General features: G+C 38.6%; 1 protein-coding gene across 8 annotated transcripts; it reads left to right on the forward strand.

Annotated features, from left to right (window-relative positions):
- Positions 1-4,370: 4,370 nt before the first annotated feature.
- On the forward strand, positions 4,371-75,119 carry TLE1 (TLE family member 1, transcriptional corepressor). 8 transcript variants are annotated; one of them, XM_062513758.1, is made up of 20 exons: positions 4,371-4,394; positions 4,972-5,072; positions 6,672-6,735; positions 6,830-6,874; positions 26,271-26,333; positions 27,226-27,330; positions 45,871-46,075; positions 46,807-46,823; positions 54,646-54,762; positions 57,726-57,779; positions 59,368-59,520; positions 60,320-60,464; positions 61,159-61,349; positions 62,795-62,871; positions 69,792-70,041; positions 71,710-71,957; positions 73,690-73,837; positions 74,218-74,368; positions 74,786-74,862; positions 75,012-75,119. In XM_062513758.1, exons 1-20 carry the CDS (start codon positions 4,371-4,373, stop codon positions 75,117-75,119), a joined length of 2,343 nt encoding a protein of 780 aa, XP_062369742.1. The 8 variants fall into 8 exon arrangements, with proteins under 8 accessions (XP_062369742.1, XP_062369745.1, XP_062369746.1 ...); XM_062513761.1 differs by lacking the exon at positions 46,807-46,823 and adding an exon at positions 61,098-61,110 and having other exon boundaries at positions 27,226-27,300; positions 45,871-46,091; positions 54,648-54,762; positions 60,320-60,451; positions 61,159-61,370; XM_062513762.1 differs by lacking the exon at positions 46,807-46,823 and adding an exon at positions 61,098-61,110 and having other exon boundaries at positions 27,226-27,300; positions 45,871-46,091; positions 54,648-54,762; positions 60,320-60,451.
- Positions 75,120-144,179: the final 69,060 nt, after the last annotated feature.

Genomic DNA, 144,179 nt, shown 5'->3' on the forward strand with positions numbered 1-144,179 from the left:
TTATGAGGTAGGAAGATGACACTAAATTTTTCACAGTAAAATACAACTAGTTCCAAACAACACAGTAATATGAATGACTGGACAGAATGGTTGAGGGGGTTAAAACTGAAGGAAATATTTTTATTTTTGAAACCTGAGACAGATATTTAAAAACAAGTCTTTTAAATTCAGTTGGAGAACTGTGTAGAGTATATATAGCATCGTGGCAGAATGATCTGGTATAAAATGCTACCCACTTGAATACAACATGCTTAGCCATATTTTGCTGCCTTTCTATGGTTTAAATGGTGAATATTGCCATGGAATGAGAATGCTTAGTTTCCTGGAATTAATCCAGATTTATAACCTTCCAACAAAAAGAAACTTTTTAATGTTTCAATGAGCCAATGATGATGCATTATAAATTAGTTATACATCAGATAATGTTGGTTATTATTCCTGCTAGGTAATGCCAGTAGCTCTCATTTGAAAAAAAAACAAAAACCAAAAAACAAACAAAACAAACAGCGCATTTGATTCTGCTTCTACTTGTACAGTTCTTCTATCTCAAATGTAATGGATAAGATTCAAAATGCCCTTAAGTGTCTGATTCCAGAATCAAAGTAGGTTAAAAGCACTTGCTAATAAGAACCAGGAAAACAGAGCTTTTCTCTTTCTGTTAAAACATGCCTTGGACGTTTTAGTGTTGACAAATACAGGTAACAAGACATTTCAACTTTCATGTAGGTGAGCAATTAAGGAAAAAACAAATCCCTTTTGTTTATGTTCCAAAACACTGTGTTGTTCTAATGTCGTATCTGTCAATATCTCATTAACAGCTTGTGCCAGCAGGTTAGGCAAAGTACAGCGAAAGTTAGGTAAGTGTTACATTATTATAGACTCCATAGCTACTAGGTACACACACAAAGTATATAATCATAGTTTGCATTTTTATGGCACCTTTCATCTGAAGATCTAAGTACTTTAATACGCATTAAGTAATTAAGCTTTCCATTGCCATGAACAGAGCAGTGAGTTGGCTTGTCCAAGACAAGGGAAGAGCTGGGAACAGAATGCAGGATTTTTAGCTTTGCTTATGCAGGTGGAACACCAGACAAGTTTACACTCCAATCCTGGGAACCACAATCTATCAAAGCTCACTATCAAGGGTATTTTTGCCTCATCTCTTACAAACCATTAAAAGCCCACATTTATTTATATGCTCCCCAGAATGTATGCACACATGCACCATATACAGAAACACATACACAAATACATATGTACACCTATACATACAGACACCATTAAATGCAGAGATACACATGTACACAGACATGCACAGAGACAGATGTATCAGTGTTCACTGACAATACTCTGCAGTCCTGGAATGAAGCCCTAACTTCATTTCTTTTCAGAAGTCTGAGGCAGTTTCACTCCCTTTTGTGTTGGATGTTTTTAAGTAAAACTGGGGATATAAAATATTCTGGGAATAATAATGGGAAATTATCACTCTGGATGATAAAACTTAACCCTGATATTGCAAAACATTAATTTTCCTATAAAATTTTAAGCAGACTGCTCTTTCTTTAGCATACAAGATGAAGCTCAACTCAATTCTAAGGAAGTAGTCTATATCTAGCAAAAGGGTCAGGTGGGAATTTTAAGAAAAAGGCACAGTGTAACATTATCCTTACCGTGTTTAAAAGATGTGATTCAACATTCTAAGACCTCTTTTCAGGTAGCACACAAGTGTATACCAACAGTAAAAGTGTGTCTTATGGCACTGTTTTAAGTCCAGAGGTATTTCACGCTTCATTGTGGAATTCTGCTATGAATAAGGTGCTGGCTAACAGAGGATACGTTTTGGAGTTTACTTCCCACTGCAAGCTATGACACTATTTGTCATCTCCTCAGCAAGCACACAGTCTGTGGAATTTGTCTGACCCTCATCTACCTCAAGTGGGCCTACAAACCAAAGTTATTGACAGCTTTCCTAGATAAGGCCCCTCTTAAAAAGAAGACAGTTTTCCCCAAAGGACAACTTCCGTCTGATCAGAGGGTCATTCCAACCAACACAGCAGCTGGCGTGCTCTGAGCCCCACAAGCACGCGGGAGGCCTTATCCTTCCTCTCGGCGTTTTCCGTGGCGTACTGTCAGCAGGTGCCACGGCCCCGCCGCTGTCGCCCGGAGAACGAGGAGGGGCCGTGCGCCCGACCCGCCCGCCGCGCTGTCAGCGCGCCTCGCCGTGCGGGATGGGGCGGTGCGGGGGGCAGGCAGTGCTGGGGGCAGGCAGCGCGGGGGGCAGGCAGTGTGGGGGGCAGGCAGTGTGGGGGGCAGGCAGTGTGGGGGGCAGGCAGTGTGGGGGGCAGTGCGGGGGGCAGGCAGTGTGGGGGGCAGGCAGTGTGGGGGGCAGTGCGGGGGGCAGGCAGTGCTGGGGGCAGGCAGTGCTGGGGGCAGGCAGTGCGGGGGGCAGTGCGGGGGGCAGTGCGGGGGGCAGGCAGTGCTGGGGGCAGGCAGTGCTGGGGGCAGTGCGGGGGGCAGGCAGTGCGGAGGGCAGGCAGTGCGGAGGGCAGGCAGTGCTGGGGGCAGGCAGTGCTGGCGGCAGTGCGGGGGGCAGGCAGTGCTGCGGGCAGGCAGCGCTGGCGGCAGTGCGAGGCCGCTGCCCGTGGGGCGCGGAGCCGCCTCACGCCCGGGGCTCCGGCGGAGGCAGAGGAGGGGCGCGCGCAGGCGCCGCGCGTCCGCCGGCGCGGCCCCACCCCCCGCGCGGGAGCCCCACGTTACTTTGATGGACAGCTCGGCCTCCCCGCTCTCCTTCCCGCCGACCTTCCCCGCCCCCCCGCGGCGCAGTGCGCCCCGCGCCCTCCCATTGGCCAGCTCCGAGCGCTCCCGCCGCAGCTCCACAAAAACGTTTCCCAGCGAAAGGCGAGAGGCGGCGCGATTCCGGCTCTCGCCATTGGCTCGCGGGGCAGCGGCGCGTCACGGGCCCACGTTGGCGTCGTGGCCGGCGATTGGGCAGCCGCCCCCCCGCGCGGCGGCGTAGGCGGGGCCGTGCGTCTGGTTAGCCGGCGGAGTGTGAAACCGCGTGCTAATGTAAGCGGCGCGGGCGAGCTCGGCGTGTCCTGCTCGGCCACGGCCGCGCTCAGGTCCCGCCGCCCGACAGGCCGCCGCCTCGGCTTCCCCTTGCCCTTGGCCGTCGCGGAGGGGACGGGGCAAAGGAAACCGGTCGTGTTCCGCTCGTGCTCGGATTTTTCATCTGGGGAGAACTTTATCCCGGGTCGACGAGGAGCGGCGGGCCACCGCGGAGGAGAGCGAGGATGAGGATGATGCTCCTGCTGATGTCGCCGCGATGTATCGCGTTCGGGGGGCTCTGGTGAGACGCGCAGCTCCCAGATACGCGACGGCCTGTAGGAGGCTGTAGCGGTGCCGTTGCACGAAGGAGCTTCCCGTCTGATTTAAACCTCAAACGGACGGTCTCGTTTCTATTTTTTTTCCTTTAAATCTTCCCCGACAGGGCTTGTCGCTTGGACGCTAAGGCCAGAGAGCATCTTGAGGGGTTTGCTTTCTTTTTGTCCTAAGGAACTTCTCTGCAACAAACGGAAGAGTCTGTTCTGCGTGTGTGGTACCCTTTCCTCTGCCCTCCAGCGTTTCGTGCATGTGCTATTGGAGCTGGTCCGATCGGGGACGGCTGTGCAAGAGCCCCCGCCCGCCTCCTTCCTCCACCTCCTCCTCCTGCCTTACTCCCTTGTTCATCTCTCTGGGTCTTGCCGGTGGTTTGGCCCCTGCGCCGACGCCTGGGACCAACGCGTCCCTCCCTGGAGACTTTTTTTCGCCCCTTCGGCTTGCGACGGTCCCGCCGCGGACACTGCGACCCTCTGCCTCAGGCTGGATTTTCCCCTTTTGACAAGGGGCAGAAGTGGGAGAGAGGAGTCGCCTCCGCTCGGGGTTTCCGGCCTTACAATCGCATCGACCACTTGCGAGTCCGTGGAAGGGATTATTCGCTCCCGCTGAGGGGCGGCTGTTGCCTCTCCTCGTCTCCCGTCGGGTCCCGTCCCGCCGCACCCGGGCGTTGCGGGCGCCGCCCGCAGGTCGAAGCGCCGCCGAAGGAGCGCGGAGTGTGGTGACCGTCCCAAGCGCGGCCCGTCCGCTTTTTCCGGCCACCTTCGGTCCTCCTTGGAACGACAGCAACAAAGGACGCCGCGGCTGGGGGATGTCCCCGCGGCGGAGGCACTGAGCCGCGCCTCGCCCCGCTGCTGCCCGCGGCGGTGGAGGGAAGGCTGCCGGCGGGTGTCGCCGCTCCTGTCCCCTTGGCGCACCGGGTGTGAAGCCGGGGCAGGGCGGGGAGTCTCGCCGCGAGAAGCGCGCTGCGAGGGAGACCCGCCGCGGCCGGAGCCATGTTCCCCCAGAGCCGGCACCCCGTAAGTACGGCTTGGGCCGCCGTTCCGGGAGTCCGGGGCGCAGGGCGAGGGCCGGGCGGTCCGGTGCGCACCTCCGGCTCGCTTGCTCGGCTGGACCTGGGGAAGGGAGAGGAAGGTACCCTCACAAGTTCGTTCCCTCCGGGGTGGAGCGGCTCATCCTGCTTGTCGGAGCGTCCCCCTCTACTTTTTGTTGCGTGGGCAGCTTGGGAAGGACGGGGGGTCGCTGCCGGGCCGGGCAGCATCCACCGAACACAGCTCCCGGAATGGGGCTGGCTGTGCCGCCTCATCGGGGGTCGGTGGGGAGGAGCCGGCACGCCCCGCTTTCGTGTAGACGGCGGCGGCAGGAGCGGGTGGGTCGGAGCCGGAGCGCGGTTAACCTCGGCCCCACCGCAGATGAGGGACGGGAAGGTGGGTAACAAGTGCGCAGCGCTCCGGGGCGGGGGCGGACCGGGCCGGGCGCTCTCTCCATCCCTCCCCTCCGGCCCGGGCGCGATGGGCAGCGCCACCTCCTCTTCCCCACGGGGCGGCCGCGCAGTGTCTGAACGTGCATCTCTCTCCCGTGCCGCCACCGCGCCAGACCCCGCACCAGGCTGCGGGCCAGCCTTTCAAATTCACCATCCCGGAGTCGCTGGACCGCATCAAAGAAGAGTTCCAGTTCCTGCAGGCGCAGTACCACAGGTGAGGGCCGGCGGGCCGCCCCGGGACCAGGGACTACCGCCCGGTCCCCGGCCGGGCTCGGGGGGCTGCACCGAACGGGCGCGTCCAGGCGGTGGCGTGCGGCGTCGCGGCAGAGCCCCGCCGAGGGACCGACCCCGACGGGCCGGCGAGCGGAGCGCGGGCAGCCCCGGTCCGCCCCGGGCGGGGCCTGACGGGCGGACGGAGCCCGTACGGGGGAGACTGCCCTGCCCTGCCCTGCCCTGAGCGGGCCCGTGCTCCCCGGGCAGCTGAGAAAGCTGGACTGTCGAAACTGGAGCGTCCCGCACCTCTGCGTTTGATAAAATATACTGTGTCTTGGGAACCCGTATGTGGGGAGGGGTCATTTCAGTATATCGAGAGAAGACCTGCGCCAGTTCTGTGGCACAGCGCGTTAAGGAGGCTGCTTCTCATGTTTGCTCTTTTGTCTGTGGTATAAATGCAAAAATTAATAAAATGTCAGCGTCCTGTGGTTGAGAGCCAGGGAGGACGGTTAAAACGCACAAGTACTCAGAGTAGAAACACAAAGTTTATCAGAATCCATGGAAGACGTGGGGTGCTCTCCTTGTTGCTACTCTGCCCTTCAGAAATTCTTTGTGGGTGTGTGTTGCTGCTGAATTCTTTTCGGAGATTTAGGGCGCAAGTTCTTTCTGACTCTGGGCATCTGGTGCTAAGGAACATTAATCTTCATTGATTTTGTACTTATGTGTACATGGAATATTTAGAGAGATTTAATAGGCTTCCCAGTCAGAAATCGCTTGGGTTTAGTTATGCTTCCTCTTCCTTTACCTATGATACTGTAGTCTTATCAAAAATCAATAACTAGCTTAAGCCACTTATTGCTTAAGAAATGCAATGTAAACTCTAAACATCTGTTTTTGTAGTTGTAAGTGAAAAATACCACTTGGACAATAACTGTTTCATAGGATGCTCACAAGTATCATTAAAAAAAAAAACAATTGGATAGAAAACAAAGGGAATATTGAGGCTCTCAGTGGAAGTACTTAGAATTATATCACTGCTTGTGATGAGAGGTGCAAGTGCTAAATGCAAGTTATTTTTGTTTATGAAAACAAACATGGAAGAGAAACTTGCCCTTAAATGATAGTCAGAATTACCCTTTGTCAAGCACTGGGTGTGGTAACATTTGCTAGAATGTATTTAAGGTAAGAATTATACTCAAGTTGTGATTGTAAATCTGAGCTATGTTACTTGGCAGTCATTTACTAGATGCTGTATAGTAAGAAATGCCTCTATTTTATCTTTTTTACTCCTGAGAATACTTCAGGGAAATTCAAACCCTATTCAAACTTGTAAGTTGCAGCACTTAATAGCAGCTCTTTCTCAAAGTATGAAGAGTGGGTATGTTTAGGTTCTGTAGGCAGTTCAGGCCTCATACAGCACCCATTAAATGTTCTTTAAATTTCTTCTTTGGCCATTTTATTTCAAGTAGGAATTAAGTCTTCTATATCACAAGTTAATTTATGAGGTTTTGTTTAATTAGCAGCTTCTGTCAAAATACAAAAAGGGAGGGTAGATATCAAAAAAATGACAAGGTACATTAAAACATGCTCTATTTTGTAGCCTTAAATTGGAATGTGAGAAACTGGCAAGTGAAAAGACGGAAATGCAGAGGCATTATGTGATGGTAAGTATATTCATTTTTCATCTTTATTTCAGTAGATATCTCCTATTAATAGCAAGTCAGCGTAAGAAAATAATGTATGCTCATTTATTTGCAGTACTATGAAATGTCGTATGGATTAAACATTGAAATGCACAAACAGGTAAGACATTTTGTTTTCTAAGCCACAACATCTGCACTCTGTATGGTGCATTTAAATGTAGCTGTGGTGTTTATGCTTAGATGACTGTATTGTGCCCTAATCAATAGCCTGTTTTGTAGCCTGATTAGTAGACCTTGGCCTACCTCCTGTCAGATGAGGTGTAGATTGGTTTAAGCAGCTATGCCTTGTTTGGTATTGGTCCTGAAACACTTTAGCATAAATAGGAAAGGTCTTGTATCTGTCGTTTTAAAAAAGTGCTTCAGTACTTTGCAAGTTTGGGTTTTGTGTTTTTTGGTTGGGGTTTTTTTGTGGTTTTTTTTTGTTTGTTTGTTTGTTTTGTTGCTGGTAGAGGCTCTGACATGTAGAACTGATCCTGTGTCTGTGTAGCATATGTAGTCATAGTTACTCAAATCCCTGCCTTATAAAGGTATGAAGAGATTAGTGACTTGGAAAGCTCTAGTTATGACTATGAGTTTGCAAGTTCCCATAAAATTCACACTTAGGGCCACTATAATGGTGAATAAAAAGAGTATTGAACTGGAACAAGACACTAAGGACCTCATAAGAGAAGAAAAGCTAAATGATTGCACAGCCCGGAGGACCCTCAATTGAGTAGTCATTGTCTGCCAAATAAAGCATTAATGGCAGGGTGTAAGTATTCTGTAGATATGCTGACATTCACTTTTTCATCAAGATCCTAGTACAATAAGTCTTTCAGAAATCGATGGCCTCTTAAAAAAATTATCATTAGATGAAGTTGCACAGTTGGACACATTTCAAAGTGCAACAATACAATTCTTTCTTGATGTGTATGTGCTATTTCATCTAAAACTCTTGTTTCATTAAATTAAAGAGCATGGCTGACCGGCTGGGGCACAGCGAAGAAATTGATTAGTTCAGGCTTTGGATCTTCAGTATATTCAAAGACATTCATTAAGCAAGTGAATTACGGAGTTGAATTTTGCTTTTGTAACTCTGAGTTCTTTCAATTTTTTTGTTTTGTTTTTTCCTAAAATTATAATATTTGGTAAGATGGCATTGTAATTCCATGATAGTTTTCCATCTGCAAATCTGGGTAGGTATTCTTTAGGGTTTTGGAGGCATGCTTGTTTCAGTTTGAAATCCCATTAAAAGGACTTGTATTATGACAACTTGTTTTTTTTTCTTTTTTTCTTTTTTTTTTTTTTTTTTTTTTTTTTAATAATGCACCAAATAACCAGATGGAATAGCAAGCTTAGTATTTGACTAAGTTTTGTACTGTATCTTAGCTAATTTTCTTGCGGCTAGTGTTCTAGAGGAATGTCAGTTTTTCTGTGAGGTGGCTTTTCATAGCTTTCTGATTTCAAGACTTTTTTTCTTGCATTTTTTCTCTTCAACAACTTCTTGTCATACTGTAATCTGTGAGGAAACCAGTATATGTATAGGAAGCTCATTTGCTGTGAAATGGATGTTATTTTCAGGAGGTTTTTCAAGAGAATGTGTGATTTCAGTTAGTGTACTAGGAATTAACTTTAGGTAAAATCAATTAAACCCACAAGATTGAAGTGGGGGAGAACTAAGGTTTCCACTTTGACCTTAACATATGTATAAAGGTTTAATGTTTTGTATGTGTGGCAATTAGAATTATGTACCCGGCAGGCAGTGATACTTTGGAAGCTTTTAATATTTACGACAGAGCATTGTATCTGTGTTAGTTGTAGCTGGGAAGAGTAGTGCACACTTGCTCATTGAGTGCTATTAAGAAAAGAGTAGGCTTTTGAGGGTATAAATACGTTTCTCTGGATGTGAGTCTCAGATACTATGCTTCTACATGTTAAGTAATTCTAATTTCTGGTAAAAGTAGCACCTTCATGTTAAAGGCTATTGATTTAGATGCCTGCAGTGAGAATGCCAAATGGTGTTGCAGTTCAGTATGTAGGTGGCCTTAGATTACAGGAAGCAAAAAAGGAAAAAGAAAAAAATAAAAACCTCACAATGACATTTTTCTGAATTTCCACTGCTAACGATAAGTTCAGAGGAGGCTTTTGACAGATAGTAATCATAATTCTTATTAACTGGTGACGTCTACCCCCAAGGGTGTAGCCAGGCTCAAATTGATGCTTTTTGCTGGCTGATCACCAGCATGGCCTAAGTGCTCATTATGTTGTAGAAAGGGCCTTTGGAGCTCTCATTACGTTTGACAGGAATTCTCTCTAGGGGGAAACTGGGCATTAGCTAGACTCCTGACAGGCTGAAATTATTCCTGCTTTATGGCTTATAACCAAATGCTAGCAAGGCATCATCAGGGGACATGAAAAATTGTCATTTCTGACAACATCTTTGTTACTGGAAAATGCAGTGATGGGGAAACTTTCCAGTGAACAAGCTTTAATATTTTTAAGGTCTTCCTCCTATTTGGATGCTGTACTTGCTATGTGTGAAACTCTTCAGATTGCTTAGGCTGCCATTTGAAAAACAAAATTACACTGCAGCAGAGCTTATTTATGGAGTGTGGTGTGTACATCACTGTTAAGGTACAGTCTCTTAGATAAAATGAAGTACTTGCAGTTAGCCTGCATGTAAATGAGTTTGAGTTCTTGTACTGATGGATTTGTGTCAGCAGTTCTGTCTTCATTTAATTTAGTAATCTGTTATAATTTAACTAAAATAAAGTTAGTCAATACTTGAATGTTGTTATAAACAGACTTAACTGAGGTGAACTTTGCATACACAAACATGCTGTACTGGCACAGCTTTTCACTTTAATATGTTGCATTTAAGTGCAGAAATGGCCATGGAAAGGCTTCCTCACAAATCTAGCTCAGACCCTTTGCAGTGTTTAACTGCATGATGCGTGCTTAAATCAAGGTGCTACTGCGTTTCAACCAAATAATATTTTTGACACGTTTGTATTTAGATTTTGGGTTTTTTTGTTTCCTTCTTTTTCTGTGTGGGTTTTAAAACTTCTTTAATTTAGGAATTCCAAAGATTTCTTTCTTAAGACCATGTTTTGTGTAGACACTTATACTATGTTCTTAGAAATTATTTTAGGGTGAATAGTTACTGACCAAGTTTTGCATTCCTGAAACAGAAACAACCACCTGAGGATTTCTTTAGGTGGATGTGGGTTAATTTAGGTTGTTTTCATATGTGTCAAGACAGAATGAATAAGAACATTGTGTGGTCTTCAGTTTCTTTTCCGTCCAAGTGAGATTTTCCCCTATGTGACATCTGTGTCTGTCAAAGCAGATGAATCAACTGCTAGTGCCAAGATGAAGAGTTGGTTGGGTGTTAAAAATCCTGCTGTACTTAGATTTGCTGCCCTTGGCTCCTAGGGCACTGCGTCTTTTTTTTTTGCCAGCTCTGCTTGTCATCTTTTGTCGTAAGTCAGAAGATAAGGCTTCCTGTGCATTTAATGTCTAGATTGGTTAGGTGCAAGATTATCTTTTGTTCATTGGCAGACAGCCACAGGAAAAAAAAATCATCAGTGCTGAACCATGTGCTAGACTTATAAACTACTACAGTGTCTGGGTTTCTGCTATCCCAACAGTTATGGCAAGGTTTCTTTCTCTTTGGCTGAGTCTTTTTGATCTCTGTGACCTGCCTGGAGGCAGATCCGTCATTCAGTAGCTTGCCTGTTGTAGAAAAGTATACAAACTCCCAAGCTGCATTGTATTAACCAGTTGTACAGGAGTTACATGTTAATTTTATCCTGGACTGTTCTGTGGAATCATTTCTAATTCTTCATGGCAAAGGACAAAGTCTTCTAATGATATCTCATTAGAACATCAGTCTTCAGGAGAGGGTTAAACAGGAGGGAATTAAGGAGCTTAGTTAGCTCTCTGCAGCTCTTGAGTAGGATGGCTTTGCTGTTGAAAGGGATTTAAAGATAAATTAATTTTCTTTTTTTCCTACATTTTAATTATTGGAATGAAAAACTCCTTAAGGTTTTGATGGTGTGCAGTGAATGTTTCAAGAGCATTTTACAGTTGGCACAGCCACAAAAGACATGCAAAAACAGTTTTCATTTAAAAGAGAAAATGGTAGGATTGATTGTGCCAGTATTTTTCTCTGAAAAAAACTGTACTTACTCTACAAATATTTGGTTTCTAAATGAGTACAGTTGTGTCAGCAGCCTAGCCATTTCAACCGCAAAAAGAGTTGCCAGTTTGGAAGAGGAGAAAAGACTAGAGTAATTATTACCTCAACTTCCGTGGCTTTCGAACCATGTTTCAAGCTCGAGGCCAACGTTATTGTGAAGGAGTTATCTGACAGGTTCAGGGCACTGTGGAGTACATCTCCACGTGGCTTTTCACGTAACCTTGTTGTCAGATACCATCTATTATGTCAGCTCCATGCAGAACTTAATTCAAAAGTGTGTCACAGTGTAAACACTGTACATATGTTAAATAGTGCCTGATCACCTCTCATTTTAGATTTAAATCTGCCGGATTTCAGGTTCCTCACAGAGCCACAGTGAGCAACACTGTTCCTACCAGCTACATTGTTAACTTGCCTTGCATTGCTGGAGCTTGCATTGCAAGGTCTGTTGATGTACTTTATGTAACCTCTTCAGTAGTGGGGAAGGAAAAAAAAAGTCCTGGTAGCTTTTGGGGTAGGGGGAAGAGTAAGAGTGAAGGTGCTTTGTGAATGTGCAATATCCTTTTGTCACAACAGGTTCTGTAGGGAAAGCTTAATGGTTTTCCTCCTTCTGCTGGCTGTTCTACCAAATCAAGCTGAGCATTTGAATTGCCCTTCATCCCAGTCTACTTAAGTGTTTGCAGCCAAGTGCTAAAATTGCAGTGTCTTCTGCACAAAATGGAAAATTAGGGTCCTTTAGACTTGATAGATCACCACTGGCATACAGTAAAAGCTTTTAAAACCATTTTTGGATCAGCTGGCACTTATCAGAAGACTGCACAATACCTACTTTAAAAATGGTAACAGCTTTGAATGGAACTAATGAAATTACTTTTCTACTTGGGGTAAGATTAAGAAATATGCAATGGCAATTATGTCGAACACTACTGTTGTCACATTCTGCATCACACTTCTGAGTTGGGATTCTTGAGTGTAGGTATTTGAGCAATAGCTGCTTACATAGTTCCTATCAGAAATGGGAAAACCAAAGGTAGGTAGAAATCATAATTTTGTCAACATTTAGTTGTCAAAACAGCTAGTTTGTTGTTTTTTTTGTTTGTTTTGTTTTTTTTAACCTAGTTTAACAGATTAGTCCTTATCATAACTTGGGGGCTATAGCTTTCAAAGTTCTTGCAAGTTGTCCTCATAGTCAAACTGAATTTGCAACCTGTGTTCTTGTAAGTATCAAATTTCTACTCAAACAGTTTTCTGGAGGTAATATTGGGTGACACTTCAGGGCAACAGTTTCTAGTGTTTGACCTGCCCTTATTGTGAAGAATTTTATCCTTCACCGATTGGGAATTTGCCTTTCTGCAGTGGTAACCATCGTGTGCCTTTTGTTCTTCTCTTATGCACCTCTGAGTAGGACCTGACATGGTCCTCTCCATAATCACTTCTTTGTCAGCAGTGAGGTCTCGTCTCCCATTAATCCCCTTCTTCCTGAAGCTGATCAAATCTATTTTCTCCCTGGTATGATGTGTGATTGCCTGATCATCTTACTGGTGACACTTGGAGGCTTGCTCCAGTTTAACAATATCTTTCTTCTTGCCAAACAAGGGGAACAGAAAGAGAAACTATTTCAGTCAATCAGTTGGTTACAGTCATTCGCCTGTGTCCTCACATGAGGTGTAGCCTTCATTAGCATGTGAGTGTGGGACTGATGCATATTCAACTCCAGAGCCCTTCTGCAAAACTGCTTTCTAGTGTGTTTTGACCATTGCTGTGCTGTTGGGGGGAGAAAGTTGTTCCTGATTTAGGACAACCCCCCACCTTTGTTTGCTTGAATCTGGTTTCCACTGTCTTTATTTGATGGCCACTGCTTCTCAGGACAGAAACTGTTGGTGCTGTGTTTTCAGTGCAGTCAAAAGGTTAATACCTCTTGCAGCCCATCTGTGTTGACTCCTTTCCATGTTGGGCAGTCCCTGCTTAAACAGTTGTGTAGCTTTCTTTGAGAACTTTCCTTGCTTTTCACTCAACCTTTTTTTGATTTTTAACTTTTGAAATAAAGAAACTAGAACTATATGCAGTTCTCAGGATGATGGTGAACCAGAGATTTGTATTACCATCCTTTTCTGTTTTCTGGATGTTTTTTGCTTGTTTTCTTTTTATTTATTCTTCAGTAAAATTTCCAAGTTTTACCTTTTGGCTGCCATGAAATGCTGAACTGTTGGAAGATCCTTTCACATTTCAGTTCTTACTCATGAATGATAATTGTAAACTCAGAAGTCATCATTTTACATGGCTAGGGATGTCTACTAGTGTGTCTAAATTTTATGTACTATTGTTTCATTGCCCATACTCTTGTAAGGTCTCTTTGCAATTCTTGAGCCATTGCTTTTACTTTCTTATGGATAGAATAATGTATTTCTTTTTCCTTGCAGCCTTTGCATTTACTTTCTTTCTAATGCTTTTATGGAGCAAGTTTTCTTACTTTCCGATTGCTGTCTTTTCCAGGCTGTGCTGCTGATCATATTAGTAAAATAGATTGCAGCAAAGGCCCCAGTGAAACTCCGTCAGTGAACTGTTTCTGGCATAGTGCTGGAGGTGATTGGAAAGTGGATTAGAGCTTGCTGAAATTGAGTTTAATCTTAACTGAACTCTAGTTAAATCAGGTTAGACGTAAAAATCAGTTATTTCCTGAGGTTGTCTCTTTTAAGAAAGAAATGCAAGTGCTGTACAAACAAAAACCTCCAACAAAATAAAAACTTAAAATACTGCAAACCCTGTGAAATAATGCTATAAGCCTGTTTCGGTTCCAATTTCACTTGAAATTATTCTGATTATATTTTCAAGTTAGAGATTTTAATTTTGTTTCCATAGGTTTATATGAATCTGGACATCGTCAAAGTGGACTGTTTGGGTTTCTTTTGTTTTGAGTGTTGAGTCTTATTTCAGTTGTTAGCAAGCCTATTTATAAAATACACTTCTAGTATAGGGAAATCAGTTCAGGAAATTAATGTGTTTGAGTGTCCTTGAACTTTTTTTGCAATGATAATAATCTGTGTCTAATGAGAAATTGCAGAGTGTATTAGGAGAGTCTAGTCACTAATTTGGGATTGGCTAGGTTGCTTCCACCTTTTCTGTATGTTCTTCAGAACATTTGCTCAATGTGAGCAAATTAGCACTGATGATTAAATTACAGATTAAAGCTCTTTGAGTGGTGTAAGGCAAGCTTTGTGTCAGGGCTGCCTGTCTGAAAGTATTCCATACTTCTCACATGATCTGATAGCTAGCTTTTTTGGCTGTCTGATAATAAAACAAAAAACTGAGGTTAATTTGTGTTTTGGTTTAAGACTTGTTAGTTTGTTTGGGTTTTTTGATTTATTTTTTTCTGTCTCCTTTCATCAGCAATGTGGATGTTCTCTTTTTCACATTTGGTCTTTTTTTTTTTCTTTGTCTTGAACCTTTTTGATGTTTGTGTAAACAGTTGGTCAAAGTATAACTTACTTGTAAGGTGACCAGTCACCATATTGACAAGAACAGACACAATAGAAAACTGCATTAGGAGGCAAGCCAGTGGGATTTGCAGTAAATATATTACAGAACACAAGTGCATTGCCGATACTGCTTGTTTAGCAGTTTGCAAGGGCAATCGTAGTATGGATTTTTGAATTAGAAGAGAAGGGCTGATCTTTCTGTGTGCTGGAACATCTAGTTGATGGCAGAGGATAAAATTGATTTAGAGAACAAAATGCTGCCATCTCTATTTGTGCCATTTTAAAGGCTTCTATGGATTAGCAAGCAAAAACAAAAGATAGCTTTCATTTTGGAGAATGGGAGCAGAGATGGGTATGCTTGCTGAGCTGCATCTTGATAAGATATTAAGTCTATGTGAATTTGCTTTTGTTAGCTCAAGAAAAATAAAATACATCTGATACTGGGTGGGCTATATGATCTGTGAAAATCCATCTATTTATGAACTTGTGTTTTAAGTGTTCTAAACCCCTTGAAATGCCATGCTCTGTGCTTCAATATATGATGATCTCAGCTTTAAGTATAGGAATTTGAATTAAACTGGAAAGAAGGGAAGAAAACCCTATGCTTTCTTGGGAAGAATTACTTACAGAAAGATAATTCTTTTGTCCTTTATTCCAACAGTTTCTATTTACACCAAAAAGTTTTGTTTTGTTAATAAAAGGTAAAACATTGATCTTTCTTTTAGGTGTAAGGTCATTCTGAATTGCTATTGGTGTAACTGGTTATAAGATTTCCAGCCATTATTTTTTGGACAGTAAACTAGGCTAGCTGTCTGTAGCCTCAAATGGTGACTATAAATTAGTCAGTTAAACAAATGCAAAATTTTCAGCAAGACCCGTGGAAAGCTTTTAGTTTGTTTCTTCCAACTGAAATACGAACTCTAGAATGACTTCCCTAGCAGGAACCAAGTGCCTCCCTGTGTCCTCCTAGCAGGATCAGCTGTAGCAGTTGTTGCTGATAGGATGTTTGTTCTATCTGTTAGCAATGACTTCAAGAGTAGTGGCAACCCTCAAGCTCTTCAGGTAGCAGATTGCTTTTATGTCCTTGCTGTTGAAGTGCTTCTTCAGTTACAATTTCAATCTTTTCTGTTGTAGCTTCAGCTATTTACTATGCATTTTCTTCACCCTAAAAAAGGAGAGCAAATAATTCCCCTGCCTTCCAGAGCCATGCTGCATACCTCTGAAGTCGAGTGTTCATTCTCTGAATGGTGTTCCCCAGCTGGAGTACAGTACTCCAGGGGAGGAAATGCCGTGCTGAGTAGCATAGAAGGTTTACTCAGAATACAGCTTATTGCAGTGGCAGCCTTTTCTGCAACAGCCTGCTATTGACTTATGTTCAACTTCTGATCCTCTGTGACTGAGAGATTCATTCCTAAGGCCCATTATTTCCTTTTTTTCTATGTTCCTGTCTAGGCATGCTATGGGCCTTTATCCCGGTCCTTTTTACTTTTCAGTCCATTTTTCCATTCACTGTAAAGTGAGTTCTGAAGCTATTCTCCAGCATATTCTGTCTCTCTCAGCTTGAAACTCTTTGCAAATTGAGGATTAGAGTAAATGAAGAGATCTTTATGCTTGTTAGTGGGAAACACTAAAAAGTATGGGACCTATCATGAATGAAGGACTTCTTAGTTAAAAAAAAAAAACAACTGATTTTATCCATACACGGTTTAATAATCAAGCAGTTTTGTCCTTGTTCCCATGAATTTTTTGCTGTGCTGCTAGTGTTGTTCCTAATGCTATGACTGTCAGATTCTTAGCTAAGATGTTAACATCATCTGCCTCTCTTGTCTGTAATTGCTTTACCTTTTTGGTCTTTGCATAATTCTGATGTTTTCTGCTGAAAAATGTTTGAGCTGTGTTGTTTTTTATCTGTTTCACTTAAATTTTTGTGGATAACGGGCTTTTTAATGCCTAAAATTGAGTAATTAAGCTGAAGTTCTTTGCTGTTTCATTTGCTGTGTTCTGTTAGGCACTATCCTCTGTTTCCTATCCATTTGTCTTCTGAGGTTCTGCAAGGTGTCTACTACCTGCTCAGTCTTCACTAATGTGCTTTTTGTATTTCATCAGATCTAGTCAATATGAAGATATTTTGCTTGGAATTCTCCCTCACATTTCTATGCTGTTTTGATGCCTTGGAGTGGCTACCTAGAGTAGAGGCTAGACAAGATTAAGAGAATAAAAATGGGTATTTATTAAAGGCCTTCAATAGTAATACCTTAGGCAGTCAGAAGCTTCCCAGAGGAGCTACACCCCAGATGGACCATGGTCATGAGTTTTTCAGACAAATATAAGTTTATTCCATTTACATATCAGGGGTTAATTGTCCAATTACAGCTTCAGGTAATGAAGTCATATACCCCCACTTTGCTCTCCCCGCCCACCCCAACTCACTTTTGTCTATACTTTTCAGGGCCTGAAGCAGCAGGGTGCCCTTGAGTTTCAGGCCTAGAAGAATCATTTTGTCTGACCAAAATGTGAAGACAATCACTGATGCTCCATATAGAGTTTAGAGTTATGCACTACAGCAGTACAGGATTTCAAAAATATAAAAGCTAATAGCCTAAGGCTTCAGTTTAAGATGCAGTGCTGACCTTACATAACTAGTAGTTTGTAATAAGTTATTTGTAATTATTCTAGTATAGTTAAAATACATGCAAAAAAGCATGGACTTTCTGGCTTTCTTGTTGTCCCTTGACAATATCTTCCCTTTTCTAAATGAGGTGATCAAACTAAACTATTCCTATCTGTAAGCAGAAGCTTTACTGTAGTTTTTCTTTGCTACTGGTATATATGCTCTTGTGCTGTATATGTTTATATGGCCTCACTGGATTTAGTTTCCACTTCATGTATGCTTTTCTGTTGGTGTAAAGTCAGTGAAGAATCTGGGATTTAGTCTGTGTGAAATTCCATCCTTCCTGTTTTTCCTCTCTCCCTTCCACCTCCATATGTAGATCTATTAACTATCATCCATATCCTTAATATTGTTCCAGAAAGAAAATGTTGTCTCCATAATGCCATCTGATCTCCCTTGTCAGAAGCAGGTCCTATAAAGCTGACTGTACCAGTAGGGATGTGCTTTTCTGAAGTTTTACTTGGTTTTCATTTCCTTCCTTTCCCAATCATTATAAATTGCAGTGATTTCAGTCTTAATCAAATTTGCTTCTATTTGGGCAGGTTCAATGCCCTCTTGTTTATTAGGATGTAATTTAAATGGTCTTTTTACTATTGTTTCTATTCTGTAAGCAACAGAATGTATAAAAAATAATAAAATGGGTAAGGCATTTACTGTCATGTTGCTGAAAGATTTGCGTATATTTTTCCCTACACAGTGAAAATATTCATTATGTTCATCTTCATTGCAAATCCTCTGTGGTAGTAGGTAGTTCCACTAGTTACTATCAAAGGAGTTGTCAATTCTTTAACTTGTTTTTCATAAATGAGTCACCTCATGGCAACTGATGCATTGATATAAATACATGTTTAAATTGTTTTTCTGAAAATTTTTGAAACTGAGCTGTGAATATACAAAGTATTTTAAAATGGTGAAACTACATTTAAAGTAGAGTAGTACACATGACTTAGTTGGTACACTTAATTTGGTAGTTATTTCTAAAGTCTGATTATAGCGTAGTGATTAGTTTCCCCCCCCCCCCCCCCCCCACCAATAATTCAGACCCTTGTCTTAATATTTTTCTTAGGTGCCATGCTTATTGTTCTAGTAAATAAATTCTAGTCCTACTGCTGTTACAGTCTTACTTGAATGTTGATAAGGACAAAATCCTGACTGGGAGCTTTGTTATTGACTTGCATGCTGTAAATGTATCTGCTTGGTTTGAGAAACTTGGTGCTCTAACTTTTTAGAAACTGCTATTCCAGGTACTACTTCAGCAGTGTAAGAGCTTTCGCTTTCTACTGCCATCCCAATCAAGTGGCTCAGTGTGACAAGTACTGAAAAGATATTTGCAGAAATTCCAATGTGGCTTATGGGAGTGAAAGCAAAATAGGAAGCTTTAAAACATCATCCTAAATTAAATTAAGAGCCACTGGTGCCCTTTCCTGATAGGAGTGTAGCAGCTACAGATACTCTTTTTATGTTCACTTATTTTTCTGTTCTCTATGTTTTTTCCTTGTTACTGTGTAGTGCAGTGCTCTGTTGTCCAGAGTAAATCAAGTTCTTTGTGACCATAAAGATAATACTACAAAGTGTGCTGGATGGTTTTGGGGACCATGCTGCTTATAGAGCACCAGAACAGCTCCTCAGAGTGTAGTCAGATGAGGAACTCATTGATAACTTATGTTTCTCTCAAAAACCTCTGCTCCCATCTTGGTTCTCCTTGTACTTTGGTCTGTTCTCCTACTGGATGGATGCCTCCTCTGAGTTTATTTAGCTCCCTGATATAGTGATCTACTAAGCTGGCCGTTTCCCACTTTGTATTATAGGAACATTTTCTGCCTAACTAGTTATTGAGATGTTTGTCAGGTCTCTAGATGTCTGCAGTATGGTTCAAAGAAAAAGTGTCCCTGGAGGCAAAGGTGACAAAGACCTCTTCTGGATTGGAGTCAGCCTTTGATTTGCTCAGCATCTCTTGGAATCTAAATAAAAGTGGGAACTCTGTGTCCTGGAAAACAGCTTGAAAGTAAAACAAAGCTGTGTGCTCACTGAGGAGATTTAAATACTTCTGTGTGTATTTAAGGTTAGCTTAGGCTTGGAAACTAAACAATGGAACTAAAATTTAGATAAACACACCTTTTGTAGTTGTGAGTGCTTAAGCAAGATGGGCTGAAGTTAGATTAAAGGAGAAATGTGGTAACTTCCCTCTTTAGCCAAGTTTAAGAAGAGTCTTGACATAGTGAAGATATGTGAAAGGAGTACTTCCACATCCTGACAAGAGTCCCTGTTGCCAGATGGCTTTGTTTCAACAGGATTTACAGCTGTAAATGGGATGGGCAGTTGTGTACCGTGCTTCATGAGAGATACAGCCTCTCTCTATTATTATAAAGCATTGAAACTGGACGTCTGAAATAGATCCAGTCACTTTACACTTGAATGGGATCCAAATCTTTAGTAGATATTTGGCAAGTGTAGCTGTTGTCTTGTACATCATATGTAGCTTATGTTTAAATTAATGTGACCTTTCTGTAATTTAAATGAACATCTAAGAGGATTCAGATAAAAGTAGGGTAGGTACTGAATTAAAGCCCTCTAATTTCATTTTGGAAGTTATGCAGCATTCTGTAGCTTTATAATTTTGAATTTTTATTCTGTTAATTATTCTGTTACTTCTTCCATTCCCTGCTACTACTTGTGATATGGTGTTGTTTTGTTTTTTTTTCTTTGCTAAAGATTTTTCATCCCAGTCTTCTGGGATTTTAATATCATCTTGTGGGTGACTGATCTTACAATTAAAGTGAGTAGTACAAATGTGGGGCAGAAGGAAAACTGTGTTTATTAATTAAATGTCTAGCTAAACTGAAGTTTATGCCCAAAATAGGGAGATTATTTCTTTTGCTGAAATGAGCGCTTCCCATTGCTTCTTGTCAGATTGAATATCAAGTATCTGTTGAGAATAAACCTTTCCATTCCTTTCTACTGGTGAGAGTATTAGTGATGACAGTGTTTATAATTTAAAATACAGTTGGAAGGTCGGCTTCCGCAGTTTGTCACGGGTTGGTTAATACGGCAGTAAAGGGGCGATGGATGTGGCTACTTGTGCAAGTCTATTACTCAGGAGGCCTGTAAATTTGATTGGCTGCTGCAGTTCTTCCAGAATCATTGGATTTGAGAGCAATAGAAAGATAAGATATCCAATTACCCAAATGATTTGCAGGGTTAGCCAATGTTGTCATGGAAACGCAAGTTGGAACAAATTAAATTTTAAGCAATAAAATAATCTTAAAGCACGTCTGGGAACAAGAAAATTTGGCAGTGGCACTTACCTGAATTGAATCTTAGCTTGACATGCTGTTTGACATTGATATACTGTGGGGGCCTAAACTTTTAAATGGCATGTTGCCTTTATTTATTTTTTTTCTTTTGCAGCCATTGCCAGAATAGAATGTAGTGTATTAATTTTAAATAAAAGGGCATTCATAATATATGCATATCTTGGTGCTCAACCTGGATTCAATAACTCATGAATAGCAAAGTTCACAGAATGCTAGCCTTAATCATTTGAAGCTTTTGAGTGTTTAAGTTTTGAGATTTAATTATAGCTCTAACATCTCCTCATCCCCTGAATTCTTAGCAAAAAAACTTTGCAGGTGCTAGAGTCTTGCTATATAGCAAATACTAACAAAGCATGCAGAAACTTAAGCACAGTGAAATACATCTTTTTCTGTACTTGCTCTCTGAATGTGTGTACTTTCTGTTGTTTTTGAAGATCTTGATCACAAAAAGAATAAAAGCTTTGTCATTTAAGTGCACTGCTTGTTTCAGTGATTCTGTTGGAAAAATTAAAACTCTAAATGGATATTGAACTTCAGCATAAGACTAAAATAGACAGTTTCTTACTGCATTTCACAAGTCTTTAGGTATTAGAATTTCTGGCTTGCAGCAGGGATTAGAAAAAAAAAAGTCAAGCATGCCCCATAAAGAGGACTTTTATTCACATGGCTTACAGACAGATGGAGATGAAAACTGGGCTGAGGTCAAGCCATTTGCAGCATTCTCATAGGCTTCGATTTTCTTCTCATCTCCACCACAGATAATCTCAAATGATTCAGTAATGACCAAAAGTGCAACACTGACCTTTCCTCCCCAGTGGATTACTGTGTTACATGCTGTAAATGGCAGGAAGTCCATTTTGTCCTTCCAGGAGGAATTCAGTGTTGTACTTGGCTTTCTAAGTCTTGAAAGTGTAAGCAGAGTCAGAGTGCTTAAGAATTACCTTCTAAAGCTTTTGTGAATGTGCTTTAGCAGTACATTCCTTTCTGTGCATTAAAGGCTGATTCTCTGATTCTTTTGCTTTAAGGGAATGAATTAGGACATGTTTCTTTAGTATTGCTAGAACTTTGCTGGTTTTTGCCTTAATTTTATTCATGTCATTCTTAAACTGTATTTTTCTGAATTTATTACAAATTTGATTTTCAAAAATTGATCAAGATAATGGCATAAATATAAATGTAATAAATAAGAATATATAAACCCATCCTTCAGAACTGGTGATAGAATGCTTTCAGATCTGATCTAACTTTGTGATACTGGAAGTTCAGTGCAGGAAAGAATAAAAGTTTCTGACATAAAATAGACATTTTTAGCTAAGCATTGCTTTGTAAAATAAAATCTGTACAGCTTTGATGAATCTCAGAAATAATAATGGGACAGCTGTTGCAGCACAAGTGATCGCTGAAACTAATGTGTTGTAAGATTTAATTTTTGTCTTAAATCGCCATGGATACTAAAGCTGAAGTTACTACTGGGATATGTATTGGTAGAGGCTGGTTGGAGCAAACCCAAAATTACTCCTGTTGAAACCTCTGAAGCTGAAAGGGGATTAACTAATTCTCCTCAGAGGAGTGCTCTGTGTTCTTCGCTCAGAAGTGAAACTGCTGGTTCCCATAAGCAAAGGCTTCTTACATTAGAACTGAAATACACATGAGTGTTTGTTAGGCTGTGAAATAGAATTTGGATACTTGTATTATACTTACTTTTAATTTCATTGTAAAAATCTGTAGTTTTCAAGAAATTCTTGTGATTTAGATATATACCTTATGTGGAGCTTTGGTATGTAAAGGCTATCAAAATGCAAAATTATCTGGAATAGACTATTGTAAAGGAAAACTTTACTTAGATGTGAAAAAAATGCTTTTTTCTGGCAATGCAGAAGGAAAACAAAATTCAGTTCTATAAACTGAATTCTGAAGTCCATAGCAAAATTCTTTATTTAAATGAGTATTATATTTAGTAACTAGTCTGGCTGCTTTGTTCTTAGTCATTATGTTAAGAATTCACTTTAACAAGTGAGCATGACAAACTTAAGCACAAACACTTGAGTTTGGCAATGGTTAGGTCAAAACATTTAAGTCCTTAGCTAAATGGAACAGAGGCAAAAAAATTGCACAAGTGAAGAGGGAAAAAAATCCATCAGCTCAACTTAATTTTACAAAATGCAGCTGAATTGCTTCATGTTAATTTTTAATGATACTTCAGAAAGTAGGGTAGCACTTCAGTCAGGGGTCTGACAAGCTAGTCATTTGCAAATAAATCAAAAGACAATCATTGCAGCAAGAACCAGTGAATGATGTAGTTTGTTATTCTTTGATGGGCCTCACACTCAAGTTTTCTATTAAAAATGAATGTATTCAAGAGGCTCTGCATTAAGAACACAAACAAGGGCACTTCAGATGCTTTGCTAAGAGCTGCCATAGAGCTCAGAGGACTTTCATGAGAGGTGCAGACTTCTGTAGCCTGCTTTACCAAGGAGCCACAGAACATGGGCAATTAGTCATGTTTGTCCATGTTTGAGCAGCTTTCTTTCTGCAGAGTTTCCTTTGTTATTCAATCTTAGGACCTCTCTATATGTCTCAATATTAGCTGTTAGTTAATAGTTATGTTATATTCAAAGGCCTCTAGAAATAGGAGATAAGTACCTTTATTTTGTGACTTTAAAATTCATGAGCCCTGAGTCTGGGGGCTTACTCTAATGACACCAGTTACTGATGTCTAGTCTTGATTAAGGAAACTGTCCTTGACTCTTTCAGAAAGGAGTTTTGCTTTCCAGAATGAATGTGTATACACTTGCAGGCACTTGCGCAGGCATGCTCAAGGGTATTTCACCTTAAAGAGCAAATGTACATTGTCTATTGAACTGTTGCATTTACATTTAAAGTAACAAACGCCCCTTTTTCTCAATTCTGAAAACAACCTCTTGCAACACGTGATCAGCAAAATTACATGAATCATGCATTACAACCTAGCTTTCACAACTTGCTAGACAACAAAAATATTTAACGTGTTTGCAAATGAAAATATTTTTAATATTAGAAGGCAGCAAACAGGAAATGCATGAAATTGCATAGTTGATAAATAATTTTAAGTACTTAAAATGTGTATGAAAAGTCTTAGACAAACTGCCTTTTAAATGCAAGCAGACTTTTTTATGATTAATAGAATAGACATTCCAGTGTTCATTGTACATGTCTCTTAACTGGCATTTGTAACAACAGCAAGAAATCTCAAAATAAACTTCATGGTATGTACAATCAAGTTTATCTAGCACTATAATTGAATTAAGGTTGCTGTTCATATGTGGTCATCAATGATGCCCAGCTTTGGTAAAGACAAACTAAGAAGAATACTCTTTTTTTTTTTCTGTTCTGACTAAAATCAGGTGTGATAGTACTGAGACAATAACAGAAGATTGGTGTGGAAAAGGGGAAAGTTGATTATGTCCTCTTTTTTACAAAATAAAGAAAACATCTAACTGACCTACACTGGAAGGCAATTATAACCTGATGCATGTGATACTGCATTCTTTTATGTTACTGTTTGATGCCACATATGCTGTTATTACAGTGTAGCTCCGATATTTGGGGTGTGGGACAGAAAAAATCAAACCATATGGACAACTTCTATGTTTTACAGACTCTACTAAAAGTAGGATTGCATTTTGTTTCCTTATAGCAACAAATAAGGACATTTGCTTCAGAATAGGGAGACTTTTGTGTAGACCATACAGGCCAAAGAACTTTTCAGTAGATACCAAGTGAGTTTCTTATTTTATTATTTCGCTGTCCCCTCTTGTCACCTGCTATGATTCATATGTTTCTGCCTGAAAAACAAAGTCAATTCCGTTGATCTAGGGCAATTATGTCCTTGTATCCTACACATCTTAGCTAAACATCAGCCAAACAGATTGCTGTGCAACAGACTACCGTTTCATGGCTGATGTACTCTACTATATGGGGAGATATACTAGGTATATGGAAAAATGCCCATTAGAACATGTGTTTCGTTTTTTATTTTCCTTTAACAGAGAAATACCAACAGATTTGGTAATAGTTAAGACTGATAAGCTGGTAACTTCCAAGTATTGACTTTGCTATTATGTATATAGCACTAGTACTAAAGGTTACAAATGGAATTATAAATATATTATGGTTGTGGCCCAGACAGAATAGAAAATACCACTGTAGTATTCTGTGAAATGACAGCTGTTGCAGTTGAGAATAGAGATATGTTCACCTTGCTGTGCAGGGTGTAGATTTCCTGTAAAGCAACTGTCACTTCATTGCCCTTAGCTACGGGAAAGCGTTTAATCCTAGGGAGAAACCATCTCAGAACTTCTTTGGAAGCTTCTGCAAAATATAGAGTGGGTGTGTCAAATATCAGGTGTTGGTCAGGTGGAGTGCTTCATGTCAACAGGGATGAGGAGTTTTACAGGTCTAGATGTCAATCATGTATTTTCCCTGTGTCTGGCAGAAGTTGGGAAGGAGGTGTTAAAGCTTGCTAATTATACTTAGATCCTGTCTCCTGAGACATAAAACTAGCGGTGGATTTTGTATCCTAATTATTAGGTGACTGATGTATAAAGATCAACATATCAATGTGTTGTCTTAAAAAGCCTCAGAATTATGGGAAGCTTCAGGAAAAGGCCTGGCAGAGAGTTAACAGCTTTAGTCTGACTTAAGTGAGTTTTATCTTTGCTCAGCTTTAATATGTGTCATTTCATAGAAGGCCTAATGGTTCATGGTAGTTACTGTTTTTTTCTTCTATCTTGAAACATAAAAAAACTCAACCCAACTAACCAAGAAATATCTTCATGGGTTAATTGTACAGCAGAGGTACAGGAGGTTTTTGGTGTCTTTTACATAAGCTGTGCTCTTGTCTGATTGCTGATTTTGTTTTTGTGCAACTGTGCTACAGTAACTGAAATAGCTGTTTTTAAGGAAGCCTGAGGAAATTGTGTCAGTACCTTGAGGGTTAATTATAATAGTGGTTCTGAATTATGGGCAGATGTATAGGTCTGAAAAGCTGTAAACACAGATAACACTGAGTAATGAGAGAAAAAGTTCCCTCTACCCTACCGGGAATCCAGTTTTAGGTTGACATGCCTAAATAGATACAGAAGTACAAGATCTATAAAGCTGTTGAAAAGTGGAACTCAAACTTTTTGTCTTGCTGTAATCTCTGTTGATTTCAATGAAGGATTGTTTCATTCTTTACTAGTTCCTTACTTTTTCTCCTGATGCTCATGGTTTCACAAATTTGCTGTTAGACTATCACAATTTCTGATCAGATTATTTTTCCTTCTTTGCATTATTTTAATTCCCTTTCAACATGGATTTTAGAAGTCAGTACTTTTTGTCTCCATTCTTCCTCACTTCTGTTTTAGTATTTCTTTTGTATTCCCAATGGTACATTTCTGCCATTTTACCTTCTAATAGGCAGATAAAATTGATCATGAAAGAAGCATTTTTCTTCTACGCCTGTTGCCTTAATGTTACGCTGCTTGATAATTTGAGTAATAATAAATCTACCTTTTAAAAAGCTTTATCTTGGAGTTAATGGATTTCAAAAATGCTCTGCTTATTAATGAACTATGTACAAGGACCAGATTTGTGCCTAAATATGTATACAGATTAGGTGCTTTAGACAGGGTGGATGTCCTAGAGTAGCTAACAAAATCTCTTTCCTTGTCTGGGTTTATAAATTTAGGATTTATATTTGCAGTAGTATGAATAATGGGTAATTTTTTTGTCACGTTCCTCACTGTCTGAACTTAATATAATCCTGTATACTAGTTAATATATGTCAGACCCCCTAAAATGAAGTTTTTAATCAGAATACTTTTCCTCTGCAGACAGAAATCGCTAAGAGATTGAATACAATTTGTGCACAAGTCATCCCATTTTTGTCTCAGGAAGTAAGTAAAACCATTCAGCTGTTAAAGTGCAATTATGTTGTTTTTCTGTTTGCAAATTAGCTAGTTTTAAGATGTTAATTTTATCACAATACACAAGTGTAAGGAACATCTGTCATAGCTGAAGTGTGCAAACCCCCTGCTAATTTGATCTAACAAATCTGAGTTCAAACTAGTGACAATGGCTCAGCCTCATTCGTTGCCTGAGGAGAGTGGGAGTCTGTAAAATAGTAGCAATACAAGAAACAAGAATATGCTTTCATTTTTAATCATGGTGATTGTTTATTAGCTATTCAGTTGTCAAGTGTAGATCTAGTGAGATAAGCATGCTTATGTTCTCTACATAGTTTATGTCAAAGGTGAGTGTTTTGCTCATACGTGAAACACTATTTAAGCATGTAAACCTGTATTTGCTGGGAATGACTGATTTTAGCATGTTGTGGGCAGCTACTGTTACATTTTGAAACTTGTTATTTTCAAATTCTACATTTGTGCAAAGAGTATTCATAAGTCTTGATTTTAGGGGTCAGTACTCCCTGTTTGAAATTTCTGTTAGTTTTGCTATGTGGGCACAGTCTATAAATGTTAAAATTGAAACTAAAGTTGACATTATTATCCTGTCAGCTCAATTAAAAATGATTGTTCATTTGCCAGAAAACGAATAATGAAGGGACATAGGGTAAGAGATAAGCTGGCTGCCTTCAGGTCTCTTCTTTGCTTTTGAACAAGTGAAAAATAGGGCATTGTTACCTCTTACCTGCATGAGATATCTTGCAATGAGTAGCGTGGGCTTCTGCAGACAAACTGGTTATTCAAGTATTTGTGATCCTGATTTGATATGGTGTGGTAATACCTTAAAATAAATTTTTCCTTATACCCCCTCTTCTTTCAACAGCATCAGCAACAAGTGGCCCAAGCTGTAGAACGTGCCAAACAAGTGACCATGGCTGAATTGAATGCCATCATCGGGGTACGTGGCCTTCCAGGTCTACCTCCTACAGTGTGTATAACTTGCTTTCATATCTTACTGCTTTGCTATTTTTAAAATAAACTTAATGTTTTGATATCTGATATGTTTTGATGCCCAGTGTTGCTGAAATCTTTTTGCTTCACACAGATTTTAGCAGAGATAAAGGTAATAGTTCACTTTGTCAGAACATAATTTTGTCCAGCAGTGCTGTGTGTAACAAAACTTTTTCTGCAAGAAATAATTTTAGTAGAGTTGCTTGTTTATTTATGGGTATTGTATGTCAGTTTAGCTAGATACTTTTTCCTCATGCTTTTTGTGACACTTGAGTTCTTGGAGCTTATGCAACTATTCATTCTTCTTTCTCTCCCTTTCTTGTGAATCTTTCATGAATTTTAAATTAGCAAACTACTGAATAGAGACTTCACTTGCTTTTGAAGTAGTATTAATTGTCTGACACAGTGTTCTAATAGCCTTTCACCAAGAATGTGCTTTTAAATATGCTAAAAAAGTTAATACTACTTGCTTGTGACTGGTTGTCAATCACAAGTAATTTGCTTTGTATTAATGAACTTTTTGAACCATACATTCCTTCCACTGTATGAGTTCATTTCCCCTGCCGCTAAGTCTGGAATATTTCTCATGTTTTCTGCCCTTCCAACTAAGTGAAAGAAGTAGCCGAAACAAGAACCTGTCCTTTCTGATTTTATTCATATGTGAGTGCCTTGAGCGGATTCAAATTACTCATTTATCAATTTATGTTAATTGCTTGTGAGAAGATGCCCTGCTGGTCTTTATAGTTCCCTCAGACACTTTGTAATGATAATTAGACATGCTGCTGTACGGATTAACAGTGCCATAGTCCAATGACGTCTGCAGACAATGGAACCAGTTAATCCATCTGTGCTTAAAATTACATCCCAACTGGAGATGGAGAAAAAAATAGGAGTGAGGGAGGATTAAAAGAATGAGCCTCAGCTTGAAAATGCTCCTTTCATCAGTTTCTCAATTGCAGATCTGCAGTCGGTTTGCCTGTGGTAAGCTATTGGCAGTCAATTAGGTGAAATAAACTGGGAGGGTGACCTTCATTTCCTTTTAATAGCTTTTCCTCCCTGAAATGGGGAGCTTCAGTGGATTTTCAGCTTAAATTTTATTCAAGCTGCTTTATTACACTTGACAGATTAGCTTTGCATAAACATACCCCCCTTTCAAATCTGTGCTGTTTTTCCTTCGTATCAAATTTTGACTGTTACTTAGTTGATTTGCTAATCACATCTTAGAAACCCACACAATTACATCTGTATTTGTCAGAATCTCCACCATGCTTTGCTTGTGTAATGAATTAGTTTATGAATACCTGATTTGATCTTTGAAATACACCACATGTACTTTTGTGGTATTTGATTAGCAAAGATTAGAAAACCGTACTTTCTTGCATTTTTTAAAACAAATTGCTTCTTAAGGATGAAAATGGAATAGAAAAGCCTTTGTTATGAACTAGTTTTAAAGAAGAGTTTATGCAGTAAAAGGAAACATATTAAAATGTATTTTAAAATATTTTTTCTCTCCTTAAAGTAGTGCTAGTTGGACAAACCAAATTTTGCTGTCTCAAGCCACGTCATCTGTTTCTTTTCATAGCCCGCAAAATGCAGTCTTGTACAGTCTCTTTGGAAGCAGGAATAGTAGGCTTTACCATTTTTGTTTTACAATTATCTAAGATTTACCTGAAGAAATGCATTCCTGTGTCTTATGAAAGACTTCTGAATGGTGCCATACGATATGAATCCAAAACTGTGAGTGAGGAACCTAACATGCTGGGCACAAAATATTTTAACCATGTAGATACATGCATTTACATGATGCCAAAATTAGATGTGTGTCTCAGTGATCTTTTGCAGTCTTATTAATCAGTAGTTACCTTGTGCCGCACAGTAAGTTTCATGCTCTGACATATGCTTGGTTTTATTTGAAAGGGATGGTGTACGTCCTGGAAACTCTGAATAGCATAAAATCAGGCTGACAGTTCAGTGGACCTTTGCTTCCACTGACTGGGCACTCAGGGTGTCAAGCCCTTTCCCCAGAGGGGAGGACACATCAGGAGCCTGTCTGTTCCTACAAGCGGCAGCTGCACCGAGGGTGAGCATGGCACAGTTTGATAGCAGCTGTCAGTATTGTTCAGGGGCCCGACTTAGTGTAAAGAACAATGGAAGGGCCATGCTGCTGAAGTGCAGTGTCTTTCAAGATAAGAAAGGATATAGTAATTTAACGGTTTAGACACCTATTATGGGCATGAAAGATCATCAAACTTCGGGGTGCGAATAGGCTGGAGCAATCTTTAACAGCAGAAGATGCAATCCAGGGGCTTCTGGTGTTACACTACCTAAAATGCATATGGTGATTCTTGAGGATAGGAGGGAAGTTTCATTTTGCTAGTTCATAGTGATTTACCTAGTTTCTCTTGATTAAATAAAATCTTGCATTTTTGCCAGAATTTGCCTTTTTCCCCCCCTTCCTTTCTGTCCTTAAGGGTGGATTGTTTCCTGAAACCAGATTCCCAATTGGCTTCCTTCAGTTAGAGAAATTCCTGTTACTCCTGTGCAGTGTGTGAATTCTGGAAGTGAACAAAGACTATTTAATTACAGGGAATAATATTTTGAAATGCAAAATTATTTTGGACTATATTTATTGTATACTTTTTATAACCTTTTGAAAAGAGGGAAGTGTATTAGAGGGCAGACTGTGAAGATAGAGAATTACATTATCACAGGACTGGGATTTTCCGGAGAATTTGCCTACAAAATCAGAAGTTGGGCTTTGGAATAGGTGTATACTAAGCACATACAAAACTGAATGAATAAATTGACACATTTTTTTAAGAAAGTAATATTGTTGAACTCAGTGAGCTTGCAAGCAGTGTTAATCCTCTGTGTTGATTAAAAATTCTTACTTCAGGAAAGAACCCTGGATGATGTTTGATGATTAACAGTCATACTCCTAGCCTTACACTTCTACATGTTCTTGAAGGCTTTCACTTTTACTCACTACCAGTGTGGCTAAATGATCTCCTTTCAACTTTTTAATAGCACCATTTAATATCATGTTAGAGTAGAATGAAGTAACAATTTTGCTAGATAAATAATGAACAAAGCAGAAACCCTAACTAAAAGTATAAGTGCCCCCATTAACTCCTTGGCACTGCTGCAGCTGCAGGCAGCGTCCACTTCTGCGGTTAAGGAATACTCTAGATCATGATATGAAAGAATTAAATAGAGTATTATGGTTTAACTTGAAGGGTTGTTTTGGGTTATTTGTGGGTGGTTTTGTTTTTTTGTGTTTTGTTTTTTGCTTGTTTTGTTGTGGGGTTGTTTTCTTGTGACATGTCAAGAAAACAGCAGGTTCATGTTAGGGAGTATAAGTGGCAGATGAATTGGTATGTCTAGGTGTGAACAATGCAAGATTAGATTTACTTTCTAATCAGTAAACTAGTTTTTGGAGTAGAATATGCAAATACATGAATGAGAAGTACAGGCAGCAAGCTGGAAACCTTCTTCAGCACTGCATTTTTGATGCATGATTTCAGCATACCACTGAGAAGCCAGGTACATCTTATTTTTCCTGTTGAGATGCGTTGCTAATGATTTAGTGAAATATGTATCTTTTGGACTGACAGTGCTCCAGAGACAGATTGAGTTGTTGGCCTCCAAGAGGCCTCTCCACTGTTGCATGAGGTGATTGGCTAAAGGATTAGCAAGATGTGGGATTATTTTTTCTCTCTTGGCTGTGGTTGCCAGCTATCTCTGGGATTGTAGTGTGTGAAGCTTAAGAGGATGAGGTTAACCTCTTGAGGGTTTATTCTTATGAGTGTGTAGTTAATCCTTAGAAAGCCTATAAATAACTAGGCTGTATGTTTCATTATAAAACAGAAATACAGACTAGAGCAGAAATGAATGCAGAATTTAGTGCAAGGGAAGAGCTAAGCAGCTGTAGCATTACTTCAGATCCTTCTCAGCCATGATCTGCATTATGTGCTGAGGGAGGGGAAATTGCCTAGTTCTTTTAAATTAAATGAGATCTAGTGAGCACAAGACACTCGCCTCACTTTTAACATAAACGTCATAACGCCAAGTCTAAATTACTGAACTCTGGTGGTAGGAGCTTTATTGTGTATCAACATCCTGGATTATTATTCATATTTTAGAACACATAGAAACCTTAATGTTATTCTAGGATTCTGCTACTTTTAAAATACAGAGACTCCTGGTGTAGTTTACTGGTTTAAAGCAGATAGCAAGGGAAGAAGGTGTTTTTCAGCATGATAGTCAGTATTCTCAAAATACCAGTCCCCAAACAGTGGCCATATTTTTACTGTTGGTGCCACTAAGCTTGGAGAAAAAAATAAGGAAATGGTATTGATGTGTATTGGTGGCTTGACGTACTCAAAAGGGAATGTGTAAAAATATAAGAGTGGTGTTAACCAAACTTGGTTTCCTCTTAACACCCCAGCTCCACTCTCTGTGGGCTGATGGGAAATAAAAAATCTTGGAGTAGTAATCTAGAGGAAGGTAGTATCTTAACAAGACAACTTTCAGCAGAAGAAGGCATTCTCAGTCATTCTGAAGAGGGCAAAATTATGTCCAGAAGTCAAATGGGATTGAATTTCAGGCCAGACCTCCCTTGTCTTGCAAGGCTTCATGTGGGGTGGATGGAAAAAGCTTCATCTTGGTTCTTGCCCAAAAGAAAAACAAAAGAACTTCAGGTGTCTCTCATCAACTCACATCAAACTACAAATCAAGGGTGTGAGACCAAGTATACAGTTGCAAATTTGTTAAGCCTAAGAGCTTTCAGGAAAAGAATGAAAGTATGACAGTTGAATAAAAATATTGTCAGCTGTTGCTAAAAACTGAAGATCTGCAGCTGCTACTGTGGATGTAGAGAGAAGGTGGATTCTTATGAGGTACCAAATGTGAGTTGATACCTCTTCCTAGATTGCTTTTTCCTGAGTGGGTGTTGGGGATGTAATGTGGATATTTGGAATGACACCAGTCTATAGATGGTCTGTTTTGCAGCAGAGGTGAATGGTACATTTGGAAAAATGTGTGTGTGATAATAGTGAACAAAAGAAATTCTAATTGGAACGTGATATCAGGAAGGGTTAGATAGAAGGATTTCGCATTGAAAAGTTGGTTGATTCATTTTGTGTACTTGGCTCCAAATGATTTGGTTTTCTAGATTAGTTTAGAAAGAATGGTTTTGGTGGAATACAAGGGACTGAAGCTGGATAGAAATGCTGGAATAGTGCAGTTGAGAACAAGGATTTGCAGAATGTGGTTGGAGCAGTATGTGTGTGTATTCATATATATAACTGGCACAGAGGGCAAGTTATTTAGTCCTAGAGGAAAATATTGCTTCCTCTAGAAAGTGATTCAACTCACCTCTCTTGATTCAAGTGTATAGGCAGAATAGCTTACTTTGTTTGAAAATAGTGATAGACTGGATAATATTCATAAAAATGAAGTTATTAAGTAAAAGGAGACAAAATGAAGAGATTAATTTTTCTCTCTCATACAATTGTCTGCTTTGCTTTCATACATAGTGGGATATGTGGAGGAATTGGAGTAGATAAAGCATAAGTAAGCTGAGATAAAATGTGGTGTAACCTTCCATACTTGTCTGGAAAGTAGTTGGAAATATGGTATATTTGGAGGAGGAAGGAGTTGAGTGGGAGAGGTGAATTAGCTGGTGCAGACAAAAGAAAAATTCAGTTTGGACTGCTTACAAGGAGAAATGAAATGTAAAGGTATTAGTTGAGTAAGGGCAAAGGATGGTTGTGTTCATGGAGTTGCCCCATGCCAGTGTGAGTAGGAGTAGAGAAAGTTGTTGGGAGTTAGTATGTTGAATGAGGTAGAGCTGCAGGTTGGCCTACTTTGCAGTAGAAGTGGTGCGAAGAATGAACCGTACAGATTTTGAGAAGGAAACACTGATAAAATGAGGTTAACTAATTGCCACTGCTTAGATGGGAGTGGTGTGGACTGCACAGGCAAAATATACCTCTAATTAGGTGCCAGTGTCAATAATGGAGTCACTGGCAGTAGGAAGGTGCAGAGGAAGATGCAGGTGGAAGATATAGGGGGACACAAGTACTGTAAACATTAAACACTGGAAATGTGCAAGGGAACGGTAACCTGTTTGCTGTGCTTTTCATGGGGGAAAAGCAAGACTGACTTGAGGCAGGGACTGGGTAGAACTGGACAAGAAGCTCTTTTTCCTTACTCTTGCATAGTACATAGTTCAGCATATTTTGCTGTAACTCTTCAATGTGCATAAGTTTGTTTCAGTTGCAGAATTTCTGTTATCTAGTAACTACATAATTTTTGAATTTTTCAGAGTATATGCTGAACTACCAAGGTTGCTATCTTGTATAAGATTTAATTGCCTGAAATTAATCCTTACCTGCCTGAAACAGTACCTAGTACTATTTATAAAGGTGCTGGCTAACTGGCTCTTCAGATTGAGAACTTAAAAGCAGTAGTGGGGAAGTAAAAGCAAGAATTAGCAAAAGTGCTTAAATGCATGTTGAGAAGTAGTTGTTATTTGGTGTGTTGAAGTCATTATGGAATGTAGAGTAAACATGCAAGATTCTGGTCTTGGCTTGGAATGCTAAATAAAGATTGGTGCAATGCTCTTCTTTTGATTGTCATATTTTTCATTTTTTGGTGTTTCTGAAGTGTTTTTGTAGTTAGTAGTAGCTGGGACAAAAGGGTAGTGAGTGTAATTTCAAATCCTCTATTTAACTTCCGGATTTTAATTTACCAAAAACTTTGCTACTTAATAATTTCTGTCATGTACAGCAAGAGTTAAATTTTTGGAGACTAAAAGAGCCTGGAAAGAAAATAAATACTTTTTAAGATAATCATACGTCAGTAATAAAACCCTCTAGAGTAATATCTGTAAGTCATTTCCAAATTGGTGCATGCTTGAACTAGCTGTTTTTGGCAGCTGTGCAGTAGGAGCATGCTTTTGAAGTGTTGTTGGATGGTGGTGGTATGCTAACAGTAGCTAAAAAGGCAAATACATAGATTTGAGGTTAGAAGGTGAGTAATAGCAGGAATTTATGGTTGCCGCAGAAATGAAATGTGCTGGCAGTTTCTGCAGAGTAGAAGCAATGTGTGCTGACAGCTTCATTCTAGAGACTTCAGGCTTGCATCTGAGTCTTCAGAGAAGGCAATATGTACTTGTCTAAAATTAAAGAAAAGCTTTGTTCTTGAACTGACTTAGACTGACAGTGACAGAGGAATGTGAATGGTTTCAGAAAACCAGCCGTTTTCTTGTCTGGACCAGGAGATTTTAAGGTCATCTTCTGTGACTTGTAGACTGTGGTTCTGAATTTGTTACTTTATTTTGGAGTCTGGAAAGTCCTTTGGTGGAGACATGTTTTCCTGAGCAACAATAATTTTTTCTGTGGTGACTCTGACTCTACTCTTCCTGTCTTGTGGCATCTTTTTTTACAAAGGCTTGTCTGGCTCTTCCATTGTGGCAATCCTTTTCTCCTGGTTGCCTTCAACTTTGCTGTTTTTCCCTTATTTCTTCATAATGTGGCCGAAGAAAAGAAAAACAACATGATTTTATCAAAGTTTTAGAAAAAGCAAATAACATAATTAATACAAGGGGCTTAAAAACATGATCCTCTGATTCATTTCTATGTGGTTTTTTTGGTTCGTTTTTTTTTGCTATGAAGTGTTTGAGACAGTAATTGTTCTTAAATGAGCCCTGGAATGCACATTTTTTATATGTACAAACACACCAAAGATCTATACTTTTATGTAGAAGTATAAATAGTCAATATATATATAACATCAGAACAGTATATATAATATGTATGTCATATGTAATGATATATTAGTGATATATTAAGATGTAAAATACCGTGTATATATCACATAAAATGTGGTGGGCTAACATAAACATAAAAGATTATACTGACTAAAGGGCATCTTTAGTTTATGGGTTGCTTGTTGTGTCACTGTACTCATGCTTCAGTGGCTCTGCACGTTGTACAACCTACAGAGTTTTAGGTTGACTTGCATTGCCTTAAAGCACAGAGGAAGGAAGAAATCCCTTTTCTGTGGACAAAAGCCTTTGTGTGGGTGCAGCTATAGTAGTAGAGTGTTAATGTGCCTTGGGGAGAAGATGTCACTGAACTGGAAGAATTCCATCTGCTGGCGATGCCCTGCATCCTCACTGCAGGGCTCTGCCTGCATGCCGTGGGATGATCCACAGAGGCTGCTAATGCAGTCCTTCTCTGGTGAAAATGCCAGTCCTGCTGGCAAGTGCTATATAATTATTCCTTCTATGATAATGGGAAATCCTGCCATTTAAAAATTATCACTAAAAATTTGTTAAATAGTTAATTGCTGATCACTTCTGTGGAAAAACAGCTGATGGGTTTATTCACTGGGTATAGTGGTGAATCATTTGGGTGGGGTCACCCACACCTGTTATTTGCTGTTTACAAAAGTGATCTGAAGTGTATTATCTCTTATCTTTTTAATTCTGGTGTCTGGGCTTGCCCTTGAAGATGCTAAAAGGAAAGGCAGTGAAACCTACATGTTTATAGTAAGACAGGAAGGCACAGCAAAGAAAGAGTTGCTGCTCAGATTTGTTCTAAGGGAAAGATAAGTCCTTTCTTCCTTGGGATGTATAGTGGTAGTATGGAAACTATGTAAGGGTTAATAAGTTACCCTTGAAGGGTAACTTTTAAATGCTTTTTAAATTATGTTGGGAAGCATTGAAGACCTCTTTCTTGGTTCTGTAGGTGTAAAGCTACAGTATTAAAATTTAGGAGTGGGATCTCGTGATTCAGCAAAGCTACTGTGTGTACTGGTACTAGTCATGTAAGAGCAGCCCAAGCCTTTCTGGTGTTGGAAGACTTTTTTTTTCACATTGAAAAAATTCAAAATTTCTCATAAAAGTAGAAAATATTTCAGAATGCAGGCCAAAGAAGGCATGTAGAGAGTCAGAATCAAAGTATAGGTATGGTTTGATGGGACCACAGGGGGGCATCTGGTCCAACCTCCCTGCTCAAGCCGGGTCATCCCAGAGCACATGGTGTAGTACTTGTGTCCAGATGGTTCTTGAATATCTCCCTTGAGGGAGACACCAAAACCTTTCTTGGCAACCTGTGCCAGTGCTTGGTCACCTGCACGGTAAAGAAGCTATTCCTTATGTTCAAGTGGAGGTTCCTGTGCATAAGTTTGTGCCCATTGCTTCTTGTCCTATTGCTCAGCACCCCTGAGCAGAACCTGGGCCACCATCTTCTCTCCCTTCAGATACTCAGACGGTGATGAGCACCCATCTGTCATCTCTTCTAGTGGTTGAACAGGCCCGGCTCTCTCAGCCTTTCCTCATATGAGAAGTATTCCATTTCCCTAATCACCTTAATAACTTCACCAGGCTTCACTATGACTGGGTAGAGGGGCAGGAGTCCTGCTAGTAGAGGGCTTGCCCTGCTGCCAATGGTCTTCCAAATGGACCCCAAAAGACCTCTGGCCTTCTTGGCCACCAGAGCACACTGCTGGCTCATGGACAGGTTGTTGTCCACTAGGACTCCCAGGTCCTTCTCTCCAAAGCTGCTTTCCAGCAGATCAGCCTCAGCCTGTGCTGGTGCCAGGGTAATTCCTACCCGGTTCAGGACCCTGCATTTGTCCTTGTTGAATTTCAGAGTGTTCCTCTCTGCCCATCTCTCTACCCTATTGAGGCCCTTCTGAAAGGCAGACTGTATTCTGGGGTATTGGCTAGTACTCCCAGCTTTGTGTCATCATTGACCTTCTGTGGAGGCATCTGTCTCTCTGTCCAAGTCACTGATGAACAGGTTAAACAATACTGGGGTTATTTTGAACCTTGGGGTACAGGTTTCCAGCTAGGCTTCATGTTTTGAAGTAGCTTAATGGATTACTTTGAGCATGTTGGTGGATTTTCTGTATTTTATTTTTTTTTTTCATTTAATAGTTAAAGTGACACAAGGGCTTACTGTACTTAGAATCACTGTATCCATGGAGCACTGAAATACTACTTCTCTGTTTTATTTCAGTTACCTTAGAGCTGAAATTATTCATGCAAAAAGGACTGTTTGGAGAATGTGTGTGGCATACTGCCTTTCTGTTTTATGAGAGGCAATTTATGCAACCCTTTACTGCTTAAAAATGTTGTTGTGCAATTGATACTTATTAGTGCGATTTGTGTTGCCTGAACAAGTGAAAACAGGAAATGGGAAAAATTTCAAAGAGCTTTCTGTTCAGAAATCTAACAAACTGGAGTTAACTTGTATCTTCTTTCTGACTTGGATATTTACTTTTTTTCTGACATAAATTCTCTTCCCAGTAAAGCTGTGGGGTTTCATTTGCTTTTTGTGGGAGTGGAAAATCAATGTGAAGACCCCAAGACACTACCCTATACATCTCCTTTAATAAAGCATGAAAAAGAAATGAGATTTTACCCATGAGAGGGCCTTAATCATGCCACTGCCACACAAATTCGGCATGTGAAATATATGGCTTTGAAGAACTTTTGCCAATGTTGTCCTTTTATGGACTTAAATTTCTGTAGTACAATGACATTTCATGTGGTTTATGGATGGAGGAGACTTGCTGAAGATGCTATTCTTTGTTTCTGAGGGGGCATTCTCTTCCCACATTAGGCACTGTGGCTTGTTCACATAAGGATAGTTTTCAAACAACTTCTGCAAGCCCACATTCATGGTTCATTAGCTAGACATGCAATAGTGGGCACTTTAAAGTTTGTTTACTGTCGTAGAGTGTGGCTTCCTTTCTGTTAGAATAAAGGATTTAGAAGATGAGGAAACAAGGAAACCAATTTGACCAGAATAAATATTTCAAAGGAAGTAGTTAATTATAGTTGTACCTAACTAATTTTTCTAAAACTTGTTTTAACAGGGGTACAACAGTAAGCAGTAAGAATTGGCACATGGTCTAGTGGCCGGCCTGTCACTAGCAGGGGGGCTACAAAGATGATCAAGGAACTGGAGCACCTCACTTATGAGGAAAAGCTTACAGACTTGGGCCTGTTCAGCCTCAAGGAGAGATGGTTGAAAGGAATCCTTGTCAATGTCTATTAGTATCTGAAGGGAGGGTATCAGAGGATGGATCCAGGCTCTGCTTGGTGCCGAGAAATGGGACAACAGGCAACAAAGAGCACAAATTCATACACAGGAAATTTGATTTGAATATGAGGATGAACGTCTTTACTTTGTGGTTGACCTAGTGCTGGAACAGATTGTCCAGAGGGACTGTGGATTCTCCCACACTGGAGATATTCCAGAGGTGTCTGGACACAATCCTGTGCCATATGCTCTGGGGTGACCTGGTTTGAGCAGGGAGGGTGGATCAGATGTACCTCTGTGGTGCCTCAAAGCCTCAGGCATTCTGTGATTCTGTAGTTTGCAAATCATGAAATTGGTAATGTTGGAAGAGACTGCTGGAGGTCATCTGATCTACTTACCCCTGCTCAAACAGGACCACTTAGGGCCAGTTATGCAGGACCATGTCCATATAGCTTTTGGGTGTGTTCAAGGATGGAAACTCCGAAGCTCCCTGGGTACCCTGTGAATGGGCTCGGTCAAAAATGATTGTGTTTGAATGTTCAAGATGAACCTCCTGTGTTTTAGTCTTTACCCATTGTCTCTTGTCATTGGGCCATACAGTGATGGGCTATAAGGGACTATAGGGCAGTAAGGAACTGGGGTATGTCATATGAGGAGGGGCTGAGAGACCTGGGACTATTTAGCCATCTCTATACACATGGTTGGATGGTCTGGTTTGTTCATGTCTCTTGTAGGGAGAAACCCAGAACAGGACATAGTTATATCCAGTTGTAGTTTCAACAGTGATAAGTAGAGAAGAAGGATCCCCTCCCTAGACCTGCTGGCAGTACTTTGTCTAATACATCTCAGGCTGCCATTCAGCTGCTTTTTCACAAGGGAATGTTGCTGCTGGCTCACAAACCATTTGGTATGGAAGGACCTTTTCTGCAAAACTGTTTTCTAGCTGTGTGGACCCCAACATATATGAATTTATGTAATTGTTCCTCCTGATGTAGTATACTGCACTTGCCTTTGTTGAATGCCATGAGATTCCTGTGAGTTTTTCCAGCCTGTTGAGTTCTCTGTGAATGTTATCACAGCTGTCTGGTGTATCATTCACTCTACACAGTTATTGTGTATTGTCAGCAAAAGAAACCAAACTCAGACCTTAAGTTTTGTAAATTGCTTCAGTGGTACTGAAGATTAGGGTTGAAATAGGTTAGTAGGAAGTGTCTTGTAGAAATTATTGACACACTTTGTGTGGTGGTATTATCAAGGAAAAAGAAACATGTAGAAGCATCAAGAAGGAAACATGACAACTGCTGCCAAAGCAAAACTGGGAAATAGAGGAGTAAGCAGTGCATATTTGATATTTCATTAATAAATCTGTTGGCCTATGATACAAAGGTTTGGACTGGAAGAAACATTTGAAGATGAAGCCCAACCCCTCTTCCATGGGCAGGGACACCATCTACAAGACAGATTGCTCAAAATCCCATCCAGTCTGACTTGGAGCACTTCCAGTGATGGGGCATCCAGTGTCTCACCACCCACAACATAAGAATTTTGTCATTGTGTCCAATGTAAATTTACCATCTTTCAGTGTAAAACCACAGCCTCTTGCTCTATAGCTACAGTCCTGGTAAAGAGTCTCTTTCCATTTTCTTACAAACCTACTTTGTATATAAAGATAATAGTAAGGTGTCCCTGGAGCCTTCAGGCTGAACAACCCCAACTTTGTATTTTTTAATTAGGAAAGGTGTTCTAGCCCTCTTGGATCATTTTTGTGGGTCTTCTCTGAACCTGCTATAGCAAGTTAATATCTTTCTTGAACTCTGGACTCCAGAGTAGGGCATGGTACTCCAGCAGGCATCTCATGATATAGAGGGAAGAAGAGGGAAAATCACTTCCGTTGACCTGCTGGCCAAATTCTTTTGATGCAGCCCAGGATACAGTTGACTTTCTGGTCTGCAGATACAATAATCCAATGATTTATCTTCTAGCACCCACCAGTCCTTTTCAGCTGAGCCATTCCTAAGTCCTTCAACCCCCAGTCTAGGAATTGCCTCAGCCCAGGAGCCAGACATTGCATTTGGCTTTGGAGCCTCATGAGATGGTCCAACTTCTCAGGTCTGTCAAAGTCCATCTCTGTGTCACCTCTTCCCTTAAATGAATCAATTGTACTGCACAGCTTGGTGTCAGCTGCAAACTTGCAGAGGGCACAGTCAGTCCCATTGCCTGTGTTATTGATGAAGATGTTGAGTAGTGTTGGTCACATTTTAGACTCATGAGGGATACCACTAGTTACTGCTTTCCACAGAGGTGTGAAGCTGTTGACTCTTTGGGTTAAGTTTCATTGACTCTTCACATGCAGTCATCCGTCTAGTTCCTCATCCGTGTAATAATCCATCCCTCAATGCACTGTTTATTTGAGTGGCAAGAGTTTTGTGAGGGGGCCATATCAAAGACGTGCCAGAAGTCTTAAATAGGTGGTATCTTTTATTCTTCCCATGTCCATGGATACAGTCACTTTTGTAGAAGAATATGAATATATTCTTCCAAGTGATTGTTTATTGTCCTGAAATATTTTCTTGCCTGTAGCTGAAATGCTCTTTAGAAAGTACTTACAGAAATTCAAATGTAAGTATTAATTAATGGCCTGGAGTGTCTGTTGAGTTTGCTTATGCCAAATTTGACTGCTGGTGCTGTGGGTTGTGCATGCATAGTTTTTTTGGTTTTTTTTTTTAGGATGAGGGAAAAAACAGGTTGTGACAGGAGCACAGTCTTGAGTTACTTCCTTTTTTGAAAGGTTATATTTGCAATACTGGTTTTAATATATCTAAAGAGTGAGGGAAAAGGCTATTCCTTGATCAACTACCTGTGTGTGCTAAGACAGTGGCCCTCTTGTGTTTGTTGGCCACAGATACTTGATGCAGGCTCTCACTTCCTTATGAAATTCGAAGAAGCAAATGAAAAACTGGAAGATGTCCCTTTAGAGAGGAAGTGAATATGATAATGACACTGAACACAGTAATGCATGTTTTTTCTCTCACATCTTTGTCTGCTTGAGTTGAACAAAATCACATTTCTCCTGTTTTACAAAAGTTGCCGTGAAACATTGTCCTTTACATTTTAGGTCTCTGAATGACTTATGTTTTCCAGATATTTTTTCAGAACACCTCTATGGATCTTGGACATCTGTTCATCATCATCAACAGCTGACTGTTGATAATATTACTGATGCTAGTGCTGATAAGATTTTGGAAAAAAAATTGTGTTTATTTTTCAAGTGTTTATTTAGAAAAATACAAGAGAAGACAGCTATTGTATTTTGGGACAAAACATAGCCTTTTTTCCCCTGTTCACTTGCAATCACATCTTAATTTTTAATTCAGTGCTTTTCAAGAAATACAGAAGAGTACATCGTACATCTGTTTAAGAACAGAAGAATGCTCTAAGTGCTTAATGACAAGGATTAAAAATCATATATTTAAGTGAAAAAGGTTTTAAAATAAAATCATATGTTTGATTTTACTCAAAAACCAGAGTAAAAACAACAAAGCTGCTTTAAGGTGAGGAGTGGGATTGTAGGAGTTCGTTCTGTATCCTTCTGAGCAAGGAGCCTAAGAGAGACCTGTCACTGTTTAATTATAAGAACTCTGTTTCACAAGGACATAATAACTCTGTACTTGGAAGCCTTCGTCAGAGATTGAAAATGTAATTCCACATTTAAAGTCCTGATTCAAGATCTCTTCTTAGCTAGACTTTGCCTACAATGTGGGAGATAAAAAGCTGTACTACCTTTAAAATTGTTAGGAGGTGCTTGCTCAGCAACAGTAATGCTGTTTTTTTATATGCCAAGTTTTGGGTCTTCATGGTTTGGTTGTGGAGGTGCTGGGAAATAAAAATCTGAGGCAATAAAACCAACATCTAAACAGTATAGTAACATGAGTGTGTAATTCCTTTTCTCCCTTTGCAAATATGAAGAACAACTGGGCTTGCAACAAAATGGTGGGTGAACTAACAATATTTTTAAAATCACTGCTGTGGCTCATTATCTTAAGTGCAGTCACTTAAGTATGCATCATTGCACTCTTCTCTACCTTCCCACTTTCCTCTGAAAGTGGACACAGCCTTTGCTCTGCAAATAATGATAATAATTGGTACTAAGACAGACCTGTTACTCATCCTTTTTTGAACACATTTCTTATGGCAGATGTCTAGTTTTTAATTAACTGCTAATGAACATGCCTAGTAGACCATGATACTGCTGCCAACCTACTCCGTTTTATATCTCACTGCTGCTAAGCTCTTAAAAGGTTACAGAGCAGGCATTAGTGTCTTTGAAGTGATGGGAAAGTGATTATATGCATAACATAATTGTTTGTAGGATCTACTCTGGCAAATGATTAGTTACGAAACGCATCTGGTGAACATTGCTGTTATCCCTCTCCCTGGTCTTTAATTTCTTCTTTTGTGTGCAGCACGTATTCCTTTTCTCCCTTCTACAATGATAAAACAATATGCTTTTTGAAATTAAGGTTTTTTTTAAATAAAAAGAATATGAACTTCTGGGAAGGATCATCCTTATGGATGATCTCTTATCTCTTAGGGAGAACTTGAAACCTATTACGAATAAATAACCTATAAAAGATAAATCAATATATTAAGTCCTAAACAGCAAAGAACATCAGATAATAAACATGAAATTATGACATAACTTTGGTGGCTTAAAAGACCATTATCAGTATTTCAGTCTTAAATCAGTTCCATGTAGTGCTGTTTTTATGGATCTTTGTGTGTCATGCCTGTAAGTATCCATTTGTAAAGCTACAAAAATGTGCAGAGCAGTTTTGCCATGCACTTGCAGCTTTCAGACCACACCTTGCCCATTGCTCCCCACTATCCATGTGCAATACCACCAGTGAAGACAAACCTCCCACTCTCAGCTTCAGAGCCTTTTAGAAAGCATTAATCTGTTCCTCATTTCTCAGGCTTTCATAACACATGGTATGTAGGCTACAAACCTGCGCCAGGGAAATGGTAGGTAATGTGTCCCTAATAATTCTTAAAATGTTAGCTTAAGCCTTTCCCCTGGTCAGGCTGCAAAAGAAGCTAGTTTGAGTTTATTGTTGGAGAAGGCAGGAGGCTCTTCTCCATGATGCCAGTTTGGAAGGAATAAATTGCTTTTTATTCTTAGGCAGTTTCACACCAAGACTGGATAATGTGGTGTGATAGTGCAGCTGGGGACAATTAAGACCAATGCCAGAAGTGCTGTACAGTCCTGACTGTTCATGTTGTCACAGAGCTAGAGTGCAGATGACTGACCTGGCTGAAGTGGTCAATGAGGAAGGAGGTGACTAAATAACTGTCCCTGAGAGAGGCTGCCAAAATATTGGTTTATCACCTGTTTTGACAAAATGTGCTGGAAACTACTAAAGTCTTGTTAAAGTCTATGGAGAGGGATGTTGTATTGTTCTTTAGAGACTGGAGGCAAAAAACAAAAGCCCCAAAACAAACTTTTGCAGTCCTGTCAAACCTTACAGTTAAGTGAAGCTTCATTAGCAAAAACTGATTGATATTGTAGAAAGTGGTCTACTGTGTTAACTACTTAAAATAATTCCTAATGGTTTCTTCAAAATGTTGCCTTTTGTGTTGTTGTAAACACAGTAAATTAGAAGAATAAGAAGTGCTTCTCTTTTACCTCATATTTTAAACATACTAAAAAGAGTGGTGATCAGATATATATTTTGAAGTGTAGACTAGCATGGCTTTTTATGCAGCACTCAAAAATAAATTCCTGATATGTGGTGAGAGAAAGATGTGGTAAACATATGGCTTTATAGAATAGACTAAATGGATCATGGTAAGTTTAAAGAATGTCTTGTATATCAAAATGCAGGTAAATGATTGCTGCATGACAGTTGGGATAGCAGAAAAGTGAAAAATTGGCAAGTGCAGTCCAGAGTTCTTGAATGCCAGCCCCTGTTTCTGCACAATTTTATAAACCGCTTAAGGCATGTTTTGGGATGGGGTTATGAGAAATAAAAGTGTAGGAGTTCAATAGTTATACATGTAAATAGTAATAAATTAATTCATTCATATACCAGTAGATGTTATACAGGTATTGTTGACAGTTTGTCTTGAAAAGTCTTCACACCTAAATAAACAAATAAAGTATTTCTGCATTATTTTGAGATGAGTTTTTTGGAGTGATGGGTGAAATATTGTTAGCTGCAGTCCAGGTGGAATTTCACTAGCTGCCAGCAGTACTGTAACAATTTTACCTGCTAATACAGGACCACTAGCATTCACCTTGTCACACCTGAGTTCATCATAGTCAGACATATATTTATTTGTCTCATTTTTTGTCCCATCAATTGGATGGCACTCTAGGTTTTTCCTGGTATCTGCCTTGAACAGAGGGGTAGTGGAGAGTGGCCAAGGTGGAGAGGATTGCTCTGCTCATATGCCCAGACATAAGGAAGTAGGAGAAAGAGGCAGAATATTTGTTAACCTGGAGCAGATTAGGGGAACTATGACTAAGATAAAGGTGGTTTTGAACGTTCATTTTCAAAAAATAGCCTATGCTGAGCATTTTGGAGAAATTAAATGGATAGCTGAACTTGGTAAACATTAATCGAATCATGAAAGTTTTATAAAATATATTAATGTTTAATCTATGGGGAAGACATTCTAATGTAAAAATTTTGTTTCTAAAATTTCTTCCAGGTTATTTTAGCAGATTGATTACAGGGTTGTATGTCCACTCATTACCATTTTGGTCTTCCAAGCACCTTTTAAAATAGGTGGAGGTATTCCTTAATGCCATGTTTTTTGTTGAGAATTCCATGCTATCTAAAATACCTGTATTTTGAGCTCAAAGCTAGTTCCTAAACAGAGTGTTAAGTCATGAATAATTTCTCCTCTTTCCCCTTAAAACCTGGGCTAGAATAAAATGCAAATTAAACTTTGCTAAATATGGAATTCATCATATAGTTTACATTTTCTAATATTCAGGATAGAAATGTACTTGCTGCTTCCAAACTGGGGGAAGAGAAGGATGTGAGTTTAAATCAGTCTTGCTGCTGAAACGTTTTTGGTTTCTTTTGCACAACAGTGATAAGGCTTTGTCTAGAAATGGAAAGGTGGTTCTGCTGCTGTTCTTTGTTGCCAGAGATGCTGTGGTAGGCAGCAGCTGCCCAAAACAATCTGTAGGTGCTGAACTTACTGTCGGGCTGCAAAATAAGTAGCCAGCTAGCTCTTTTGGGACATGAGCAGACTTGTCCTCAGACAGCATGATATAATGCAGTGTTTGTAGTGTGGTGGGTTAAAGGGGAGGGACTAGATTAAGAAGAAACAAATAAATGTTAGAATCCACTATAGATTCTCAATAATTAACCAAACTTCTGCCTTATCCTTCCCAAACTATGTGCTATGCGTTGTTCTTCTGGGGATGATGGTACCGCTGGGAACAGCAGCAGCAATTGCAGGCTCAGCATCTCTCCCATGGCCATGGACCTCCAGTGCCTCTAACACCGCATCCATCAGGACTTCAGCCTCCAGGAATCCCTCCGCTTGGAAGCAGTGCTGGCCTTCTTGCCCTCTCCAGTGCTTTGGGTGGGCAATCTCACTTGGCAATAAAAGATGACAAGAAGCATCACGATGCAGACCACCACAGAGGTGAGAGGCATGGCAGGCCTGATTAGGACATTGTCAAACTTGCACGTTGCTGCAAATGTGCATCTCTAAAGAATTCAAGTTATATAGAATGAGAAAAAACTGTTGGCAAACTTTAAAATGTCTGCATATAAACCACAGAAGCAAAATGCAGCTTGGAATTTTTCAATATTTTAAAGGGGATCACTAGGTGTCACCTGCTCTATACTTTGCAGGGTCTTTTGACATCCTGGTAAATACTCAGTTGTAATAGCAGTGGCCTGCACCAAATGGTGGAAAATTGTTAATCTGCATAATGGTGACTTTTTTCAAAGAAAGTAATGTTGTTAAATGGGTGGGTGGGGGGAACAAGAAGTTAAATTTTGAAGTGAATGTGTTCAAACAACAGATTTAGATAATTGCATCTGTTACTTTAGTTTCATAAGCTTAATTCCTAGTACTTAGTTAAATATTGGGCAAAATTGCACTTGATTAATTTTTGAAAAGAAAATAATTTATTCTGTCATGAAATAAAACTAGGCTTTGTGTATGGTTAAACTGTAAATCATGTTTACAAAGTACTGTAATTTTCAGGAAATCACTGTATTAGGAATGTGCAATGACTTATATAAATAAAAGCCATTTTAAAACTTTGTGGCTTGTGTTCTAATTTTTTTCCCCCCTTTTTTATTTCTGTTCTTGCCTCTGTGTCTGAACGGGCATGTCTGTCCATTTCTTGGTTACTGCGGGAGCAGACAGAGAGCCAGGCACAGTAAGTACCAATATTCCTGCTAATGTTTCTATTTCCAGTAATGTAATAATCAGATGTTGTGCTGTTTGTCTGTTTTGTCTTCCTTTTAGTTATTTTCATGATACAAGGTGTATGTGTTTTCTGTTGCAATATGTCTTGGTTTGTGCAGAACTCCAGATAATTTGTTTGATGGACTGTGTGAAAGAGTTTTGTTTTTGAGCAGAATGCTTTTAGGTAAACTTGAACTTTTGCTTACTGGAGGCAGAAAGGGGGCATGTAGCTGCAAAATCAAAAAGAACATTGCAAATACAGCATTTTTAGCCCAGAGTTAAGATTTTTAATCTGTAGGATATCAGGAATTAGAGTTGGAGAACAGGTGAGAAATTTAAATGTGAGAATTTTAAGTGTGTCAGATGGTCTTTGGCCCTAGGAGGTTTTTTTAATGCATCTGTTTAAGCCATACTAATGTCATTACTGCTTATTTTGTGCTTCAGGTATTATTACTACAGCAATACTTTTTTCCCTTCAGACATAAGCTGTAATAGAATTGGCCTTTTTTGAAAAGCCCTCTAAAGAACTACTTGCTCCTTTTCATGCTGCTTTGTTTTGAGTGATATTGCTGTTTTAATCTGTTAAAGATGTTCACATGCAACTTAATGTCAATTGAAGTAACAAAGCCTATTCTGTTTGTTCATATCAGAGGTGAATTTAGACTCTATTTTGTTCCTTTTCTGAATTAGAAAATAACTAGGAAGAGTTATTTGATGGACAACTGTACAGTACTAAATTTCTGACTTTTTTTGCTGCTTATTATATATATATATATATATATATATATATATATATACAAAGCTTGCTTGACAGTTATGTACTGGAAACTATCTTATATCTTTTGCAGCAGTCTTTTAGTTTTAGATCGCTAAGCAAGAAGCATCATTTCAGCTTGTTTAAAGTTATTAGTGACAATGTACCTGCAGAAATTATTTTAATCTGGGTTTTTATGAAGTCTCTGACTTATTAAGGACCTTTTGCTTTGTGTGGGACATAGATCTTTGAGTGCTGTTAGTTGACTGCAGGAATCCCTGTCTAGTGACGACAATATGGTTTGATTTGTTTGTTGTTTCCTGTCCTTGCTCTGGTCACAGCTTCCCCTGCCCTGTCAATCATGTAATTTGGTTAAGGATTTGAGTTTAAAATCAGATGCTTAGCATTGTGAAATTTGTACTCTGAATTCATCTTGTAGCTGAGATTAGTTCTTGCCTGTGCTGTGGGAGAGAGTTGCAGCATCACATGCTTAGTTTACTATAGATGCAAATTTTACGTAAACTGTTTTAAAATTATGCTGCAGTTGCTTCTGTATCCATATGTCTAACTGATGATTGCTTGTTTATTACCTGAAGCAGATTGCTTTTATGATGAGTTTATCAGTAATTAACTTTTAAATAATCTGAGGCTTTATATCATAAAAGAATTTTGCCATTTGGATATATTGAATTTTGGATACTATACTCTGGTCATTCTAGTTTCTTTTTGGTCTTGGTGTAGGATAACACTGCATAGCTAACTTAAACTTTAATAGCTGAATGCAGGTGAACTTGGACTTAAAATTGTTTAAGTACAGTGTTACATCAAAATCGTGACTTAACAGTAAAGGAGACCTTCAATCAAAGAATAATTCAAGAGATATTTAAGTTCAGCTCTTTGACTAAAATGATCAGCTGGGAATTATGGGCTTGTCAAACTTCTCTAATTCTCTTGATTTTTTTTTTTTTAATGTAAAATATACTTTTAAGGATAATAAGAAATGGGTCTCATGTACACAAGGGATAGCAGCATGTCTGTTTGGTTATTATGTGTGGTTGAAATCACTTTATCATGTCTGGGTCATCAAGATAAAATCAATTACTTCTCTGGATAACATTTTAAAAGTAATAGTGCTGCTAAAAATCCTAAATTCACCATAATGTTTGGTATTACTGTGCAGATCTACAGTATGATTTTCATCAAATATGTCTAGTATGACCTTTGAGCACTAGCAGTAGAAGCTAACAACTTGAAATGTTGAAGTTTGAAAAGTTAAAATTTAGCACTTGTCTATGGGGTTTTACATTGAGTTTTTGTGACATAACATTGAGTTAAAGCATATTGTGACAGATTGAAGGATATTAATTTTTAAATTAGTTTTGGATTTTTTTAAATTTTCTTCATAAATAAATAAGCAGTCACAAGCTTTTATATATTGTATGTCTAGAAATACACTAAAATTATTGAAATTCTTGTATTTATAAATTAATATAAAGACATAGTTTCATTATCTTTTTTGACCAGTGTAACTGCTTTTGTTATATCTAAATAGCAAGGGCTACATTTTTCTTTTATATATTTGCTCAAGTTCCAGAAAGTGAAATGAAGAAAAGTTTATTTTGTAAATGCATGTTTGTGCAATGTATTACATGTAAGTTGGTAATAATGGTATACTTACTACACGAGTGCTAAAACTTTTTAGTCGGATTTCAATTGCATGCCTGCGTGGGTAATGGCTGGTGGGTTTTGGCTGTTGTATCTCTAACCATCCCAAACTGGGTCCTGTTATTCTGCAAGTGCAGGCATCCCTTCTAATGTGGCAAATTCTGGCTGCAGATAGTGAAGCCAGGCAAAGGAAGCAAGTTTTGCAACTGAAACTGAAAGCTTTGAAAAATGTCAATATAAAGGAACATTGATGTCCTCAGTATTTTCTTTAGGAAACATACTTGCAGTATTTTTCAAACCTGTTGGTGTTCATTTATTACTTGTCTTCCCACTGTTTTAGTATCCTGTTTGGACAGCACAGAAATGCAAATGTTTTGATGCACTCTGTTGTAACAGTAGCAATTTTCAGACAGTAAATCTTACTTCATTGTGTGCTTAGGATTTATATTTGTTGGTGTTTACATTTTTATCTTACCATAAAAAACATTGAGTTTATTTTCTAAGACTTAGGATGTATTCATAAATTTTCCTGGACATGTTTTTGCCTTCATTGTAGAGCATAAATGTTGCTATTGTTTTGTAAAGCAAATGCTCTTTTCCTACAGCAGAAAAATATTCTGTGCCCTGATCTCTCTATCCTATTCTTTGTCTCCCAGTCTTGCAGAAGGGGGCCACGAACAACTGAGTGCTACTTTTTGGAAGATACTATGTGCAAGCTTCTTTTGTTTTGTGTTTAAATTCTTTTGATGGAGGTAGAAAATTCATAAAAGCTGTTATATGGAAGTTTAGGGCACTGATCAGCATAGCACATGTATGTTTCTTGGACATTTTGAAGAAAGAATGGTTCCAGACTACTGCAGAGGTTGCTTATATGTAAGAGCTGTGGGTTGCTATGTTGCAGTTTAGTTTGTAGCTGATAGAAGACAGTATAAAGTTGATGACAAAGGACAGTGGGATTGAGGTGGTCTGGTAAAAATGTTTCTGGATACATTGATTTTAACAAACAGTAGCTTGAAAATACTGAAATCAGCCTATTCCTTATTAATGTCTTCTGATTGTAAAATCAATATAACTTAAAATGGTGCTTAAAAAGAAGGTGAAGTCAAGTAGCTTTCCATCAGTAATTTGACACAGAACCTACTGACTTTATTTTGGGTTCTTGACATGCATGTTTGTGATAAGCATATTGAACAAATTGAATTTAATTATTCTGGATTAGAATAGCTTTGAGTACAATCTTCTTTTGCCTGTGTTGGGGGGTACTAAAGTCCATCTTCCAGTATCTACTGTATTCCTGTCAGTGAGGCCTAACAAAGAGCAGCTGGTGTTTTGGGTGTAGTTGTTAGACTTGATTCTGTTTTGCCTACTCAGCAAGGAATTGCACCGATTCCAGTCTATTTGTGCATATCTGTGGATAGGACTCATGAGTGGTGCAGTGGCAGGGCAGGCATTACAGGCATGGTTAGATAAAATAAACACAGAGACTCTACTGAGCAAAGCAGGCAAGGCCAAGCTGTTAGCTGTGGTGACCTCTGTGATGGCTGTCCTTGGCATGGATGCACAGTGAGTTGGGCAATGACCAAGCACAGAGCAAGCCTACATGTGTGCATATCTTTGGGGGAAAGGGGAGTAAGACGACTAAGGAGCCCAGCACTAGAGAAGATCTTAACTGAGGCCAGGTGTAGTTGAACCATGTGCACAGATGTAATGAAAGTACTGTTATTTAATTGCTGTAATGATCAGCATAAAGTCAGTTGTCAGTTCTGTATGTACTACTCTGTATGAATTGTCTGTACAGTATTATAAGTGGGATAATGTGATAAATGAAATACTGTGTGGTCTCAGCCTGTACCTCTGGCGCATGTAGTCGAGGTTTGGAAGTGGTACCAGTGGGGACCAGTACAGCAATCAAAGAGCTGCATTTGAATAATGTGCATTATATTCCTAGTAGGGGACCTGCCTTCATTCAATGCATCACAACTAAGATTTTGTTTTGCATTTGCCTTCTGGTGGTGTCAGTATTTGACTTTTGCTGGCAGAAGAGTTACTTGAGGATCACAAGTTGCCTGTTGTACAGCATTTATGTGGTCTGGTAATTGTGACAGGAGGCAGTGCTACATTAACCTTTTAAATTTAGGGACTTATTTGAAGAAGAGGGCTTCATGTGTATAAAGCAAATGATGAAAAGGAAAGGTAAACACATAAAACTGATTTTGACCACTTGCTCTGATCTGAGCTTCATGGTTTGCAAATGTTTCATTGGTAGTCCTTAAGAAACTGAACTCTTAAGCATGAAAGGAGTATCCTCAGTCATGTATCTAATCTGTTGAAATTAAGACAAAAACTGGTGCCATGCAGTTTCTCTTTAAGATATAAACTATGAATGTATATATCTTTTTGCCCTTTTTGCATAAGCTGGTTATTATTGAAGATCTATCCCAACTGAAAATTTCTGTAGAATTATTTTTAAAAATATAGCCAAAATAAAAATTCTTGTCCTACTTTTGAAAATAAGTCAGTTAGTAGACCTAGTTAGGAGAACTAAATAGATCACTCTTCTAAAGAGAAGATAATGAGACTCCAATATTGTGAAGCTGTTGCTTCTGTCCTCTGGCTGGCCCTGTTTGATGGTAGGCATACAGCAAGTATAAACTGCCAGAGCTGAAATGAGGAAAGGTGGCTTTTAGTATGCTGTCCTCAGTGTTCCCTGAACCTTAACACTACAAGGGAGAGAGATATCAATAGCCCAGGGCTTATATTGTCATCTCTTTACCAGTTCTTGTTTATATTTTCATTTATTTAATATTTTCTTCAGTGTTCTGGATTTGCAATTTGCACTACTTTTAAAGATTCGTATTTTCACATAGTTCAATGATTTATTCACAGTTTTTAGAACTTTCTTGAACTTCTATGTGAAGCAAAACAGGAATTTTTTATTTTTTTGAGTTTAATGATAGATTTTTGCCATAAAAAGAGTACAGTCTTATTTGCAATTTCTGATTAAGCTGTTGGGAAATGAGCTGCTTCTAGCATGGATACTCTGATCACAGAGAGCAGTGGTTTCAGTTAGTGTGGTAGGTTATAGAAAGGTGATATAAATATGACCATTGGGGATATGTTTTGCAGAATAGGCTTGTGATATAATTGCATGTTTGTGTGAGAAACCATGAGTCTTTTGGAGAAAAAACAAATCCAATAATCTTTGGCATTTAGGACACAGTGGGAGCTGGGATTTCCTGCATTATGTTTCACAGTTTTGGAATTCTACAAGACAAACACTATATAATATTGTCTGTGTTGTCTAGGTAGACTAAATTAAAAAATTAAGAAACACAACAAAACAGCTATTGTAGTTATGCCTATAGGCATAATTTTGCAAGCTGTAACTCCAAATAGCAGGTTTGCTAAATTTTTTCCAGATGTTGCCTCTTTGCCACCTTTCTGCTAGTCACGCTTTTTTTTTTTTTTTGAAAATTAAAGCAAGGAGCTGACTTTATTCTCTTTACTGCATTTAATTTACTGCATTTACTGCATTTACTGCTTTAATCATTTTAATCTAAACTCTTCAGTAGTAAAAAAGGTTTTTTAAATTATTTTTTATTAAGGAAAGTATCTCTTAACTAAAAGACTTTCTTCCTTAAGAGGAAAACATCTCTGGTCAAGTTTGAATTGACACCTTGCTTCTTAAGATGTTTCTACTGCTACAAACATGATGGATTCAACATTAAAATGTTGACAATGAGTTTTAATGGTTTTCAGACTAGTGAATCTCTGAATATGTGTGCATCTGGGAGGAGATAAAGGGTTAAATTCCAAATGTATTTGTCAAGGCAATTAGTTCAATGATCCAACAAGCCCACCTTTTAGCTACAAAACATTTTGGTAAAGACATTATTTTGAGCTTCTTTATACTGAATTTCAATAGACCCTCCTATATGCTTTATGTAAGCCCTTTGGCATTTGTTTAGCTTGAATAGTCATGAATAAAAGAGCTTAGAGTTGGCTTTAAAGTGCAGCTTCTGAATTAGGAAAAAGAGGATTCAGATTGCCTTATGTACCCTATTTCCTTGTCCTTCTCCTTGGGGCTAAACATTTGTGTCTGAGCAGAACTACCTTGATGTCTTCAGGTTTTAAAGGGGAAGCTATTCAGTGCACAGTTCACTGGTTATTTGTATATGTTTACGATCTATTACAAGTAAATATCTATGTCTCTTGGGTAGATCTAAATATGTCCTTTGAGAGTTTAAACTGAAGTACATGTTGGTATTAGACTTCTCTCTTGAGAGAGATACGTGTATCCATGTAAATGTGTGTTTACTTATATATTTATGTGAGCCTATATTTATCTAAGCATGTACTTGGCTTTTAGGATCTAGGCTTACCAGGTCTTTGTGAAAGGAGATTTTTTTTCTCAACCCATTCAGTATTGTTCACAGCATTAACACATCAGTGAACAAATTGCCTCTTGCATATGCTAATCCTGCACTTAAAAGAACTCATTGTAACACATTTTAATGCTTTAGCTGGAACTGAGATGGAGATGGAAATCAGGAATCATGGGCATATCAAATTGTCATGTGACTGAAAAATGTCTAAAATGCTCTTTGGGTCAACAGTTTGTACTTAGCATAACTTAGCATGAATGAAAGCAGTCCATGTAGTTTGAGGAAAAGATTAGTCTTTGCTTTTGTCTTTTGTGTGTGTGTATTGGCCTCAGTTTTTCAGATCAAGTCTGATTAAGCAACACTTTAGCCTTAATTTCACACTAGTAGTGAATGTTATGCTGGAAGTAAAAATATTTGATCTTTGTTTGCAATACATTTGTTGAAGGAATCCAATTGGAGTTTACTCCAGCTAACAATTGATTACTGCATAACCGTATTCAGCAAATACTTGTTATTTTAGGCATTAAAGGCAAGCTGCTGTTTATCTGTCCATACCTGTAGGTGTATATACCAAAGCCTTGTCAATCTATGATGTTCTAAAAGTGACTGATCAATCAGATGGTGTAGTAAATCTCTTTTATTACATGGAATCTGAATATTTAAAAAGTAATGAAATCAATGTTACTTTCTCATTAATAAACTGCAAGTCTGCTTCTTCTCCTAAATTCACTTGAATTGATTAGTTAAATAAATGGTGACTGACAGGTGAATTAAACTTTTGAGAAGTTCAACAATGAAAAGGCAAGCTTCTTAGAATGCATGAAGCTGTACATGTTTGCCTGGAGGACTTTGTTTTGAATTAAATTGAATTAAAGACTAAGTAGGTATCGCATTTTTAAAGCCTCTGTCACATCAGTTTGAGTTTTTAAGAATACATGAAGGAATAATAAAAGGAGTTTTTGGTTGACCTTGTGTTTTTGTCTTTACAGAGTAATTCTCTGTTGGTCCCCGACAGTCTAAGAAGCACAGATAAACGCAGGAATGGCCCTGAATATGCCAATGACATCAAAAAGAGAAAGGTGGATGATAAGGATTCCAGCCACTATGTAAGCAAATCTGTGTCAAGGAAATGATTAATTTATTTGCACATACTGTGCTTGTATGAGGAGTAAAAGAGCTGTGAAGTACAAGGCAACTTTCTTCTGGCTGAACTAGTGCATGAATATATGTGTTGGAGAGACACAAGATTCAAACTGTGGGAAGAGAAAGACTCAGTAGTTTGGGACATTGTGAAGTAACAGTCCTCAATAGCAGTAGCTGTTTGGGATTCACCTGTGCTCTGGGGCATTTTTCAGAGTTTGAGTGACATTGTTTCTGGACTGCTCTAGAAACTGCAGGTTTGTTTGGAATGGAGGATTTTGTTATTGAGAAGGAGTTTGGTATATTTTAGTGATAAGTTGCTATTACCATGCTGAGTTTTAATTACCATTACAAATTTTATATGCTGTCAGGCTGTACCAATTTACTGAAGTTTACTTTTGGCTGATATGGCAATTTTAGCAAACTGAAGTGTTGAAATTTCAGGGTTTGTGTTCTGTATTTTTACTAGCTTCTTGTTTAATTGATTTCAAAGAGACACTTCAGTACAGCAATGGATGTGAACATCAGAAGGTTCATATAGGCTTTTGACTTCAAGTCTCAGCCAAAACACAGGATGGTACTTGAACAGGCCTAAGAGACTAGTACTGGTGTGAGAGAGTACTGAAAAACAAAATTTAAATTTAATAAGACATACTGTACTTTGACATAGCAGTAATGTGCAAATTGTCTGGTTTATGTGATTCAGATCACTAATTAGTATTTGGATACTGAAACCCAAGAGAAAATTAGGGGCCATTTTATTTTCTTAGTATTTGGTAGGGTAATTTTAGTTCCTCTCCATTTGGATAATATCTTTGAGCAGCTATTAGATGTTTTAATGCTGTTAATAGTTTTTCAAGTAGTATTTCCACCTCTTTCTAATAATAATGTTTTGATTGCAAAAAGATTTGGCAAACTTCCCCATGTTACTCCCTTAACTGTAAGGGTTTGATATTCTATTGGCATTTTTCATTTTAAATATTTGGAGATTAAGCATTCTTAAGCTACACTTGATATAAAAAGGAAGAAAAATCTTACTTGTTTTTCTTGTGTTTCTACTGTAAAGAAATGTAAAGGATGCTATTGCACAGTAGAAGAAGTTTTTAATCTGAATTTTAAATATGTTTCTATCCACTGTTTGTTTGAAATGGATTTTGCAGCTAAAGACAGCATCAAATTAAACAATGGAGCAAAGCAAGGTTATTTGAAAGTTCCAGATTTATTCTAATCTTGAAGATGGGTTTTTTTGATGGTCCACCAATTAAGCAAATACAGAGTTGCTGATTTTGAGATAATTTTAGATTAATCCCTTGTAAGGACAAAGAAATACTACTTTTGTCAAAAGGGGAATAAATGAGTTGTAGGACCTATAGCTCCTGGAATAAGTATGAAAAGTGAAATTTTTTCCCTTTTTAACTTTTGACTGATTTTCATATTAGTACCTATGTAGTTTCAGTGTGTGACTTTATTCGTAAAGTCTGATATTAGTAGAAGTTACAGGTGTTGCCTTTGATAATCCCAGGAAATTTCTATTTATTAAGATGACAAAGTCAGTGGGGTTCTCTTAAACATTCCTTTGCAACTGATTTTGTCTTCCTCCAGAGGGGCATTTCTGTCAAACAAGTGTCCCCTCTCCTACATTCTCCCACACTCTCCCCCCTGTTCTAGCCCTATGGGTGCTTCATGCTTCTCAAGAGGTAGCAGATAACTGGAGATAAAGCTTTTATGTCCTTCATTTGCACCTGTTGATTGGATAGCTTCCTGAGCAGCAAATAGAGTGACCATTCTGTGTCCAGTGGCGCTCTTGGATCCCTAATATGTTCATGGTATTTCTTGGAGCAAGATTCACCTTTTAACAGAAGGGAAGGGTTGAAACTACCTGTTTGTTTGGGGTTTTTTGTTTGGTTAGTTTTGGGTAGCTTGGTTTGGTTTTGTTTTGTTTTTTTAAAGTATTGTGGCCCAAAGTCGGAGGAAGGATCTAGTGTTACTTGTGAAAGCTCAGACACTTTGAAAGCAAGAGATGGAGGACAATTGAGCAATCTTACATGTCTGGTTTGTTTGCATAGAGGCATAAAAGTACTTTCATTGGAAATATCAAAATTGTTCCCAAAAAATTTAAAGTTTTGACATTCACTTGATTTCTTTGTTTAATTTTGAGTAGACTCGCCTTTGTGATTGAAACACTCTGTGCCACTGTGGAAATCAGTAGACCTCAGAATGTGTCTGCTGGGGCGTTCTGGCCTCTGTTGGAGAGAGGGACCAGGAGGCACTACAGTAACAGCAGTCATGAGTAGGCCAGCTCAGGTGAACATCCATCTAAATGAAACAGGCACAATGCATCTTGACAAGCTGCAGTAGAACATTTCTGTTTAGGAACATCCAAATATTTTGCTTTTCTTGGGCAGAAATGTTGAAATGCCTTGGCATTTCTGAAGTATTTTTTTTTCCCAAAACTTTTGATTTCAAAAACTTGCCTTTCTGGAAAAGGGGGGAAAATGTTACTATCACTTTAAAGAAGATGATTCATCAAACATGCCAGTAAGCTCAATTTTCCTGAGATCTGTTTTTTTGATGTTTTTCCAGATATGCAAAAACAGTACTGTATCTAAATTAAATTAATTAAAATTAGTGTATGAACAGAGTACCTTTGTCTTTTAAGAGTAGTGGTAACACTGTTTACGATGGTAATAAGGAGGGGTTTTGGACCAGCTTGCACTAATGGTGAGATCCCCATCTTTCAACTATTGTAGCAGAAAAAAAGGTGTTGTGTTTCTGTTTTAATTGTTCTTCCTCTTGCTAATAATTAATGGAAGGCTGTTTGTTTTTTGTTTGGGAAAAGCAAAAAATGTCCGAGTAGATGCATAGTCTTTCTGTCTGGCCTCTTACTGTACTAATTGAAATGAACACTGTATTTATTTATTTTTAATAGGACAGTGATGGGGACAAGAGTGACGATAACTTGGTTGTAGATGTATCCAATGAGGTAACTTTTTTAATTTTTGTAGTCTTGACGTTTGCCCAAAGATGAAAGGAAAAGTACATTTAACTGTTAGAAGAAAAATAATCCCCTGTGTGGATATGTTAAAATATTCACAACTTCTCCTTTTTATTAATTCTATATTTTCCTTTGAGCTTTGTTGGCTTGCCTTCTCAGTTTTTCCTTCTGCTGCTCTGTCTGGGTCTATTCTCTCTACAGTTAACATTCTGACACTTCAGAGCTGCTCTGTAGTTTAGAGGGTTGTGGTGAAGTAAGTGCATGTGGAAGGCAGAGGTTTTCAAACTACTTTCTTTGAATGAAAAAGGAAGATATTCTCTAATATTGTATTTCATAGCGGTACTGTTTAAAAAATTACTTTAAAATTCCTTCTAATTTAGTCTCCTACGTTAAAGACATTTTCCAGAAATGTTGGGGTTTTTTTAGAATGCAGTTAGTTTACAAGATTTTCCAGAGATTGTAGACACTTTTTTTCTCCAGGGCTGAAATTTGATAATGGCATCATGGTAAAGGGATGGGTGCTCCCTTTTCTTCATCTTTTATTTCATACAGAATGCAGGTCTAGGAAGCCTGAATATGGTAGTGAGGTTCTTCAGGTGTGTGAAAATCACAGGGAGAGAAGCTGGTAGAGAGGAGGTACCCTCAGTAGCTTGAGGTGCCGAAACGATGTCAGCCAAGCAGAAAAATGGGTGTCCAACTAGTGATTTTAGTAATCCTTTCAGAAGGTCGGCTTACAATGAAACTGCTCAATAATCAGTCAGTAGACTTATTGCCCTTTTGTGAGGTGTGATTTCTCACTGGTGCTATTCTTATGAACCAAAGGAGCGTGGAGAACCTGCAGAGCTCTGATAGCATTCTAACTCATGGGGCTGGCTATTTCAAGTTAAAGTAAATGCACAGAGTGCCTCTGGAACAGAGAAAAATAATCACCTGAAGGTGATTTCAATTTTCCTGTAGATGTAAGTGGCGAGGCAATTACAGATGGTGTTTAGCAAAATATGGCAGCTATTATGGCATATAAAGATCCCACTATGGACCATTCCACTTAAGAGTTGGATTCAATGATCCTTGTGGGTCTCTTCATACTCTGTAAAATCTGTGATGCCATTCTTCTGAAGGCAGAGATGAGCAAGATCTTTATCACCAAAAAGAGGTTATTGAAATGTTTATTGAAAGGTGCAGAGTAGGGGGAATGTACATGCTAAAAACAGTGTCATGTTACTGCAGTTTCTGTTGGTCTGCCTTGCTCTTACCATGTTTTCCACACTTGCTTTAGTTTGTACTTAGGTATGCTTTACAAGCTCTGTGCTTGAAAACAACTTATAATTATATGTAGTGTAAAATAAAACCAGATTAATATGCTTATTATATGACTTTACTTACTTTCTAGGCTGATGAAAGGATTTCAGCTTTGTTTTTTTCTACAAAGATAAAAAAATGTCATTTGCACTTACTGTTTAAATTCTTCTAGTTTTTGTTTGTTTTTTTTTTTCTTTTCCCCATAGATACCTTCATGGTGTCTGTGTACCAGTTTGTGACATGGTTCTATGCTGTTCCTCCCTTCCCATTGCTTTAGGATCCATCTTCCCCAAGGGCAAGTCCCACTCATTCGCCGCGAGAAAACGGTATCGATAAAACCCGCCTACTGAAGAAGGATGCCTCCAGCAGTCCAGCATCTACAGCCTCTTCAGGAAGTTCCACTTCCCTCAAATCCAAAGAAATGGGTCTGGTAGGTAGCAGATAGTCTTCTTTCTTATAAAATCTAACTCTCCACTCTTCTGCAACTACTTGTGGCACAAATTACCTGGCATTTGAGGCTGAAATTTGCTAATGTTTTTCCAGATTTTAAAGTATTATTGAGCTTTCCTCCTCAGCAATATTTTCTGTCTTATTATGATTTCTTATTTCCTACATTTCTGTCAAATGAGCTGTGAATCTATTACAATGAGCAAGAGTTGCTTAAGCATCGGTTTGGGTTTTTTTGGGAGCAGTAACTTCTGGTTTAACATGGCCTGTGTATAGTCACTAAGTTCTTCAGGCTTTTGTTCAGCTCTTCAAAAGAAGCTGTTAGTCCTTGGAGATTTTTTTCTGGTAGTATCACTAATAATTTGATCTGATTCTCTGTAACTTCTGTGTCATTTTTTTGATACTATCAACTATGGTGATATTTTGTTTTTGTAGTTACATTTTCTGTTATAAATAATTAAGATATTAATGATTTCAAACTAAATTAGTTTGGTAATGCATACTGTATTTTCTTGTAGAAAAAAATTAGCTCAGGCATTCCTTTTTTATGTCAGTAGAAGAGGCAAAATAACTTTCTACTTTTCTTATTTTAATTTTGGCAGCAGTCAAAAAGGTCAACATTTCTCTCTCACGAGTTAATGTTGTCAGCATTGTGTGGATTTATGAAAATTGGCTGAGGGACTAGGTAGTAGGTGCCCAGCATCCCAGCTGCTGTTGTGATAAAGTGTATAATATGGCCTGGATTAAAAATAATACTCATTTAATTTGTTTAATGATACCAGCATGAAAAAGCCAGCACGCCTGTTCTGAAATCCAGCACACCAACTCCTCGAGGTGATGTGCCAACCCCAGGCACTAGTGCAACTCCAGGACTCCGTCCAGGCCTTGGCAAACCTCCAACAATGGACCCTCTGGTTAACCAAGCTGGTAAATGCATTACCTCATGTGTTTTTATGGTTCCAAAATTAATCTTTTTTTTACACATGTGACTGTTAACTAAATATATTGCTTTGTTCTTGGTATCAAGAGAGGGCTTGATGAGAAGCAGATGTTTGGATTATCAGGAGTTTGAATATCTTTGTCTGTTAGTCTTCTTTGTTTACTTTTGTCTTTATCTTTTTTTGCAAATAATCCAGAGACTGAATGCAATATAAAAAGACTTCTCAGAAGTTTCTGGTACTTATTCTGCATGCAATCTCTTCCACAGTCTTTGTCTGAGTCTACTAATATTTGCTGCAGTGCACAGCTTGACAAATGCTGGGGGAAGTTTACTTTTGCTATTCAGGCTGGTACACACAGTTGCTTCAGACATGAGCTGTGTAAACCATGCCTGTCAGCTTTACTGCTTAATTTGGCAAAGAAGAGATTAATGTAAACAGGGGAATATTACAGAAATGGAAATTGGTAATGCTAGAAGAGATTGCTAGAAGTAATCAGCAAGTTCAGACTCCAGTAGATCTTATTTACACTGAAAAGAGCTGGCGGTGCTGACAGATTATGGCAATATTTCTTGACAGTGTGTGAGAGGGGTAGGTGAGGTATTTTAAGGAAGAGAAAAAGGGGCTTCTTTCCTGTATGCAGGAGTACATAAATAAACCCACTTAATTTCATTGTTCTGTAGCTGCAGGTTTGCGGACACCGTTGGCAGTACCAGGACCGTACCCTGCTCCATTTGGAATGGTACCTCATGCTGGCATGAATGGAGAGTTAACCAGTCCAGGGGCAGCCTATGCCAGTCTGCACAATATGTCACCCCAGATGAGTGCTGCTGCTGCTGCAGCTGCTGTAGTTGCCTATGGAAGATCTCCTATGGTAGGCCATACGTTGTATGCAGTCTCAGTCCTGTGAGTTGTGGTTCAGTGAGAAAAGCTATATGCTTCATTTAGCACTGCAGAATCCCCAACTCCTAACAGTGCCAGAGGCTTGACATCTTCACTGCGTGCTTCACTGCATGCTTCACTTTGCTATGTGGCTGAAGAAACAAATTTGCACCTTGAAAACAAAGAATCTCAGTGTATGAATGTATGTTTTCTTTTTGTCCTTCACCTTCATCAGGGCTTTAACTGATGAACAAATGCCAGAAACTTATTTTGTGCTGCTGTAAATGAAAAAGTAGTTCCGAAAGACACAAAGTAATTCACTGTAGCTGTGGACATCTGCTTTTTTTGTTGCTGAACCACATTTGTGTTCCATATAGACATAACAAATTAATCTTGAGCTATGTAAAAGTCTTTTTATCTGAGTCTCTGTCCCTGTGTTTTGTTGGTGATTTTTTGTTGAAATCAACCTGAGAAGTTGGTCAGTACCTATTTTGGAGCTCTGAGATCAGGTGTGTTAAGAGTAGATGCTGCTGTGGATGTAGTAAGTAAATGGAACCTGGTAGTTATAGTGGCTGTCACACAAAATAACTTAGGGCCTGATTCTGCAAATGTGAACTTGATGGCAGCTTTCTGCATAGACAAACTTACCTACTTGTAAATTTGCAAAATTGGATTTATGCCTGTCAACTTCACATTATTGTTTGTATGACCACTTTTTTCATACTGGTAAACAGGGCTTTTATCTGAAAACATGCAAGTTTTAAATAGCCTACACCCTCCTTTTAAAGTAATAACAATATTTATTCTAGTATAATGTTCAGAAGTATTACTAAGTCTTTTTGGTCCAAAATTTCTGCTTGGATTATTTGATATACTTACTCAAGATATAAAGATTCAGTGGAATTGCACTATGTAAAGAGAATGAAGTTATTTTAAGCTGTGGACAAGTTTGTTTGCACCCCACAATGTGTCTCTGTGAGAGATCTCTCAGCTGCTGTGCCCACACAGAGCCCTGTGAAGTCTGTGAGATCCTAGCTGAGGCCTGGAGCAACTTTCCAGCACCACACTTTGCCAGCCTGAGTAAGTGGTAGCTCTCTCAGGAGTAAAGAGCGCTGGCATGGCTTGATGCTGACATGGACTCTAATTCCAGGGCTAACACAGGACTCTCCCTGCTGACCAGGCCTGCTGTGTTTTGCTCAGTGGTGTGAATGCACGATAAATTGTTTTCTGCTTTCTTATGAGTGCTTCTATCAGAAGTATGCTCAGGGAAAAGGTCTGGGGTTTGCCCCCCAGTGGAGGGTCATGCAGTTATTTGATACTGTGGGTAAAAGCCATCCTTTGGTTAAATGCATAATATCTTGGGAGTGGAGAAAAGATAGTTGCTGACAAATGGATGAGAAATTCCAAGTGTGAGATTAATTCACTTTTTGTTGTCAGGTTGGGTTTGATCCTCCTCCTCACATGAGAGTACCTGGAATCCCTCCAAATCTAGCAGGGATTCCTGGGGGAAAACCGTAAGTAACTTTTAACATTTTGGTAACATCTGCAGTGTTTAGGGGAAATGGAGTTATATTTATCATTGAACGGGGATTTCAAAGGGGATAGTGTCTGTAGATTTCTAAGAGGGTGTTTTAGACTTCTCCAGGTAAAACCTGCAGCAGAAAAGCTCTCAAATGGTAGCTGTCATATCCCACAACAGGTGTGAATATACCTAATTCCCAGGAAAAGTTGTTGAAGGTATACTTCAAGGTTTTTTTATTTCATTCTTTCTAGGGGAGATTAAGTGGACTACAAACTAAATGGTAAATAGTGGTAAAATGTGTTAGATAAAATTATATTGAAACTAAAATTTGCACTACACTAAGGATAAATGTGTACTGCAAACTTGCAGACTCCTTGTCTGGTAGTTGTTTTATCAGGCATGGGAATATGCAACTGATGACAGTGGGTATCTGGAGCAGTTACTTTAGTAGCAGATTGCACACACCTTGCATAACGGAGCAAGCTATTTAGAACTTTTATGTGAGTGCAATTGGAGAACAAAAGGATGATGAAGCAGTTGTGGAGCAGGTAGTGAATAGATGTAGAAGATTTTTCATAATAAGTTCTTTTTATTTTAAAGTTTTAGTTATTGGTGAAGCAGTTATTAAATGAAATGCTTCTGTGATGCTGTGACTTGTTGATGCTTCAATAAAATAAATTCATCAGCATACATGAAATGTTTCAGTATTTTGGCTTTTGTAGATCACTGACTGTGAACTTAACCAGTGCAGTAGACTCATGAGCATATATGACCTCTTAAAATATGCAATAAATTTAAGTTTTCCTTTTGCAGTTTCAGGAAACATTTAGAAACTATTACTTTAGGGATGCTAAGTTGCCAGACAGGCTGTGGTGAAAATTATATACTCATGTATTTCTGTTCACTTTGATTTTGGACTCCTGTTAATAACTAGTAATATCTTGTAATGTCACTTTTGCAAAGGTCCTTGAAAGGGTACCAGATTACAGGCAAAAAAGTGTATATTGTCTTCTGATATTTTTCTCTAACAATAGGAAAGCAGGAGACTTAGTTTGGAAGGCCATCCTGAATGTGTTTTTGTGGTTATCCACCATTCTTATGGTAACAGGTTTAGCTATCTGTTGACATTGTGAGAAACCTGTTAAATCTTGGTTGTACTTGAAGTTGGTGGTGTGTTGAGAAGATTAGTGAAGTGAGGGCTCAACAAGTTGGTGTTGTGTATCAAAGCTGGTGTATTTAAATTTAGTGCAGTAAGGATCAGGCTTTGTACTCAAAACTCAGACCTATTCTTGCTGACTTTCATAGAATTTGGCATACTTACATAAAGTGCTTTTGAAAATCACATAATTGAGTGGCTCTAAGTTTTTACTTCTAAACAAGTTAGTCATAAACTTTCAATGAAGTATTTCATTATTAATGCCTCTCCTTAATATCATAATCTAGTGAAACCTATTTTTCTTCAATCAGAATTATTCTGTGGCTCAGTTCTGGTTGTTACTCCATTCAAGACAAAAGGACAGCTTATGTATACTGCTTTACTTTGTATTCTGGTAATTTAGGTAAATTACTGTCGGGGGGGAAGCTGTGTGGGGGTTGCTTGGGGTTTTTTTAATGTTTTACCAGTTTATTCACACTGCTTTGATACATACTCCCTAGTCTCCATTTAATGTGTTCTGCAATGTTTAGATTTTTTTGTGGTCATGTTACTTGTACATTTTTTCTAAAATTACTTCCTTGCTTATCTTACTGAAGCAAGTCTAAATATCCATAAACTCATGGAATTGTCTTTCCATTGCCAGCTGTAAAACAATCTCATGTTTTAGTCTTGATTGGCTAGATGGCTGTCTGCTACCTGCTGCATTTACGAGTATCTCACCTGCTTCCTGTTTTTCTCCTGTGTTTTCTGTACAGAGCAGATATAATCATGCAAACTGGTGGAGTATGCCTTATTTATTTTCAAAGCCAGCCCTTTTCTTGAGTGCAAGTATGGTGACATATTGAATTTGTTTTATTAGATGCGAAGTTTTAGTGAGTCTTGTTGCAAGTGGTATAGAGAATTTTCAAACTGAACTATGGAATTCCCACTCATATGTGTATGCTTTAGGCTGCACATATTTTTATCTACGGTTATGCTTATGCTGTTTTTTCATCCGAGAGAAAATTATGTTCCCTTCTTTCTAAGGGACAGACACTTCTGATAGCACCCAGGTTTTTTTAACCCTTGTATGTTCTGAGATCTGTTAATGATCTGCTTATTAGAAAAATGTGTGGCCCGTTAAAAACCCACTTGGCATGAAGATGTGGTGTCTGAGTCATGAACTCTTTTGTTTCGATGTATTTAAAGATGCCCTGGACTGTTAAGTTTTTTGGTGTGTTGCTGTAATTTTTTTTTTTTTTTTTTTTTTTTTTTTTTTGCTTTGCATAGTCTTTCTAAGAAGTACTTATTTTTTAGTATTCTATTGCTGCTAAATTAACGTTCTTATGGATTTCTGGTTTATGTGAACCATGCCTTCTAATAGTTGGACTCTGGACTAAATACAGAGTTTCAAGATTAGTGGTAAGATTTATGCCCACTGTACTGCTTCCCTGGTGTCTAAAATTCTGAATTAAAGGTAGTGTTGAGGACAAATATATTTCTCAGCTTGTTTTCCTGGACAGTGAAAAGAACTGAAAATACATGTTTCTCTTTTTGGTAGGAAAGGGAAATTTTATGTGGTAAATGTTAAATCTTTCTCCTACTTATAAGCTGACTTTTCATTGTGTTTTTAGAGAAGTGTACTATACTCTTTTGGAATTGCTTGATTTCAGTTCTATTCTGTTCTTCAAATCTTCATACTTCTACATTGAATGTACAATGAGTGATATTGCAAAGGGAGGCTAATTTTACTGTATTATAGGAGATTAAGGACTCTGTGCATCTCTGCCATTTATCTCTAAATAGAACTATTTCGTGACATGTATGAAGATGAAAATGTGGTCATTTCCGTACAAATAACCCTATCCTTATTTCTTGGCATTTTGTTCTGTGTGATGGAACAACACACTCAGATGCTCACCGTTTCTTGTGACAGCTACAGTTAAAAACAAGCCAGTTGTAATGCAAAGAAAAGCTGAAAGCAAAATGCAGTCATGAGTGGAAAGAACTTTTTGCTTTCATGCTTTTCTCTTGGAGGTATTGTGGTAGTCAAAAAAGTCTGCTTGAATTGAAGGGATGAATTGGAAGTTTTTGAGGGATTTTCTTTTTAAGGCATGCAATTTTAGTAGGTAGGAATTGTACAGGTTACTTTTGTATGTCAGTCTGAATACTGAGAGTAGCTGACAGGTAGTTTAGTTAATTTGCTATATTCTTGGGTAGTGAACTGTACTCAGCATATCAGATGATACTTGCTGTATACTTATTTTGAAATTGAAATGTTAAGCTGAGAAACTGGTTTGTATTAGCATCACTTAACCATAGGAACTCTGTAGGTTCTCATTACTGCTTTGACACACAGGAGAGAAGTTTCTGGATGCAGTAATTCAGCAGACTATTTCCATTATTCAGAAATAATATATGTGACACTATACTATTTCTCAGAACTCTTCTAAGTAAAAGGCACAGAAGGTTGTCTTGTAATTGTTCTTGTCATAATATTCAGTTAATTAAAAGTGTATATTTATGTATTTCTTGGTATGTACTTAGCTTATTTTATATTAAATTTAATTGAAGTTTTATAACATAATTTTCTCTGTTTGTTGTTAGCCCAACACAAGGAAGGACTCTCCTTTGATCAAAGATGGATAATCATGGAATCCATTATAGGATAGCCATCTTTCATAGCAGGCAGAATGCTCTGAGTGAGACACAAAACTGCTAGTCATGAGACCAAACAGCACTTTCTGGCATGCATGGGCAGTTCTAAAAGAAAAATGAGTGGTCAAGTGGTGCCTGTTAAGAAGTCGTGAACTTTAGGGAACTCAAGAATTTGCCAGATTTTGCTGTTTACTCTTTTGAGATTAGATAATGAAAATTCTTGTCATTTTTAAGAATTGAGGCCTGTGAGTATGTCTATTGCATTAAAAATTGAGTGTTCTGTAGGTGTAGAACTGTCAGTACAGTCCTTCCCAGAAGCAGCAGGATCTCTCTCATGGTAACCTGATGAAGAGGAAGCTAAGGGCTGCAGCAACTGAGCTGCAAACAGTAATTTGCACTGCTGTCTTCAGTCCTGTGTTCTTCTGGAGACAGATGCTTTCCTTATCCAGGGAGTGTCAGTAGTGTCAGTCTGGCAAATGATGCAAGCCTTTTCAGGGTCAAAAGGGATTGTGTAACAAAAGTCATACCATAATTCCTAGCAGATACAAGTCACTAGACTACCATACCATAAGTATGCTGGCTGTGGTGATGCTAGCATTTTATGCCACATATCTTCAAGCAAACAGGAATATTTGCTGTTTTGCATGCTTGTCCTGTCAGAGATTTGGCAAAATGTAGCCATTTCTTTCTATAGTGGATAGCCGGTAATTTGCACTGTAGAAAACGCTGTCTTGACTTGTCAGAAACTATCACTAGTCTGTTTGTTAGGCCGTCAAACTCAGTGATCTTGCATCTTGATCAACCAGTCTTAGAAGCAAATGCTAAAAAAGAGTGACTGTTTCTATGATTAGTATAGCCTCACTTTAAACATAGACATTCTGGTAAAATTCTACATGATTAAAAAATACACTGGGTAATATTCTGCTGTTTCAAAGCAAAAGATCCATTGCAATTTTACAGTGAACAAGAAGTGCTTGAAAAATATTTCTATTGTCTTTCTTACACCCCATTTCAGCAAGAACTGAGGAGCTCTGTGTATGCACCTAAGCATTTCAAAATACTAATTATTTAGGTATTTTGAATTGAGCAGAACATTTAAGCTGTAACCTTCAAATAAAAAAAAAGTCATGAACAAGTAGATTATTCATCTTGGACATGCTGGAAAAAATTGCCTAATACATGCTTAATTGTTTTGCTTCAGTCCATGATAAAAGCAAGGGCAGGCTGAAACTTCAAAGTTGTGCAGTTCTGTGTACTCTTGCAGCTAACAAATACTCTGCAACTGACTTTGATCTAGAGCCCAGGATGGGGCCAAGCTTTTCAGTGTCTCAGATACTATGAGTCTTATGTTGGATTCTGTTGATGAACCTGAACAGTTCAGCCTCAAGCAGTCTTGTTGCCATTCCTGTTCTGCTTCCTCTCCTGTCCTGTGTCTGATCTGTTTAGTGAATAACTACTTTGGGACCGTTTTGTCTCCATTCCTCTTCACAGAAAGGAATGGGTTTCTTGTTAAGCCTTTATCATTACTGTAATTCTTCATACAAAGAGCCAGAAAGGGTCCCTTGGGACAAAATACATTTGATAAATGTATGCCTTGTGTACAGGTATGGGACTGAACATTGCACTATCTTTGCTATCTTACATTTCCCATTCCTGACATTTTTGTGACCAGAAAAAAGAAAATATGTCATCTTTTGCTCTTTTTTGTACTTGCTCTTCCTCTGTTTCTTTGTACTCTCTGAGCAAGCTTTCTGCTTATACATCCAACCATGAAACATGAATGATTTTAGGAGTTGCATACATATGCACTATTAGTTTCTCTTCTGTTTAAGAGCAGTTACTGTTAACCAGTTTCTACCCTTCACTTAAGAAAAAAATGCAAAATTGCATGGGTTGACTGTTTCCAGTCTTACTTTCTGTATGAAAGAGCTGTAGAATTTTTTCATCCCTCATCATGCTTTTTCAAAGGAATACTGTATGCTCAGGAGCAGGGCAGGTTCAGTTGCTTTGTGATGTCTGTTCCAGAAGCAGGCATCTTTCTTCATTTCAAACTGTGTGATACTTGGGAACATATAATAAAATACCTTGAAAATACTACCTTATTATTCAGAACGGAAGATTTAATAGAATATCTATTGTTGGGTTCTTGGAAGATGGATGTGATACTAATAGTTGAGCTACAGTGATTGCCTTTTACACTAGTATTTTCATTATTAGTTAAAAAAAGCAAACAAAGAACACCCCCTGTGCCTAAAGCCTTTATTAGTTGGTGTTTGTGCCCTTGTCCTTGAGTGGAGCTGACTTTAAACCTTTCAGTGACCATGAAAAAATAATTTAATGTACTTTCCCTGAGGAGTGTTTTTATTCAGTGCTAGAATGTCACTTCCTCAGCCCTCAGTTCCCATAAACTTGAAATCATTCAATGAATGCAAATAAAAGGTATTTCTGTAGTGCCAAAAGTACCTGGAAAACTGAGTCTTTCAGGTTTTTCAATGTACTTATTCAAGAAAACATAATTATGAGAAGATTATATCAAGTTTCTGATGAAATCTGTTGTGCAACCACTCTGTGTGTTTCTATTTTCTGTCTAAAGTACTACTTGCCAGCTAGAAAGAGGGCTATAGAAGCACATCCAGTGATGATGTTAAAGGTGAGGTGCAGGAATCAAGCAAAACTTTGGCTTGTGGTACTGCAAAGCAACAGGTGTAAGCCTCATGGAAGGATGAGAGTAGTGCCTGGTGAGGGATTGCTGCTGTAGGACTTGTGATGATGAGACTTGGAACTGCTCCCTAGAAAGCCAGGGACCGAAAGGTCTTTAGATTAAGTGGCTGAGGGATAACAACCTTGACCTCGATCTGTAGAGTTAAGGGTGGAATTTAACCTACTTCCCCATTACACAAATACATCAGCTGAGGCAAGCTGAAAATTTCTGTTGTGAATCCTTGTCTCCTCCTGAGGTTTCATCTGCCCATATTACTAGGCACTATTACTATAGCTCTGATTTTCATAAAATGATTGGCAAAGAACTAAGATTAAAAATACTGTTTTACTTGCATTGTAGTTCTGTAATGGCTGATATGTAAAATTGTTCTGTCTTCTGTCTTTCCCTTCCCCAAAAGAGCCTACTCCTTTCATGTTACTGCAGATGGCCAGATGCAGCCAGTTCCTTTCCCTCCTGATGCCCTCATCGGCCCGGGAATCCCTCGCCATGCCCGTCAGATCAACACCCTGAACCACGGGGAAGTTGTGTGTGCAGTTACCATCAGCAACCCCACCAGACACGTGTACACGGGTGGGAAGGGGTGTGTCAAGGTTTGGGACATCAGCCAGCCTGGCAACAAGAGCCCTGTCTCTCAGCTGGACTGCCTGGTAGGTGAACAGGAATTTATGCACAAGGGTAGCCTCTCCTTAGAGACTCAAAAAAAAAACAACAAAAAAAAACACAACGCAACAACAACAAAAAAATACACAAACCTGTCCTTCTTTGGATTTTGTTCAGATTAGAAGGAAGTAGCAGGCAGATCTGTTTCCTGAAAATTGTCACTAAGGGTCAAATAACAGGTTAGATCAGATTTCTGAATAGAGCGTGTACATCATCTTTTGAATAAAACATGATTTTTTTTCTCTCTTTCTAGTTAGACAGATGGTTTTTGTGCATGAGTTTAAAAGGAAGGCAGCTTGTCTTATGCAGGGCTGCAGAGAACCTTCCTAGGTCTTTCACTCACACAAGGAACAAAAACCTCATTTTTATAAGGTGATAGCAGCCACATACTGAAATAATGTGACACAGTGCTAGAAGTTATTCTAAGTTTTGCTATGATTTTTGTTCATGATCCACTAGTTACACATATAGGGTGGTTATTTTCACATGTACAGAGTACAAAAGGATCTGGGTGCAAAAGTATAGGTAGCTGAAAAGCTAACTCAGAAATGGTAATAGCTCAATAAGAGATGCTTCCCACTAGAAGCAACATGGAGGTTTGGGCAGTGTTAACTGAAAAGACTTAATGTTGTCAAGCACAGCAATATGTATTGTGAATGAAAATTCTAGCTTCAGTATAGATCTAATTAAATGTGATGAGGGTTTTGTTTTTTGGTTTTTTGCCCTTTATCCTTTCTTTACTGCTATCATTTTGTAATTACCTAGTAGTAATAGTGAAGTTGAATAGGTTTTCTGTTCTGGCAGGTATCTGTCTGGATGCAGAGTCTTCATTTTAGTTATGGGGCAGTAATGACTTATTAAGTCAACATTTTCACTGCCCTACTTACTATTCCTTTGCTGCAAATTAAAAAAAATAATCATAGTAGGAATGCAGTTAAATAATTCTTGCAGTGATTTTTTTATATATCTTGAGTTACAGATCTTAATCATCAATTTTGTAAAAAACTGTTGCCAGCCAAGCAAGGTAGAAATAAGGAAAGGTAGAAATGCCTTCTGTCACTAACTCCCCCACAGTATCTCTCAAATCAACAATAGTATCACAAATGAGAGATCAATATGTACAATAACAAACATGTTGAAAAACAAAGGGCCAACATAAATATAGGACCAATACAGGAATCCTTAATCTTTCAACTTTAATACTGAAAATGTAAAATAGTATTTGAAAGAAAAATTCAAAAATCTGAAGGGCATGAGACTAGAATGACATTTTCATATAGGGCTGTTAAATGCCACGTGAAAGGTCATTTGCTGTAATATTTCTATTGTTGGTGACCTTCACTGATGGAGTACATTTGCAGAAAAGCAAGCATACTTTGGCTCTGTTTTTGTGTAATGAGATAGAAAACTTGCCATTCATCACATTTGAAACAGAGTAGACTGTGAAACAGGAGTCTGCAGTTTTAATTTCTGCAGCTGCAGTTTCTTAGTAGTGGTAAGAAGTAGATGTTTCCAACTTTTTAGGATCTGCTGGCTCTTCTACAGTACTTTGGTAATAGAAAATGTACCAAACAGTTTGAAACTTTGATGCAGTCAGAATTGTATTAGTGGTCATTACTGGCAGGCACGTAATTGAGGTGATTTGTGTTGTACAGAACAGAGATAACTACATCCGCTCCTGTAAATTGCTGCCCGATGGATGCACCCTCATTGTTGGTGGGGAAGCCAGCACATTATCCATTTGGGACCTGGCAGCTCCAACTCCTCGTATAAAAGCTGAGCTGACATCCTCAGCACCTGCCTGCTATGCTCTGGCTATCAGCCCTGATTCCAAGGTCTGCTTTTCTTGCTGCAGTGATGGGAACATTGCAGTGTGGGATCTGCACAATCAGACATTGGTCAGGTGAGTCGTTTACAGAAAATTTTAATAGAAGTTACTCTTTGGACAGCTACATAAATATTTATTTCCCTGAATAGGGTTTTATGACAGCAAAGTAAATAGTGTCTCTTATTCAAAGGAATGGTTTACACCCAAGCTGGACAGAAACTAGTTTTGTTAGCTTCAGACTAGTCTTGGAAGATGTGCTTTCAGGGTTGCTTCATAACCTCCATAACCTACTGTAGTCAATGTAAAAGCTCCTGCAGGTCTCTATTATTTGGGATTGGTCTTCAGGTTTCTACAAGCAGCATTCTTGCTGGCTTGTTACTGATATGGACTGAACATGCCTTTTAGGTAGTGCTTTGAGGTTTGTTGTTTTCCTTTGTCTTAAGTCTTGTTAAGTAAAAAATAGTACTTTCAGTTCTTATTTTGCAATGGCAAGTAATAAAATTAATCTAACAAAAGTAGTTGAGAGGGTGGGTCCTCTCAGTTCTTTAGGAAAGCATAGGGGCTTACTATAAGACAAATCTGGTTATGCTTTCCAAAGTAGTGGTGGCTTACAATATTTTGAGAAAAGAGAGTCTAATTTGGGAAAGGCTGTGATGCATTGAAAGTTCTGAACACAAAAACCAAAGAATATGTTTAGTCTGCTGTGTTTTATTAAACTTCCTGTATATCCATAGTTAGATGAAAATTACATGCAGAGAGTCATGTTAATGTGTGTGCAAATTCCTGTTGAACCTTTAGGTCAATAAAGACAATTTTAGTTCTATAAAGTTTTCACTTTGTCATGTGCATGCTTAGAGTGTGAAGGTACATCTATACATGTCTATTAAAGGTCTTGCTTTTTAATTGTTTGCTGTATGTGTTCCCATCACTTGCACACTGATCTTGCTGGTTGATAACACATGCAATTTTGAGACAAGAGCCACTAAACAAAAAGTGGTGTGTGACCTTTCTGTGGCAGCTCTTGGTGATTCATACCCTCATTCCCAAGCTAGTTGTCTTTTCCACACCCCCCCTCCACCTTTCACATTGAGGCCTAGGACTTTGTTGAAGCTAATTGCTGATGAAAAATGCAGGAGCCTCAGAATGCTTTTGCCAAAGGATTAAGAAAAACTTGAGATGACCTTCTGGTTGCTGAAAGCTGAGAGTTGCTAATGAGAAGGTTATAAAACAAACTGCACCATTTAGATTTTTCTAATCTCCTGCCACAGAGAATGCAACTTTGTGACTCAGCAATGCTTGTGTTTAACTATCTGGATCTCCATCTGGATCCCTTTCTATTAGTATATCTGCTTGTTATTTATCTTCTTGACTTGCAGCCAAAGAAAAATACAGAAGCTGTTTTCTGAAATTGGAGGTTTTATTCTCTGACCGCTTTCATTTAATCCAAGTTATCCTTAGTGGTTTTAACTGTAGTTACTCTGCTTTAATATTCTCACAAGTGATTTGGGTTTTAGGGGAGGGAAGAGGGGTTTGTTGCTTTGTTTTATTTTTTTCAAAATCTGATAGGAAATATTTGACTTTATTCAGCTAGTCATGATGCAGTTCATTCCTCTAGTACCTGGAAAATGTTTTTGTAATACTGGTATTTAATGCTCAGTGGGGGGGGGGGGGGGGGGGGGGGCTGATTCTTGCTCATCGTCAGACACAGAACAGATGACACATGTACAGAGTCCAAAACTAACACCACAACAGTGTTTACCTTGAGCTCTGGCAGGAAATCATTATTCAATCTGGTTTGTTTTATCAGGCAATTCCAGGGCCACACAGATGGAGCCAGCTGTATTGACATTTCTAATGATGGTACCAAGCTCTGGACAGGAGGTTTGGATAACACTGTCAGATCCTGGGACTTGAGAGAAGGGAGACAGCTACAACAGCATGACTTCACATCACAGGTAACTGGACTTTTCTACAGCTTGTGGCAATGTGTGGGATGGGAAGGAAACCCTTAGAATCAAAGTTAAGACTGAGCCCAGTAGAACTGGCGGATTGTTTCCTCTCTTCCTTTTGACTGCTCACAACACAGTTTTGAAGCTTTCTTATGTGCTTAGATTACAGAAGGAAATTATAGCCTGACACTATTCTTTCCCTATTTTTCTAAGTTAATATGTAAAACAGGGGTTATTTAGTTACTTGAATTTTGAACTGCAGTTTTGCTATTGAGCTATGTGAACTTGCCCTTAGCTCTGTCTCCTTCTCCCAAATTATCTTAACAGCAGAAAAAAATTGTCTATAGGAAAAAAATTAAAAGGTGTAAATATGGTTTAATTTTCAGATATTTTCCCTTGGTTATTGTCCTACTGGTGAATGGCTAGCTGTGGGAATGGAAAGCAGCAATGTTGAAGTGCTACATGTAAATAAACCAGACAAGTATCAACTGCACCTTCATGAGAGTTGTGTATTGTCACTCAAGTTTGCTTACTGTGGTAAGTTGCCCTGAGCATAGAACTGGAGGTCAGGGCTCTTAATTTTGTTGATTAGTTATTTCATAGTTATTAGTTATTACATCTCAGTTTCTCAAGTAATGCATAAATACCTCTGTTTTATGAATTCAAATGCACTTATCTACAAACAACCATCTGTTTGTCTAGAGGCTGCTCTGAGGATTGATTAATATGTAGAAAGCTATTTCTCTTTGAAGAGTTTAGGGATTTCCTAGTGTGTAACACACTGAAAACAGGCTGAGCATCCACACTGATTGTAAGCAAAAGTACTGCATTGATTAGTAGTAAGAGCTTTTGTAAAGGTAACTAGTTAACAGATTTCACTCATGTGAATTGAAAACTCAGAATTTGTCAGATGTTTCTTCCAAGTTTGTGTAATCCTTCTGGTTTATATTCTAGGTAAATGGTTTGTGAGTACTGGGAAAGATAACCTCCTTAATGCATGGAGAACTCCTTATGGAGCTAGTATCTTCCAGGTGAGGATGATACTGCTTTTAATGAAAAATAATAAAACATGCAGAGTTCCAAGAGTGGACTCATATGTTATCTACCTAAAATGAGATGATGAAATGAGGGTAAACAGACTTCTTTTTAATGATGCAATATGTTTCTATTTTTCTTCTAGTCCAAAGAATCTTCATCAGTGCTTAGCTGTGACATCTCTGTGGATGATAAGTACATTGTCACTGGCTCTGGAGACAAAAAAGCAACAGTCTATGAAGTTATCTACTGAAAAAAAAATATGACGGGGATATTCTTTTAGAGGTTGAACTGGGCCAAAATTGTTTGTAGAAGTAGAAAGGGTTTGAATTTTTGAAAGGAACAAAAGTGTTGAGGTTTCAGGCCTTGCCATGGATCTACTCCAGTTTTTTCAAAATAGAAGGCGACATCCAGCAACTAAGTATTGGCTACGTGGACCAGAATGGAACACAGAGGCAAGATGGACAAATGTAGCCTAGGTTTTTGACATAATTTTTAAAAGCCAAGTCTACTGAACAATGTTGGAGCCTTTTATTTTTTTCCTTTTTGTGACCTCATTCAAATTTTTCTCATTGCCTGAATATGGGGGATAAATACCTTTCTGTTCCTTGCAGTTCAAGTTGCATTCTGTCTGTGTAGAGCAGCAGTGTTTCAGATGAACTTGTTTCCTGGTTTTGCATCTTGTGATATGTTTTTGTATTTTTGTTGAAGGTCAAACATTTGTATAAATTGTAAATATATTTAGTTTACTACAGTAAAGGCTTTAGTAACAACACCCAGTCCTCTCCCTTGTCCCCTCCCTGCTTGCCCTGCTTATTTAAAATTAAAAACCTTTTGGGGATATAAGTACCTTTTTAGAAGCAAAAGCAAACACTATGTATAGTTTGAAAATGGTGTCTTATTCTTTATAACTTCTTAGATTCCTTTATCATACTTCAGAGTAGTTGATTTGACATACTAGGGTATTAAGTCCAGTAGATATTGTCTTGTTCTACAGAAAATTAAAGGCAGTTTTGTACTAATTATAGTGTAAATATAAAAATTGAATATTTCATAAAGCTGTCCAGTTTAAGTTTATTCTGATGTCCCATGTATATGTTCTTTGGCAGATACAGTAATATGTGCCTGATCATAGCTCATTGTGTCATTTCTCTAGAAGGGGAGGTGACTTCCCTGTCCTTTTTCCCCCAGCTGAAAAGAATTCATGTGAGACTGCATTTCAACTAAGTACATCAGAGCCTTTATTCGTTATTATAAGGATGTCTGTGATTAGATAAGCTAGATAAAATTTCATCCTTCATGTTTTACAGAGAAGTGGTAGTTAATGACCATTTCCTTTTTAAAGTCTTGTCTATACTCAGATACTCAGGTAAATTTAACTAAATTACCAAAAGTGTGAGTTTTACAGGGGATTGCATAAAGATGTTGAATACTTGCAGGGTTGCAAGTGAAGTGAATTAACCTAAACTAAGTTAAACTTGCTTCTTAATTTCTTGTGAGATTATTGACCAAGGAATAGTTTGATTTTTAACTAATCCACTCTACAAATTAATTAGAACTAATTTTCCTGAGTGTCCCATGTTACACAGGCCTGTAGGCTCTATGTATTCATGCTGAGCAATTTTTGAGTCCTTTCCATTGTCACATTACTGTGTGACATCTGTGAAGAGCCATGATAAGCAGCCAGTTACCAAAGCTATGCATCTTCAAGTTTTCTTGGTGTACTCAAGAGCAATGGATGAGGAGAGAATGTGTTCATTTTATTTAATTATTATTTTTTCAGTCTAATGTGTTCTGTCACTGTGTGCTAGACAGCAAACTTTGCTGTTGCACTGGTGAGAGCCATACATTTCCTATATTCTGTAATTTCTTTAGAATTTCTGTTGCTAAATGGAGAGTACAGATGAACAGAAGGATATCTTGGAACAACTGATTTAGATTACACAAACTGGCAGGCAGAAGAAGAGCTGCTTTCTCATTTTGCTAGCATTTGACAATGGCCTATGTCCCTGCTCTTCCAAGGACACAAAGCTAGGAAGAAGCAAGCTTGACTGACAGATGCATTGATTGGATAAGGAATTTTTCATCTGGGGGCAAATTTTATCTAAGTTTCTAGTCTGAAGAGACACAGGTTTTCTTTTCAATTTACATGACCATTCTACTGAAACCATTTTATAGCATCTAGAACTGTAATAGCCTTAATGTATTAACATTGCATTTGGAATGTAAGATATTACTCATTCAGGATAATATGGTTTCATAGACATTTTAAATTAGCATTCTATCAGTATGTATCCACATATATCTTTGTTGAGTTGTTAATTTGTATTTGTATGAAAATGACAGACCAGTTTAGATGCTGGTCATGTTGCTTTCAGACATAGTGGGGAGAAAAGCAGAATCATCAAACTTTGCAAAGAATTAAATATATTTGCTACACTGAAGTACTGGGAAGTGCTATGCCAGTTTTAAAACGGAAAGTTTTAAAATGAGTATTTATGAGATTACTTGATTTTTACACTTTTCATATTGAAATTTCTTGGAACATCTGGCTCTGGTGGTGATCATTGACTTTAGCAGCACCGGCAAATTTGCTTTAGTTAGGACTTTTTGGATTTTTGCCAAACTGCTTTCACCTTGGCTTATACTTTATAGATATCCTTTTGCTGTTCTCTGAAGTCAATATCAGAGGAACCAAGAATGCAAGTATTCTTACACATCCATATAAATTAAGAAAAACCCCACAAGTATAATAGGTCTGCTATGTGTTGTGACATAGTGCTTGCTAGTAAGATCACATTCTTGTCAATCAGGAGGTTCAAAATCATAGTGTCAGGAAAATCATAAAATGCCTTGTTTTCTTGGCTTCTAGAATGCACAGTGTGTCAGAGCAGTTATGGAAACAGAAATTTATGCATGTGAATTAACTTCATCATATTTGTACCATATATTTCTTGATTGTAATTAAGAAATTACTTACTTTTTTTCTCCCCCATCATATCTACTTTAAGCCTTAGTTCTGAAAATTAGGGGATGCATCTGAAAGCATCTGGATGCATCATCCATACTTGTGGATGAGTAGTTGTCTCCATTTGTTGTTTCAGATTTCACTTAATGTTTATAAAACGCTGTGAGTTTTTCCAATTTGTCAGGCAGTAAAGCACACTCTACTTACAGATGCAATGTTTAATGAAAAGACAGATTTGCTGAACTCTTAGCATGTCTGTTTATGCAATTACCTAAAAGATGTAAAACTTGTGAAGCTTAAAACTTCTGTAAGTTCTTGCAGTCCTATGTGAAGTTGTGAGTGGAAATAATTGCTTATTGAATGAAGAAACAGACCAACCAAGATCAGCAGAAACAGAAAAGGTACTGGGAAAACTATATGGGAAAAAGAAGTGCACCAGTAGCTATTGTGTAGGTAATTAACTTTTTCTGGGGGGGGTCAATTTAATTACAATCCTAAAAGATTCCTTTGGTTAGCCCCTTTCTGGGACAGTCTTTGTGTTCTGGGTGGCCTTCAGTATTCAGAGATGTCTGAATGCCACTCTGGCAAATGCTAGGGCTGGATAGAAGCAGGGAGTCCTTACAAAAGACACTTTGGATGTCAGTGCAAACAATAACTGATGAAGAGGGGATTTGTGGTAATACCAATTCAACTGAACAAAATCCTTTGCTGGCTTTAATATGTATATTTTGTATATGTGCACTTGGCATAGCCCTTCATAAATCAATTGTGCAGAAAGTCATGATATCATTCCACACAATGTATTTGTCAGTGTGTTAGATCTTCTTTTTGATTATAATTCCAAGCAATGGTAGTTCCCCATGTTAGTCCACAAGCCACTGGTACCTGAGAGAGAATTTATATCTACATTAGTTCTTTCTAACTCATTTGGTATTTCAAAGGCTTTTGTTCCTTTAAAGGAAAGCGGGAGCACTGAATGAACATGATTTTCATAGATTGTTATAACAAGTGTTATTTTTTAAAATAAACATCAATGTAGAAGCTGTCATTTCATGCATAGTTCTGTGTATGAATGATTGACCATAGTTTTTGGGTCACATTTTTGCATTGGTGATACAACTAGAATTTCAGAAGCTTCTGAGTTACTCAAGTAACTTCAACTCAAATTGACAAACTGATTTTTGGTTTTGGTGTTTAATTCTTGACAGAGTTTTTTGTTTGTCTGTAATTTTGTGGAATGACTGGCCCAAATAGCAGTCCATGGGATTATGTAGTCTAGTTAGATTAGTCTATCATATTTTCTATTATATTGGTGCAATTTTGAGTAGATGGGGAAATTCCACCATTCTGTTAATTAAGAAAGGTGGATTTTGAAGTTTTTGGACTAAGAAGGAGTACTGACTTCTGATTTCGCACTACTGATAAAGTGTTTACCCCTTAAATCACTTCACTGGATAATCTGGATTAACTCCAACTCTGCTGTCTCCTTGAAGGGTTTTGGTTTTTTTTTCTCCTGCCACAAGTACACAGAAATAATTTGAGAATGTAGCTCTACCTAAGAATTCAGTCCATTCATTCTGTCCTGCCAGACGGACATACTTTATTATGTAATGGGGAAGGTGAAGCAATTCAGAGTTCAACCTGACAAACACCAGAATGCAAGAGAGTTCATGGCAGGGGATTCATGGACAGCATCACTTTGGTTAGAAAAACCCTCCAAGATTATCTAGTCCAACCTTTGACTGAACATTACATGTAAACTATACCATAGCATTATCTGCTGCATCCAGTTATTTCTTGAACATCTGTGGGATGGGTGACCTCCCTGGGCAGTCTGCTCCAATGCTTGACAACTTTATCCATGAGAAAAATCTTCCTGAGGTCCAATCTGAACCTCCCCTGGCTCAGCTTGACTTTGTGTCCTCTGGTTCTGTGGCTGAGAGGAGAGGCCAAGTGACACCCAACTTTCTACAGCCCCATTTCAGGGAGTTGTAGAATGATGAAGTCTCCCCCGAGCCTCTTCTCCAAGCTAAACAGCCCCAGCTCCCTCAGCCACTCCTTAAAAGACTTGAGCTCCAGACCCTTCACCACCTCCTTTTCCCTTCTCTGAACACACCTCAATGTCCTTGTTGTAAGTGGCCTGAAACTGAACACAGGACCTGAGGTGCAACATCTCCAGTGTCAAGGACAGGGAAAATCCGGGCCCTAGTCCTGCCATTATTGCTGACACAAGCCAGGACACCGTTGGCCACTTTGGCCATCTAGGCACACTGTGGGACAAGGGAAAATGAGAATACAGAAACACATACATTTTAGGTATAATCTAATATGCAATCTATGCAATTCACCTAGAATGAGATTTCAGTGTGCAATTTCACTGACTTCGGTTCTCTGTAAAGTTGTTCAGATGTTTCTGCGTAGTTATTCAAGCACACTTTAGTTGTGTCCACCAGAAGTGAACATTTCTTTGATATCCATAAAACATCTAATCATCTCATCCTAAGAAGAAAGGGAGTTAACTCACAGCCAGCTCTCAACATTTACCATTACCTTTTATTTCTGTAGCTCAAATCTACTTCCAAGCAATTGATAATCACATTTTCAGCAACATACTCCCAAATATCCCATTGCAGTTTAAGTGCTTAGTGTAATGTGGTAGATTTTTGCTAGGGAAACCAGACATGTAAGAACTAGGTGCTTGAAAAATCTGCCCTATGGGTCTATCTTACTGACATTTCTGAGAAATTTACCCAGAATTTCTGCTCAGCTATATAGAGGAGCTCAAACACTCACTAAAACATTTTCTAAATCAGCAAAAAGTGTGTTTTGGACACATTTTAAGCACACAGTGGGCTTGGGTTTTTTTTGGTTTTGTGTGTGTGTTTTTTTTACTATTTTATGTTGATTTTTTTTTTTCTTCTGACATAACTTTAAAAAATATAAATTGAATGCAACAAGAAAACATGAAGGGAAATCAAAAAAAATGAATAATAGTCTTCAGAGGGCAGAATGTTGTTGAAGATGCTGTATCTCAAAGCAAGGAACCTACTATTTCTATGATACATTAATTCTTGAGAGAGCTGGATTTCTATTTCCTTGAGGCTAAAGTGCTGCTCAGAAAACTGAACACCAAAAAATTTCTGTTGTGGGGACAAATGTTAGTTATGATTTTCAAATCTGAGCAGGTTTTTTTGTGGGTTTTGCGTTGTTGGGGAATCATTTTTCCTGTATTTCTTAGATCAGGGTCTCGCAGTTCACTCTGAGAAGCTGAACAACAGTCAGTGCCCTTTCCGGCTCTATGCTCTACTATGCATTAGTAAGAGTTTAGCTACCTGTTAATGATACATAGTATACAGGAAAATCTGATTGAATATTTTAGTGGATAGCTGTATAATTATATTTGGCAGTGTCTGTTGTAATGATTTCCCTTACTTAAAGCAAGCACTCAGATATAAGATAGTTGCATTATTCTATACTTGTACTTTCTTTTTTATGGAGTTCCTGGTCTGGCATAATTGACTCTTCCTAGAAAGATTCTGTGGTGGCTTCTGATGTAAAATTTTGATATTTTTTGGTTTTTTTCCTTGTCCTGTAATTCCACATGTAATTTTGCCCATATTTTTGTAAGGTTATGTTGATTCATAGAAGAGATGCTGCAAGGAACACTAGATATTTCTATTGTGTACAGCTTGGCAAGCATTGCCTTTGCTAGGTTCACAGCACAAAGGTATCTCTCAAACCCTGTTTCTATCTGTTTTATGCCAAAAATGAGTTTGAGGTGAAGATAATACACAGTCTGGAGACTAAGTAATCAAACATACTGTTATCATTATCCCTTTTGTATACTCTGTCATTAACATAGAAAATGGAGATGATAGCCTGTAACTGCAAACAATAAATGCTGTTTTTCCTTCGAGCACTGATTTTAATAGCAGTTTAAAGAAGTTAACAAGCAGAATGAAAGGGTCATAAATGGAAGTTAACCCATAGCAGTTGGAAACTGAGAAATCCTTGTTGCTTTCCTGGTAGTGAGTCTAATTTGTTTAGAATAAAATCAATCTGCTCATTTCACAGTCTTTTTCACACTTCCTTCAGCAATCCACAGTGGATTACCCCCTTACTTTAAAAACTGTCTGCAATTATGATAAGCTAATGACTTTTATTTTGTGGTTTGCTGTAGCACAAAATTTTGCAGACCAATGAAGATGTCCTTTATTCTTAAAAAATAGTCAGCTACTGGTTTTTTACTTTGTCTTTGAAGTTGGGCATGATTATTTTTAAAATTAGATTTCAAATAAATATACAATCTGATGGCTTTGGAAATTCAAAGTGTTTTTTAATTATTGATGAATCGGCCAAACACTGCTGTTGAGTATGTAAACGTCCTTATTGTCAACCTGGTATTTGTTTAGCATGCCATGCATGCAACAAAACTTTGGAGTGATAAAATTTTATAGCCACGTTAAATTTACTTGCTGGAGTAAATTTCCTTTTTCGTACAGAAATCAGTTTAATACCGTGCTCCTTTGTGTTTTCTCCTGAATATACATTAGATTTATAGAGATGTTTTAATGGGTTATACATACATAATGCTACTAATTTTTCTCTGTCTTTCTGATTGTTAATTGTGTGAGATGTGTATTTCTGACAGCAGTTGAGTGGATATTCACAAATATATGATATAATTGAATTTTTCAATGTGTACTTCAAGAAGTTTATAGACTTGTATAGATAAATCACTGATTTTCATTTGTCAAATTCAAGATTTTCAAATCCTGATACTCTTGTATTTTTATTAGTGAATCTGTTAGAGGAAATACTTCTGGATTTTGAATGGTTTTCATATCTTTTTTATTTGTTTATGTAGATACTCTTCTATGTTGAGTACAAGTTATTGACCTGGTATAATATTTATAATTCTTCCTGGTTCTTCAGTATTTTATCTAGCTGTAACTTATTAAAAACCACAAATATGAAATGGGGATATTAATGACAAGTGGTTTAAATGTGAGACCTTCAAAGTGCATGTTAGAATATTTCAACACTTTGTTCACTGTAATTTTGCATTTTTTCATTACTTAAGTAATTAAAAAAAATCCTTAGGGTTGAATTATAGTAAAATTTTATACATCTCAGTACTAATTTTGTCTCCCAGTGGACAGCAATAATTTAGATGGGATTGTTTTTACTCTACCTAATTTATTCTTGGGGAGGGGGGAAGGGAAAAAATATTAACCTTACAAATTTTGCTAATTATAGTAATTTCATTACTATTGTTAATTTTTTTAGTAACCTCCATGCCTTCAGATATTTGTTCTTCTATATTTTGAAGAAAACATACAGATATACAGGGTTCTATAACAGAATGTGTTTACAGTATTTATCCCCTGGGTTAGCTATAACAGTAAGGGGAAGTACTGTGACAGATACCACTTGCAATCATTGCTACTGCTTTGTGCCTTCGAATCATTTTCTTCAGTTATTGAATTTTTTTGTAAACTTAGGTGAGGTGAGCAGCTTTAAATCAGTTTCATTTCTATCAAAGTGGATATGACAATGCAATCTTAGACCTTTACTAGTCTTACTAATTTTAAATCTGCAAGGTAAATGGTTGCATGGATGGTTTTGAACTGATTTGACTGCTGAGGTTAACTTCTTAGATTTCAAAATCTGATATAGAGGGAAAAATTGTCAGTTATCTTTGGGGGTTTTTATTGCTTTCGTTTTGTATTATATATCAGTGGAACTTTCTTGCCACAGTAGGTGTGCTTACAGTTTTAATGACCCCATAGTTTGTTCTGTCTCTTTTATTTGAATTTAGCTTACAAATTAATCCCTTTCCATAATGTCTGCTTTATACGTTAACAAGTATGAAAATAATCAAAATCTTTGTTTGACAGAGACTGTGTATATTTCTCTGTTTCTGATGTGAATATCATTTAGCAGGGCTTGTCTAGTTAAAAGGCAGTTAAAATAGTAATCACATATGATCTGTGTCTGTCATTTGTAGAAAAAAGTGCAACATAGTGATATGTGGTGATAACAATTCAGAAGGAAAAGAATATGAAATTCAGATAGCAGCTTGAACGATTTACTGTTAGTATGGGGCCCAATAGCACTACAAAGCTATAAACTCTGTCTTTCTAGATTGCCCAGTTAGGTGGCAGAGATGCAATTTGTCTTTTCTGAAGCCGCCTGCTGCTAGCTAGCTCCATCTCCTGTCACAGCCTATTAGCTCCCCAAGAAAATTGGTGGGAAATTGCCTGCAGATTGTAGGAAATTGCATCTCCAGGCCCTGGAAAAAATGTAGGATAGCACAACACTGATCCTCCCAGAGCAGCTATTAATACAGCAAAAGCTGACCTTTGGCATGGTGTGAAACGACTTTGCTGAATAAAGACTGTATTATATGTGGTTGAAGGACGGAAGGAATTATTATCCTAGCTACGCTTGTAGTCAGCCTGTTCTAGGAAGCTTAAGTATTAGCAGTAGGTTTTGCTGCCCATAAGTTCATCCCCATTGGAAGGTGGGAGAGGACATGTTAAAGCCTTATACAAAAATGCCATTGTACAAATGGGCAAAAACCCATTATATACTTAAATTATGTTAGTACATTTCAAATTCAAAGGTTTAGTGACAAAGGTGAAAAGTAATTTATAAGCTAATTGCAAAAAAAATTAATAGGTGCCTCTGCTCAGTCAAGTCTTGGTCTGACTAGGAACAATTTTTTGGCTATTTCATTCTATTTGTGTATACGTATTATACATTTGATTTTGGAGCAGTTACAGTGAAAAGGAATTTGTTCTGTAACTGCAAACTGTAAAAAGTCATGGGATACACATTACTCATCATAGATTTTAGCATTAAATTCCTTGCTGCTAGGAAGTTTCTGTCAAGTTTAAACCAACTCCCATGTGTTCTTTATGGTATGATATACAATGAGTTTCATCCTCTGTCATTTCTACTACAGATACTTTTCTAATTTTGTACTTTACCTCAGTTTTATAGGGCCTTTCAATAAAAGATTTAACTTTTCTGTGAATTCTGAGAGAGGGGGTATATAGAGTTAGTTTGCAATATAAAAATAAATACCAGCATTTTCTTTGAGCTTGCAATTGTACTTAGTTGATTCAAAGCCTCCTGAGGAAGATGTGGTTGTGAATCAGAATGATGTATTGATCAGAAGCAAGTATAGGAGGGCAGCAGCAGCAGGAAAAAAAGTAATTTTGCAATCAAGAGCATTGCTGTTTTTAACCTCAGATGAGATCTCCTGGTAACTGGCAGCCGCCAAGGGATCTAAGTGAAACCAATAGGTTAATTTCCTGTTGTATTAGTGTCCACTGTTGTAAATGAGTTAACAGGGCTTACGAACACTCACACCACTGATTAGACAAAATTAGTGGCCTGCCTTATAGAGCTGAGGCTGAGGCAGCAGGGCAAAGAAAGGTATTGCGCATAGTACAAAGCACAGCTGAAGGGGATCAAGAGAACTTCATCTTGTGGGGTTCTCTGGACCGCTATTTTGAATTCTTGTGATCATGAATACACACATATGTCAGTCTGAAATGCTAATTCACTGAAGCATTGTTTTTCTAAATTAGTTTCAGCACCTTTTATGGAAGTTATGCAGTTTAGTGCTGTGTTTAGTCTTTTCTTGTAAAACACTAATACAGGAATAGAAGAGCTGTGGTGCTTGAGCCTTTATTCTGTATTTATGATAGCTGTTCATCTTCCAAAGTATTACATATTAACTGCATTCTCAAAATAAACCTTGCCATTTAGTAACAAACTGGGCTTTTTGTATAGTTCAATACATATATTGGATGAGAAAAAAAACATTTAGAAGACACAGAAAATCTTCCCTATTTAAAGGATACAGAAAATCTGCTCTAGCTAATCACTGAATTTGCCTTCTCTTGTTACAAACAAACTAAATTGGTGCATGTAGTATTCAGAACTTCATTTCTTCTGGCTGAAGGCACTTATGCACACTGTTACCTGCATGCATACACTGGAGGCCAAGCCTATCATTCTACACAGAGCAGGGCGGTAACAAATCATTCTGTATGAAAAGCAGGAGCTTTATTTTCATAAATTCAAAGCTGCAAGCTCTTGATTTCTTATGGAAATAACCAAAATTCAGACAGGGCTGTGAGGAATATGGAGTGCACCAAAAGCTGCTCTGGACTGTTGGTTGGTTTGAAAGAGGATTGGCAGGGGGAAAAACAACTTCTGACAAACCATTTTGGCCAGCTCTTAATGACTGGAAAAGATGTGCAAACCATAAATAGTTGTAATGTCATGTAATATTTAATGAGCTCCAGCAAATGACAGCACACTAAACTGTGCTTGCTTCCTTTTTCTGTAGTTCAAAGAGAGTTTGATGTCAATATAATTTCTGGTCAATCCAACACTGGTCAGACCATGTTATTCATAATGCATAATTGCATGTCAATAACACATTAGTAAAAACAAAATCCAAGTTTTTTAATCAGCCTGATTTTATTTTGTAATTATGCCTTCCTAGGTAATGCTTCTCACCACATTAGGAAAAATGCAGCTTTTTTTTCACCTATCTCTGTTCAAATTTCCCATATTCTAAGTACAGAACCATGAAATTGTTCTAATTTACTGCAGTATGCTGATGAACATTAATTTTTTTGCTAATGTTATTTTTTCTAGACCCAGCAAGAATTTTTACTTTTTTTTTTTTTCAGCTGTTCATCGTACCCAGAATCATATTCATGGTCATTCATTGAAACAATTCACAACTTTTTTTCAAGTTCTTCATCAGTGGCATTTACTGGATATTTAATTTTTATGAAAAAATTGTACCTGAGTATTACTGAACTCTGTGATAGTATCTTTTCTCCTGCACCATAACTTTCTGGAACTCTAGCTGAGAGTAAACCAAGTCCCCACCATTTTCTCTTAATAATCCGACACTGAAAAAAATCCAAAATTACTTGGTTCATTCAGCAAAATAGCTTTTATTTCTATGAACTCTTGCAACATTTTTGTTTTGTATTGTACGAAAGATTCATCTTTGTGCTGCAAAAAGGCACTAAGAAGGCATATAGTGTAACTACAGCCCTTCTAAAGGCTTTTCATGCTGGGATGGTGCAGGGGTAAGTTGAAATAGGGTGGAAGGAATGAAGATGAAGACCAAAGCCTCCCTTTTGAACCAGCTGGTGCCTAAGCTGGGAGAGACCAATGGCCTCCAAGATAGGGCTAGCAAATGTTTGGAGGAGCAGAGGTCCCATGTACTGTAAAGCTGGGCATGGAGAAATGTAATCAAAAGTGTGCATCCAGGGTGCTAGCTGTAGTTTGGTCTCAATCCTGCCCAGGCAGCCCCAGTGCTGCTGGGGATAGGGGTGGGGCTGGAGTGCTGAGCAAGGAGCTGAGGGATGGGGAGGTGCAGGAGAGGGTCCAGTGTCTGAAGCCTGCTGGGAGAAGGGTTTCTGGAAGAAATTCAGGGGAGGAGAGTGTCAGTTGTGGGAAATTGGGCAATATTTGTGCATAAATCTCTTGTGGATGAGGATAAATCCCAAAATTTCTAAATAAATAATTTACACTACTGTCACCAAGTATTTTTGGGGTTCATGGCTTCTCCAAAATGGTCCAGGGGAAAGAAGAAAAAAAAGTGAGAGTGAATGGGTTTGTAGTGTGACACCAAGTCTTTGGGTGGTCATGCTACTTCCACTTGGGGGGTGTCTGCTAATTTAATAGTGAACTTGTCTCCCTCACCTCCCTGCAGCAAGCTGCTCTGCAGTGGATTCAAAGCACCTGAGGGGAATGAATTGCACACCCTAGCTCTTTTACCTTCCTTCAGACAGGGTGAAGGATTTATCTGGGGCTTATTTACTGGAAAAGAAGGTAACTGTGGATTGGCTTGGAAAAGAACATTGTTTTTCTGCCAGCAAGGAAGACTTTTCCATTTACAGAAGAAATTGAGATACATTGGAAATAGAAACTTGAGCAGCAATGAAGATGCAACATCAAAAAGGTAAGACTCTACTTGATTTAAGTTGTGTGGGTGGAATATTACATTTATGTTGAACAAAATGGAGCAAAGCTCAAAAACACTGTTGGTTGTTCTGAGTTTTTTCTTAAACGCTCAGGAAAAAAGGCAGTGGAAGAGGAAATAACCAAGTAAATGTTTATCTGTGTGTTTGATAATTTCCTGAGGAATGGTCTTATCCAACCAGGCAATAGCTACCAACCAGGTTAAAGTATAATATGCTTTTGTCAGAGATTTCAGCATTCCTGTTTGTGACAGCTTACTTGCAAGTGTTCTAATGAAAACAAGCTGTATCTAAGTACCATCAGAGGTCCTCTCTGATCCCAGGAAAACTTCATATTTGTAAGGAATTTCATCTTCCTCTTCAGGAACACAATATCTAGAAAAGGCTAAAAAACCCCCAGTGTAAGTATGTTGACTATTAACTCTTGATCAGTCAAACTGGAGACTTTGAAACCTGGATATAGAGCAAGAAAAAGATGAGGTATTTGCCCAGATGGAGGCTCGCCTTTTTTTAGAATGACATAACTATAGTATGATATTGCAAGCTCCTGTTTTGGTGTAATACAGGCCCATGCTACAAAATGCTGAACATTGTCTGGCATTTACGTCCAAAAAAAAAAAATCCTTTGATAATCTTACTGAAAATTCTTTGCTCTGTATTTTTTTTTCTAATCTAGCAAATAATACAGAAAATCACAGGTTCAAAATCATTGCCACTTTTCTAGGTCTGCTACCATAGAAATCCTTGAAAGTAGGTTTTATATTTATGTGAGTTGTTATGCTCATGTATAGTGACAGAATAATGTTCTGCCATGTTGCTTTGAAATGTTCCACAATATGTACTATAGCAGTGTCTTCCCCGCTACACTGCTTTTAAAAGTCAAAGACTTATAATAGCAATTTCCTATGCTTTCATACAAAGCCTGAAAATATGCCTCAAGCAAGACATTCAGTCAAAAGGAAAACATTGCCAGCTATTTGACTGTCCAGCTCCTTGGGAGGTAGCTTGCTGCTACACCAATGTGAAGAAATTCATATTACAAAAGAAAAATGAAAGAAAACAGAAATTAAACAATAAGAGCAGCTTCAGCTCTGAGCAATTGTCTGAGTATCCCAGAGTAATAACTTTTCCATTCTAGAAGAACAGTTTTAATTTGATCTTACTTTCACAGATTTATTTTCTGCTTCAGTTTTGAACTTTCACTAACTTATTTTCTGCTTCAGTTTTGAGCTTTCTAAAGGAAGTGTCTCCTTTTTCCAGTGTCTCTAATGGGAGACCTCTAAGTTGAAGGACCTCTCTAACATCTGTAACTCTTCTATTATTTTTTCCTCCTTGATGCTTGTTTGTTTTGGGGTTGCACATAAGCAAACTATCCAGTCCTGAGGAATCTGGGTGGTGAGTGTGTTGGGCTCCCGGACTCTTCTGCATGAATGGGTAAATTAAGACTAACCTCTTTAGATGAAACTAGTTAAAGTGGTTTTAAATCTTAACCTGCTGGATGTTGGCACCTTAGGAGGCCACAGTGGGTAGTATCTGGTTGTAATGGCAGAAGGAGCTTTTTTGTCATTTCTGCTAGCTTTGCAGTGAATGTCATTTTGTGCAATCAATATGTGCTTGATTTCCTGCTGCGGGTGGAGGGGGGTTGTCTCACAACTACCAATTCAGGCATCCAGCAGGAAATATATTGGGAAGAAAAAAAAAACCCACAACCAAACCAAATAACTGACTGGAAAAAAGCCTTTCTTTTTAGACCTCCTTGCTCCACCAAGGGGAGAATGACAGTCTCAGCCACTGTATGTCTCCTCTATTATACATCTATGCCAGTTTTTGCTAAAATCTAGTTAATTTTTAGCCAATTCTGTTGTATTTGTCCCATAAAACTACCTCATTTGTTTAGTGTAGGCCCCTATCTCCATATATTGTTCTTGTTCCCTAGTGTCTATTCATTACTTCAATAAAACAAGGACGAAACATAATCCCTATGCTGCTGTTTGTCTTAAAGGCTTCTCACCTCCTGCCAGCTCCTTTTCAAAGCTGAGTTGCTTAAGACTTGTCCAGTTGGATTTTGCTGAACTCTGAGACTAGAGATACTAAATGTTTTCTGTACAGCATATTTCAGTGCCTAGATATTGCCATTATGGCTTCTCTGTTTTTTGGGGAGGATTTTTTGCCTTTTTTTTTTCCTGTGCTATTGGAATTAGGACAGCTGTCTCTTTTTCATTTGCTGTGCAGACCAGAGAGATGTGCGTTGTCCTGTCCGGCAGAAATAATTTGATAGGAAAATTATTTGTGGACCATTCTTTCTCCCTGGTGGGGGGGGGGGGGAAATCATATTTTTAACTTCTCAATGGTTATGACTCAGTCCTGAGTGGGCTGTAAAATCATGACATGATTTTTTTCCCCTTTCGTTATATGAAGAAGGAATTTTTATCTTAAAAATGCCATTGTGGTTTCCAACCTTGCGAACTGTTAAAACTCTTCTGTTTATAAATCACTCCCTCACATGCAGTAGCTGAGATGACTTAACTTCAAACATAGCACTTGCATGCAGCCTTGACTTTATGGAGAAGGAGTTATTCTCAGGTGAACTGCAAGTGCAATAGAAAGCTCTTATTGTGCTCAAGTTGTCCTAAAAGCTCTTTGTATAACTTGAGCAATCATAGGAATATTGAAATGAACTTGGAACACTAGAATGTGCTTGGCTAGTTATAATAATGCAAAGTGTGGATTCAAAAGGATAGTAGTCTTTTCGTGGTCATCTTGCTCTGGGCATGCTTAATGGAGAAGACCTGGAAGTACTCAGCACTCCTGTTGGTGTTGTCAGATATGCATATGTGTCCAAAGTGCAGTGTGATGGACCAGAAGAGATCCTAAGAGAGCTTCTTTTCTGCTCCTTATCCAGACATTTGTAGCTTCAGCTATTGTAAAATCCATAGTGTCCTTGTCCAATTAGACACCATGTACTGTAGAACAGTGTTGAGATGTACAGATTATGTTTGCTTGTTGTCAAGTGTAAGTTAAAGTTCCTGTGATGCAGAAACACTATTTTTCCAGTGTAATAAGCATAAACCAAAAAATACGTGAGGATATTGATGTTAATGTAAAATGTGGCCTACCAGATAAAACACAGTGAATAATGTGGCTTGCAGACACAGGTGAAAAAATTGCTCCAAGAGATTCAAGGTTCACTGCAGTGTAAACAGAAATCAGGGGTGATCTGTTCTGTGTTCTCAAGACATAGTAAATACATTCTTCTTGCTACTGCTTACCTTTTGCTGGGTCAGGTATTTTAATACGCTACAGGATTCTCAACTTCCTGTCTTTCAAACAGGATTTCGTTTGTTATCCTTAAAAATTTAAAGTGTGTTTGAAACTTCAATCTTTGTTTAAGAAAATGGTTGTAAAATTCTTGGGTGTAGCAGCTGGCATATTCATCTCCAAGTTCCAGGGCAGAAAGTTGAAAAGTTTTTAGAGAGATGAGCCTGACCTGGTTATTAGTTGTATATAATTTTGCTGTGCTTTGTGAAGAGCAGGTACATTGTGCTGGAGAACTGGGCTACTTCAGTAGCTGTTAAACACCTTCTTCTAGTTCAGGATTTCTTATGTGCTGTCCATATACTTTTATTTGTTGGTTTCTGCTTTGTTGTTTGCTAATCCCAATATAACATGGATATCTTGTCTGTTCCTCCTTTTGGGTGAGTACGGACATCCATTTATCTGGAGGAGAATGGAGAAAGAATGATAAATTCTAAGAAGTTATTCTGATCTAGGCATATTTTGCACTCCTAGGAGCTCCTGAATAACCTACCTTATGGGCAGGTACTAATTTTGTGTGCGTGCGTGTGTGTGTGTGTGTGTATGTGTGTGTGTGTGTGTGTGCGCAAAATACTAATTTTAGACACTAATGGCCTGATACACTGACTTGGGTGTCTGTAGATGCTACTTGCTGAGTATATATTGTGATGTCATGAAGAAAAAGAGTAATAAGGCTGTCTGAAGGAAAGGAAGATACCAAATGGGGCTTTCCTTGTTTGTCATTTGTCATTATGATTACCATTCAATTACACAATCTTGGAGCAGGTACCAGCAGGCTTTCAAAAGAACCATGGAGCCTATCACAGATTACTGCTGGGCCAAATATGATGTTGCTAGTCATATACGTGGAACTGGAGGAAGAATAATACTCAGCAATCTGCCGTAACTAAATCCAGATGGTCCATTTTATGTTTCCTTTAAAATGCAAAATGTCTCCTGTGAATTCATTAGAACCATATTGTAGCTTTCTTTTCCAGTATACTTTTAGCAGCTAGGTTTGAAAAGTCTTGGTCTGCCAAACTAATCTCAAGTCCCTGATTATTTTATTTTAAACTATTTAACTAATCTTTTTCTTCCCCCTCCCCCCCCCCCCCAGCTTCTTTTTCTTGTGTAGTTTGTCTTTCCCTTTTCTATGTTTTTTAAAAAGTACACCAGTGTACAACACTGAATTATTGTCTTAGGGTATCTAGAGATAGCTAATACCTTGTGTTTTCTCTGGGATTAATCTAGATGTTTGAATAATATGGAGTTGTAATTGTAATGTATTCAGCCAACATTGATGTCTTGTTTGTACCATGGCTGGATCAGTTTACTGAATAAGAAACATTAGACCTAATAACATAGATGTCTTTACCCATGTTTCCAGACCATTTATTCCTCGACCTTTTTGTTATTTTGGATTTTCTCCTTAACTTATTTCACAGATTTGAAAAAAATACCCAAAATTTGAGACTGAGGTTCTTATTTAATTTTTTAATCAAAGTAGGCTACAGCTGAAGTAATTCTGAGAAACCAAATAAAATGGTTTTATGTTAATTCCAGTAGAATTAAATCTTTAAGAACACTCTAATAGCTACTACTATTGGAGGAAAAAAAAGTCCATCTGAACTCAAGACCCCAAGAAAATACTAAACTCTTAGTTCTGATGCATGAGTATGCCTGGTTTGTTTTTTTTTTTTGTAATATGTATCAGGCGATTATTAAGTGATGCCTTTTCAGTTTTCTAAGATGCTTCCATTCCTGCAGTGAACTTGAACTTTAACATTCAGAGACCAGTGTTTGCACATGAGTCAGTGAGATGCAATCAGCCATAGTATTGTTTGGACAGTGTTTGCTGTACCTGGAACAATGGGCTTACTTATTTTGCTGACATGCTGCTTTTGGTATTTAAATAGTGTCCAGTAGGAACCAGCATTTCATTAGTCTCCACTCTTTGAAACAAGCAAACCAAAAGGGCATCTTGTGCTGAAGACTACGGGATCTGCTTCAGAGTAAATTGAGCAAACTGTCAGAAAGGTGAAGTGGTAGACCAGGTTAAGCACTGTAAAGATTTTTTTTTTTTAATTGGAAAACCAAAGAAATAAACGGAAGGAGTAGTTTTTTTGTAACACAAGAGAAACAAGCACTGGTACTTGCAAGGTGTTTTTATTTTTGAAGCAGAAAAACATTCAAGGGAACATGCTAGTGCTGGTCAGACACAAAACAAAGACAGTATTGTACAACAAGGAGTTGTGTAATGATATTCATATCCAGCCTCGCAAATTTTGTCTTGTGTGAGAATGCATCAAGAGTTGGAGGTGGGAATCAACCAATGCTTAGAATTTCAATGCCCAGAAAATCGTGACCTGTTCCAAAGTCTTTATATTTCAGGTATCATGAAGTAGAAACCTCTGAGATGCTGCCAGGAGCTCTGTGACCACAAGACAGACACCTGGTACAGGTTGCTGGAATCATTACAAGTAAGACACATTCCCAGAAGCATGTGGGATTCAGACTTCAGACTCACAATGGAAAGATGTAGGCGTTTTTTGGCAAGCTTTTGAAAACACAGACATTCAAACTTGCAGAAATGTTGTCATTGACTGCAGCATATCTGGAATTTTATCACATTTTTCTATTCCATGCTTCTAAAAGCCAGGTCTGCCTGACAAAACAGCTGTATCTATTTTATTTTCATTATTTCTTCAGGGTTCTGTTGAAGACCTACTAGAAATATTCATAATTGCATTTCAGAGCTGTGTACAAACACATGAGAAATTTTCTTCTTTTGTTAGATTTCTTTTTGTTTATTTGTTTGTTTGTTTGTCAGAAAAGGTAATGCTTTGTGATGATCAATTACCTGAGGTAGTTTAAGCCTGTTGGAGCTCTTGTCAGCTTACCAAACTAAACTTTCAGTTTTTGCTGAGGATGCCAGTATTTCCCAAGTCTCCTGGGAAACATCAATCATAAAACAAGCTTTTAATTTCAACAAATAATAATTTAAATGCAGTTTTTGGACACAAATTCCAAAAACTGGTATGTCTTTTGGTGAAGGACTTTTCTGAGAAAACCCAAGGAGTCTTCCTCTAGGAAAGCTGCTGCTTTTAGAGACTGTCACCAAGGAAAAAAAGCTGAGCAAATACTAGGTTTAGTGCATGCCAGGATATGGCCCTAGGCAGCATGAGTGCTTTTCCTCAGTTAATGATCTTCAGTTTTCTGCAATTCTGTTGTGAAACAACAGTATAACAAAGACCATGACAGCACAGCTAGTGCTTTTAACTTATAAATGCCATATATGCCATATAACTTCATCCTTCTTCTTTTTTTCTCTTCTGCCAAGAAAAAAACCTGAATAGCCAGAATTAGTGTTCCTTTACTACCAGTTCACTTGCCTATCAATTTTATTCAAAAAACAGACAATTCAGTATGTGAAAGAGGGCTGGTAGGGACCTCTGTGTGAGGTTCTTGGAAGGGTAATCTCATTCCAAAAATCTAGGTGGCTGGAATTCCCTCCCCCTCCCTCCCCCCTGTCCCCCCCCCCCCCCCCCTCCCACTTAAGGATACAAATCCTTAAGTGTTAAGTCAGGCAGAAAATGAGTCTAGTCCACATTTATTTTACTGAATGGCAGTCAACTCCCGTCTAATCTTTCAACATATATTTGTTCAATGGATCAACAGATTGTGTAAGCAGCATGACGGATGGGTTTAGAAATGTGTCTGCTTATGTTTGGTTTGTACTGAACCACTGACCATTTTGTGTGTGAATTCATCATAAATTACATCTCCAGGTTACTGAGTAAGAGCAAGGAGGGGAAACCCTTGTTCTCACTGTGTTGGAAGGCATCTTACACAGCTGTCAGCCTCCAGAATGGAAGCTGAATAACATCAGTACAACTTTAGCTCTGTTTTTCCAAGGCTGAAGGGGTATGGCTCTGCTTTCACAAGATTTTGCTAATTGCAACTCTCCTGCTCTTTGAAGGTAACATAAGGGAAAAGGCAAAAACTGTTATTGTGAATTAAAAGTGTGATAACTGGGGAACAAGGATGTAATAGGGATTGTGTGTTCTTTTGGGTGCATTTGACAAAACCAAGGCTAAGAAACTCCAGAAATCTATAAACTTTTTAAATAATGAAAATGCATACTAAAATTTCATTGTTACAGCAAATGCAGAAATTACCTGATGGGTTGTATTTAGTAATATATGAAAGCCAGCTAGGAGGGTGCCACTCCAAACATCAACAGGAGTGTGGACTGTGTAAATACTTTGATTTTACTCTTCCTAATCTGAAAATTTGTTTTAATATACTTGTTATGTGACTACTGCTACAGTGAGAGATGAATGAACAGAAGGATGTTCTAGTATCTAGAAACTGCTCTTCTGCAAAATGGCCAAGGAGTAGGAGACATGGAAATTACCAGAGTCCTGCTGAGCATCTGTTGGGGATTGGTTCTTTCCCTTTTCCCTCTGTGGACTTTTCCCCATTCTTATGCAAAAATACCTGTTGATTAGGCCCTGGTGGCAGGGAGAAGGGGGGAGGGGAGGGAAGGGAAGAGGGAAACCCCACAGGATTCAAACATCCAGAAGAGCAGACAGAAGGTACTGGCTCGGCCCATTTCGCCCACCGAGTTCAGACGAGAAGGGCGATCGCCGCCTCTGCCCCCATCCCTCCAATATGTATGCCCAGGAAGGAAAAAATAACCAGAGCTAGAGGGGCCCTGCCTCTAGCCAGGGAGAGGCACGGGAAAACCGGGTCTTTTGGATGGTGTGGATCCGATGGCCTGGCACATCAGAGCCACAGAAACATAGGGCATTAGTTGACACTGGTTCACAGGTCACCCTAATACCATCAGAACATGTGGGGGAAGAGCCTGTTTCTATTGCTGGGGTGACAGGGGGATCACAGGAATTGACTTTGCTGGAGGCTGAGGTGAGCCTGACTGGGAAGGAGTGGCAGAAGCATCCAATTGTGACTGGCCCAGAGGCACCGTGTATTCTAGGCATAGACTTCCTCAGGAATGGCTATTACAAAGACCCAAAGGGACTCAGGTGGGCTTTTGGAATAGCTGCTGTAGAGGCGGAAAACATTAAGCAATTGAACACCTTGCTTGGACTGTCAGAGAGCCCATCTGCAGTGGGACTCCTGAAGGTGAAGGAGCAGCAAGTGCCAATTGCCACCTCGACAGTGCACCACAGGCAGTACAGGACAAATCGAGATGCCGTGATCCCCATCCACAAGATGATCCGTGAGCTGGAGGGCCAAGGGGTGGTCAGTAAAACCCACTCACCCTTCAACAGCCCCATCCGGCCTGTGCGTAAGTCTGACGGAGAATGGAGATTGACTGTGGACAATTGTGCATTGAATGAAGTGACTCCACCGCTGAGCGCTGCCGTGCTGGACATGCTGGAACTCCAGTAGGAGCTGGAGTCCAAGGCAGCAAAATGGTACGCCACCATTGACATTGCCAATGCATTTTTCTCCATTCCTCTGGCAGCAGAGTGCAGGCCTCAGTTTGCTTTCACCTGGAGGGGCGTGCAGTACACCTGGAACCAACAGCCCCAGGGGTGGAAATACAGCCCCACCATCTGCCATGGACTGATCCAGGCTGCACTGGAAAAGGGTGAAGCTCCAGAACATCTGCAATACATTGATGACATCATTGTGTAGGGGAACACAGCAATGGAAGTATTTGAGAAAGAAGATCATCCAGAGTCTGCTGGGAGCCGGTTTTGCCATCAAGAGGAGCAAAGTCAAAGGTCCTGCCCGAGAAATCCAGTTCCTGGGAGTAAAGTGGCAAGACAGGAGGCGCCAAATCCCCACTGAGGTCATCAATAAGATCACCGCGATGTCTCCACCAACCAACAAGAAGGAAACACAAGCTTTCCTAGGTGCCATAGGCTTTTGGAGAATGCACATTCCTGAGTACAGCCAGATCGTCAGCCCTCTCTACCTGGTCACCCGGAATAAGAACGAATTCCACTGGGGCCCTGAGCAGCAGCAAGCCTTTGCCCAGATCAAGCAGGAGATCGCTCATGCTGTAGCCCTCGGCCCAGTCAGGACACGACCAGAGGTGAAGAATGTGCTCTACTCTGCAGCTGGGAACAAGGGCTTGTCCTGGAGCCTTTGGCAGAAGGTACCTGGTGAGACCTGAGGCCGACCTCTGGGATTCTGGAGCCGAAGTTACAGGGGGTCTGAAGCCAACTACACCCCAACAGAGAAGGAGATCTTGGCTGCTTATGAAGGAGTTCAAGCTGCCTCAGAGGTGATTGGCACAGAAGCACAGCTCCTCCTGGCACCCCGACTACCAGTGCTGGGGTGGATGTTTAAAGGGAAGGAAGGTCCCCTCTACCCACCACGCCACCGATGCCACATGGAGCAAGTGGATTGCCCTCATCACACAGTGCGCCCGTATCGGAAACCCAAATCTCCCTGGGATTTTGGAAATAATTACAAACTGGCCAGAAGGTGAAAATTTTGGTCTTGCCAATGAAGAGGAGCAAGAACCCAGGCTGATGAAGCCCCGCCATACAACCAACTGCCAGCAGACGAAACTCGCTATGCGCTTTTCACTGGCGGTTCCTGTCGCATTGTGGGGATGAACCAGAAGTGGAAAGCAGCCGTATGGAGCCCCACACAACAGGTTGAACAAGCTACTGAAGGAGAAGGTGGATCAAGTCAACTTGCTGAACTCAAAGCCGTTCAGCTGGCCCTGGACATAGCTGAAAGAGAGGTGGCCAAAGCTCTACCTTTACACTGATTCATGGATGGTAGCCAATGCTCTGTGGGGCTGGCTGGAAAGATGGAAAAAAGCTAACTGGCAACGTAGGGGAAAACCAATCTGGGCTGCTGATGAGTGGAAAGACATTGCCAGTCGGGTAGAGAAGCTACCCGTAAAGGTCCGTCATGTAGATGCCCATGTCCCCAAGGGTCGGGCTAATGAGGAGCACCAACACAATGAGCAAGTAGATCAGGCTGCAAGGATAGAGGTGTCACAGATAGACTTAGACTGGCAACACAAGGGAGAGTTGTTCCTGGCTCGATGGGCCCACGATGCCTCAGGTCACCAAGGCAGAGATGCTACCTATAAGTGGGCACGAGACCGAGGGCTGGATCTCACCATGGACAGTATTTCCCAGGTTATCCATGACTGTGAGACGTGTGCTGCCATCAAGCAAGCCAAGCGAGTGAAGCCCCTCTGGTATGGGGGGCGGTGGTCCAAATATAAGTATGGGGAGGCCTGGCAGATTGACTACATCACACTGCCTCAGACACGCCAAGGCAAGCGCTACGTGCTGACCATGGTGGAAGCTACCACTGGATGGTTGGAGACCTACCCTGTGCCTCATGCCACTGCCCGCAACACCATCCTGGGCCTGGAAAAACAAGTCCTTTGGAGACATGGTACCCCTGAGAGAATTGAGTCAGACAATGGGACTCATTTCAAGAACAGCCTCATAAATGCCTGGGCCAGAGAACACGGCATTGAGTGGGTGTACCACATTCCTTATCACGCACCAGCGGCTGGGAAAGTGGAACGGTGCAATGGGCTGCTTAAAACCACCTTGAAGGCACTGGGTGGGGGGACTTTCAAAAACTGGGAGATGAATCTACCAAAGGCCACATGGTTAGTGAACACCCGTGGTTCCACTAATCGAGCAGGCCCTGCCCAGTCTGAGCCCTTGAGAACACCAGATGGGGACAAGGTTCCAGTGGTGCACATGAGAGGTATGCTAGGAAAAAGTCTTTGGGTGAACTCTGCTTCCAGCAAAGACAATCCGATTTGTACAGTGGGTTTTGCTCAAGGACCAGGTTGTACCTGGTAGGTGATGCAAAGGGATGGAAAGATCCGATGCATACCCCAAGGAGACCTTGTTTTAGGGTGAAATACCTATGATACTGTGGCTGTATCTGTAACTATATGTATGTCTATAATTTAAAGATTTGTATTTCATGCAGCATGATCGTATGGGAAAATTCGGAGTGGATAATGTTGGGGATTAGTTCTTTCCCTTTTCCCTCTGTGGAATTTTCCCCACTGTCATGCTAAAGATACCTGTTGGCTAGGCCCTGGTGGCAGGGTGTAAGGGGGAGGGAAGGGAAGAGGGAAACCCCGCGATATCCAAAAATGCAGAAGAGCAGACAGAAGGCACTGGCTCGGCCCATTTCCCCTGTGGAGTTTGGACAAGAAGGACAATCGCCGCCGCCGCCTCTGTGCCATCACTGCCATCCCAGTGCCAGGAGCCATCCTCACTGCTGTCAGACCCTGCCCTGCTGCCTTCTCACTGTAACCTGCCACCATCCAGCACTCTGCTGAGCACCAGGACCCACACCGTGAGCGGAGGGCTCTCTCTCCATCTCTCTCTTCCCCCTGGGACAGCGCTGCCATCACCCCCAGCCCTCCTGCGGCTCTGCGGGACCTGCCCGCCCCCAGCACCGGGAACTGCAGCTCAGGGAAAAGGTGCCTGCAGCCAGAAAGGACTGGGACTGAGTTACTGCTCTGTTTGGTGCTAATTTCATAGTTGTTGTTTTTGTTTGTCTTGTTAGATATATTAGTAAAGAATTATTATTCCTATCACCATATCTTTGCCTGAGAGCTTCCATAATTCCAAAATTATAATAATTTGTAGGGAGGAGGGATCACACTCCTCATTTCAGAGGGAGGCTTCTGCTTTTCTTAGCAAATACCTGTCTTTCAAACTAGGACAGCACCCCTTCCCAGAGGCCAGAAAGCCAAAAAACATCTTTCACTTTTGGTGATTGTGTTGGCTTTGAGCCACTGCTTACCCGGAGAACATAGGGAGGTGACACTAAGCTTCCTTACCCATATGCATCCCTTCACAGGGTTGAGTAAGGGCTTAAAAAGAGAGAAAATGTGAATAAAGGGTCACCCCTATGGCTACCACCCATCCTGATTTCCATCTAAAAGTTATGGTTTTGAAAATAATTTTGAACATGAAACAGGCTTGCTTTATCCTATCTATGTTTCTGGAGGCAGTGAGCCCCACATGTGACTCCATACAGCCTGCCCCAAGCTTTGGTTAAGCAGGTTTGAGCTAAAACTGAATGACTTTGGAAAAGAGAGACAATAGGAAGAGAGCCAAAGAAGAAAGACACAGAAAAAAAGAAGAAGAAAGGCAGAGGACCAGGTTTCTTTATGCAGACATTGGGGAGAACCTGAAGGAGAGTGATATTGGCCACTTTGCTCTTTTAGACAGTTCTGTTCTTATGAAAGAAATTTTCATTCATGTGTGATTTGTGTTATTCTCTTTTTTTTTTTCAGTCTCCTGTGCATTGAAACTTTTTAGTTTCTTGTGCACTGAGAATTTTTAGAATTGATAGGAAATGATTGATTTTTTTTGTTTTTTGAAAGGCTAGACTTCAATGGAAAGCGTGCACTGATTTTTTTTTTTAAAACAAGCACAGGGAAAAAAGCTATTTTTTGCCAACAAAGTGCGCATAATTATGTTTTAACTTGATTTTTAAAATTTTCTTGTGAAGAGTAAGTTTATAATTTCTCTCTGGAATAACGTTTCCAACTTTCAGTTCAGCAGAAAAATAATTTCTTTCTGATCATCTCTAATAAGTGCTGAAGAACCTGATAAGTAAAAAAAAACTGAGAAAGAGGAAAGCAGCCTTAACATTATGAAGAAGAAACGAGGAATGAAAAATTAAACATATCTATAGAACAAGATTTAGGGCACAGAAATGAAAATGAAGCTTGTAACTGAGAGAACAGCATGAATGCTACCCTGAGAGCTTGAAACCACTTTTTCTTAGCCATCACTCTCTAAAAAAAAAATATTCTAACAACTATTCAGTGTAGTAATCCCTGGAGTGTAATTTTAGTAATTTTACTTACTGTATTTCTTTTATATAGGTCATAATAATGACTGAAATTTCCCTACCCTCTTCTGTCTTGCTAAGATGTAGGCAGCTTTAGAAACTGCTTCTAGAATACAGTATTTTCCAAATATTGGCTCAGGGAATAAAATGGCTGTGAATGCCCGTGTTTGCTGAAATAAATAATCCTATACTGTCCTTGCGAATATTTTGTTGCTTTTTCCATTCCCTTTTTTTAAAAAAATAAAGTTGAATGGGATTTTTTGAGTACCCCCTTATGTACCATTAAAAGTTTAGAATATCACATTATTGCTTTTATCCTTTGTTTATTTTCAGCTCTTCCTCTAAACAATACAGAGTTCCTTTCTTAACCTAAAACTGTGGTATTATTGCCAGTTTCTTCATTTTGAAAAAATAAATTACATAATTAAATCAAAACAAAATGCCCTTCACCCAGGAATAAATGCATAAACTTACCAATGCATAGATAGAAATATCAATAGGTGTCTTTACTACTTTTTTGACAGCTACTGCTTAATATAATACACTGAATACCCTGTCTACAAATAGAATTGTGATTTAGTGAATGATTCCATTTCATCCATGCCCTTGTGTGTATAGATACTATCAAGAGAATTGCTTGGACATTAAAACTCATAATTTTCTCTCAGCATGTGTTATTTGTCAGGCCAAACTGAAAATTGTAGTACAATAAATATATTAATTCTCTCATTTGAAAAGTAATTACTTTAGAAGTATTATTTCTGTATACTTATCTAACTACATAATTTATTTGTTGTTGTAATGATTAATTGCAGAAATTCAGTTAGAATATCTGCTGCCCCACTACCAGTAAAATGGCAGTTGCTTTTTGAAACTAAGGCTAATTGAAAACCTGATTTCTTTTCAATAATCATGTTATCTTTTCCAAAGAAAATTATTTTTTGTTGCTGAAAATATAATTCCTTCTATTCTCAGATGCTGCAATCTCCTCAGGTTCCTCTTTTTCCTGGTGCTCAAAATTCCTGACTGAGTTTCATTTGTGAGGGTGCTGGAGGAAATACAATCACTCTAAATACCAGTAGTGCATCCCAGGAGAACATGGGCTAACTGAACAGATTTATCTACAAGAAGAATATGGACATAAAATCTTCAAACTAGAAGCCCCATATAATATGATTATGAAACATATTTTTAAAACTTTACTTTTGTCCATTCAAAGTTTATCTCCATCTTGCCCCTTTCTTCATAATACTTTGAGTAATTTTAGATGGGAAATATAAGTTCTCCTTTGAAGCCCAAAGCTGCCTTTGCAAGTCCAACAATTCAAAAGTAGATCTCAAAGTGTTTTTCATTCTGAGTGCTCAGAAGACTCACAGTACTCACAGTATGCAAATTGAAATTTATTCTCATTCTAATTACCTTTTAACTATATTATATAGCTGAAGTAGCATGAATCCACTCTTCAAAGTGTTGAAAAAAGATTTAGAGAGGATAAACAACAGAAAACTTATGGTGTGTCACACTGATCCCTTCACCAGCATTGGCAAATGCTTAGCTGAAGGTTAAGCTGAGACTAGAGACGTGGTGCTGAGGTACACACAGGTGAAAACAGTGTTAGTGCTGCAGTCCTCTCTGAGATGCCTTCTGAGTAGTCTTAAAACATAACAGACATAAAGAGATTCAGATATGCTTATGCATGGTCCTCTATGCATGTTATGCTTGCTTCCTTCTGCAAGTAACCTTCTGCAAGAAATTCAGGTTTAGGTATCTAGCTCTGCTTCAGATATCTCTTTTTATAAAGGATATATTTGGAATTTTGTTTATTCAAGACAAAGACTTCTCCCATGGTTGTTTTAAATTAAATATTTTTTTAAACTTTTGACTTTTAAAAATTAGGAGTTCACCATTTTTGCCACCTGGTTTCCAAACTGGAAAATCTACCTTTATTGTATTCTATCAAAAGGATGTTTGAACATGTTTTTTTCTCTTTTTTTTCTGTCTGCTGCTTAACCTGCTTTTTATCAATGTTTGAGACTATGGGATTAGTAAAAAAAGCTTCATAGTTCTTTACTGAAGGAAGATACAGTACAGTACAGTAGAGTGGCTGGCTAAGAGCCAGCTTGTTTTTAATCATCTGCTAAAGAAATGCATTGCAATTTTAGATGGTTACTGACATTTTCATATGGAAGCATGTTTTGATTAGAGTCTTCCTTTGCTTTTCAAGTATAAATTGGGAAAGTTTCAAGTGCTTTCAGCAGTAGGATCTGGTTTGAATAAAGTCTCAAAATATGGTACTGGAGTATGCTAGAACAGAAAAAGCAGTCCTGGTGAAAAAGCAACTGAGAATACATTTTAAGAGAAGGCCAGCCTGTGGAAGTGAAGTCTTGCAAGTTGCCTTGTGCCTTGCCCTTAATCTTTTGCAGCACCAAGGTTCAAGATCCATAGCTGGTCATGGAAACCCTAGTCTTTGGCCCCATGTCTCCAAGTTGTTTCTGCGCTGGCAGGCAGGGAGACCATTATGGCTCAGGATGTTACTGGCCCCTGTTTAAGTTGTCAGGAATGGCTTTCCTGAGCAGCCTCTTGCAGGCTTTTTAACTACATTCTCTCAGTCTTATTTGTCTGTTTAATGATATGTTGCTTACCATCTTCTGTATAGTGCTTGAGATTCACATCTAAAGTGCAATGTAAAAGCTAGGTAGCACTAATCTATAGTAGCAGCTTGTTAAAATGTTGTGGTTTCAGTGATGTATTCATAACCACTCTAACATAAGATAAATATGACAAGTGCTAATTCCAAACACCCACAATACTGAAACTGAGAACAGCTTAGCTAAAGCACTTTGAATTTCCTAAGGACATCTGAGGTCTATGGTTACAACATCTCAGTCTGCTTTTATCTGAGCATCTCAGGATGCTTTTACCTGAAAAATTAAAACATTGCAATAAAGTTTCAAGATTAAGTGATGAATGCTTGTTTTAAAAGAGGTTAGGGCAGTAATGCTATGCATAGGTTTGAAATCTGCAAACATTTCTTATTCTCCACAAAAAGTGAAGGAAACTGTAGGTAAGAATAGGTTGATCTCCCCGTGGGAAAATAAATAAGCTAACATCCAAGCACCTAGACCTATGCATTAGTACAACTTCATTTGAGAGCATCCCTTTTAGTGAGATTTTCCTGAAGAGTTTGTGTCATCTCACAAGAGATCCTAATGTGATAAGGAAGCCAATTTGGCGGAGGAAGAGAAAACTGTTCTTCAGATGACATGTTATCAGAATTTTGTCCTTTTTTGGTTGGAGTGGAAAGTTCTGTACACAAGTGCTGAAAGGTGGCCCCATCAGTGCCCAGTGATGTCCAATTACAATTGCAGGAATTTGGAATTTTTAATTTAAAAATGAGAGAGACAGAAAAAGTGAAACTGCGTCATCTTCAAATTACTTTTGCCTGTGGGATTTCTATGTGGAAGATGTTAAAATAATGAAAAGCCTGATGCCAAATTAGAAGAAAGTTCAAGATGTCAGTCACGCCCTGAGGAATTACTGAACAAACAAGTACCTTGCTAGTGACTCCAAGAAGGAGAAAGACCCTTTCATGACAGACAGTAAAAGGTGTTGCTGCAAGACAAGCATGGGATGCTGAGAAAAAAAAGAGAAAGACAAGAGGTGTGTGAACAGTCTGCAAATCACAAAGCAGGGTCTCAGCTATACTCTGTTGCGTTTGGACATTAAAATATGATTTGTGCATAACTGCTGGAAAAGCTCTGTCACACAGCAAAAGAAGGAAGCCTATAATGGGGATGCATATGTTATAACGTGGGGCTCATTTGGAATAGTGGAACAGTGCAAAAAGGGGATTCTTTCCCATAATAAATCTCACACACTGATACCTGTGGTCTTCCAGCAAGAATATAAGAAGCTTTGCTAAAAGGACAGTGATTATGGTATCTTTTCCATTGTTTTTTATTAGTTATTCTATTGTGAAGTATTTTTCCAGAAACTGTTGTTCTCTGTAGATATTAAGACACAAAAAAATGTTTCTGGGTTCCAGATCATAAAAAATTAAAAGTTGTCTACGTAGAGTATACCTACAAAGAAGCAGGGAGAGAGATCATGAGCCTCTATCCTATTTGCCCAAATTTCACTTAGTCTTGAAACAGATTATTTATCTCTCTCTCTTTTCTTTTTATCTATCTTTTCCTCTCTTTTATTTTTTTTTCCTCTAGCTCTTAGCCCCTGAAAATATGCTAAAAATTGTGAGGGTTTTTAATAGAGAAAAGTATTATTCCTTTGCTGGTTTTTTCCCTCTGAAGTATGTGATGCAGTTATTTTGTATATTTGAGCTGTTTTCCCTGACACTCCAGCTAAATCTTCCTTCGGTTTTTCCTTTGTGTGAGATATGGTTTCCTTATTGAAGTTATAATGAGCTTATCTTCATGAATCACTAGAGATCAGCCAGGCTAAACTCTCCACATTAAAGTTCACCTAACAGTGATACTATTCACTGTAACCCAAAGTTTAAATGGAATATCATCTTATTATATAAATCAAGCTCAATAATAAGTATGTAAAAATTACAGATCTACCAATATAATTTACTTATTTTTTATCATAGAATATCTTAGGTTGGAAGAGACCCTAAAGATCATCTAGTTCCAACCCCTCTGTACAGACAGATGGGTACAGACACCTTCCACCAGATCAGTTTGTTCAAAGCTCCATCCAGCCTGGCCCTAAACATTTCCAGGGATGAGACATCCGCAGCTTCTTTGGGCAACCTGTTCCAGTGCCTCACCCCCACATTAAAGAATTTGTTCCTAACATCTGATCTAAACCTACTCGCTTTTAGTGCGAAGCCATTCCTCTTGTCCTGTTCATTATACGCTCTTGCAAAGAGGCCCTGTACAGCTTCCTTGACACTGGAAGGCCATAATTAAGTCACACTAAAGTCTTCTTTTCTCTACACTGAACAATCCCAGTTGTCCCAGCCTTTCTTCATAGGCAAGGTGCTCCATCCCTCTAATCATCTTGTTGGCTGGCCTCCTCTGGACCCATTCCAACAGACCCCTGTCATTCCTTTGCTAGGGATTCCAGATATGGATGCAGCACTTCAGGTGGGATCTCACCAGAGTAGACTAGAGGGGCAGAAAGAATTTATAAATGGTCAAAAGACTGCATTCTTCTGTCATGTAGCTATGCAACAATTAAAAATGGTGCAAACTTTTAATAATATTCCAAAGTACTCATTACATTGAAACTAAGCAGAAGTTTAGCCCCTTAAAAAAAAGGAAAAATATTTGGATTTTAAAAGTCTGTATGCAATATAAGACAGGAAAAGAGTATTGCTACTTTTCTGCTTACCTTATACTTTGAAATAGTAGTTCATGTAGCTCCTTCTCATTTCACCTGGTTTCTAATTGTAAAGTGAATGGTAAGAAGTGTTTTTCCTTGGATGTGGTATAACAGCAGAAATCCTCAAGGTAGGTCATGTATATCTGGAAAAGTAACTTTCTGACTTAATTTTTATGCCTTTCTCTTTAGGAAATACCTACTTCAGGATTAAGATCCTCTTTGGAAACTAGATGTTTCAGTGCTGAAATTAGCTCTTTTAAGAGGGAAGTTATACAGTGAGTTGGCATCTTGTTCTTCTGATTTGGGAAATGTCATATAGAACTACATGTACTGTCAAAGGCAGGAGTGAGAGGGGAAATTTGAAACAATGATAATACACTTGCTTTTAAAGGCTAGCAGAGCATGAAGACTCCCCCTAGGAGGCTCTGTCCAAGGTGACCAAAATCTCTCAGGAAGATTTCCAGTAGAAACTTCTAAATAAATTTATTTGTAGTTCTTTGGCCATAGCTGTATTATTGAAGTATTTTCCCTTTGTGCTAGGCTGTTTTCCTTTCTGCTTTAATGTATATGTCGTACTTGTTTATATAATCTCCTGAGGCTTTAATTGTGCAATTAATCTGCATGCTATTCTTAAGCTTAAAGATAAACCTGTCCTATAATGTCTCCCTTCTCTTATTCTACCATTTGCAAATTTGGGAAATGGTCATTGAGTTTAGAAAGCAGTGGAACATGACCATCCCTGGAAACTCCATCATGTAGCATTGGAGTAATCAAGGAGACAGATGATGAACAACTGTATTTTCAAGATGTAGATTTTAAGTTTTATGACTTTGGCTGTGGAATCTGCTGCTGACTGGGAGCAAACAGCTTAATCACTCTGTGTCTCTATAAAATGGTTATAATAATTCCTTGTTGCATCAATGTTATTATGAAAATGAAGCAATGTTTCTAAGTGGTGGGTAGTGTGGCTGTAGGGTCAGGCAGTGAAAGCTAATCCGATTGCCTCCTTATTTGCTGACAAAAAAATTATTTAGCAGTAGTCTTTGAATTTCTATGCACAATATGCCTGTCTGTGTGCAGGGAAAGTGGTATAGCTGTAAATCCATGGCCAATGTGGTTTGTAAGTGAAGGAGAGGGAGGGAAGCTCTTGGGCATCTCCTCAGGCTGCATGGAGAGAAGAGCACTGATGAGTCATGTCTAGGCAAGGATAAAATGTGCATCTCCTTCCTCAGACATGGATTTATTTTTATTGTTTGGGCTTTATAATAATCTTGATCTCTCTCCTTTTGGCATGACTTGTACCTCTGAGTAATGCCCATCACAGACATATGATCATAAACACCAAAATTGTTTTATGACTGAATCTAGTTAGCCCTGAATCTTCTCATCTACCACTCATGTCCACCACTGGATGTAAATCAGCTTAGCGCTGGTTGGCAGCTGTCTTGTCCCCTCTTGGATGTACAATGGGCAGCAGCAGTGGAGCAGTGAAATGTTTTCCTTTTGCAGAAAATTAACTGGGACCAGAGTATGTAATTGAGTGTCTCTACCTAACAGCAAGGTGACCCTGTGCATGAGGTGACTGCTACCAAAAAGGCCCCTTCTCAAGGTTATTGTACTGGTTGCATCGGGTTTTTGTGAGCAGCTGTGGAAAGCCTTGAAGAAGGGCTCCCTCTATTTCCCTAGGGGGGATAAGTAGTACAGCAAGATGAACCAGGTATTTCCTTCTTCTGAGAGCTGAGCTGTGCAAATCATCTGCAGGTCCCCCCTGGCTGTGATGGTGCTGTTGGCAGACTCGGTGCTGGCTGCCAGAGCTGCAGCTGATGCTACTGCTGCTGCTGGCCTTGCTTGAGCCAACTTGCCTGGGCAAAACCTGCCTCTGCATTTGCACTCACATTGACAGGTCAACAAGTCCCAGCTCCCCCTTGTATTGGGTGCCTACTCATGTATTAGCTGCGTTCACCATTCAGGCAGCCTTTAGAAGGAAGTAAAGAATATGGCAAGGGTGTGGTCTGACCACAACATTAAAATTCTTATGTTGAGAATACCAAATGGACCCATGGGAAAATATGGGAAAGTGAATTGCACAGAAAATGCTCTTCCTTTTCTTATGATAATGATTTGTCTACTTCTGACATAAGATGGTAAAGCTGGTCCCAAAGTCAAAATTCCAGGTTTCTGAAACAAGAAGTAGAAATTCCAGACTTTCCTTTGAAAGGAAAAGTAAATATCTTCATGTTGGGGGTTAGGCTTTTTCTTTCTTTCTTTCTTTCTTTCTTTCTTTCTTTCTTTCTTTCTTTCTTTCAGGGAAATTTTCTTTCTATTTGTTGCTCTGGAGATGACGAACAGACAATATTAAGAGACAATAAACATGGCCAGACATCTTCAAATTCTACTGAGATGATCTTGAGGGAGGAGGTGGGAAGGGGTATGGCTGTGGCACTCTCTTAGCTGGAGAGTGAGTGCTCTCGCTGTGGGATTTCTCTTGGGAAATGCAGCGATACCATGAGATGTCAGGGTCTAACTGAGACTTGGCTGGGGGTCAGGGGCTGGGCTCAGCCCTTTCTCCTCTCTGCCACCAGAGGGGAGAGCGGCCACATGTGCTGTCGGGAGTGTGTCTTTTTTTTGACGGGGCTGAGCTGTGGTTTGCCCCAGGGTCTCTCTATTTCTTTTTTCCATTTCTATCAGCTGCCTACATCGGCTGCTGTTCGATTGGACCCGCCTGCCTTCACCATTGCTGCCAGGTGCCAGCGAGTGACACCAAGGTCCATTACTGCCCAATCAGACCTGCCCGTCCCTGCTGTTTCCTGCCACTGCTCTGGAGTCTTCTGCTGCACTTAGCTCGACTTCCCCCCACACTTGGGCCCGCAGCTTCTGGCCGTTGCACTGAGGTGTTTGCTACACTTTTGTTTGACTCCCTCCAGGGGCCCACCCGGCCTCTGTTCCTACTGCTGTGCCTGCCTTATTGCTACACTTTGATTTTCTGCCCCCACGTCTGTTTGCCTCTGCTGTTCCCACCCACTGCTCTGAAGTTTCTGCTGCAGTCCAGCTTGTCACCCGGAGCAGCACAGAGACTGGCTGCTCCCTGTGAGTATCACAAGGGAAGCCATCTCTCCTTGCCCGTCCGCCATGACTGCGTGAGGGAGCCGCGGGCGGCCCCGCGCCACAGCGCCCCCTGCTGGCGCGGGGAACCACCGCCCTGCCCTGCCCGCCGGGAGCCAGCAGCGCCCCCTGCCGGCTGCGGCCGTAACCGCACCGGCGGGGAGAGGGCTTGGAGAGCGGGGAGAGACTTCCCTGGGATTGCTGCTCTGCTCTGCCGGGGCTGGCACCGGCGGGGAGAGGGCTTGGAGAGCGGGGAGAGACTTCCCTGGGATTGCTGCTCTGCTCTGCTGGGGCTGGCACCGGCGGGGAGAGGGCTTGGAGAGCGGGGAGAGACTTCCCTGGGATTGCTGCTCTGCTCTGCTGGGGCTGGCACTGGCGTTGTCCGTTTGTCTGCTCATACATACACACACTGGAAAGAACTGAAACTCCTTTCCCCACACCTTTGTCTGAAAGGCCCTTAATATCAGAGTTACAACAACTCAGATCAAAGGGGGCCATCTTTTTCCATTCCAGGAAGGAAGTTTTGGGTCAGTAGAATCAATGAGAATTCAGGGGGTCTTAAGGCTGGGAGCTCCACTCTTCAGTCCTTGTGGTGGATATTGCGAAGCATTCAGAAATGGCCATCAGTTTTAATCAGCCACAAGAAAACTTTAAGGTCTTTTGGTGGTTTATGGTGCAGAAAATTAATCAGGAAATTTCTGAACTAGACCTAACATACAGTCTTCATTCAGAAATGAACCCATACAATGCAGATACTCCTGAAAAATAATGTACATGAATGTGATGAATACTAGACATAAAGACATATGGCATGTTACATTTTTTTAGAAAAGATTTAGGCCTGTCCCTGATATGCAAATTCTGAGGAGGATTAGATTTAGAATTAATTACACTTATTTGAAGTGGTGATAATGCACCCTTGGGGAAGGTAATGTCAGAGAATTAAACTTCAGTTCTTATCTGAGCTTCGTTTGCTATCTTTATTATTATGCTTCTTCACTTCAATTGAAGTACTTGAAAATAACACATGTGGTGAAGTGTAGCCATTGTGTTTGGTTGTAGCACAGGGTGAACAGGTTTAACAGGATGCCATGTAGAAATATTATCCCAATATCATGTCAGTGACTAGAGATGGGTGAAAGGTTAAAGCTTCAATGCTTTCTTTGTGTCAGTCTGGAATAGTTAGGGTACCAGCCCCCTGAGCTGGAAGACAGGGATGGGGAGCAATATGAAGGCCCCATAGTCCAGGAGGAAATGCTCAGCAACCTGCTTGCCCACTGTGCACTCCCAAATCTGTGGGGCCAGAATAGATCCACCTGAGGATAGTAAGGGGAGCTGGTGAAAGCACTCACTGAGTCATGCTCATGTAGATGTGTCCACATGCACTTCAGTAAAGTCATCAATACAGTTTCCCACAGCACTGTCCTGGAGAAACTGACTGCTCATGGCTTGGACCAGTGCACTCTTCACTGAATTAGAAATCCCCCAGTCCAGAGAGGGTTGCTGAATGGTGCCGCATCCTGTTGGTGGCCAGTCACCAGTGGGGTTTCTGAGAGCCCAGTGTTGGGGCCAGTTCTGTTTAATACCGTTATCAACAACCTGGATGAGTGTCCCTTGAGTCAGCTTGTGGATGACACCAAGTTGGGTGGGAGTGTTGATCTGCTGTAGTGCAGGAAGGCCCTGCAGAGGGATCTGGGCTGAGGCTGAGAACAACAGTATGAGGTTCAACAAGGTGAGTGTGTTGAGTGTGTTCCACACTACAGTCACAACGGCCCCAGGCAGCCCTACGGACTTGGGGCAGAGTGGCTGACAAGCTGCCCAGGGTAAAGGACCTGGGGGTGCTTGTTGACAGCAACTGAACACAAACCCACATGTGCCCAGGTGGCCAAGAAGCTCAGTAGCATCCTGGTTTGTATTTATATATTTTGTGGCTAGCAGGATGAGGGAAGAGTGAGGCTGCCCTGGTGAGGCCACACCTTGAATCTTGTGTCCAGTTTAGAGCCTCTCATGACAAGGCAGACATTGAGGTAGTGAAGTGTGTTCAGAGCAGAACAACTGAACTGGTGAAGGGTCTGGAGCACAAGTCCTATGAGGAGTGTCTGAGGCAGCTGGGATTGTTTAGCCTGGAGAAAAGGAGACTGACATGAGATCTTATCACTCTCTAAAACTACCTGAAAGAAGGGTGTATTGGGATGGGGTTGGTCTCTAGTCCCAAGTAGGAAAGAACTAGACGAGAGATAATGGACCCAAGCTGCCCCAGGGAAGTTTTAAACTGGATGTCAGGAAAAATTCCTCCACAGAAAGGGTTGTCAAGTAATGGAACAGGCTGCCCAATTAGGTGGCTGAGTCACCATCCCTGGAGGTATTTAAAAGGCTTATAGACATGGTGCTTAGGAGCATGGCTTACTGGTGGACTTGGTAGTGCTGATGTAATAGCTGAGCATGGCAATCTTAAAAGTTTTTCTAACCTGGATATGTTATGTTCTATGTTTTATATATGGACTGGTGGGTATTTCTGAGCAACACGGAGAAGGGTTGGGGCTTGGAGTATTTCTGAATCATCTGAAACACCAAGCATTAATTAGAACATTGAAATTATATTTACATGTTGCTGAGGGCATTCTGAGAAAAGACAATATTTATAAATAGTTGATCATACAACCATGAAAGCTAGAGACAATAAAAGTAATAAGAATATACATAGTCCACATTCCTACTGCAATAGAATAATCTTTTTCCTTTGCCAGATGTGGCTGACTAGTCCCTGTTTTCCCAAAACTAATAAGTATTACATTCAGCTATATTGGAGGACTAAACCAAGTAATAAAAATACATGTTTGAGATGAGTTTTTAGAACTAAATTAAGTGTCCCTATCTTACCTACCATACACAAGTACACTTAAAATTTATATTGTGATGCATTGTCTCTGAATTGCATAATTCTGTAGTTCTGTGATATAGTGATCTTTTATTGAAAATGGTTATTGAATTTATAATCCCATGGATTCTTATGTAATGAGCCATAAGTATCTGAGATGACAGCTTTCTTTAGTTCCAACTACCAGTATTTGTCATTTTACTGGATTTCTTACCAGTGTCATAATCAGGAGAATGAAGTAGATGGAGGGACAATATTCATTATGGATTAAAAATCCCACACAAAGCCAAGAGTGAATCTGAGTGATGCTGATATTCTTACTGGATGGAAAAGAATGCTTAAGAATGATGGAGACAAAAAGAACAGTGAAACATCTAATGCATTCATTCACAGTTGCTGATATTTGTTGTTAAATCCTATAAAGAATATCAGGTGTCATTTTGCTGGAAGCACCAGATCTGCCTGAGCATATTTAAATTCTGAGAATCTTTTAGATTTTTTTTTTTATTGACCAAAATATAAATAATTTTGTACCTGAGGCTGTAATTTTTAATGAGTAGGACGAACAAGAATTTTGTACATGTTGCTGATGTTGCAAGAATAGTTATTTTTCAAAATTCAATTCTATATATCCTCCATTTACACACACAGTTATTTAATCTGCCAAAAAATAATGGCAGCAATGAATCCATAGTCAAGTAGGTAAGGATACCAAAAAAAAGCAAAATAGTAACCTTTATTTTCCTACAAGCAATGCAACTGTACAATACAATACAACTGTAATACCTAGTGTGAGCAGACATTTAATACTGCAAATGGGTATTTCTGACCTGGCAGATATTTTTGACTGCTCGCCTTTCTAGTCACCACCACTGAACTAACATCTTGGATAGCCAGAAGATCAAAGATCTCTCACTAAAGGTTAACACCTGAAATCCAGTTTTGACAAGGTGTTGTGATGCCTTGTTCTGTTTGATCCTTCTTTCTCATCTCTCATCCCGGGAGACCTCTCAGCTGTGCAAGCCATTGTAGTGAACTGGAGCCAGAGAAGTTTCTGCAGGTTCCAATAGATTATCTGTTAGTGTCTGTCTAGTTACAGTTATCTGTCTTATGCTATTCTGTCTTGCATTCCCTCATGTTTTTGTGCCCTAGGAGGACTCTATTAGTATTTCTATTTGCATTCAGGTGAGAAGAACTGTTGGTCTGTTTTTAACAGTTTAACTTTCAGTAGTGGAGTACAGATGCATGAGAACTTAAGACCTATTTAAATTGTAGTGAAATAAAAGAATATTACATATGAATTAAATATTTTAAAATTTCCCTTACTAGTTTTTTTTTTTTTTTTTTTGGACAAGCAGAAATAATCTTTTGTGTAGGGCAAAAGCAAATTTAATTTTGTAAATGAAACCTTAGATTTTTTTTTAAATAACAGGATTCTTTTACTTATCTTCCTGGTGAGGTTCATTATCTTTCCTACAAAAGGCTGAAAGAGAGCTATTCACATTAGATAAGAAGGCATAATAGCTTAAGCCAAAAACCTTTTTGCACTGAGAACTATGAATAATGTGGCAGCATTACCTACATATGATTCTGTTATTTCTCATAATCTTCTCCTTCTCACTGATATAGGAACCAATGCTGGTTTTAGTGCCTTCTGAATCTAGTTTTGTCTTCTGATGTGTGATATAACATCTTATAGGTGAAAAAAAAGTCTTTATTTTGTAATTTGATGGCTAGTGGAACTAGGAAAACAAAAGTATCTGCTAGAGCAGAATCTCAAATCCTTCAGCAGAGAGCTTTTAACAGGCCTTTAATGGTCGTTCAGCATTGAATAATTTTGTTTGTCCACCCACTTGGATTTTTATCATTCCATACAGTAGCAGACTTTGCAGAAAAATTATATATGCTGAAACAATGCCTTGTGATACCACAGTAGCTGTATAGAAGGAGAAAATGGTGAAGGTGAAATATTGCATGCTTTTTCTCTTCTCTGTAAACTTGGCTATTTAACAGATGCATGCTCTATCTAGCAAACATGAATCAGACATACTTGGCCTGAGGGACAGTGAGGTTGGTCACAAAGAGAATGTGCTTGTATCTATGTATCTCATTCTTTGCATGTTGTCTAACTGAGCAGTGAACTGATTGTGGGAACATGCTTAGTACCTCTGTGATTTAAGGCAGATGGAAGACTCATCAGTTTAGCATTTTTCAGGATGGCTTGTAAATTTCCTCTGGCAATCACTCAAGTGGATGTGTCTGAAAAAACGGGTATTTTTGTCACTTAAGAGATTTTAGGGAAGTCTACCAACGTGGTGATAATCAGCAGGAGAGTGCTGTCACTCAGATCTGTGGCATGCAAACCTCCTTCCCCTGGGAAACTGCTCTAAAGAGGCACATCAAAAACTTGTTGATAAAAAGAGCACTGAACTTTCTTACAGTGCAAATGGTTTTGATGGTTATTTAATCTCAGTTATACTGTGCCAGATCAGCTAAGAGAGAATTTGGACTGAGAGAAAGACTATGTTTTATTCAAGGGGACTTTTTCTATGACATATTGCAGGAGTTGCTATAGAAGGGTGAAGAGGACTCTTCTTTCTCACTTTTGCTCTGATGAACATCCTACACTTCATAGGACCAGATTTGCGTAGTACAGAGGTGAAATATGTTCACACACTTTTTTTTGGGTGATCGTTGCCAGAAAGTGAGATGACTCACAAACTGAAACTATTTTTTTCTAGAAGAGTCAGCTGAATATGTGAAGCTGCTCCTTCTAATCCCTTTTCAGAAATTTGATAGATGGACAGCAATGCACTGGTAGGAATCCTTGGTAACTTATATAAAGGAATAAAACCTTCTACTTTATTTGGTAATGTTAGGACTTCCAATGTTTTATAATAATGCTTTGCAATCTTTAGAGTAGCTGCCTACATACAGTAAATACTGTATAAGTTATTTCCAATATCAAAACTTGAATTCTTGGCAAAATCTGAAATGTAAAAGTTCATATATTTTTAAAACAAGAAGGAACTCTTAAATAATTTATTTAATAGGCACCAAATGGGACACTGATGTTTTCAACTTTCTCCATAGTTTATTTTGTACTTAAATATCCTCAGAGTTTAGAAGGGCAGGAAGATAAATGATCATGAGTTGTTTTTCGTAAAAGAAGCACAGCAGTCTTTTGCTTGAAGGTATACTGCTAACATTTAAGCCTGCCTGTAGCTGTAAATGGATGTGAATTTATGTTGACTGTAAATAAATGTTAACAGAATAATGACCTACTGAGACAGCTTTATATTATTCAGTAAATTACTGTACATGTAAGTGGTCTGATATAGCAGCTGAAACAGGTGCAACACCAAATCACATCCTTAAGAAATCTCTAAATATATTAATATTTAAATTACTAAATAATCTACTGCTGTTTTTATTTCTTTACTATGGGAACATATTTATGTTGGTTACACTTGTCTAATTGTCATGCAAATCTAGGAAGATAAGTTTCAAATGCAGGCATGTGGCAGAATAGAAGTTAGATATATTGCACAGTGGTGTACAGAGATGACAGTGGAATTTTTTGCTTCTCTATAAAAAAACCACATTATCTATCCCATGTGTTGTGATGATGATTGCTGCAGAAAGTATCTTATCTGCTGCAAGAACTAATAAAAAATTCTGTTTTCCCTAACTTAAAATGAATCCAGTTTCAGTGTCATTATTATGTGCTAAGTTACAAATTAATAGCAGCTCTCAATGCCCTACACTCCTTCCTGTTTTAAAATCAAACTACTGAAGTGAGATCAGACTGTGCTTTCTGAGAACATATGTTGCTTTTGTTGGTCCTGCTATATGTAGTAGAAAACTAAAACCCTAACTTTAATTCTGGCAGTTGGTTGATTTTGATCTTATATTAGAGTGTCTGGTAATTTCTCTAGTGTTAACATGCTTACTATGTAGTGGGTGGATGGGAATCCATCCATGTCTGCTGTTCTATTGCTCTTGAGAAGACAAGGTGCCTAATAAATGCCTACAACAAACCTTTATTCTCAGAAGTGCTATAGTGCTCTAAATGGACTACCTATGCAATGCAGGGTATGCTCTGGAATTTATGAATGTCACTGTAAGTTAGGGTATAAGAGACTCTGGTCCTTTTCCAGCTATATTGATGGTTAAGCAAAATATAGATCTTTTTCCTTCACACCATAAACTGCAAAAACAGCGGCATATTATACAAAGTCAAATGCCAAGGACCTAATAAGATTTTGCTTTCCAGAAATATAAATAATTTAATCAGATTAATGACATTGTTCTACCTGAGGGATTCTATAATTAGTAGATTATTGAGGCAGCACACAAGTTATCTACCATTAGCACCTGGAGGAATTCCTGTTGTCTTAAAAATTGGAATAAAATTATATGAATATTCCTGTCATGCAATCTGTAAAGATAATAAGCCTTTGGCATTTTGTAAGCTATATAAATCCATGGATTTCACATTAAATATTTAAAGCACAGGAGGTGTTATTTGTTAGAACACTGATAAAAATAGTTCAGACATTACAGCTGCCTTTTCCATTTGGTAAATCCCTCCTCTTTGATTTGTTTTCAAGCGTGTTTAATTTGTTGGTTTTTTTTCGGTTGTTTGGGGTTTTTTGCTTTGTTGGTTCATTTTTTAATTTGTTTGTTTATTTGTTTGTTTGTTTTTTGGTGGTTGTTGTTATTTGGGTCTTTTTTTATTGTTACATTTTTCCAGTTCCTCTGGAGATGTGTTTTGGACTTTGTGTGATAAACACTCAAAATATTTTTGCAGACATTTTACCCTTTTGATACAGAGAGCATATTCAAACCAGGGGTATAAACAGATGTGAAGCAGGGAGATCTTTTCTGAACACCAAAGAAATATTGCTTGAAATACATTGAAATGGGTGTATTTCTTCTGAACATATTTACAAAGCAGGAGCTTATTCTTTGATGTGTGCTCCAGTCTAAGAGTTTGTTTGGGATAATACTGAAGATGAAACTCATCAAGGTCAAATATACATTTACATATCATAATGAGGCTGTTGAATAATTCTGGAATAATAGAGGCCATAGGGAAGACGGCTGGTGTCTTAAGAGACTGCAAAATCCTTTAACAGAGGATTTTAAAGATGATAAAAATATGATCACTATTTGTCTGAAAGTGGCCTCTTAACAGTTTCAGTCATCTGGCAATTTAAAGTGAAAAACTTTGTTGGTAAAAGTCTCTCTGTTTTTAATGGATTGCCATGTCAGGCTGGAGCTGCAGTCAGGATAACTGATGACCTTTGAAGTCCTTAGAATAAATTATGATTTGTGTGCAAGAGATGATAATACAGTTAAAAAGATTTGTGTAATAGTTCTTCAAAGAGCTTGAGGAATTAACACTGGGTCATAAATTAGTAGGATTTACAAGTAAGAACTACGTTACTGGGAGAGCCCTTTTCATCCCATATAGTTTTGCCTCCAGGCACTTGCTGATGTTTAAATGAAGAGATACATGATGAAGCCTCCAGGCAGCTGTGAAATTACAGGGGCACCTGTGTTGTTAACAATCCATCCAGCTTTTATAGCAGCCAGGTACTTCCCCTGTAGAGTAGTGAGCTTCTACTTGTAGGACATGTGTCATAACCTTGTCACAAAGTATTTTTAGACCTCGGGCTAAATGACAAGCTAAAAGCTACTTTTACCCTTTTTTCGCTTTATGGGTGGCCTAAGTAAATCCTTTCTAGCTTCTCTGAAGTGTATTAGCACTCCGCAGGACTTGTCCCTATCAACACCTAGATATTTCTTTAGCCTGCCAAAAATCCCATATAAAGTTTTAACAATGCTCAGTGTTCAGGAGATGCTTGATATCTATGCAACAAATGCTTGCTAATTTTTGATATTGCCACTACTGATAATAAATATTTTTCAGTATTTAACTATAAAAATACAGACCTTCAAGGACAGGAAAGAAAAGAGCTTCAGTAATGGCATTTGAACAGCATTGCTTCTTTGGCAAGAAGAATTACGTCCATCTCCTCAGCATAGTCTCAGAAAAAAAAAGAGAAATTAAAGAAGGGATGTGTCTTTCCCTTCTGCCCCTCACCCCCCACATCTCTGTCATCAATTCACAGCTTCTTTCACTGAGGAAACTTGTCTTAGATTATGCCCTGATTTTGTAATGAGCAGAGCCACATGAAAGCCTAGGACTTTAAATGTTTTGAAGTCTGAAAATTATGTTTTGGATTTTCTTAGCAGATGAGAAACAGTCATTATTTGAGAGGTTTGAATTGATATGCACTATTTATTTTATTTTCTAACATACTTATGTTAGAAACATGTATCTTTATCCTTTATTTTCTTATGGTACCTATTTAAGAATAATATTATGCACAGCTCTACCTATCACCCTCCTGCCTAAGGAGCTACTATTAAAACTACTATAATCTCTAAACCAAACTTAATTCAGTTTTCCATGCATTTACAAATTATTTGTAAAGAAAATTGAGTGAAAAACATCACCTTTTGCTTTCATAAGCAATCTTTTCTTCACTTGGGTCAGCAGAATGTTTAATTCAAATATGGAATTCTGTGAAGACCATGACTCCTGATGATTTTGGATGCTGATAACATACAACTTGTTTCTTGCTACAAAGCCTGAAATTTTGCATCTAGGAAAAGAAAAATTGAAGGCTAATTAAAAGGAATATATGTGTCTCATTAAAACTTATTTCAAACCTGATACAGAGAGGATGAAGTTTGAGGAAATGCCAGGTATTTAAACAGGGCAAATAAGACACCAGTATTTCATCCATGCTTCTCATTGTAATTTAATAGGCTCTGAAAGCATCAGTGCAATGGGCTCTGATTATCTGTCTTAGTTCATTCCTCTACCACTTAGGCTTATTTTCTTACTGGTTAGATAAGCTACTCTTGTTACATCTACAGCTTGCATCCAATTACTGGGTTTCTTTTCCTTCTGTCAGCCAAAGATTGTGATAAGGTATTTCACACTGTTCTCCTACTCTGATTTGTAAAACTTCTAATTCTCATTTAAGACTTTTCAGACTTTATAGGAGAAAGTGAATTAATTATGATGCTCTGGCTATTTGTCTGTGTCTGCACACAAGGATGTATTTACACATTGCCTTTTTTCCTAAATTTTGTTTGAGCAAGTATGAAAGTCTGGTTATTGCAAAAGGGACGTGATTGCCATCTGGCTTTATTGGAATATCTGCTTCAATAGCAACAAATTTCTTGATAAAACTATTTTCAAAAGTTGTTGTGTACCTGTAACTTTTCTGTGCTCCAATCTCCAGTCATCTGGCATCCCATTTCTTGTCAGGAGCGGATGCTCTCAGTCACTCTGCCAAAGATACAAGGATACAGCACCACATACATCTGATATGTGTAACGAACTACGTTATCAAGCTGATTCAGGGCTGTAGGGCTGTCCTTGGCTGAGTAAACTGTGATGTCACTTTCAGACATTAGCTTGTACCCCATCACTTAGCTGTGATGAAATAGTTTGCAATTTATTTGAGTCTGGACTGCTGGCTTTGGCCTGAGCTCTGTGTTAGCAGGAATCTGTTAGAAATTGTTGGGTGAGAGAGGGCTGATGCTTTTCAGCAGCACAGTCACATGTGGCCATCCCATGTAGTTAGCTGCTGAGCATTAAAGTGGTGTCTGTATTTTCTCTTCAGCTGTTGAACAGTTGAAGCCTGTTGTTGATCCAAGTCCCTGGCATCTGTTCCTGACCTTTGACTTGTATCTTGGCTCTAGCTCACAACCCTTGGATCATATCCTGGCTCTGGGTCCTGCCTCTTGGCAGCTTGTTTGGTTCCTGTCTTTGGCTTCAGCCTTGGCTTGTATTCTGGCCCTGGCTCCAGACCCTTGGCTGTTAGGTGAGTTCCAGAATTTCAGTGTTTATCCTTGTTCCAGGCTTCGGTCTGAATTGGCTGTGCCCTTGTCTCCTGCAGTGAATGGTCTGCAAACATTTAATAACACTGGGATTGTGTACAAGGGAAGAAAATGTAATTGTTGAGGGAACTTGTGTCTGGATGTCCATGCTGCATCATCTCTCTCTGATGTTCACCAGAATGAGGTCTTGAAAGGAAAGAAATGCTCTTCTTAGTTAAGTTGAAACTTGACAAATATTTTTCCCTTGTTTTATGAAACGTGTGAACACGCCCAGTCTAAATGCTGGTTAAAATATATAGGAAAGGTTTGTATATGTAGGAAAGGTGAAAATGAGTACCTTTGGTGTCCTGGAGTATATACTTAGACTGTAAGCATTTTCTACAACGGAGATATTGTAAAAAGGAGCAACCAACAAAAAAAGCCCCCAAAATAATTAAAAAATTATAACCAACCCCCCAAAAAACAAACAAACAAACAAAAAAACCCAAAAGAAAACAAACAAAGAAACAAAGAAACAAACAAAAAACACAGACAGAAAATAAGTGCTTACCATTAAATTCATTCTCAAATTGTCCATGTTTTTAACTTTTTGATCCAGAAGACAGTAAGAGAAACAGTGAAGGTTTTGATAGAGAGCACAGCTTCTCTTTCTGTATCTCAACATTTTTTTATTTTTTTTATTAGTGTGATGTGATATTTGACCTTAGAAGACTAGATCATGTGGACCTGGATCTTAATCTGACCTGAGTCCAAAGGAAAGATAAGCTGTGACAGAATGATGGTCTTCAGGGAATAGACTTGCACTCTAATGTGTTGCCAGCCAGGAACCAAGGACATGCAATAGCAAAAAAACCAAATGTTTAAGGAAAACTGACAATACTGACAAAAATCTACCTACTGGAGTTTTTTCAATGTCTGTCTGCAGAGTAAGGTCTGATTTTGGTTTGTAAATCAGCTTGACTTCATATTCTGAGAGCACCTAAATCAGGAATAGCTACATAAGTCAAACTGTCATGTTCCAGACCACTCTAGATCTCATTTTCACACGAATAATACACAGCGTAATTGATAATTATGTTGGAGTTCTTTTCTCAAAAGACCAATCAAAATTAAAACACCACAACCCCAACCAAAATGCATAGACTTTTGACAAGGTTGTGGATGGAACCGTAGTAGAAAGGAGAAGAAAGGAAGAATTTGGTTAGTGAGAGAGGCTATAACTCCCTGAGAGTGTACTAAGCATTGGCAAATCTTTCAGGAAGGCAGAAGACAAAGGGCATGGGAGATGGATGATAGCACAGGAATGATCTGGAGGGCCAGAACAACAGGAGACACTAGGGTTGCATGTAAATATTAGAAAGAAGATGGTTTTCTCAGAGGAAGAAATTGGTGCATGGAGTTAATTACAGTTCAGGAAGGCACTGAGAGTTTGAGTTGTGTTAGATAAAAAAATTGGTGAAGAAGGTGGCTGATTTGTAGGATAGATGTTACTTCTTCCCATGCAAAAAATTAATTCCATTAAGCTCAAACCTCTCTAGAATACAGAAACTTTATTTTTCTTTTCCTTGTATTTAACTGAGGCCAAGCCAAAGCCTTTTCTTTTTTTTTTTTTTTTTTTTTTTTAACAGGAGTTACTATTAAGCACTTAAATCTAGACTGATTGTGTTTATTTTCTCTGTCATTCCTATAATACTTATTGACCACATCAAGCTGTAAGCAAGTTGCTTTCAAGTCTGATTCTTGTAACAGCACTTCCTCCTAATATAAGTATTTTCCAACCTAATTTTTACTGTACATATTCTTTTTGCTCAATTCCAGCATCCTGTCTCTGTAGATTTCCCTGTAATTCTCCAACCTCTTAGTAACAGAATTTGTTTTCTTATGATTAATATCTTGTTGGTTTAAATCTTCTTTATTGGATTTTTAAAAGAATTATATCCTTGTATCAGTCTCCTAAGCAGAACACTGGTAGATACCTGAATATATGTTATGGCAAAATCAGACAAGAACAAGTGCATTGTTGTATGTCTTTTTGGATAGAGGAACTCAAGCATCTCTCTCTGAGAGAAGATCTCAGATTTGCAACTCAGGGTGTTATAACTCAGATGATGAGCTGTATGCAGTTCTTGCTTGTCTAATAAAGTACGTTCCTGCTTAATTCAAAGTCACATTCCAGATTACTCAACAACTGTGCCCTTATGTAACCTCTTATAAATGTCCAACACAGCAAGTCATCTTGCACTCATTGTGTGGTGGTAATGTATTGTCTTCTTCAGAGCTGCAGACTCGGGCTGTCTGTCTAAGCTTCAGCCACTCTCTCAGTCGTTGTAGCCAATCCTCTTTTAGAGGAAGACACAAGGGAAAAAATAGCAGTCATGGTGGGCTTTATTTCAGTCTTGTCAATCTGGTTGACAATTATGTAATTTCCTAGACATAAGGCCTGAACTGGAAATCAAGCTGCACCAACTAATTAGGACTACATACAGCAGCCTTCTGGCTGGTTTTAGGCTGAGCTGCTTTGTTTTTTATTTAGTTTTGTTTTTACATTGGTTGTGTTGATGGTTTAGGATATAGCAGTGGAAGAATTAAAAAACTAAATCCCTTTGAATCACTTGAAGCATTTGGAGAAACCAATTCAGTGGCTTTACAACTGGATCTGATTTTTAGTTTCTTTCAGGCCATGAGTTTCAAGCCCTTTCCCAGCTCTGTTAGGTCCAAATAATATTTCTTGGGATGCTCATAAATCTTACTTAAATCACTTCTACACCCTTGTTTCTACTTTCCTCTCTCCATCCTGTCTCATGGATGTGATGTATGTCATCAAGTCTCTATCAAATCTATCAATCTCTGCTCCTTAGTCATCGTTGCCTTGATTTCCCTCTTGCTTTCATACACATGATCATTTTGTCACCAAAACCCAGGCACTTCCCAGTAAATTAAAGAGCCACTGGACATTGTGTTCTTGTGAGCAGGGCAATGCTTCAAGGGCTAGTGTCACAGAATGGTGTCTGAAGTTCATATAGTTCAAACCCTCTACTCAAAGCAGTAGAGTCCTTTCCCCAACCAGGATTAATCCTGCAGATCAGTCTGCTGTTGGTGCCTGACAGGTACCAGGTTTGCCCACTTTTGAGCCACTGTTATTTCCCATTTATCTTCAACAGGTTCATGTTTCTAAGACTAAAACCTTACAGTACTGGGCTTGTATTTGGCTTAGTAGCATTATTATACCAAATTCTGCTGACTGTTATCAATCCTACTTATCCCCAAATATCACCTTAGCTAAATTGTTACACTTAACAGTATCTGTTAGCTTAGCAGAATTTTTTGTGTTCCTGTTATGTCTCATAACATCATGTTTTCTGCTCTTTCTGGTTTTATGTACTCATTTTTAGTGAGGAACCTCAAAAAGCTAATTGTTTTACAAGAAAAGCTGTGCATTTAAAAATATCTATTGCTCTGGTATTGCTGCAAATTATGTTATCATACCAACATCTGCAGTCCACACAACAGTAAAGTGCATGCTTGGGAAGAATCTGTGGTCAACAATTAGACTGTTATTTTTTCATAAAACAATTTTTCCAGAGAGTATAAAATCCTGTGAGTCTTTGGTTTTAAACAATTTACTGGAAGAAATGCAACCAGCATATCATCTAGTTATATATATATTAGCACCAGCTGCCTTTGTAATTTGAACTGCCTGGATTAATGAAGCAGCTACCTGATTAAAAATTGGACTACAAATGAGTGAGTAAATACTTAGCTGTTTTGAACAAGTCAGAGTTTGTGGGGTTTGTGTCAGCACTCTTGCTGTTTTTTTGGCAGCTATATTAACGAGCAGATTTTCTTTCGTTGTTCAAATAAAAGCAAAACAGCCTTTGAATTTTTTACTCAGAAATTCCACTCATCTGCCTAATGTTCTTTTTTTAATTAGAAGGATACACATATGACTTAATTAATCAAGTCTGTCTTAGGGAATTATGCATTTATTAATGGCTTCTGCACTCAAACACATTATTAAGGGATTTGTGCTAAGTACCTGACATAAAACAGCCTAATTTTGCTTGCTTTGCCTAATGTATTGAGAAATGGCTTGTTGATCAGATTTCAAAACATTCATGCTAAGAACTAATGTCCTATTTAGAATGTTTAAAAATGCAGCAATTTGGCAACTAAGTGCTCTACTGGGTTGTATTTAAAATTAAGTCAGTGCCAGACAAGAAATTAAAAGGATGGAACTTTTTTAACCACAGTGAAGATAGAAGAAATTAAAATGAGAAAGATTGTTTTGGGCTTTTATTCTTCCTTTTTTAATTTTATTTTTTCTTCTTTTTTTAGTAGCAATTAAGTGTAATAAACATATATTTTTATCTATTCATCAAGAAATGGAATCTGTGATTGTTTTTTTGTTTTTCAGCATTTACCTTTGAGTTCAAGAAACACTTCTTCAGTCCCGCTTAATGACATTCCACATTACCTGGAATATGAGAACACTTCTGCAAGTGCTTAACTTCATTAATATTCCTGTGTCTTATCCTATGTAGGGACTGACTATCCTCATTTCTGCATAAATGTACTATTGCAGGGGTGAATTTTACAGACAAATAACAGATAACTTGTCTTTAACAAAAGACAAACAACTTGAAAGCCATTAAGTTTTGTTTATGAGAGTGATGTAGATGAATACAGACTTTCACACTAACCTATATGAAGGTATACAGAAAAGCTTTCCAAAAAGAAGAGCTTATGCTGATGTGGTTAGAAATAAGGTATCACTGTATAAGGAAAATTTCAATCTTTAGAGTCTGTCTCTCAGCAAGGCGAGCTGGCTTCTACCCATTTGGGTCTGGGTCTGAGTATGTTCAGTTCTTTGGAGCACTACATTTTACCCTTTTTAATGTCCTGCCTGAGACAAGGAGACCATATTATCTCATTTTGATTCTGCTGATTTAAGACAGACAGATTTGCTTAAACTGGTCCTTCTCCCAGCTGCAGTTTTCTAGGCACTGCAAGCAGCAGTTCACCTGCCTGTGGAAATGTGAAGGATACCAATAGAAAGAACAATTATTACAGTATGGAGCGCCAAAGAGCCATACAACCCTGCCCCCCCCCCCCCCCCCCCCTTTCTAAAGCCTTAGTCTTCTCAATGTCTTAAAATATTTTTAAGTTCTATATATTTAAGGTCTGGGATTCTCTCAACCACTCCCTTTTCTACTCCCTAGCTTTGCTTTCTTACATTGGAATAACAATTATTTAGTCCTCTGTCTAAAATAATTGGTGAATGTCCTTCATTGTAACTTTAGGCCTGTTTGTCCCTTTTGGGTGAGCTGTTACTTGAAAAGTTCACCTGGAACTCCCAGGCAGTGACTGCTAACATTTGTCCACTGGTATTTTGGGTGAATAGAAGCTAATCCTGACTCAATCTTCTTTGTTAGTTCAGTTAAGTCTACAGGAACGAGACACAAAGAGTTTGAAAGGAATTTAAGTCCAGCATGTGTACTTTAGATCTTATAAAGTGTGCATGGACAGTTTTTCCAAATTTAAATGAAAGCTTGACAAAGACATAGTTAATTTTGGAGAAACAGAAAAGTACCTTTGTGGTGTATGGAAAGGAGAACAGGAAAGGGAGAGAAAGAGAAAATTGAATTATTTTCTAAAGGTTAAACCAGGCATTTTGAATTAATGTTGAAGTCTCATTTCCTCCTCTCTGATGGTTTGCCTGTCACTGAAGAGGATTAAAACTATATGGGATCTGAATTCATGTAAATGTTAATGTGTTGACCTTATCCTGCTTACTTCATTCTTCTGCTTCCCATGGTAGTAAGACTAACACTCACAGACTAACTCAAAATGGATTCCTCTTCCATGTTACCCAGGTTCTTCAAAGAAAAATTCATCATGAATCATGGCAAGGTATAGAGATCTTTGGTGAGTTGTGCTTGATTTATTTCCAATATTTGAAAATGCTCTTTTTTTGTCATTATTTCTTTTCTTGCATTTAACTGCTTGTACTACTTTTTAACTACTTCTTCTTATAACTATAAATCTTATAATTACTTAGTTTTCCTTTTTAAATTAGTGAAATCTCTTATACCAACTTAGTGAGGGACTTGGTACAGAATTCCATTAAGAACTCCGTACTCAAAGCATACTAGTCTAGAACAAAGAGCAGCTTTGACAGTTTCCTTGTCAAAGGAATGCAGTTTTCTGACAATACTGGTATGATGCACCTGTAATTTGCATTCTGAGCAATGATTTGTGACTACTTTACCAGTAAAGTCATAGAGATGTTGGACTTCACTTTTTATGTTGAAAATGACAGTTTTATTCTGGCGGCAATTTGAACAGCTGACTGTCAGAGGCTGTAAAATGTTTCACAAATAGTAGATTTATAATTTAAACTTTCATAGTTACAAAAATTATGTTAGGATTAGCTAAAATATGGGACCATAATTCCTTTATTTTCAACCATCGGAAATCATTTTGAAGTTGTCTGATTAGAAGAATAGAAAAATTGTGAACTAATATACACAATGGTTGTTTATAAATAAAAGTTGTTTTTTCTATCACAAAAATTCATTATACTAATAGGATATAAATTTCAATATGCTTTTAGACTATAATTTTAATCATGACAAACAAGATGTATTAACATGTTGCCTGGACATTAAACATCTAATTAAAATGAAAGTGATGTATAAGAGACTCGGGAATTTTTGGAGGTAAGTGTAGGTAAAGGGAGTTACAATCAGTGCAAGAACTCACACAAGACAAATATTGACAAAATTATCAAAATTTAATGAGTTTGTAAAATAATCACAGACTGGAGCGGTTTACTTTGGAGAAGAAAACAGTATTTAATAGCCCACTTCAAAGACATATATGATATATTTGAGAGAACAGTAGAGCAGAAGTAGTTAATGTAGTAGGCAGGAAAAGTGGACTTGTATTGGAAGCAAATGGTCAGTAAATTGCAAGGAAATTATGGTAGTTCTGGTCTCAAATGGGTTTTCAGTAGGTTTGCAGTGTATCATACACAGGTTAAAACTATTTGTTCTTACCCTAGATATACTTAAAAGTATGACTTATATCCTCTGAATCTTGATACTTAGCATTATTTGTCCTTTTTTCCTCATAAGCTGCTGGTTGACCTTGCAGAAATCATTCACTGGTTGACTATCTCCAGACAAGCTGATATATTCTTTGCTGCTCAACCAAGCCAGACACCTCCTCACATTGTACCATAACTGTTTTTCAGTCTGTGCTCCCTTTCTGTTTTTTTTTTTTTTTTCCCCACAGGGGGTTTGGTGCGTGCTATGTACTTGTACTGCATCTTGGCATCCTTCCTAGGACCACACTGCCTTAGGTACTAGAAAGTGCTCACAAGTCCTGTATGCAGTCTGAATGCAGCCTAGATTTTGGCAACAGTTTATGCTACTTTATTTTTAGATGATTTAGGTAACAGTGCTCTACATGCTAGATTTTACTAGGTGACATCAAATGAGTCTATGTACTTTCTCGCATATCAGAGGTCTTGCTCTTGTTACAGGATAACTGAGTCTTTGGAGTGTTTGTGTTAAGTAGCCAGCTGCATGTACCTTTTCATCAATTTTTTAACTCCAAGTACTGTATTTGGATATACCTTTAGAGTAGCTGGGTTTGCCCATATTAGAAGCACACATAATAGGGTATACATATTATTATACTACTGTGGGTTTTGTTTTCCTGAAAGATCTGCTAAACTGTCCCATAGTTGTATGCTCACAATATGCTGTAAGACATGGTGTATGCTCCTAAATAACGTTGTGGATTGCCTCTTGGCTGAAATTGAAACTTCAGCAAGGCATTTGTCCCATGGGGAGCACTAATGTCTGATGCAATTTTTAACCAAAGGCATCTCATTATTCCCCAAAGAAAGACCACATTTGTGTAAGTGTGTACTGGGCCTCCTTAGCTCTGGTCACAGAGGACCTCTAGACAATCTTATGGCATCTAGTGCAGTTTTCTAAGGGGGGAAGCAAAACTAAAAAACTGTTTCACTAGTGGCTGCAGCTTCTGAAGACAGTTTTTTTTCTTTCTCTTGCTTCCTTTTTCAGAATAGCCGTGCATTGGACCCAATGTCTGGCTCTTGCTTCCCACTTCCAGCTGTTCCTGCAGCCATCCAAACTCCTCTGCAATAAATTCTGGACATCCGTGGCAGCAGTTGGGAGAAGGGAATGAAAGCCAGGGCTTTGAGGGCCACCAGCTCTCTATCTAGTGTAGTACACTCCCAGACTCAGAGGATGGCTGCCTCTGACTTCACACTCCTCCATGGGCAGTGCCGGTCCTGGCTTGCTCAGTGATGGTGTGCTGGGGAGCACAGCCATATTGCAGCACTCACAGTCAGGGGGTTCATCAGTCTTGGAATGAAGAGGCAGTGACTTCATCACTGCATGATTCTGTTCGGCCGTAGGGAAAGGTATTTTCACTGCTGGCTGTAACAAACAAAAGGGTAAATAAGGGTAAATAAGATCAATAATGTGATGGCAGTTTCACGGGGCTGTGTGCAGACAGAGCCTGCAGACCAGGAGCCCACCAAGACCCACAGCTAACCACCCTTCCACTCACCTTCTAAGCACACAGGAGAGATGGGGTCAACATAAGCACTACTCCTTTTTGTGAAGGCACATGCTGGTTATGGTGTGTGAAATTTGTGCATGCTGACTTATATTTGTGGGCAGAAATTCAAGCGCTGCTGCTCTTTCCCAGAGTCTAGCTGCTGAATGAACTGTCAAGCCCCCTGCTTCAAATCCTTCCTAAGTGTACCTACAGGTACATCTTTCAACAAATATAAATTGGCCAATTAAAAAAAAAAAGAATCTGTGTAGTATTTTTATTTTTTTTCTAGGCAGCAATTAGTTCTTTGCATGTGTGTGTGCAAATACAATCATGCTGGTGGCTACCACTGGGAAACACCCCGCCTTTTCTACTGGAAAAGGTCTGGTTGACCCAAGTGAAACTAAGAGTTTCAGAAATTGCTGGAGCTGTAAATCCATATGCTCGCTTTTATCTGCCTCCATCAGCAGTGAAGTCTTTGAAATACTTTATAGGCTTCTACAGATGTTATATATTTCAAGGCACTTGGACAGAAGTGATAGCTATTGATATCCCATACACTTTGCCTGTAGTAAGTGGATTAGGGAAGTACTACTTTTGTTAGAAGGACTTTTAAATAGTGTTATCATTTTAGCAGATAGTACTAGTAGCCTAAGCTTGCCCATATACAGAAGATAGATAAAGGAAAACCTTGAGAGAGGTGTGTTTCTGAGGTATGAAACATGAGTGCCCTGTCTCTCTACCTTGAGATGAGGTTCTCTGGCTGTAAAAGGGTGTCAGACTTGCATGGGTGTATATTACTGAATTGTTAATCAGACCTGAATTATGAAAATGTCACTGAATTCAGTGCTAGTTTTGAATCCCTGGATTATTGTGGTCTTTTCTCCCAGTGGCTCCTAATTTGGTGAAATGTGACTTACATTATTTTTTCTGCTTCCTTGCCAGTGAAACTTTTAAATGGAAGAAAAGTAAAAAGCTTTGTAGAAGGTAGTGCTTTCTTACTGCATAAGTGTCATTGTTCATATTGAGAAAGTTGATATTCTGACTGCAGGTGTTTGTGGGGAAAAAAAGAGTGGCAAAGACATCAGACTAAAAAAATAAATGTGGCCAAATTAAATGGTTCTTCATTCCAAAGCTGATAGCTGCAAAAAATACTGAATGATATTCAGCTGAAGTTACTGTGAAAACTACAGCACAAGATGCTGTTAATTGTTATAAATGCCTAAATTGTTTCACTTTTCTGTAAAATAAAAAAATCTGTTTTGTTTTAAATGTGCTTATATAAGGTTCTGATTTCACAACATGGCATTACATTGAACCAATTTTCATCTGAGAGAGCAAAGTTCAAAACTTTTCAGTGGTATTTTTAATGACATTTAGCTAGTGATGGAAAAGTTTTGCTTGGGAATCCATTACACATCTTAGAGCAGCTGCTAAGGATATTTTGTCCTCTCACATACTGAAATGGTCTTTAAGTGAAATGTGTGCTTAAATTTATATGTCCTCCCATGCCCTTCACAGGGAAAAATACCAGCTTAGTGTGCACACATGTTCTTCTTGTGGAAGCCTTTTGCAAATGCTTTTGTTAATTTGGCTCTGTACTGTAATGAAACAAAGTTATTGTATACTTTACTTGTTTTTGCTGTTGTTGTTGAAAGAAACATTTGGTTAAATTGCCAGGACTTGAGGGGAAAAAACAGCTGCTTTTCTGTGCGCTGTGAAATTTGTCTCTTAACTTCCTGATATACTTGGCAAGGCTTTTAAATCAATCTTAAATAGGAAAACATCCTGATCAGATGAAAAGCCTTGTGTTTCTGAAAGACATTTATAAAACAATTCCTGACTATTTCACAAATAACTGTATAGTGCATTTGCTGGAAATGTGTACCATATGTTTCCTTGGGGATTAAGCTTTTACCTCTAGATACTGGAAAGCAGATAGAATTGATTTGAGTAAAAGAAAAGGCACAGGGAAACAGAGAACCTGAATACCACAACAGCTTGCACAAAAAGCATGCTGTCTGAAAATACAGAATTTTTTACATGGTGGGCGTGGGACAAAGGGTAGGAATCACTGCAGGATGACAGTAGTGGGTTGGGATTCAGACTGCAACAAACTCTGGGGATCTAAATTGCTCCACTCTGAAGATGCTTTCCAACAATACACTTGCCAAGAACATTTTCATTCTAGACAAATCAATTGGCAAGAACAGGTTAATTTTCTTCTCAGGTTAGAGGCCAGGCAAACTACCTGACTTGTGAAGCATCCCACAGCCGCAGACCCAAGATTCAGGCCTCTTTGTTCCAAGCCTCCTGCCATCACCAACTGATGGACCAGACTGGGACTTTCCTGCCCATCCCTCCCACTAATAAACCTTTCCTGTTCTCTCTCAGCTTACTTTTTGCTCTGTCCTTATTAACTTGCAAAAGAAAAAGTGGAAGTAAATTGTTATTTCAGACTTGCCTGTTATGCTGTGCCAAAGTTGTCAGGCTGAGGCTCTAAACTTTAAAATTTCTCCCATGCTGTTGCACACTTTCAAAATGGCATGATGAAAGACTGTGAGCAATCCTGGGATGGTATTCTAGCTCTCACCCATTTGGGTTTTCATTAAACTGGTCTTCCAGGCTTTCTGCCAATTGAAAATTTGAAATGAAAATCTAAATTTCCTAATTGAGAGAATGAGAGGAGCAGTCAACTGCTTTCTCATCAGTTTCTCTTAGAGGTAAATGGTGACATGATGGGACATGTGGTACACAAACCTGAATGACTGGGCCACAGAAAGATGTAGTTTGAAATAATAAAAAGAAGGATTTATTTTCTCTCTTTTCTGATGCAATGTAATTACTATGCAAAATATAGTCATTTCATAGATGTATTCTCCAACTGAGTTATTTTTATAATGAAATTAACTGTGCCACCAACTGCTAAATTGTCATAAGATTAGGGCATTTTGGCAGCTATCTCTTGGGCAGTGGCACTGTATTCATGAGCTGTAGATTTAGGGCACAAACCAGTGACTGGATATCAAAGTAAATGTAGGTATCCTGAATCTCTCTATATTGATTTTATTTAATTTTGTGATATTCATGTAAGTAAGGAGAGAAAAAGGGAGAAGAACTCTCTCTTGAAACTGTGTTATTGCTGTCATTTGTTTAGATGTAATCTTTGCAAAGAAACAAACCCTTCAGGTAAGTGAGAGCACTGGCTGTATAACTCATCAGTACACTCTAGAAAACAATGTCTGATGTCATTATTGTGGATAAAAGAGAAGAGTGTGAAATTCTGCATACAGTTATTATGATAAAAGGCTACAGATAGACAAAGTCTCTTGATGTGTAGGGTGAATTTTTAAAAAGTGCATAAGCATCTGTTTATCTGGACATTTTTTGTAATACCTTAAAATAACTGAGTTCTGGACATCCCTCATCCTTTCCATCCTAAAGTTTGATTTGAAAATGAATAATTTATCTGCCAATAAAATCTTTACAGGGTTAAAAAAAAAAAAAGAAGACATTGCTGCTTTCTCTGTTGGTCTAAAGTTATCTCAAGCATTGAGTGCTTCATTACCTCAACCTGACATCTGAGCACTTCAAGAGAGAAATATTCTGGCAGAGTCACAAGCACAGTTGGTTCTCAGTAACATGTTGTATTTGTGATAAGTGATTCTCAAGTATGCCAGTGTACAGTCTCAATCACCTCAATCACTGTGTGAGTAAAGAAGAACGAAATTTCATAGCACTTGTTTGACAGCACAATTTTTGTGTAGTCAGAAGATGGGTACATTCTCCAATCACCAGTAAAAAAATCAAACTAATTTATTCTTTGTTTTATTAACAATAAAGGTCTTCAAAAGGTAATAAAAGAGGATGTGATATTTGTGCTTCTTTTTGCTCAATTAGAGCCATCTAAGAAGTATGTTAATAAACATATATCTTTACTGTTCAAAAAGTAAATTATATATTCATAAGGAACTTACACTTTTTATGCTGAAACTTACTACAAAACATAATACAGCCATTTCCATCTTCAAAAAATACTTTAAAAACTGTAAAACACATTTAATGATAAATAATGGTTATTCTTAGGGTTCTTAAAGAGATTTTTAACTTCCTCTAAAGATGGGGAAACTAAGGTTGAAGCATTTAATGCTCTCTCAAAAAGAAAAACAGTGGAAAAAAAAGGGGATTTGAATCTCAGCTTTTGACATCAGCTTGAATGAGCTCCTTCCCTAAATATGTGTATTAAACTCAGCATCCCAGAAGATGCCCCCATTTCTGTGCTGCTACTTAATCTAGAACTAAAATAGGGTTATGGCTAAAATAGGAGCTTTGGCACTTCTAAAATCAGAGAAGTTGAGCCAGTGGTTGTCAATTCTTTGGCATACTTGGATTCAAGTCCTCTGTTGGTTGGCTTTCTCAGAAAGATCTTCAGTACCTGTGAAGGAATGTAAGTAGAACTAGGCATCAGAACCAAAAGTGTGATTCACAGTTCCGTGTATAACTGTTTAGTCACCATTTGTTTTCTGGTAGTGAGGTTTTTAGTGCCTAGAGATGTGCCAAAAAGGTTTTCCTCTTGTTAGTGCAGAGGTGATCAATGCCTGTGTTTTATCCAGTATTCAAAGTAAAACTCCTCCAGTTTCTATCACCTTTCTCCCTATGCATTATCTCCTGTAGAAACTGATCAAATATGCACATTTTCCACCCATCTGAAACACACAGTTGACTTCACACACAGTACATTAACGACCATCTCTTCCTCTCCCTCTTTCCCTGCTCTTTGCCCTTCTGCAGTGGACCAAGTATAGTGTATAGTATATGGAGTGAAAGACTTGAGTTTTAGTTTCTGCTCTCACAGGCAGAGATAGAATTATTATAGAAATATTAACATTTAGAGCTCAACTATGACATATAGAACTGCTATTTCATGAATATGGTCTTGCTGTTTTGGCAAACTTAATTGCATGAGACTATTCATAAATTTGTGACATTTACGGTTACAATCAGAATAATGCTGAATGCCTCACTGATTTTTAGTCATTCACATTCCTCTATGATAACTCTTTTTGGAGAGGATTTATTCATTAAGCTGGGCAGCTTACTGATTTTAAACTGTTTTTTATTTTGTGTTCTGGACATTAATTGCTGGTGGTTTCACTTCAGTGAATTCTCATCTGTATTTTAGTTTTGGTGTCTGCTTTGTGTGGGATTGCTCTTATTTTGAGCACAAATTTCCTTTCAAACAAATCTTTTTTTGGCAATTATCTACAAATAGCACAGAAACCATGTCAAACTCATTTCACTGAATGAAGAAAAATTGTTGTAGTTCATCCTTTCTTGTTTGTTAGTTAGATCACAGAACATATTAAGAAAAACTTCCTTTTGGCGTGGTATGGGGTAATTTTTTTGAATCAAAGATAAATAACACCAAACACCTTTTAAATGGAACATTTTCCTAGAATCTGGGAAGTGTCTTCACTATCATTATAGCCAGTTTTGTATATTTGTTTCACTAGATCACACAAAGGCTGTGACTATTTTCAACTGTTGATGATTGAAAAAGAATAACTGTGAGAATTATAGCAAATCAATCATGTGCAATGTTCATGCAACTCAGAGTGGGATTTCGAAAGAGCTCAAAGGTTGCTTATTTCTATTCCTCTTGAAGTCCTATTCAACTCCTTTTCTCATCAGAAGAAGCTGGTCCAATTTCTAGTATCTGAAAGAATATAGAAATCCTACTAATTCATGAATCATAAATTATCTTCTTGGGAGTAAAGTGAGAAAAATGACGGGCAAGCAATTGCAAAACATTTTTGAGCACCTTCATCTTCTTTCACTGCTTATGAAACTGAATTCTTCCCAGTGATATAATGGTGGTTCAAAATGTTGGGAACCTGAGATTGTAGAGTCCCTGAGGAGAAACAGGACAGAGTCACTCAAGAAACCAGAGGTTACTGAAGAAACAATACTGGATGAACATTGATCTATGAGATTTACTAAGATCATGAGGCAGCCTGAGGTACCATGTTAGCACAAGCTAATGTGCTCTGTGTGTACTAGGTGACATAAGGGGGGACTCACTCTTGCATGGGGTCAATAGTTTTCCTCTGTTCTCCCTATACTGATGTACATACATTTGTCAATCTGAATTCTGCAGTTTTCAGATTTTACTTTAGGAATTTTGTTAGTCTCTTACTAGATTTGCACATTTTCCTTGCTAAAGGATGTCAACATAGGCGAAATATTTCCCTTTTTCATACTTTGCAGAGATCCTTGGTTATAGTCCCTAACAGAAGTAACTCCTAAGTATGATTAAACTTGAATCATAATCTGTATTACAGAAGTGATAAGATTTCATGCAGTTGAGATCTAATGCTAAAAGCTAGACATTCCTCTTTTAGCTACTGTGGATTTTCCAGTCTTGGCAAGGGTTTAATATTCAGGCATGGATGATCCTTAGAATCAGTTGTGTTCACTGCCCATCATCATCTTTCTGATTATTACAGCTCAAGAATGGCCTGCTTATCTTTTTTAAATAGAAGTTCACACACTTTTCCAGGACTCAGGGATATGATAAATTTCTTTCTATTATATAGTGTAAAACTGCATCCATAATAATGTATTATTACAGATAGCAGTCTTGATCCTGAAGGACAAAGCACTATATCTTAAAGGAAGAAAATAAATCGATCTTATATATGTAAACTTCAAATGTGATATTTGTAGAGTTTCTGTTCAAACTATCGCTGTGTGTCATTGCTTGCGGCAAGTTAAATTTAGGTAAGTTTTCTTGAAAATAACTGGGCTGTGAATGTTACTCATTATGCAAAGGACTGCAAATGCAGAAAAATGATACTAAGAAATGTAAAATAAATATCATTTATGGGGTAACTCTTATGCAGTTGGTGGCTCAGTTCAGACTGGAATGTTTTAGAGAGGAACCTCAGGGAAAAATTTGCACACTTTGCTCATGGGGTTGAGCCCACAGAGTATGAACATTAGTACTTTCCAGATAACCCTTATATTCTGCTCCACATGCCAAGATAAAAGTTCTCCATGACCTTTCAACTTTTTATCAAGAACTGAAGAAATATTCTTGTCAGTGTCTGAAAAGGCTGTAAACAATTGGTTCTACTTTTAACATATATCTCTGAGTCTGTATCAAACTATAATTTTGTATAGTAAAGAAAAAGGTAAAAAACCCAAGCTGACATAGTCCTTGAACCTCTTCTTAGCCTTCTTAGCTTTATTTAACAATAAATCATTATTTTACAGTGCCCTTTTCCTGCAAATTTAATTTTAATTTTCTTTTATCCACTGCTTTAGAGATTGAAAAATGTCAGCCCCAGGCATTCTGATTTCCTGCATTTTGCAAGCATTGTATTTAGCTCTTGGCAATATAATATACTTATAAACAGTGTCAGAATATCATGACCTTGTAAATAAATTGCAGAATGACAGATCTGAGGCCTCTCTTTAAATTAAAGATGGACTAGAAAGGATTTTGGGTTACAAATATATTAATGAGATTGTATTGCTTCTCCTCCAATTTTTATTGCTTTAAAAGTATTCCCCCTGAGAAAAAATTTTGGATAATTAAAAATGTTTATGCAATGACAAATGACAGTTTTACTTACTTCAGCGAAGGATTCCAAAACCTTAGAGGGTCTTACCCTTCTTAAATAAAAACTATTGAGAATTATTAGGCTTTCAAGCCATATTGTCATGTAGAATAAAGATGATACGATTGTCATTTTTTCCCATCTTTAATGTCAAAACACCAGTAACTGGGGATTTGTGGGTCCAGTGTTTGAAGATACATTTAACATTTATGTGTAAAAAAAATTTTTTTTAATCTCACAGGATATAGGGTTCACTGTCTGAGTAAACATATCTCTATATGCCAAATGCAATCATATTCTTGATAGTCTACACGACTCCTATTGTAGCCCCCTGCCTGTATCTGTTTCAGCAGTTTCCAGTGAACAAAGATGCAATCTATTTCTGCAGGTCAAATACTTCTTATCAGTCAGAAAAGTCTAAGGGAACAGTGCATTGCGTATTTGGCTGATTGCATCCAAATAGAAATCAAAACTGTAAGTAACATTCTATAATCAAGTGTACAGGGGCTAGATTTTATGGGCAATATGATCAGTTATTTGCACGTTTCATTCCTTTTGCATTGCAGGAGGGTGTTTTATCTTGGAGATGAAATAAACAAGAGCTAAACTAATTAACTAACCAGCAGTGATCTACAGTCTCAGCACCTCACATTCCTGAAGATTTATCCCATTTTGAATACAATGCCATTTCCCTCCAGGGAAATAAAAATTGCTGCCTATTAAAGATGGGGACGGAAAAAGGCACCTTCACTGGAGACAGCCTGTACAAGAAAATAATACTGTAATCATTCCCTCCAATCAGCTGAAAAGGATTAAATCTTCTGCTTCTAAAGTAATGTTCCAATTGAGCCTTGGGGAAGAATAATTCATGATTAGGGAGAAGGCTGGTCTAGCAAATGTGAACATTATGTCCGTTACTTAAACACACTTCCTGGGCTGACTGCTAATGTACCCAGGGGACCTTGCAGCAGCAGCAACCGATAGGAGCTATGAAATAGGCCGACAAGGACAAGAAGTATTATCATCTGCATTCAACAGCACTACATAGACTTTACCACTGTTAAATCACTGCCTTTGGTAAATAGCCCAGATAAGTCATTTTAATAGAAGAATTCTTCTCTTCTTTATGTGTATTAAACAACAGACTCTTATGAGCTGTGGCAGTGTATTGATTCCTGGGAAAGGCATCATGAATACCAATTCTGTAATTTATGCTGTTTTGTGGCTCTGGCTGTATTTGTTATGCATAGTGTATTAAACATTCAATAGCTCAATTTAATCTTTGCAGCCAAATTGCGCAGCATATCATGCCAGATAGTGGTTGTTTCATATACACAGCCCATCTGCTTCCTGTTCTATAATTCATTCAGCAGGCAAAGTTTCTGGCACCCTCAGGCTAGCATACATATATATCTGTGTGTGTGTGTGTATATATATATGTTTGTGTGTGGGGGGGGGGAGGTGGGTATGCACGTGTGTGTACGCACGTGTGTGTATATCTGGACATACACACACATACAGACATAGACATATGTGCAAACTTACCTGTGGGTATCAGAAGTGTTTGATGGTCCTTCATTTTTTTGGTGTTACTCTATGGCTGAAAAAACCCACTAAAATTATCACAACAAATTGTGTCTTGTAAAGGTGTCTTCTTAATTTTAAAGGAACTGTGGAGGTAGTATTGCAAGCTTCAGCTCTAGGAGTGTTTTTAGAGGCTAGTGATAGTTCAGAGTTTAGCTAAACCAAAACAAAGCACTCTTTCTCGTCCAGGAAAAATAGCTCTTTCCAAATAGCTCCAAGGGCACACTAGTCCTAAGGATATGACTGTACTGAAGCCCTAACCTATACTCTCGTTGTTATGTTTTAGTTGTCCTATTAGCTTTATGTATGTCCATTTTGTACAATTATGCAACGTGCATGTCTCAAAAAATTGTTTTGAAGTCATCTTAACCATCACAGCTGGGACATTAGACTCCAGCCTGAGCTGGGGAACCACAGCTGGTAGCTGTGCAGGACACATCTGTTGACAACTCTGCGGGGAAATTGCTGCCAGAGGTTTCTTGCTTAGCTTTCAGATCCTGTGTGTTGGAAGCCTTGGTGAGCTGGATGCTGGTAGGAGGTATTCTGGTATGGAGAAGTAGGAGGTATTGGTATGGCGAATTAACTTGGTCTCTACTTCAGGTGTACCTAACTTCATCTGAAATGACTGTTAATTTTGTCCCATTAATTGCCTTGGAGTTTGGAACTGCAATGTTCATGGATGAACACATCTTTTATAATGTGGTTCTTGCTAAATGGAGCTGGAAGTGAAGACTGGCAATACTGGTAAAGGATGATAGTGTTTCTTGTCTGAAGTACTGTAGCAGAATTAGGAATAATAATGGTGTCTCCTGAGTCCTATTTGGGGAAGTTTATATCTATTTTTTGTCTCCCTGCCCTTCTTCCACACACAGTGGGAAAAAGACATATCAGCATAAGTTTTAACAAATGTCACAGTGTCAGTTTGACATTTCTGAGTAAGAACTACTTGTGGGGTTATGGCTCAGAACTGGCATACTTCATCTATGCTACCAGCTTAGATCATCAAATACATACTTAAATTTGTGATCAGCTACGAGAAGAGTTGGCAGATTTTATAAATGATTTTGTGCTTGTGCCACTTGGAGCACAAGTGATACATGTTTTGCTTCCCTACTTTTCATTGGTAAAAGTATTAAAAGTATTTATGGTAATAATTACTAAAATAATTTTCTATTTTTTTTAGACAGAATTCAACTTGAGCAGAAGGACATAAGCAAATACAATGCACCCATTATATTAAAATAATACAACCTGGGGCAGCATTTTCCCAGTCACTAAAGTTTAGAACTTCAGAAATTACAAACTAAGAGAAAAACAGTATGATGTAAAAATGATCTGGTTTGCTGAAAATTTTTTCTTAAAGTAAAAGATGTCCTCCACATGGTATGGAAAACTTTTACAATATTTGTGTGAAATGGTAAATAGCAGTCAAAAATGATGCTACTAAAATTAGACAGTGAGAAAGGTAAAATAGTTAAATGGTAAGAACACAAACTAAGTCATTTGTCCCCTGCACTTACTGTTTCTACTTCCTCCTTGCATTGCATTCCTATACTGATATGCCAAATGCTCAACTGCTCATGTCAAAAGCAAAAATGCTAATTTTTATTTTTTTATCTGCTGTCAATGAACTGCAATATTAACAACCAATTTCTGTCTTCCTTTCAATACCTATTCTATACAATATGTATCTATTCAATATAGTAGCATGAATGTACATAGTGCTACAAAGATTGACCATTTTCCTATGAAATCTTCAGAAGTTTTAGCTCCTTCAGGGATGAATACAGGTAATATTTTTCTGGTTGTGCTTGAATGTCACAGACCCAGCTGCACTAAATAAGCTCCTACAACTCTGAAAATTGTATTTGAAGAACAAATTACTGTATTAAGATTTTCCTTTTAAGCACATTCCCAGCTAAACACAGAAGTGGGAATGTGAAGTGATCTGGCAAATTTAAATAAGTATATATAAAAAAACAAGTTTTAAAGCTGTCATATAACTATTTATATGTTTATTGTCCAATACGTGATAAAAAGAGAGTTAATGATTCTTTTTACTTTATCACAAGAGATCAAAGAGGCTTTGTGCATGGAGATTTTCATGGTGGATTTTCTTCAATCTACTTTATGACAGCAAAAATTACTCTAAAACTAGCTCATCTGCAGATTTCAGTTTCAAACTGAGAGGGATGGTCTAAAAGGTGACATAGGACATGGTAAAAACAGCAGTCCCAAGAACTTTGGAAACACGTAGTCTTCAGAGAATGTAAAATTGTACATTTTAGAATTGTACATTTTAAAATGTACCATTTTAGAGAAGGTAAAGTTGTTCAAAACATATTCCTTATGCTGGCTGTGTCAGACTGAGATGCTGCTAAATTATGCCAGAGGAAACATTATGCAAGATGAGCAAAGCTTTTCATTTAGATGAATGTTTAGTAACTTCATTGTCTAACAGATGTCACCTAGCTAATACTATTCTGAATTTAGTGGTATTGCTGAGGGTTTTTCATAGTAAGGAGCTCTCAATTTTTGCCTGCTCTGGAAGAAGGGCATCCCAATTGGCCTAAAAAATAAACCATATAGGTGCAATAACTGACTGTCCACATATTCCACTACACAAACTGCACCAACTTGTTAGAGATTCTTTGAGTAGAGCAGGGTTTGAGCCAGTGAAATTAAAGGCAAAAGAAGACATTTTTGCTATCTGGTTTTGTTTAGAGGAGGCAGATGGTGCACACTGGCAGCATCAAATGTCTGTGGGTATGACAGCACTAGAGCTTTGTGCTGTGTAGCATTCACTGTGCCTGTGGCTGTCCCCAAGGTGTGAAAACTTCACCTGACTTACTGGAATATGTACTTGAGTTTGGAGAGCACCACTCAGTCCTGCACCTGTGGATGTCAATGTTTTTATTAACTTCCCTGAGATTGATGTCTGACCCTGTTGCTAATAACTCCTCTTTAATTGCTTCTTTGCAAATCTGAGACATTTAGAAATGCAGTGACAATGCTTTTCTTCTCTTGTAGCCAACTCAGTTGTTTAACTGAGCTCAAATCTTTGGCCATTAGCAGACATGAACGCAGAACTTAAATTTTGCTTTCGGCACTGTGAATAGATTCTGCGCTTTGACATGCTTCTGCGGGATGCATCCAACAATGTGACCTGAGAACACAGTTGAGAGTCCTCTTCATAATGAATCAGCTGTGATTTCAGTAGCTGTATTTTATATATTATGATATCTTGCTTACTTGATCAGCAGTGGAAATATGGAGTGCAGCTGTTCTAGAATTATTGCAAGGAAAACAAATTTTCCTGTCTATACTCTGAGATTTATATCCTTTCACTCACTCTACCCATCTTATTTGTAATTTCATATGCCATTCTTGTTTCTGTCAGGATCTACTGACCAAAGCTGACAATCCTACTGATGAATACAACAATTTAGCAAACTTTTGGAAATTTTTAAATAGGTTTTTAATTCAAGCATCCAACATAAACAGTTAACTGGTGCCATGCACTATTGTTTTCTTCAATTAAAAAGTCGCTATAAAGTTATGCGGTAGTGGTTCCCTTTCCTCTTTCCTTTCTGTGGCTTTGAATACAACCACAAAACTTGCAATCTTGAGTTACCTCCAGGGTCAAATGCATAATGTAACAACTTACGTCCTGTTTGATTTCCAAACCCTGGCACTCTAGGGATATATCTTTATTGTTGCAATGTTGACTTGTAGCACTACAGGCTAACAAATCAATTCCTCCTCCAAACCATCCTATCACCTGTCAATATGAAATTCTAGCAATTACTGAAGTGGGATGGCTGCAAAGCATCTGAAGAACATTCCCTATTGATTAGTTCATTGCTCCAGAGTATGATGAACTTGTTTAAGAAAAATTGATCTGGCAAATGGATTTTTTTTTGTCAGAGAATCATATGAATGCAATTTAAGTAACAGTATTTTTGCCTTTGAGAGTGTCTAATATATATTTGGTGTATGTGCACATAAATCACAAAAAAAAAAAAAAGTCTGGGGAGTGGAGTGTCTCGGGGTGATTTTATGATGATACTCTATTCCCAGCTTTATGCCTAGAAATGGCTGCTGTGGCTTTAAGGTGGACCCGGGATAGGGGAAGGAGCCTTTTGGGTCCCATGCGGGTTTAATTCTAAGCCTCTTGCCCCACGTGTTCTCTCGCTACATCACTGCCTCTGGTAGATTTGCCAGCTCAGGCAACAAGTTTCATTTTTTACTCCTTTCCCTATTTTCCCCCTGGACTCCAGCAGCTTTTTGTTTTTGTTTCCATGAACTATTTTTCGGCTTGTTTTTTTTTTTTTTTTTTTGGTCAGAGACCCGAATGTCTGAGGAGGTCTCTCGGGAGCCTGCAGCAGCTGCTCCGGGTGGCCTGGGCCCCAGGAAAAGCTGAGGGGGCAAAAGAAAGGACACCAAAACCCACCAGCTTCTCCTGCTGTGAGGACAAGACCAACACCAGAAGTCCAACAGGTTCCCATCTGTTCTGCCCGAGCTGCTGCATGAACTCCTTTTCTTTTCCCTTCCTGAAGACAAAGGGACCAGCTGCCATTTTTGTCCTCCTGGCCGTATGGCCAGGTGGTGGGTGGGAGAAAGGTTTTGAAAGTTCAATAATCTAACATTCAGTCTTCTTTTTCTTCTGGGTCTTGAGGGCACTTTTTTTTTTTTTGTTTGTTTTTTTAATTAACATGTGGTGGGGCTTTTTTTTCACTTTCACCCACTGGTTTTCATCTCTCTCATTCACAAACAGGATTACTACAGCCCTTCTCTTTAGAGAAAACCTCATTCCAGACCATTTTTCTCCCAAAATTTGTCTCTAAACCAAGACAGAAAGGAAGGATTTTTTTTTTATGAAAAACTTCAAATTTGTTTTGTTTTGGTTTGGTTTGTTTTTTTTTTCCCCTATGGCTTATGGGTTGTTTTGCAAGCTCTTCAAGCATCATTTTCTTATTGTCTATTTTTTTTCCCTTTATTTAATCAAAAGTCTATTAAAAAGTAAAGCTCCAATATTTAAAGGAGAAATTGATTCCCTTGGGATGCCCCAGGTTATTAGGGATATGTGTTCTCTTTGGTCCAAGTCGAGATGCAGTTTTTCACAATTGGTTCTTTATAATGAAGATAATGAATGGAATAATTAATTCTTGGAAAGTATAATATAATTTCAGCTTTTCAGCTTTGTTACTTTGTCCATATTCTTGCTGCTCTGTTTTCATTATATAGGAGCTAAAAGAACCCAACCCATATCAACCACAATCTTCTTCATTACAAGTACTCTGAAAGGTGTTGCTCCCACTCAGAACATGCAAATGACCAGACTTAATAGTATAGTTAGAAATAAATTTCTCCTCACCTTGCCTTTTCATCCCTGCACAATTTCAGGCTTTAAAACTGTATAGAAATGAATGTTGAACAAACTCAGAAATTCTGTTCCTATTCAGAAAAAAAACCCAGTGATAATTTACCACAGAACTACTGTATTCTAAAAACTCATCCTACAGATCTCGTTCCCAGAGTTAACTTTACCATAATGTGTGGAACCCAGCCCCAGGACAATGCAGCATAGAATCTGGTTTGTGTTCAAGACATGGTCATTTACTAATTCTTCACTTTTGATATCTATGTAGATTCTTCTAAGATATGCTGACAAATCACTGAATGTTTGTTGGGTCTTCAGTGTTACTGTGTAAATCTATATGCCAAGTATTAACATTTTTTCTTCAAAAATATTACATTCAATATGTTGAATATCCACAAGTGTACTGAATTTAAATGATGAAGACAGCAGTAGCAGAACTCATGAAAAATTTCAAGTTGTCAGATTTGTTGTTAAAACAAGGGCTTTGTTTTTTGAATATTTTCCACATAGATTGTGACGCAAGATTCTGGTTTCAGTAAATTTGCTCCTTATATATAATGATAAGCTATGGTGACAGTAACACACTCATAATTTGATAGTGAAATAACAATACATATTTAGGATTATAGAATCATTTACAGTTGGAAAAGATGTCTAAGATCGTCAAGTCTGACAATTAACCCAACATCACAAAGGCCTGCATTAAACTATGTCATCACGTTCCATATACTCATGGCTTTTCAATACCTC

Source organism: Cinclus cinclus, chromosome Z (assembly GCF_963662255.1).
Source record: "Cinclus cinclus chromosome Z, bCinCin1.1, whole genome shotgun sequence".
NCBI lineage: Eukaryota > Metazoa > Chordata > Aves > Passeriformes > Cinclidae > Cinclus > Cinclus cinclus.

Coding starts and splice junctions, on each gene's coding strand:
- TLE1 (XM_062513758.1), top strand. CDS start 4,371: ATGTTCCCCCAGAGCCGGCACCCC. Junction 5,073..6,671: donor CTGCAGGCGCAGTACCACAG/GTGAGGGCCGGC, acceptor TCTATTTTGTAG/CCTTAAATTGGAATGTGAGA. Junction 70,042..71,709: donor TCTCTCAGCTGGACTGCCTG/GTAGGTGAACAG, acceptor TGTGTTGTACAG/AACAGAGATAACTACATCCG.